General features: G+C 46.1%; 1 protein-coding gene and 1 pseudogene across 2 annotated transcripts; one reads left to right on the top strand and one right to left on the bottom strand.

The window, feature by feature from the left end:
* Positions 1-63,031: 63,031 nt before the first annotated feature.
* Positions 63,032-143,425, bottom strand: Nid1 (nidogen 1). 2 transcript variants are annotated; one of them, XM_006980156.4, is made up of 20 exons: positions 143,092-143,425; positions 118,389-118,688; positions 117,149-117,375; positions 113,187-113,551; positions 107,929-108,078; positions 105,539-105,790; positions 103,227-103,427; positions 100,155-100,391; positions 98,520-98,663; positions 92,395-92,520; positions 90,142-90,291; positions 89,150-89,272; positions 79,022-79,249; positions 77,537-77,709; positions 75,479-75,605; positions 71,029-71,200; positions 69,724-69,881; positions 68,629-68,752; positions 67,911-68,023; positions 63,032-65,393 (listed from the first exon to the last, which is right to left on the bottom strand). In XM_006980156.4, the coding sequence occupies exons 1-20, from the start codon at positions 143,314-143,316 to the stop codon at positions 65,272-65,274; spliced, it is 3,717 nt and encodes a 1,238-aa protein (XP_006980218.1). In that variant the 5' UTR covers positions 143,317-143,425; the 3' UTR covers positions 63,032-65,271. The 2 variants fall into 2 exon arrangements, with proteins under 2 accessions (XP_006980218.1, XP_076429046.1); XM_076572931.1 differs by having other exon boundaries at positions 100,155-100,396; positions 103,232-103,427; positions 143,092-143,408.
* LOC121829886 (U6 spliceosomal RNA) lies at positions 124,110-124,207 on the top strand (annotated as a pseudogene).
* Positions 143,426-144,179: the final 754 nt, after the last annotated feature.

The following is a 144,179-nucleotide window of genomic DNA, read 5'->3' as shown; positions in this document are numbered from 1 at the left end:
CATTCCTCAAACTGACCTGTTGTCCCTGGCACACAGATATTGTGAAACGGAATGAAAATGATAAAGCTAGGCAGTGGTAGCTCATGCCTTTAATCCCAGGAGGCAGAGGCAGGCAGATTGCTGTAAGTTAGAGGCCAGCCTGGGCTAACAGAGCTAGTTCCAGAATAGTCAGAGTTATATAGTGAGATTCTGTCTTGAAAAAGAAAGAAAGGAAGGAAGAAAGAAAGATAAGGAGAAGGAAAAGAAAATGATAATGATGGTATGATGATGGTGGTGATAATTAATAATGATGATAATAATGATGCTGATTATTATAATGGAGATGACAATTATAGTGGTGATAATGACCACAATGACAATGGTGATGACAGTCCCATTCAGTTCATACTGTGAGAAATCCTTCTTCAGACATTAAAGTCGTCAGTCAAGAATCTGAGGTCAACAAATCAAAGCCATACGTGGCCAGGAAATGCATTAAAAAGTATGACCCCAGGACCTCTTGCCCTACAGGATAACTCTCCCAACCCTGGTTTATTTCCTGTTAAACTTACAGCAACATTTCTGCAACTCAGTGGCTGGCTGATAATTCTATCTAATAGGAGAGTGAGGACTTCCTGATGGTGTGCGGACAACACTTGCTATATTTGTAGGCAGCTGTGTCTGCACTCATTGCTGCAAACCTGACTTAACGCTATGCTCGCCATCCACCACACCAGACTCAGGTAGTGCAGGGGACCAGGGTCTTCACACTTTACAGGCAGCTGCTAGGTGACTGTGTTAACCACCCATGGCTGATTCTTAACAGAATAATGGTGTCAAAAACAAATGAAAGGCTGGGGAGATAGCTTCATGGGTAAAGTGCTTACTGTTCAAGCATGAAGACTCAAGTTCAGATCCCCAGAATGCACATAAAAGCCTGGCATGGTATCATGCACCTGTAACCTCAGTGCTTGGGCAGTAGAGACAGACAGACTGATGTCAGGAGCTTGCTGGCTACCAGTCTAGCAAAGTAGAAAGCTCCAGGTTCTGTGAAAGACCTTGTCACAAAAGGTAAGGTAAAGAGAAATAGAGGAAGACATCTGAAGTTGACCTCTGGCTTCCACATGTTCACGCGCGCGCGCACACACACACACACACACACACACACACACAGAATAAATAGTATCAAAGCATAATAATGGTGCTTGCCTGTAATCCCAGTATTCAGGAGGATAGTTACAAGTTTGAAGCCAGCAGCTCTACACAGTAAGACACTGTCTCAGACAAAAAGCAGCACCCAGCATGACGTTTGGAGAATCATTACCTGGAAGATGAATTTTGCAGGTGTGGGGGGTGCTTCCTGAAGCCTGATTGATTCAAGGCAAGCACATAACAAGTGTTGCAAAGACATTATCGGATGTTAGGGACTCAGAAGGAGATGCAGCAGGCAGGAAGAGCTGTTAGACTCAGTCCAGGCAGGTCCAGTCCCTTCCTCCCAGACTGAGCCAAGTATCCCTGCATAAGCTCCAGGTTTCAAACAGCCAATTCATGCAATGAGCACAGGACTTGGTCCCACTGCCTAGTTGCCTCCCAAACTGATCAAGCCAATCAACTGTCTCACCTATTCAGAGGGCCTGATCCAGCTGGGGGCCCCTCAGCCTCTGGTTCATAGTTCATGTGTTTCCATTCATTGAAACAAGTCTTTTTTTTCTTAGATTTGACTGCTATTCCACACTGGGTACTATGCTGTCTAGTTCTCCTATCAACAGCGGTTGGTTACATCTCCTGAGCTCTGTAATTATTTCAAGCATGTTTTAATTTTACTAATCCACTTCCTCAGTTTCAGTCAGTAAACAGAAAGAATGGTGGAGGTTGAGTATGTCCCTGCAATTTTTTTTTTAGATTTTTTACTTTTAATTATGTGTGGTGTGGGGGAGGGATATGTGCACATGAGTGTAGGTGCCTGCAGAAGCTAGAGGTCAGAACTCCCTCGAGTTGGAGTTATAGGCAGTTGTGAGTTGCCCAACATGAGTACTGAGAACCAAACTTAGGTCCTCTGCAAAAAATAGTGTGTGTCCTCAACTGCTGAGTATCTCTCTAGTTCCCCCAGGCCCCAACAGCAAGTTTTCATTATTAATCTGCATAAAAACAGACGGACAAAAAGGGAGGGCTCCGAATGTTGCTCAGTTGGTAGAGTGCTTGCCTAGTTTGCATGAGGGCCTGGACTCCAGTCATGGAGACCTTCACCTACAATCCCAGAGTTCAGGCAGAGAAAGAAGGACCAGAAGTTCAAGGTCTCTTTAGTTACATAATGTCTTCTAGGCAAGCTGAGCCTCTAAAAACAAAACCAAAGGCCAACAATACAGTTTAGAATGTAAGGCTTGCTGCCAAGCCTGAGAACCTGAGTTCAGTACCAGGACCTTATATGGTGGAAGGGGAACACCAAAATCAGAAAATTGTCTTTGACCTCTACATGTGTGCTGAGATGAATGAACCCCACTCCCAACACACACACACACACACACACACACACACACACACACACACACACACACACGATAGATGATGGATGGATAGATAGATAGATAGATAGATAGATAGATAGAGATAGACTGATAGATTGATGATAGATGATAGGTATAGATTGATTGATAGAGATAGATGATAAATAGATAGACAGACAGATAGACAGATGTAAAAAGGGTTGTTTTATTTTTAAAAAGAAAAGAATAAATGATTACTAAGCTTATACTGCTGTCCCTGGTATGGTATCAATAATAGACATCTTAAAACATGAAAGAAAAATGTGGAAGTTGTAAGATCTAAAGTTAGTTGATTGGTCAGCTGTACTAAGACAATAAAACCACATTGATTTCATACTCAGTAAGTGTTTTCATTTGAACCAATATCATTGAAGTGATGATAAATAAGTTTTTTGCCAAATCTGACACACATACACATCCATCCAGGGACAACCATGGGGAGTAGGCTAGACCGCTTAGTTTAACACTAAAACCAATATCTTTGAATACAATGCACACATATCATGTAGGACTTACTGGGTTTTCTCTGTTGTAGACTATTACTTTAATGTGTGTTACTTTTGTCTATGTTGCATGTTTAACTCTGTGAAGCTGTGTTACTGTGCCTGTCTAAAACACCTGATGGTCTAATAAAGAACTGAACAGTCAGTGGCAAGGCAGGAGAAAGAATAGGCAGATCTGGCAGACAGAGAAAACAGAGGAGGAGAAGTCTGGGAGGAAAAAGAAAGAAGTAGCCAGAGAAGGAAGAGGACACCAGGGACCAGCCACGGAGTAAGAGTGAAAGTCAGATTTACAGAAGTAAGAGAACAGAAAAGTCCAGAGGCAAAAGATAGACAGGACAATTTAAGTTAAGGAAAGCTGGGAAGCTAAAACTGGGCATTCATAATTAAGAATAAGCCTCCATGTGTGATTTACTTGGGTAGAGGGCCCCCCCAAGAGAGCCAAGAAACATCTCTCTCTCGATCTCTCTCTCTCCCTCCCTCCCTCCCTCCCTCCTTCCCTCCCTCCCTCCGTGTGTGTGTGTGTGTGTGTGTGTGTGAGTGTGTGTGTGTGTGTCTGTGTGTGTGTGTGTGTCTGTGTGTGTGTGTGTGTCTGTCTGTCTGTCTGTCTGTGTGTGTCTGTCTGTCTGTCTGTGTGTGTCTGTCTGTGTGTGTGTGTCTGTCTGTCTGTGTGTGTGTGTCTGTCTGTCTGTGTGTCTGTCTGTGTGTGTGTGTGTGTGTGTGTGTGTGTGTGTGTGTGTGTGTGTGTGTTACCACAGGTCAAACACACTTACTAGGTAAGCACTCCACCACTAGGCTCTACCTCAGGCCCTCACTGTGTGTTTTTACTAAGGGTTTTTTTTTTCTTCTTCTTCTTCTCTTGGCCCAGAACGTTCTTTCCCGGTGTCTGTTCCTAATTAACAGAAGCTGTTGCCTCCATTGCTGTACTTTTAAACTGTACCAGTGCCTGCCTTTCTCATTACCCTTACTGTTCTTGAAATTTGACTTTTTTTTTTCAGCTCTGAAAATGGAACCCAGGTTCCATGGAGAGCTGGATCACTGAACTCTAGTTCTAGAAATGTGCTTATTTCTCAGAGAATGTTCTTATCTAAATGAGAATGACAGAGAACGGCTACACTTCATCTCCAAAGGAATTCCACTTAGCTTCCTTTGACAGGACTTCCTGACTGCCACGCAGGTCTGCTTGAAGTGCCTGTACTGGCCCTTGTGCTAATTCAGCTGACCCCTTTTCTTGGGGTCATCAACATTCTTTCATTTGGATTGCTTCATGCTCATGAATGTAAAGAAGCATTTGTTCCTTCACTGGAGATAAAATTAACCTAGAGGACGACGTAATTTACCGTATGTACAGAGCAGATCAGGGAGGACACAGGGAACTCCAGATTCCATATTCCCAGGCAGATCACAAGGAAGGGCAAACTATAAAATTTACTAACTGGATTTCTCAAGGGGATTTTCTCCTCGCAGCATTTTCCAGCATCTGCTTTTAGATTCATGTGTTATTAGCACTGCCGTGTTTCAGCCAGTTTACAACGTCTGTGGAAACCGTACTTTCGCTGCAGGGCAGAGTCAGGCATCCTTTTGCAGGGTCCTTGTGGTACTTTCATCATCTAAAATTACTCCGAGGGAATTCATGTCCAGCTCTATTACCATAATGAAGACTCGTATTTAATATGCACAATTACCTTTGAGGGGAAAGAGTGGGAGTTAGGACTATCACGTGATCTAGTAATCTCACTCCGGGGAACACACAGAAAGAAGTGGGAAGGAGGGTCTCTGACATCTGCATCCAATGTTCTTCCAGTGTTGTTCACAACAGCCAAGGACAGAAGCAACTCAAGCATGCACTGATGATTCTGTGGGGAAAAGGCAAGTGATGTGTACACACAACAGAAAAAAAGGGGAAAGGAAAGGGATTCTGACAAAATACTGTAATGAACATACCGTGAGGATGCTTACGGGAAGTGAAGAAGTAAGCCTACCACAAAGGTTACATACTGTGCAATTCTGCTTCTGTGATGCATCTAGAAGAGTCAAATACACAGAGACGAGTGGGGAATTAGTATTTCATGGGACAGGGTTTCCAGTAGGGAAGCTGAAGTTGTGGTAAAAGATGGCGATGATGATTGCTAACAATGTGCATGTTCTTATGACCACTGATCTGTACACTTACATGTGATACTTGCTTACCATGCAATCACAAGGTCCTGAGTTTAATTCCCAGCCTCACTGTGAAAATCTGGGCTTGCCAATGTACCCTTGTAGTCCCAGTGTGGGGGAGGTGGAGACAGGAGGATCACTGGCACCAATTGGCCAGCCAGCCTAGGTGAATGGTCCAGTGCCAGGTCCCAATGAGAGTACCCTATCTCAGGTAATAAGGTGGATGGATCCGGAGGAACAACAGAAGCAGTTGACCTCTGCCCTCCACACACAAGCATGTATGTGCATATGCATGCACACTTGCACACACATGTACCTATATGCCTGTGAACATACATACAAATAAATGTTAAAATAGTAAATTTTGTTATGTATACTTAAATATGCGTGCATGAATAAGAAGCAGAACAATTAACCCTACTATGGAAGGAGGACAGACAAAGCTTCCCAGAGGAGACAGCTTTGTTTAGACAAATAAAGGATTGGCAGCAAAACAAAAGGAAAAGATATTCCAGAGGAGGGAACAGCACAAAGAAACAAGAAAGTGATTACAAAGTCCTATTAAGGAACAGCAAAAAATGTAGGTTAACTCCAGCTTGGGTCTTTGCAGGTAAGTTCCAGATGAAGGCTGCAGTGTGTGTGTGTGTGTGTGTGTGTGTGTGTGTGTGTGTGTGTGTGTGTGTGTGTGTGTGTGTGTGTGTTCATGCAGATACCTTTGTATGGAGGCCAGAGGACACCTTCAAGAACCAAGAGGGTTTTGAGGCAGGGTCTCTCAATAATCTAGAAGTTACCAAGTAGGCTAGGTTGGCTGGACAGCCAGCCCTAGAGATTGTTCTGTCTTTCTCTCCAGCCGTGGGATTGCAGATGCACACCCCTAGATCAGGCTTTTAAAATAAATTCTAGGGCTAGAACTCAGGTCCTCTCACACGCTCAGCAAGCACTTTCCTAACTGAGCTGTCTCCCCAGAGGGGCCACTGGAGTCTTTCAGACTGGAGAGATGACCAGCTTGCATTTAGAAAGATCATGCTGATGGCTGAATAAAGAATGAATGGGTGGTGGAAGGGACTGGAGCAGTGGCAGTGATGAGGAGGTGCCTGTGTATCTCCGCCCCTCGCCCCAAGCCACGCCCCCGCCCCAGGCCAAGAGACTCAGTGAGGCCTCAAACTGAGAAGAGGTAAGGATGGAGATGGGCACTGGGGAGAATGCAGACCAGACAAGGGTAAGACAGCCGCTTGTGGAGCAGCAGATAGATGGTAGAAGAGTAGTCTTTTTATTCACTCCCGAGTTTTCTACCCTCAGCCAAGCTGACTCCTCCACATCCTCAGTGTCCCAGCTTACAGAGAAACAGATCATGGTTCCTTGCATTTAGTAGGGGCTAGAGTCCCTTGTAATCCCTGCTATACTTAAACTCACTGTAGAGCTGAGATTCCAATCTTTGTGCCTCCACCTCCCAAGTGCTAAGATGTGCCACCACACAGTTTTTGTGGTACTGGGGATCAAACCCAGGGTTTCCTGCATGCTAGGCAAGCATTCTGGCAACTGAGCCACATCTTCGGCTCCAAAAGTACACTTTGAAAATGCTCAGTTTCGTGTGCTTTGTTTGGTCACATCCCACACAAACCCATCTGCACCCATTTATCAAGTGGCCCTTTCTTAACTCCATCATGTCCAACACAACCCAAATTTCCTGGCACCAGAAAATCAGAACTGGCATCTCTCCAATGAGGGCCTTCAGCTCACACAGCTCATGCCTTTATTCCTCTTGCTTCATACCCTCTCTGAGGTTTCTCCAGGGCACCAACCACCCTCTGAACAAGCAGCGTGCAAGAACCAGCATCCTATGGCACCAGTGCTGCCAAGGACTGTCTTTATCATTACCCTGTCCGGTGGTACCCAAGCTCTCAACCCATGCCCAGCCTGCCTGCCCAAGCTGCCCATGCTTTCTGCCGGCACTGAGCAGTCTCAGAAACATGTTTGCCTACCTGCGCCGTAATTACCTTCTTCAGATGAGGAAGGAAAGCTTTCCTTTCGCAGTGACTCGATAGACACTTTCATTGCAGCCTAATTAGCACACATCTGCTCAGTTGCAGCAGAAGGGCTCCATGCTGTTAAGCAAGCTGGGTCTCTTGTTTGCAGTTAAATCCTGGCTTCCTCTCAGCTGACTTACGGTGGCATCATTTTGCCAGTATTAGAGGAACAGGAACAGTTGAGTCAAACAGCCTTAGGTCCTATTGGATAACCAGGGCGAACCCTGCTGTGCCTTCTGATGTCACCTGAGGAAGACACAGCAGCAGATGGTGAAGGCAATCAGTGACTCTCAGTCACTACAAGTACCCAATGTCTCCACGCAAGAATGGCTAAGCTGTGGAAAGAGGCCAATCCATCAACCACGCTGGCACTCAACCGGCTCTTCTCAAAGCCAAACTGTCCTTGGGAATGGCTTTCCGAAAGCCCCATACTGCTCTTTCACCCTCTGATGGTGCTGGGAAATCTCCATGGAACGGCGCTCTCCCCCTCTGGCTTTCTGGCAAGGGGCCATGGTGGAATCACATGGGGAATTTGGCAGAGCGAGCCCCATCATTCCTTTGCAGTGTGTCTGCAGGGAGGATGGCGAGTTAGAGATTTCATGGTGACTTTTCTGAGTCATTGCTCCTGGATGCTCCTGCAGAGGGGCAAGCCTTAATTATGTCCCTGAAAGCATCTTCATGACTTGGGTAAAGAAGTCTTTGGTCCTTGGAGGAACCAGATCCACTGGCTCTAGCCTTCTAGCTGCAAACTATCACTAAACATATAATGTCCTACATCTGCCCTTCCTTTATGCTGACACCTACTTCTCTTTTTTATTCTTATGCTATGGTTTCCTTTTTTATATACTCATTATTAAACTGCTGTTATTTGTATTCCATGTCAGGTATGGATTTCTGAATATTTGTGCATGTATGTTCAAGTATATGTGTGTGTAAGTGCATGTGCACATGGATATTGTTTCTCAAACGCTGTCCTTTTGGAGTTTTTTTTTGAGACAGGGTTTCTCACCAGGCAAAGCTGACTGGCCAACAGGCTCTAACGATATTCCTGCCTCCAACTTCTCTTCAGTGGGATTACAGATACAGGATTAAGTAGAATTGATGCCACACCTAGCTTTTACATGGGTTCTAAGGGTCCCAACACAAGTTCACAGGTGCACACTTTACCAACAGAGCTGTCTCCTCAGCACCTTGGCTTTTATTGTCTATAGCCTTCAGTCAGTTTTCCTCTTGAAAAAATAAAGAACTTCCTCTCTATCCATTGTATGTCCCTGGGTGTATATCCAAGTCAGTGAGCTCCAAGTTCAGTGTGAGACCATATCTCAACATAGAAGGCAGAGAATGGTTGAGGAAGACATCCATCGTTGACCTCTGACTTTCACGTGCACTGTTCCAGTTTGCCTTTCTCTTACCCTGATAAACACCACAACTAAGAGCAACATGGGGTCAGGGAGGGTTTATTTCACTTAAATTTATAGTTCCTCACTGTAGGAAGTCAGGGAGGTCAAGCAGGGATGTAGCATGAATCTTAAAAGTTCTTATTAATAAAATCAAACCTGAGGCCAGTTATTGGGGTGAATACTGGAAGATCAGAGAAGCAGAACAGGCCACAGCCAATCTCACCTGGCCAACTTCTCAGCTGATCCTGTTTCCTCAGACTGGAAGCCTCTCAGTCCTCATCCAGAATGAATCTCAGCTGAACTGTTGCTCAGACGCCTAAAAGCTAGTTTCTGGTCCTCATGCCTTATATACCTTTCTGCCATCACTTCCTGGGATTAAAGGCATGAGTCACCATGCCTGACTGTTTCCAGTGTGGCTTTAAACTCACAGAGATCTGGATGGATCTCTGCCTCCCAAGTGATAGGATTAAAGGCGTGTGTGCCGCCATTTTCTGGCCTCTATATCTAGTGGCTGTTCTGTTCTCTGACCCCAGAAAAGTTTATTAGGGTGCACAATATTTGGGGGAACACAATATCACCACACAGGAGCAGAGACAGGAACCATAGAGGAAGGCTGCTTCTTGGCTTACATCCTCTGGCTTGTTCTTAGCCATTTTTCTCTTTCTCTTTATTTTAAATAATTTATTTATTTGTATTTTATGTACACTGGTGTTTTGCTTGCATATATGTCTGTGTGAGGGTGTGGGATCCCTAGGAACAGGAGTTAGACAGTTGTGAACTGCCATGTGGTTGCTGGGACTTGAACCTACATTCTCTGGAAGAGTAGGCAGTGCTCTTAACTGCTGAGCCATCTCTCCAGAAGTTTTTGTATATAAACTCTCCCAGTCAGCTTTTGTATATAACCAGGACCAGGAGCACCTGCTGTGGGGTGATACTACCCACAGTGAGATGGGCCCTCCTACATCAATGAGTATTTTTTATGCCCCAAGACACACCACAGGCCAACCTGATCAAGGCAATCTCCCCAACTGAGACTTCCTCTGGTGCTTTCAGGATGTGTCAAGTTGCTAGCTGAAATTAACTTGGAGATAAACATGTGTTCATATGTAAACACACACACACACACACACACACACACACACACACACCACTGTCAATGTGTACCTCTAGGAAAGGATGGTGATCTCTCTTTAATTTGAGGCATTTTTAGCTGTTTCACATCATAGCTACCCCCAAACTCTCTGAAGTATCTTGAATACTCTGAAGACTTCACGCCTCTAGATGTTTCTTGTATCTCTCATGGTGCTTCCTGCCTCATTTAACTCTGCCTCCATGGGATCACCTGCCACATCCCTGTGCACTGAATTAATATTGTTTTCTGAGGGCTTCTGGAGGCAAGCCTGTCTCAGCCCTGTGGTGGACATGAAGGCCCTTAAGTCATATGCAATGTGTTCATCTGGAAGCTGGTATCCCTCTGTAGCTTGCAGTATTTTAAAATTCTTCTGTATGAAGAATTTTAAAATTCTTCTTGTGTATGCACAGAGTGATACACAGAGTGATACTAGGCAAAGCAGGTACTGTTGCAAAAATGGGCCAATTTCATATAAAATATACAAATACAACCAGTCACCTCATATGACCTTTTGTTAAGTTAAGCTCTGAATTTGGACTCAAAAAATATCAACAAGGAAAGAAGAGAATCAAGATGGGTAATAGAAGAGCTTCCTCCAAATATTTTATTTTTTATCTGAGACAGAAAACACATTCTACTAGAACTGTTACAGTGTGATGGACCTAAGTTTTCCCCTCATGATGGCCAGGAAGCAGAGAGACAAAGGGACCTTAGACAAGGTCCATCCTTCAAAACCATGCCCAGGGGCCCACTTCCTCCCATCAGGCCCCACCTTCCACAGCTTCAACCAGTTGTCAATAATCCGTCCAATTTTCAATCCATCAGTGGATTAAAACATTGATTAAATAGGTTCACAGGAGCCTTCGAGGAGACAGTTCAGATTCAAACCATGACAGCCATGCTATCTGTAAGCACAAGTGTCCTGACAGTAATAAAGATATTCTGAAGAGATATTTGTGCCTCACCCTTTGGGTATCAAATCATTGAAACAATGGATCCCAAGAAGTTGGAATTTCCTTAGAACACTCGTGCTAGGAGAAGAAAAGGGCTAAAGCCTGGTGACAGCCAGAGAAGAAATTTGTCTCCTAGGAAGAGATTTCACACAGTTCTGACAACTTACCAGAACATCTTGTAGCAGAGAGTGTAGCCAAGACAATGATGGGTCAGCGATGGGCAGACTGTACCCTGACCAGGACTGCTTAATTATCTTATCTCTTGCCTTATTTAGACCAGAACACTATGTCAGGACCTCCCAAAATGGGCTTGGGAGGCAGGTCACTAGATCTCTTTGTTGCTCTTCCTGATGTGGCCACAGCGAATGAATTTCCTTCCTCTGTCTTCACTATCATTTGTTTAATGGGCCCATCATAGGGAAGTGGCTCTGACCCTAACCGGGGTGAGAGATCAGCAATGCATGGAAGACCTAGGGAACTCCAGAGAAGGAGTTGTCATTGACCCTCTTTTCAGGAAGAACTATAAACTCTCAGCCAACCTCCCAGAATTCCAAGACCCCTGCTAAGGAACCTTCACAGCTGAGCCATGAAGTTGAAGACCAGCCCAGTCACACTGGCTATCAAAATGAGGGGCTATAAAGATCCTGGGATGATATTAACAGTGTGGCATGTAGTATACCTGTGTTAGGCCTTCTGACAGAGCCTTAAACATCAGTAATTTGAGTAAATAAACAGAATGAACTGGGAAACCTGTCTAAACTGACTGGGGTTTTAGTCAAAGACAAGTTCAGGAGCCAAGGAGAGGGCTCAGTGGGGAAAGGCGCTTCCTGCTGCGTCCCGGAACCTGAGTGTGATCCCAGGACCTGTTAGCCGGGGACACACTATTGTAAAACTCCTTTTGGTTGAACTATGAATTCTAGTAACTACAATAATTGATTTCTAGGAGTAAATAAACTTGTTTCTCTAAATTCTCGACAGCCCTGCTCTGTAGACCCCCATAACGGCTAGCCAGGAACTTTGTTTATTAATGACCTGACTTTTTTTCTGATTTATTTTATTTTATGTGTATATTTGGGCTGCATGTACATGTGTGTGCCATGTTTGTGCTGAGTGCCTGCAGAAGTCAGAACAGGGCATCAGATCCCATGGAACTGGAGCTACAGATAGCTGTGAGCCATCCTGTGGGAATAGAACCTGGGTCTTCTGCAAGAACAAGTGCTTTTAACTGCTGAGCCATCCATCAGATCAGCCCCATCTTACATTCTTTAACAGACAGCTCACTGGTCACTCCTAACAATGGCCAACTTCAGACTAAAAAAAAAAAAAAAAACCTCTAGATCTGCGTCCCACAACCCTTTTTCTGACCTGTATCCACCTCAGCTTGTAAGGGTCGGGGCTCGGATTCTTAGAGACCTCTTCTTCAGGTTTTTCCAAAAACAAAGGCCTTCATTGTCTTACATTGTTTGTTCCCTTGTCCGTTTTTCCTTCTCAATGACCTTTCTGGTGGAAAGAAAGAACCAACTCCCCAAACTCCTGTGAATTATCTTCTGACATCCACTGTGTGTTGGTGTACACACACATACGTATACACAAATGTGCAAATATATACATAAGACAAAAAATACAATAAAATCTTTTTTACAGGAAGCTCCATTTGAAGGGACAGTATGGTGGTGGTAGCCACTCATCCACCCAGCCGCTATCTGTTATAAAATAAATAATGACTGCTTTGATTGCTCTTGGGAAATTCCTCCATTTGGTTGGGCAGTTCCTGCAGCAAATGTCAACAACGCTTCTTGCCCTTGAGTCTTTTGCAAAGCTTTCCTGTATCTGAAGCTTTCCCGGTGCCAGCTGTGTCACAGAGGCCGGGCTCACACTTGTCTGTTTCCGGCCTGCCCCAAGAGTCATATCTTGATTTAGGATAAATGAGGTGACATTCTCCATAGGTCCCACTGCCTGGGTCTGATGGGATATTTCATGTGGTCTGAGGTTACCATACTGTGTCATATGGAACTAAATGCATCTGAGTGGAAATGCCAGAATAAGAAGTCTTCACACTGTGACCATGAGGAACAGTTAAAAAAAAAAGGCAGAAATTTTGTCTAGAAGATAAATAGAAGGTGATAGACAGGAAAGGCTGTCATGTGGACAGAGAAGCAGGTTAGACACCAATCCAGGGGGGCTTCCATGTTCAAAGGGCAGCAGGGTCAGTTTAACTCTGCACTTGCAGGAAGAGCTAGACAGGGAGCTAGCTCTCTGTTTGTACCTTTATTCACATGTCCCTGCCTTCTGCTCCTCACCCACGCTTGCTGCCACCCCAGAGGGGCCGCAAGTACCCAAAGGACAGCTGTGCCAGACTGACCTTCAAATCTCATCAACCTGCCAAACTCTAGGTGCCAGCAAATGTCTTCATACATGAAGATGAGAAAACTTAGAATTACCATTACTCCTTCCCATTCATCCTTGTTTCCCAGAATCCTTAGGGGCTAGTGAATGTTAGGCTTCCACGCTGCCCCGCCCCTTCTCCTCCATCCTCCTCACCCTATTTATCTATTGGAAAAGCAAGAATATCCAGTGTAGATAAAGACCTCTGCCCTTTGACAGCCTTTATTACCATCTGGGTCAACAGGCAGGAGTCCCTGTGTTCACTGGACACGTTTTGTAGGGGAAATAATCTGTATACCACATACTATATTTTTTAAAAGAGGGTGTCTAGCCCAGGCTGGCCTCAAACTTGGGATTCCAGATGTGTACCTATATAGTTTTATGAGGAGCTGGGTTTGAACCTAGGACTTCATGTATGTTAGGCAATACTCTACAAACACAGCCGTCTCTCCAGACCCTTACTTGCTCTGTTCTGTTCTAAGAGCTGGAATTCCTGCAGAAGCCCAGAAAGTTTTATATTTATTTAGTACTCAAGCTGTGTACCCAGACCACAGACCCACTCTCCAGTGCCCAACCCTGGTTAGGAGGACAGTGTACAGCTGTGAGGCCAAGGTATTTCTCAGTGTCCAAAGGTCAAGAGAAAGGGGACAGCTCAGAGTCCACATTCATCCTCTTCCAAAGTGACTTAATAAAGATCACTATGAAGACAGAGGCTACCAGAAACTGTCAGGAGGTACAAGAAGATCACAGGGAGAGCTGGGGGCAAGAAGGTCGGCAAAGGCTGAGTGATGATGGGAGCCAGTCCAGGACCCAGGGTCAGGTGAGACAGGAGAGGGGAAAGTTCATGGTTGGAGTCTCTGGGAAAATAAATAGAATTCATTTGTTGCTCTTTGGCTAGACACTGTTCTTTTGAAGGGCAGAACAGACCCTCCATGGGGGTTCCTGAACAGTGACTGCAGAAGCATGTCCCTCCTGGGGGAAGGAGAAGACTGGTTCTAAACAAATTCTTCCCATGGCTTTATGAACATCCTGGATGACTACTGTTTGTTTATGAAATTCATAGAGCTAAAGAAGCAAGTGGATACACGTGATCATTAAATCCACAATCGAAGCATGTATAGATGTATATATGTATAGCATGTGTAGAATGCATATGATGGGATCATGAGGGATGACTACTGGCATCACACAAATGCAGACACTCAATTATATTACCAGGTGAACTTCTCCCCAGGCATGAAGCTAGGGATGTAGCTCAGTTAGTGGATGCCTGCCTAACATCCATGAAGCCCCGGGTTGAACCCCAAGTACCACCTGAGCATAGTGGAATATGCCTATAATTCTAGCACCAGGAGACAGAGGCAGGGAGATCAGAAGTTCACGCTCCTCAGCTACATAGTGAGTTCAAGGCAGTAAACAAGCAAACAAACAAATACTAAAACATTCTTTCCAGATAGTGGTGATCCTGAATCTGGTTGAACATTCCTGGAGCATTTATCTTTCAGTAAGAAAGGTTTCTAGGGCCGGGCGGTGGTGGCGCATGCCTTTAATCCCAGCACTTGGGAGGCAGAGGCAGGCGGATCTCTGTGAGTTCGAGGCCAGCCTGGGCTACCAAGTGAGTTCCAGGAAAGGCGCAAAGCTACACAAGAGAAACCATGTCTCGGGGAAAAAGAAAGAAAGAAAGAAAGAAAGAAAGAAAGAAAGAAAGAAAGAAAGAAAGAAAGAAAGAAAGAAAGAAAGAAAGAAAGAAAGAAAGAAAGAAAGAAAGAAAGAAAGAAAGAAAGGTTTCTAGGGCTGGAGAGATGGCTCAGCAGTTAAAAACATTCTTAATCTTACAGAGGACTCAGATTCAGTTCCCAGCATCCAAACAACAGCTCACAGCCACCAGTGACTTCAGTTCCAGGGGATCTGACACCTTTTTCAGGCCTCTGAATGCACTGAACACATGTAGTGCATATGCTTTTCCTTTTTTCAGGGAAGGCTTCAGTGATCTGAGTCATTGTCAAGGAAATGCATTTCAGGAACTGTTACTAGTAACTTGTCTCAGGATCTAAAGAATGTCTAGCTATTCTTGTTCTCCTTCCCCTGGGTGGGAAAAGAAGGCACAGTGTTAGACGGGAGCTGGTGATTTACCACTGCTGACTTTGTTCAGAGCACATGACTCTGTGAGCCTCAGGCCCACTCTATGTTAGGGATAACCTTCAGAGTTAGGACTGCCAGTGACGACCACTGTGTCCTGCTCACAAAGGATATAGTATGGACAGTCTATGATTTTAAATAAGTGGTCAATGGAGTGCAATAAAATATAGCTGCTGTAAGAATCCCATAATCATCATCTCTAGAGGAAGAAGAGGATTGACTTTGCAGTCCTGCTTGCTGTGGATGAGAATCTGCTGCTGCTCTCTCCTCGCTGACTTCACTTGGCCTCTCAAGGCTTCACTGGGTGATTCTAGATCACACCCTCATCTAAGTGAGTCTTCTTATCTTGCCAACTTCAGCTTAGAACCTTATTCTTAGAGTCCCTGAAGAGACTTGCATCCCTCCCTCCCTGCTCCTGTCTCTCCCCATATCATGTTCTTATCACCACATATAAGGATGCATCTGCTCGCTCTCCTTTTGTCTTTCCACTGCCTGCTAATCTCCGTGGAAACAGAGGCAGCCCTTTCTGACTCATTGCTACATCCTCCAGTGCCTGATCCGATGCCTTCCTCATGAGAGAAGCCACAAAAGCGTGTGTTGAATGAGAATCGCCATCCCACTCTCCCTCCCTTCGGTGTGGCGGTGTGTCACCCAGAGCCATGTGACACAGAGAGGTAGTTGTCTATTTCAGTGATCTCTCCTTACTTTTGTCCTCTTCCTCATTTGAGCTTCCCCAGGCCATTTCTGATGTCTTTCCCAGTTCCCCAGCTCCTACGGGCTGGCTGGCTTCCTGCAGCTCACAGATGAAGTGCCTGTTGCCTTGTACTATTCCTAGAGTTTGACGTGTCCCTCCCACCTTAGGGACCATGCTCTACTTGACACTAATTTGTGTCAAGTGGCACTGTCTCAGGGGACTCAACTGAGAGCCATTTATTTCATACCTCTGTATTAGGTGCCAAGTACTATGTCAAGCATGATACAAAGGAGGATGAGACACGGGATTTCAGTGGTCTGGTGGGGAAGCAGATGATGATAGCATTAAGTAACAGGGATGGTGGTTGATATCAATTGTCAACTCAACAAAGTCTAGAATTACATAGGAGACATGTTTCTGGGTCTGTCTGCAAGGGGGATTCTAGATTTGGTTAATTGAAATGGGATGATCCATCCTAAACTTGGATGACACTACTCTACAGTCAGGAGTGAAGAGAAAAAAAAAAAGGAACAAGCAAGCTGCACACCAGTTTGCTTCTCTCTGCTTCCTGACGTCAGACGCTGCGACCCTACCTTGACTTCCCTACCATGATGCGCTGTACCCTAACACTGTTGGTCAAAATAAACCTTTTGTTCTTGAGTTGTGTTTAATGTGTACTTAATTTTTCTTCTTTAAAAACTCTGTTTATTCCTGTGTTATATATAATATATTCTAGTGGCACTCTTCGCCCCACAAAGTTCCTTTGGTTAGGTATTTTATCACAACCGTGAGAAAAGCGAGTAATACAAAGGCTATCGTTTTGCTTCATGAAACAAAAAGACAGTGGGGAAGAATTCTTACCAGTTGGACAGGGAGGAAGGACAAAGAAGACTTAACGGAGGAGGTGACCTGTGGCAATGGCCTTCAAGCAGAGCGAGCAGCCTCAGCCCACACATGGAACTGAAAGGTGGTATTTTATAGAAAGGTGTCAGCAATTCAGTACTGATAGAAAAAAGTACAGGTCAGAAAGTGCTGTGTATTAGTCAGATATGTGCTGGGTCCAGAGCAGGGAAGGCTCTGGCATCCTGGTGGGAAGCTAGATGTGTAGTGAGAGGTCACTGAGTGAGTAATGAGAGGTCACTGAGATGTGTAAGTAGCAAGAGGTCACTGAGATCTAGATATGTAAGTAATGAGAGGTCGCTGCAAGTATTAGGTGGGGATTAGAGCGAGGAGGCATTGGATTTGAGAGATACACAGAGCATGTGAACTATGACCAGGATCTAACCCAGTTTGGCGATGGTGGAGATGCAAGCTTACAGACAGGTTTAAGAGCCTCAAAGACAGAAAACTGGCAGGACTGATTACTGATTCAGCACAGGACAGTTATAGGGTGGAGGGGTGAAACCAACAGAGACTGAGGATGGCTTGGGACCCCAGGAAGCAGAAAGGGCAATGCATGGGGTGCTACTTATGGTGGAGATATGTTGAATCTGAAGTGCTAGTAGAAACTTGTGAGAAACAGACTGAAAGTTGGGGTTGGAATTCTAGATTTTAGAGTCATTGGCTTAAAAGTGCCTTAAACTGATGATAAAGAGAGCCAGCCCTCAGGAGAGTATGTTGGACTGCAAATAGTCAGGAGCCATAGATGGGCTCCTTGAGAGGGAATAAGAGACCTCTAGTTACCTGTCCAGCGTTCCGACTTTCTTCAGAAGGCCCTCATCTTGGGTACCAATCTCTAATAGACTTTGTCTGTATTTATGTCTTTACCCTTCTACAAAGTCCCAATTGTTGATCAGTAAGTGGAGACAGGGGGATGGAGTTCTTTAAGGAGGAAGGGTAGATGACTGTGTTATGTACCCCTCATGAGTCGGTTGCCAAATACTTCTTTCAACCTTCCTCACCTGACTCACAGACAGAAAGGCAGCCACGGTGTTGGCTGTTAGCTACACAGGGATGTGACAAATTTTGAAAGAGAGTAATTCCCTTTCGATCACGACTAGATTTGAACAAGCTCTTCAGGAATTAATTTTGGGTTCCCTCTGGAGCCCCGTGAAACTGAACAAATAATGTTGCTGAGAAAGGCAGGGTGTTCACATCATGCCGATAAGCACACTTTGTTCTGGGATTTGGGCATGCGTGGGAGAGAGAAGCACACTTTGTGATGCTCACAATACACATAAGACATTCCAAGGAAGGATGGACACGCTTTTAAGGCCATCCCTACATTTACCTCATGATTTCTGAGTTTAACTAGTATATTAAGACACACTTTCCTGTTAAAGAATTCTATTTACCAGGCATAATATAGTTACCTGTACTCCTACTGTGACAGAATACACAGCAGGCAGATCCACATTAGCTACTTGTACTCCTACTCTAACAAAATACACAGCAGCAGCGACCAGAGAGAGGGAGGGTTTGTTTTGGATATAGTCCATCACGGTAAAGAAGACGTGTCGGGGGAATGTTGCTAGGACTCCTCTCCTCTCTGTGGACCAGGAAGCAGAAAGAGGAGGGCCAGAAGTGGGACCAGGCTGTAACCTTCAGGGCCTACCTCCAGTCATCTGTTTTCTGCCTGCTAGGCCTCTTAAAGCTTCCACAGTCCCCCAAAACAGTGTCATCCCATTGGGGCCAATGTGAGTGATGTTTTTGTATCCAAAGCACGACAAGATCCATGACTCATCTTATTGACTGTTCGTTTTATAGAAAGCCTTTTCTGAAAAATTTGGTGATATTTCATTTTCTGTAATTATAACAAAGGCCAGATAATGCTGATCTATTATACAGTCACCAAAAATAAAATATGCAATTCTATTACCCTATTGAGGTATCAGTGTAGGTACAGAATCATCTAGAATTACTATATATGCCTGCTGGTATGAGTGTATAACCAAGAATTCTGTTTTAAATTAGAAATGATATCTTTATTTATAAAACTAAGTGCCTATCCACAGGCTATGGTGTGCTCTTCAAGGACGTGACCCCAAGGATCTGAAGACCCTCACTGGGTTCTACTCTTAAAGATTCCATCACTCCCGAACAGTGTAAAGTTGGGGACCTACCCTTCAACACATGGGCTTTGGAAGGCCCTCCAGATTGAGAATACAGCAGCATCAGTACCCCTAGTTCTGAACTAGTCCCTGACCCACTCCCAGAAATCTAGATTTGGTCTCCAGACAGCTGTATAGATCTAGAACTTGCTAAGGTGCAAACTCTCAGACTTCTTGCAGCCCCACTGCACAGAGGCATGTTTCTGAAGAGCCCTGCATAAAGTCAACTGTCTCTTTACAGTTCCACTTAAAACCTTAATAGGAACCTCAGAGAGAATCCCTGGTTCCCTCCTCATCTGCACCATTTCCCTCTGATCCCCACCTTGGGAAGGCATACCAACACAACAAAGAGGGGATGGGGCTAGAGAGATGGCCCAGTGTTTAAGGGCACTGATTGTTCTTCCAGAGGGCTCAAGTTCGATTCCTAGAACTCACATGAAAGATCTCTAACTCCACTTACCAAATTAAACCATCTGTAACTCCTGTTCCAGGGCTGGCTTCCATGGGTATTGGGCATACAAGTGGTACATAGACATATATCCAGACAAAACACTCATGTACATATAAAAACAAAATAAATCTTTGGGAAAAAACTATTGTGGGGTATCTGCCAAAGAAGACTGCTCAGACCGGGTTTAAGCCAATAGAAAGTGTCTTTATTAGCCAGTTGGAGACTACACTGGGTGTTCAGGATCCCAGTGTAGCACTGAGCCTCTCTCAGGGAGAGCTTTTAAGCATAAAAACCATGTTCTGGATTGACACATTCCATTTAACAGGAACAGTTAGCCAGAAACAGAACTACAGAAGCCAAAAAAAGCAAGGTTAGAACATTTAAAGACTTTCCCAGAACTGTGGGTTTTGATGGATTAGGTCTTTGTTTTCATTTTGGCAGGTGATACTGCCTATGTTCTGAGTTTTATGGCCTGAGTGGTATTTCCATTATGGAGTCAGTTGTGCTAAGGTCTGGGGCCCCATTACAAAAGAAAAAAGGAGAGGAGAGAATCTGTAAGAAAGAATAGTAATTGAATGGAGAATGAGTTTGACATGTTTCTGGGCTTAGGAAGTCCAATATGGTAGCCTTGTAGGAGACAAGAAGACAGCGAGAAGCCACCTGTGGATGGGGGCAGGATGTGGTAATTTTCAGAAGCATATGTGCACATGTTGGGCCGGAAGCAGTGTGGCATCAACATCTCCCTTCATGATCTCACTGGTATACTGAGCACAGCCTTTCCCAATAATGCACTGAGAGCATCCTGCAGCTGTCAATATTTCCAGATGCTGGGGTTGGGACACTGTGTCTCTTGCACCTGCAGGTGATTCCAACCCCTTGTTGTCATGAGCGTAAGTTAATTGTGGCTGGTGTCAACTCACAACCCTACTTTCTGGGACTCATACTCCAGCAAACAAAGTCTTAACTCCCTAAGACTCAGCAGCCTAGAGTTAGGAAGCTTCAGCTCCTCATTCCTCATATCAAGGAGGGCTATTCCATGGGAGGTCAGCTTGAAGTTGGCCTCTGGCTGAGACCACAGCCAGGCTTGTTTCCGTGATTCAGTGACTTGCCTTTCTGGGAGGTGATACTAAAATCAATCCCTGTGATCGGGGCTTGGTGGTGGGAGCAGCCTGACTCAGTACGTAAGGGGAGGGCGCCTTTGGGAGATGACTGAGATCAGGGACTGCTTGGGGTGGACCCCTTGTTTGAACACTGGGAGAAGAAGAGAACAATGAGGGTAGACAGGAAGAGGAGGAAGAGGAAGACGAAAGAGAAGAAAAAGAAGATACAAGAGAAAACTGGGGCACATACCTGTGTACACTCTCTCTGTGTGTCTCTCTCTGTCTCTCTGTCTCTCTGTCTGTCTCTCTCTCTCATTCCCTGGAATACTTAAAGATTTTGCCAGAAAGAAGGCCAACATCAGATACGGTCTTCTACTTTGTTTCTGAGCAAGCACGGCAAGCAGAGTCCAAACGACTTCTTTTCTTTATAACTTACTGAGCTACCAGCAACAGAAAATGGCTTAAGACACATACTGACCCGTTTCTCTGGCTATAGGAGCACTCAATATCTGCTAGTATTTGGCTAGAAAGACAGACCACTGGCTTAAGTCACACTGTGTGCATGTAGAGGGGAAGCAGGGTTCATCTACCATCATAAATGAACTTGAACATGAGCCTGAATTGTTTGGCAGACGGACTCACTTTAAACAGTATGCATCATTGAAGTTCTGGCCCCAGGCTCCAGGTTTTGTGATGGAATCAAAGGTTCGTCAGGTCTAGCTTTTAGCTATGGTCTGACGGCAGTCTGACAGATGACTGAAACACCTGTTTTTCTTCTTTTTTTTTTAATCTGTGACTTTAATAACCAGAACACAATGTCTTTGAATTTCTTGGCATCTGTAGAGGTGATTCATGAATTTTATAGCTGCAGAGACTAAAAGGAATGACTTACCCAGGGCCAGACAGCAAGTCAAAGAATCCTGCGTGAGAATCCTGCACCACAGAGCCGTCAGAACTGGTTGGCCTCTTGCCTGTCCCTTGTCCTGTCATTGAATCAGAAGCAAACACTACCGGTAGAGAGCAATGATGACCCACTGAGGGGACATGCAGTACAAGTCAAGAGTCCATGACCTCTGAGGTCTGACATCTGGAGGCAGAAGCTTAAGAAGAAAGTCACATTGCATCTAGTCAAGAAGCAGAGGAATGGATGCTCAGCCCACTTTCTCTTTCTTATTCAGTTTGGGATCCTGACCCATGGGGTGGTACCACCTATTTTTAGTGTGGGTTTACCCACCTCAATGAAATTCCCTCACAGCCTGCCCAGAGCCTGTCTCCTAGGTGACTCTTACCAAGTCAAGTTGACACTCAGTTCATTAACCATCATAGCAGTGAATGTCTTCCTTCTCACCTACTCTTGTCCCAAGAGCCTCTAAAGGTCAGCGTTTGGGTTTTTGTTTTGTTTTGTTTTCTTCGCAAATGTACAGCTCTACAAAACAAGGTCATAGCCACTTCTAGTGGACTGCGGTTTTGGTTCTCACTATTCACGAGCATTTTGTCTTTATGCTGGAAGAAATGCAGTCGAGCAGTTCCCCAGGGTATAAATGTTTCCTCAGGATTGGTTGTGTCCATCACCAGCCGTGATGACCCATATGAGACCTTCAGGAGGGATCAGCCGAATAACATTCCCTTATGGAGGCATGAGGAGGTTCACAAGATTCAGGAAGCTCATGGTATGTTCAAGAGGTATTCACCAGATATTCACCAGACCCCTCCCTAAGATTATGGTGGGGCACTTCAGTGGTGTAGCTGCCTCTAAGTTGCCTAGGGGACTTCCCAATTGTGTTGCTGCCTTTGCATCACCCATGTTTCTGTTCAGTAACCTCAAGAAACTCATTGGTTTACCAAACCAGACTTGGATAGAATTCTTTCTTTGGTCTGTTGGTGCCTTCTCTACCTATACAGACATTCCTTTATGTCTCCCCAAGGAAAAGTTACCCATTAGCATTAGAGAATGTAGAGATGTTTACTTGACAGCCATAGATAGTCTCCTAACTTCTTGGATACAATGGATGCTCTCAAAAAAACCTTCCATCTCTTGAACATGTGCTTGAGCAGAGTAGAAAACTATAGTTTCATCTTATCCTCAGGACAGAATATATATTTAGTAATTGCCAAATGTCAGTCAATGTATTGGTATCAGGAAGAGACATACAAATAAACAGGGCACCAGGCAGTGGTGGCACACTCCTTTAATCCCAGCACTTGGGAGGCAGAGCCAGGCAGATCTCTGTGAGTTCGAGGCCAGCCTGATCTACAGAGCAAGATCCAGGAAGGGCACCAAAATGACACAGAGAAACCCTGTCTCAAAAAACCAAAAAATAAAAATATAATATAAATAAATAAAAAACAGGGCACAAACCCTGCTTTCCAGAGCTGTGCAGAGTGGGGGAGATACAATCTTAATAAGTAACTGTAATGAGGTACGACACCAGTCTCCAGTAAGAGGTGAGCACAGATGGCTGTGGGAGCACACAGGAGGCTCTGACATCATCTACAACTCTCAGAGAAGTTGCCTTACAGGAACTGATTGATGCCTAAGCATTATGACATGAAATTTATTAGCCCAAGGTTATTTCTGATCATCATAGAGTTTGGAAGAAGAGGAAAAGGAAGAGGAGGAGGAGGAGCCCAAGGTTATTTCTGGTCATCATAGAGTTTGGAAGAAGAGGAGGAGGAGGAGGAAGAGGAGGGGCAGCAGCAGCAGCAACAAGGAGAAGGAGGTCCCCAAAGATGCCCATGTCCTAAGTGCCAGAGCCCGTGACTCTATTATCTAACAAGAAAAACGAAGGACTTTGCTGGTACTACTAAGAGGTCTAAAGGAAGGGAAGAGGGGGAACAAGACAGGGCAGTGCAAAGAGAAAAAATGTCTATTTTCCTCAGATGTGGATTCTAGATGTGGATGTGTGTGTGTGTGTGTGTGTGTGTGTGTGTGTGTGTGTGTGTGTGTGTGACATGAAAGCAGAGGGTGACTATTTGTGGGGAGAAAAGGGACCATTACAGGGGAGGAAGGACAGGGAGGTTAGTGAGGGGGTGGGTGGACCAGGTACAAAAACATATGTATGAAAAAGCCATTATAAAGCCCATTATTTTGTACTTTTAAAAAATTAATTTTTTTTAAAAAGTTCACAACTGCAACAACAGATCTTGAGACGGAGTTGGTCCTGGGCTATCTGAATGGGCCCAGCACCATCACATGTAATCCCTCATAAGAAGGAATTAGGAAGGTCAAGTCAGGCTGAGGAGATACTCAGTGGGTAAAGCACTGCTGCATAAGCCTGAGGGCCTGCATTTCAATCCTGAGAATTTATGTAAAATCAGACACAGTATCACGAGTCTGTAATCCCAGTGCTCCTAAACCAAGATGGGAGGTGGAAATGGGAGAATTTCCAGAAGCTCACAGCCAGCTGGACTGGTGTATATGTTTGCAAAAAGGAGCCTGTACCTCAAATAAGATGGGAAGATCAACAACATCCAAGGTTGTCCTCTGTCCTCCATGTGCATTTCTGCATTCACACATACATCATATATACAACATTCCTGTACACACACACACACACACACACACACACACACACACACACACACACACACAAGATAAAAGGTGAAGTTAATACTAGGAGATACTGGGACAAAATCAAGAGACTTGGTGTTAAGGTGGAGGCCCATGCACCAAGGAACATGGGTGGCTTCCACTTCTAGAAGCCAGGAAAGGTGAGAAAACTATCCTGCCGACAGCTGCTATGGTCTGAAGATAACCTGTGCACTTCTGCAACTGCAAGGGAATAAATTTGTGTTGTAAACTACTGGCTTTGCAATAGGAAATGACATGGAACTTGAGCAAGCATTTGCTGGATGCTCAGATGCTGCTGCAATGAAGCCTGAATTAAAATCGAGTGTGAACAAGTCCAGACCCAAAAGGGCCTTTCCCTAAATCGAATTCATTCTCTCTCGGTGTTTGTTCACTATGTTTTAGAAAGCATGTCTACCTGTCTCCTGTATCTGTTGCCTAAGGCACAAATCTATGCAAGTGGCATCAGTGCTAAAATGCAGGGAAGACACAGGACAAACACCTGTAGGTGGATGAACTTTTTATTTTCTCAAGAGCATAAAAGAGCTAAGGGACATAAATTCCAGGGAGGTAGTGGTGGTGCACATCTTTAATCCCAGCACACAGGAGGCAGAGGCAGGTGGATCTTTGAGTTCAAGGCCAATCTGGTTGTCTTAGTTAGGGTTTCTATTGCTTCAACAAAACACCATGAACAAAAGCAAGTTGGAGAGGAAAAGGTTAATTTGGCTTGCATTTCCACATTGCTGTTCACTGCCATGTGGAAGTCAGGACAGGACTCAAACAGGGTGGGAACCCGGAGCAGGAGCTGATGCAGAGGCCATGAAAGGGTGCTGCTTCCTGGCTTGCTTTTCATGGCTTGCTCAGCCTGCTTTCTTATAGAACCCAGGACCACCTGCCCAGGGGTGACCTCACCCACAGTGGGCTGGGCCCTCCCCCATCAATCACTAACAAAGAAAACTACAGGCTTGACTATAGCCCAGCTTTATAAAGGCATTTTCTCAACTGAAGCTCCTCCTCTCTGATGACCCTCACTTGTGTCAAATTAACATCAAACTAGCCAGCACAGTAGCTGAATCTGTGTCATTGGGTGCTGGAGACCGAAAGGAGAGCTTGGAATAGGATCTGGATCATTGGCAGGTGATCTGGTGCCCCCAGGATGCAAGCGAGCCAAGGATATCACAGATGGTGCATTCACATGAAATGGCAATTTGTGGCCCTTTGTGGTTCTGAGGTTTTTGCTGTGCTAGAAGGATGACCTGTGGGTTTTCATGCAGCCTGATTGATGGTACGTGTACGTCACATCCTCGCCTATGTGAAGCCTGGAAACCACAGCACTGATTTTCCTTCTCTTGGTATGCGGGTCCTCAGTCAGCTCTCTGAATGGTGCTGCTGGCATCCCGGCTGCTTTCTTGACATTTTCCTTCCTGTACTAGAGCTGCCTAATTATATGCAGAAAAACATATTAGTAGCTCAGTCAATAAATAATTAACCATTGCGTGGCTCTAAACTGCTTCCTTTTCTTTACCTCACAAAGGCAGCATAGATTCTCCTTTGCATTTTCAGTCCATGACAGTTAACAGGGCCCACTCCCTCTCCGTGGCTGCTGGGCTTAGCTCCACCTCTACCATTTGCTCTGCCTGCTCTCACCCTTCCATTGCCGCATCCTGTGGTTCTTTCTTCTGCATGTTACCTCCCTTGACAGTTGCATCCAATCTCCCATCACATCCTTGGGTGGCCCACTCTGCAGCCAGCTGAGAGTGATAAGCCCTCTCTTGAGCTAACATCCCTATGTCAAGGGCATCAGGTCCCAGATCCCAGGCTGAGTCCCATTTCTATCATTTTTAACAGATGTGTGAATGAGGACAGTGATACAGGCCTCAGTTTCCTTATCTATAAAAGGGGGAGAATAACAGACTCTATCTTCCAGTTTTACAGTAAGTATTCAGGAAGTTGGCTTTGTAAAGTGCTTGGCGATGATAATCACATAATTAATGTTATCTACAATTTTATTTAAATAACTGGGCTTCAGAACTTGAATGAGTCTGCTAGTCAATCCAACGCTCAATTCACCTCTCTAAATAAACACAGCAAGGTACCTCTCAGAGTCCCTCTATCCTTCTCTATTTCTGTTAACATTGTCAACTACACTCTTATTTTCTAGACCCGAGAGTTTCAATCATCTTGGAGCCTTTTAATGGTTTATATTTGTTTGTTTTGAGACAGGCTCTCACTGTGTTTCCCAGGCTGATCTCCAAATTCACCATCCACCTGCCTCAGCCTCCTGAGTGCTGGGATTATAGGTATATACTACCACACTCGGCCCTTAGAGCCTGTTTCTTTGGCCCCTACATCTGCCCCTACATCAGCTTCCAAGTCCTACTTCTCGATTCACGTCTGGTCCCTCCAGTCCATTCCTGTCCATCACCTTATTTCTCTCCCTAGTCTTTCAACTCTCAGGTTTTTCTTCCTGCCGTTCCTCACATGTGGACCTCATAGGAACATTCATCCTTGCATGGAGTTGCCACTGCTTGCTCCTTAGTCCTAAACACACTTCTACTTACTCATGTTGCTTATGGAAAAATCCAGCTTTCTGTGTAGCACTCGGGCTCCTATACGGTTTCACAGGCTCAGCTCATGTGCAGAGGGCTGGGAGGCTGGAGGCTGCCTTGTGCACGGCACAAGTGGGTGGCAGCTTCTAGTGGGAGAAACTGTGAGTCACTTGGCCACATTCAGCAGGCAGCAAAGGGTATAAAAAGGAGGAGCAGACACCTATATCTAAAATAGCAAAAACTATCAAAATCGTATGGATATGAAGAAGAGTCAGCCACAAATATTGTCACTCATCTGCCGTGTGCCAGACAACACAAGAGATTGCTGGGACCCAGGGATAGGATGGCCTGACCCTTCCTGTCCAAGATGGGCAGCTGGCGAAGGGACAGGAAAATCTGTGAGGACAGCAGGACACTTCTGTGGGAATATGAAGGATAGATGCTCACCTGTGTCAGAGTGTGTAAAGGAAACTTCTAGAAGAAAGTGACCTAGCAGAGAATGGAAAGCATATGTCAGGTGGGGGTACAGAGGTAATGGTGGGGATTACCAAGGCCAAGGGGATGGCCTAAGGTCACCAAGACACTAGAGGTTCTATGTAGTAGTGATGTTGGCCTGTGACCTAGCTGGGGACAGAAGAAGTAGAACATGCTGGAAGACGCAATGTATTTTAAGGCATCTGTGTTGATCTGTGGGGTCAATAATATAATTTGTTTACTTGTTTATTTATAGTACTGGGGGTTGCACTGTGTATCTTAGGCAAGCACTCTGCCTCTGAGCTCTGCCCACAGTCATCTTTCCACTGTTAATTTTGAGATAGGGTCTCACTAAGTTGCCTAGGCTGGTCTTGAGTTTACTCTGTAGCCCAGGCAGGTTTAAATCTTTGATCCTCCTGCCTCTACCTCTCAAGTAGCTGAGGTGACAGGCCTGAGCCTTCCAGGCCCATAGTTACATATGTTTTTATCTGTCAATTTAAAAGTAATTCCTACAATAAAGATATAGTGAAAAAGCAGGGGTGGATGAGGAAGGACTTTAGATTTTACTCAAAGCAGGAGAAATGCTGACAAGTTATAAGCAAGGAGTGGGTTCATCACAGTTTGTTTTTCTCAGAAGCTGAAAGAAGCCTGGATTTGAGTTAGGAAAAGGCAACACACACCAGTGATGAGAACTCAGGTCGATTCCATTAGCGACAAGAGACATCATTCACCTCTAACTCCTGCAGTCTATAGGAACTGAGAGGCTATGTCCTAGGACCAAGATTCTGGGATTCCAGCACCTGAAATGATCCTAAACAGTGCCTACTCCAAAATAAAAGTGGTGTGTTGACGAGAAGAAGAGGGACCCATGAGCCCCCTCCCTTCCTGAGGATTTGGAGGCAGTTAACATTTGCTGGAAAAAGGAGAGACATTTTCCTCAATGGTGGAGCCATCGGCAAGTTACCCTTACTACTGCAAATGGCCCCTTACCCGTACTCCTGTGAGCAACCCTATGAAACTCCTGGGGTCACAAAAAAGAAAAGAGAAAAGAAGAAGATATGAAACTGAAAGAGGAAACAGGGAGAGGAAGGGGATCGACAGAGTGGGAGGGGACATGAGGGAATAATAGAGGTGAATATGATAAAAACACATTAGATACATGGAGGAAAATGTCATAATGAAACCAGTTACTGTGTGTAATTAGTATACACCAATAAAAAAAAATCTTAAAAGAGGTGTAGTGTGCAGCCGGGCGTTGGTGGCGCACGCCTTTAATCCCAGCACTCGGGAGGCGGAGGCAGGCGGATCTCTGTGAGTTCGAGGCCAGCCTGGGCTACCAAGTGAGCTCCAGGAAAGGCGCAAAGCTACACAGAGAAACCCTGTCTCGAAAAACCAAAAAAAAAAAAAAAAAAAAAAAAAAGAGGTGTAGTGAATGCTGAGTCCTCACGTTTTTTGATTGGTGCCTTCATTCAGCACCCAATGTCCATCCACCTTCTGTGGCTGTTGAGTAACTGTGACTTAACTAGAGGTGGAGACATTGTCCCCGGAGGGCACTGAGAAGCCTCTAGGCTGCCCAGCTCCTCCCCAGAGGGACCAGGCTATAATGAGCCTCCGCTCGGACAAGTTCCCCTGAGGAAGAGAGGAAAACAGGGCCATACAAAGCAAGACATTGTTCTCATCTCAAAGGGAATAACCTATCATTTATTCTTGAGCCAACTAGGGTGATCATGGCCCTTGAACATGGATTCAGATTGCCTCCAAACACATATTGAACCATGAAAGTGATTACATGAGATCTTATTGGTTAGAGTGCCAACAACATAAATCAAGGCATTTGCCAAGTTATCTTTGGGGATCTTGCTTGGGTAGGCAGGCGACAGCAAAGTGGAGAGAACAGCTGCTATCCGATAACATTCTTGGCTTTTAGACTGGTGGAAGCTCTTGGCCTTCCAGAACACATATTAAAGCTTCTGGTGGTCACAGTGATATTAGGATGGACACATGATCTGCAATGGAGGGGCTTTCAAAAGGACCCAAAGTAGGCCAGGATGATTTGATTCTGATCTGTAACATTCTAACTCTCCCCAATCACAAAGTTCAGTCACCCGACCTTGTGTGTATACAAATTGCCTGACCATGCATGTAAAGGCCATGTTGGGTGTCTTCCTCAATTGCTCTCCACCTTATACTTGGAGACTGAGTCTGGACTAGCCTGGCTGGCAGGTAAACCACAGGGATTTTCCTGTCTGCCTCCCTAGCTGCAATGCCCAGCTTTTTACAGGGGATCAAGCTTAGGTCCTCATGCAGCAAATACTTTACCCACTTAGCCATCTCCCCAGCCTCCTCGTGAAATAGTCTTTAACACAGATGTGACTTTTCTTTTTTTTTTTCCCGAGAACTTCCGTTTGCAGGAGGCAGAAAAGTCAGGCTTCCCAGAGGGAGGAGACTCTGCCTGGTTACATTGACAGACACTGCACTCATCCAGTTTTGAAAGACACTGACACCATCTCTCCTCCAGGGCCAGCCATCTCTCCTCCAGGGCCATTCAAAGGCTGGCTTAATAGGATTTAGTCCAACGCATTTCATGTCATCAGAGAAAGCGTCTATCTCAGCGGCTGAGTCATCCCCGCAGCTCTTAAAGCCCTAGAAGTGGGGATTAGTCACAGGACTTCCCATCTGATTATCCTCACAAGGCTGAGGAAGTCTCCCTCCCTCAACCAGCAGGTAGCATTTGAAGGTTTCTAGAAGTTTCAGCATCACTATTTTCTGACAGTTCAGGGTCATTTCCTGACTTTGAGTCTACACCATAGGATAGGCCTGAGCTGCAGAAAGCTGAAAGCAAAGCCAGTGTGTGTGCTCGTGCATACGTGTGTGTGTGTGTGTGTGTGTGTGTATGTAGCTGACATTTTCTCCAGTCCTGCCTGGCCCACAGTCAGGACAAATCTTTCTCACCCGCCAGTCCCACAACCGCTCAGACCCAACCAAGTAAACACAGAGACTTATGTTGCTTACAAACTGTATGGCCGTGGCAGGCTTCTTGCTAACTGTTCTTATATCTTAAATTAACCCATTTCTATAAATCTATACCTTGCCACATGGCTCGTGGCTTACCAGTTTCTTACATGTTGGTACTCATGATAGTGGCTGGCAGCATCTTCTAACTCAGCCTTCCTGTTCCCAGAATTCTCTTCTCTACTTGTCCTGCCTATACTTCCTGCCTGGCTACTGGCCAATCAGCATTTTATTTATACAGTGATATCCACAGTGTGTGTGCGCGTGCGTGTCTGTGGGGGTGGGGGAGTGGGGAGGATGGGAGTGTGCCTGGGGGGGGGTGCGTGTCTGTGTGTCTGTATGTTCCTGTAAGCCAGAGCTCAGCCTCAGGTGTTCACCTCACTGCTAAACATAGTGCTTAGCACAATAAATACATTTCAAAAAACATTTTTTAAATTTCATTTGTAGATTTCTGTTGTTTCATCATGATAAAGTCAGGAAACAAAGCGAACAGGACAGAAGGCTCTGTGTTAGCTATTTTGTCATTTTTCTACCCATGATTTCACCGTTCTGCCACTTGTCACAAGCTGCTGGTGGCCGGTTGATGCCAACCTGATATTTTACCCCTTCTGCGACATTAGAGCCGCTTCTGTGGTTTACCTGTTGCTATCATTTGTCTGTGTTCTACTTCCTCTTTCTTTCTTGTTCCTTTGCAGTTCTGGGCTTTGAGTCAAGAGCCTCACACGCACCAGGGCTCTCCGCCATGAGCGGCACCCCACCCCACCCCTGTTGTCCTTTTGCTTCTTTTTATTCTATGACAGCCTCTCAAGAGAGGCTGCCCAGGCGCGGCTTGTACTCATTCTGCACTGGCATTACACCGAGGATCCTCCTGCCTCAGTCTCCCTCGTAGCTGGAATGACGGGGCTGCACTGCCAGGCCCCATCTGTCTGTCCACTTTTTACATGTATTTATACTCCACGGCACACATGTGGGGTTCAGAGGACAACTTACGTGAGTTGGTTCCCTCCTTTGTCTATGTGGAACCCCAGGGGAATCAAGTTCAGGTGGTCAGGCTCGGCGGCACGTGCCTTTACATCTCGCTGGCCCTCACTTGTCCACTTGCTAATTACCAGTCTCCCTGAGATCACTCAATGTCTGTACTCATTGTTCTGAGAGCACGAGTGTGTAGGTCAGGAACAGACCTGAGAGCTGGTGTAGCCTGCAGGCCTGCTGACACCCCAGACACCACGGAGGTTGACAGGCCCCTCTGCAGTCTGCCCGTCATAGCCTCTGAGCCCTTCTCTTTCGTATGAACATACAACACTTCTTTTCCTTCCTTTTTTTTTTTTTTTTTTTCTGGTGGTGCTAGGGACCAAACCCAGACCTGCCCACACTTGAGGCAAAAGCTTTCCCCCTGGGACAGATCCTCTCCTCCCGGGCTGTGCTCTCCACCCTCTTTTGACTTTTTTTTTTGGCGGGGGGAGTGGGGGGGTGGGGGGGTTGAGACAGGGTTTCTCTGTGTGGCTTTGCGTCTTTCCTGGAACTCGCTTTGGAGTTCAGGCTGGCCTTGAACTCACAGAGATCCGCCTGCTTCTCGAGTGGTGAGATTAAAGGTGTTCGCGACCACCTCCCGGCTTTGACTTTTTATGTTGAGATGCTCTCACTAACTTGCTGATGCTCTTTACCTTCATTGCCAGCCACTTCCTGTCCCCCCTAAAACCCCCCCAAAAAACTTATAGTTCTCCTTGTCCACTGAGAGATCACTGACCATAAGATTTCACACACAGAGGACCAGGATTCCAGGAGGAAAAGTGATACTTCATGAGAAAACTAAGCTCTGATGAAGCCAGTATCCTCCACGACACGGTGGCCAATTGCAGTTGTGAGTCAGAGTTTTGCCACTACCCGGCTCTCCTAAGATGTCTCTTGTGCAAGAGGCTGGCCCCTGAATAGCAATTGAAAGATGGCGACCTCAAAGAGCACAGAGAAAGTAGAGAGCCCGAGGGGAGACAGGCACCATCCCTGGAGACGTGGTCCAGGATTCCACAAGGACCTGATGGAACAGAGGCTGCACCAAGAACAGCAGCGGCAAAGGAGGTCAAGTAGCTACTTTGACAGCATCTGCAAGAAGCGTGACTTCCTTTCTCTTCTTTGATTAAGCTCCCAGAAGACAGAACACATCTTTACTTCCCCCTTGATCTTGCTACTGAAGCTGTCAGGGTCCAATCCTGGGCCCTGACAGCCCTAAACAAGCTAGGCCCAGCCAGCCATCCTCATCACGCCACTTAAAGAGACAAGCAACAGTGAAAAGCAGAGAGAGGTGGTGTTTTCAAAGTGGCCACACTGGGGAAAAGAACAAAGGTCCACTCATCCCTCCAACACCGTTTAGGAGTCCAGACATGAGGTTGGGGTTTGAATCGAGGGCAAATAGTTAAGCAGTCCTAGTCAAGGTGTGATCCTGCCCATCACTGAGCCATCACTGTCATGGCTCCAGTGTCTTCTGAATGGTGGGCTAAGCATGAGATTCCTGGGGAAATTCCTGTTTTTAGGGTCCATTGTTTCAAGAGTCTGATAGCCATAGGGAGGGGCATAAGTGTCTCTTTCAAATATATCTTCATTCCTGCCAGGACAGTTGCCATCTCAGAGAAGAGGAGCTTTGTCTAGGAAGTATCTCTGCCCCCAGCAGCTATTTATTCCCAGCACTCCCCACAGGCCACATGCTACATGGCCCAGAGGTGCTGCTCAGGGTGAGCACAGTCCCTATGGACTCCTTTCCCCTGGTGTAATAAATTCAAACCCAGACTCCATCCTCACAAAGCAGGGGCAATGTGCCAGTGAAAATGCTGTTGTTTTCTGAAGCGTGGTTCTGGAATGTGCCCTAAAATGTTTTATGTAACAATCTCTTTTGAATTCTCGCCACAAATCTGTGAGATTGTTAATGCCCTTATTCCAGAGACCAGGAGCCAGAGGCACAGAAAGTTTATGTAATGCGGTGCACGTCACCTAGCTTAGATGGGAAATCTAGGCATGCCTCTGGTCAGAGCCTGTACTAGATGATATTGTTAAGGTCTGAGTGTGACATGTCCCCACAGGATCGTGTCCTAAATGCTTGGTTCCCAGGTGGTGGAGTGTGTCTTATTGGGGTTACCATTTCTATGAGGAAACACCATAACCAAGGCAACTTGGGAAGGAAAGGATTTATCTGGCTTATGCTTCACATCACTGTTTATCATCAAAAGAAATCAAGACAGGCACTCACATGTCTGGAACCTGGAGGCAGGAGCTGATGCAGAAGCCATGGAGGGGTGCTGCTTCCTGGCTTGCTCCTCATGGCTTGCTTAGCCTGCTTTCTTATAGAAACCAGGACCACTACTAGCCCAGGGTGGCACCACCCACAATCACTAGTTAAGAAAATGCCCCTACAGGCTTGGCTATAGCTCCATCTTATGGAGGCATTTTCTGAATTGAGGCTCCCTCCTCTTGGATGACTTTAGCTTGTGTCAAGTTGTCATAACACTAGCCAGCACAGGGATTTTGTTGTTGTTGTTGTTGTTGTTTGAGATAGGGTTTCTCTGTATTGTTTTGGTGCCTGTCCTGGATCTCGCTCTGTGGACCAGGCTGGCCTTGAACTCACAGAGATCCATCTGGCTCTGCCTCCTGAGTGCTGGGATCAAAGGTATGCGCCACCGCAGCCCAGCCACAGGGATATTTTTCAAAAGTTCTGGAAACTTCAGGAGGAAGGATCTAGCCGGAGAAGTCAGGTCCCTGGGGGTGGGTCCATGGGAACTAGCTTGTTACTAGCTCCCTCCTGGTCTCTCTTCAGTTCTTCTCTGCTAGAGAACAGCTTTCCTCTGCCACATGTTTCTCCCGACATGATGCTCTGTTCATGCACAAGGGGCCAAGCAATCAGGAACGGAAACCTCTAGAATGGTGAGCAAAACCCATCTTCCCTCCTTCCCATTGTTTCTTTCAGGTATTTCATGACAAAGATGTGGAAACAATTAATTCACCTGTGAACTCTCACTGCAACATAGATAAACTATGAAAAGCAAGATGAGTTATTGACTTATTAGGTTGCCAAAAGAGAGGGGGGGAATGAAAAGATATTCAAGATGGGGAGGGCCTGTGGAGAGGTGATCCCTGCCACCCAGGTAGAGAAGGTGATGGGAGTTCATTCTTTTCTTCCCATCAAGGCTCACAAATTATTTCCTTATCCTCAGATCCAGAGAGAAATGTAAAAAACATCACACTGGTGTTTTTCAAGCTGTAGGCCATTATCCATGGTTGGGGCACCAGGCCCACTTGGTAAGTTGTCACTGGTGTTCTTCTTTTTAATTTAAAAAGCATTTTTGGTTGCATGAGTGTTCGTGTGTGTGTGTGTGTGTGTGTGTGTGTGTGTGTGTGTGTCTACATGTGTGTACGCAGGTGCTTGTGCACACGTGTTCATATGCAGGTGGAGGTTGGAGGGCTGCCTCCAGTGTTATCCCTCAAGTACTGCTCTTCTTGCTTTTGAACTAGAGTCTTTCATTGTCCTGAATCTCACCAAGCAGCTAAGGCTCCAGGAATCTGCCTGTCTACACCTGTCTATTTCTGTGATTAAAACTGGGTTTAGAAGCATGTGCTGCCACACCAAGCTTTGATTGCATAGGCTCTGGGTACCGAATTCAGGTCCTTGTACTTGCAAGACAAGCACTTTATAGACAGATCTATCTCCCTGGCCCTGTCCAGTGTTTCTCTTAAAAAATAAAATAGAATGAAATGAAGTCAAGAGTAAAATTGAGAATGTGTCACCTTTCCTTTAGATTTTTGGCTTCTGTGAGAAATTATTTAATTCTATGTCTCGTGTGTATGGTATGTGTATGCAAGCATGAATGTATATGTGGGTGCATACATATGTAGGTCTTTGAGATGTGAGCCTTTCTGAAACGTCTGGATTAGTTCTCTTGCAAAATGCCCTGCCATCTGGACTGGTCTGTTTCTATGTGTGCTGGAGCCGTTGTTCCCTTACAGCTGATTCACTGAAGGTGTGAACTGTGTGATATTTCTGGATAGCAGTCTGTCTGCATGCATGACAAACAGAACTGAACGCACACTTCCAGGATTGTCTCTCAAAGAAGGGGATGACAGGTGGACAGTGCCAAGACTTCCATGGAGTCAGTATTTCCAATACCACAATAAACATCCCCTATAACAAGAACCTAAACAATAATCAGTAAAGAGTAAATAAGCTAAGTTGTATTCTATGATGTGTGCAATGAAGCATGAAGCCAGTGAAATAATGAGACTTAGATAAACCAGGCATGCATGGTAGTGTGCATCCATAGTCCCAGCGCCTGGGAGATGGAAGCAGGAGAATCAGGAGTTCAAAGGTCACCTGGAAGTGGTAGCACATACCTTTGCATCCCAGCACTCTGGAGGCAGAGCAGGAGAATCTCTGTGAGTTGGAGGTTAGTCTGAAAACAAACAAACAAAAAAAAGAGTTCAAGGGTTAGGGAGATACATCAGTGTAAGGTGCTTGTCTCACAGGGGTGAAGACCTGAGTTTGGATTCCCAGAACCCATGTAAAACAAAACAGTGTGTCTGTAACCCCAGTTCTCCTATGCCGAGATGAGAGGTGAAGACGTCGATTAGCATGGCATTTACACAGCATCAGGCTAAAGATGGAACTGCCTCAAACAAGGTGGAAATCAGGGACTGACCTGGAGGCTATCCTCTGACCTCCACATGGGTGCTCTGGCACCTGCATACCTGCCCTCACATGTGTGCATACACAACAGTTCAAAGTTATCCTTCCATGTATAAGGAGGTTGAGGCTAGCCTGAGCTCTGTAAGACCTTGTCTTTAAAAAAAAAAAAAAAAAAAAAAAAAGTGAGAGACTTAAAAATAGTGAATTGCTGTCTATATGCTTTAGCAGGGGAAAAATGCAACTAGGAAATCTGTCAAGCTGCTGGGTTAAAATGAGAAGTTAAGCTGATGCTCATGAACAATTAAGAGAGGTGAAGACCACCCAAGAAGAGCTACCAGGTAAGAGGGTGTGAAAGCAGGATGTTTAGGGCAGGGGAGGCAGAGAGAGACCTTTAGACTGGTGCAGGGAGATGCCACTTTATCCAAGCAATCAGTCTAGATCCCCAGCAATGGAATAAACACCGGTTGGGCCTCCTCTTTCTCAGTATCCATGACACTTAGATCACATTCTTGTCAAAGAGATGTAAGTTAGATTCTAGTTAGAAACAAACCAATCCATAAAGACCAATCCGTACTGAAGGGCATTCTGCAAGGAAATCTGCTCAAGATTGGTTCAAGATTGTCCACATGACAAACTACACACACACATACACACACACACACATACACACACACACACACACACACACACACACACACACACACACGGAAGGAGAGAAGATTCTAGAATGGTGTTGTCAGACCCATCATCTTTCAAGGGCTTGGAAGTGGATGAAAGATGGCAAAGAGACATAATAACCAAATAAAGTGTCTTTGAGGAAGATTGTGAGGTAATTGGAGAGTTTGAGTGCAGGCTGGGTTTGGGATCCTATTATTTTGTCTATGGTAATTGTGTGTTAAATGTTTCTGTCTCCTCACTGGAAGACTCAACTCCCAATATGATGGTATTGAAGGTGAGGTCTTTACGAGGGAAAAGGACTTAGATGAGGCCACAGGGTTGGGCCCTGATGGGACTGTCCTTGCCAGAAACGGGTGTAAGAAACTCTAAAGCATGGTCTCCTACCCCTCTTTTTGTGTGGATTTATTTCTCTCCTGTTTCTTCTCCTCTCTTCCCTTCTCTTCCTCTTTTGTCTGTTCCTCTTCTCTTCATCCCTTCCTTTCCTCCTTCCCCGCTCTCCCATGCGAGGACACAGCAGAAGAGAGCCATGAGCAAGTCAGGAAGAGAACCTTACCCAGAACCATGTCAGTTGACACCTTGACCTTGGCCTTTCAATTCCAGGACAGTGGGGAAAACTGTAAGGTGTTTATGCTCACAGGCTACAGCTTTGCAGTCAAAGCCCAGACTGAGGGTTAGGACAAGTGCTGAGTGGCATGACGTCAACACTGCTTTCAGCCTGTTCTCTACTCCAGGGCACTTACAGTGAGAGCTGTGATGTCTGTAGCTGATTTCCACATGGTTCAAAAATTGAAACTGCTAAATAGATGAGAGAGAGAGAAAGAGAGAGAGAGTGTGTTAATAGCAGGTTAATCTGGGGAAAGGGTGGGAGTGGCTAGAGATACAGCCTCAGTGGTAGAGCATTTGCCTTGCATGCACAAGGCCACAGGTTCAAACCCCTTAGTACCACACATCTACCCAAAATAAATGACTGTTTTGTTTTTCCCCAGCTGGGTGTGGTGCTACTTGCCTATAATCCTGCACTTAGGAGGTAGAAGCAGGAGGATCAGGAATTCAAAGCCAGCCTCGATACATAATAAGTTCAAGACCAAGCTGAGGGTTTCTCTAACAGCCATGGCTGTACTGGAACTCACTTTGTAGACCAGGCTGGCCTCAAACTCACAGAGATCGGCCTGCCTCTGCCTCCCGAGTACTGGGATTAAAGGTGTGTGTCACCACTGCCTGGCGAATTTGGCCAATTTTTTTATAGTCAGTAGAAAGACTTCTACAGACCTACTCAAAGGCCAGGTCACAAGCCAGGGCCAGCATAGTTCAGATTTGGATGTAGCTGCAGCCAACTCCAAGACCAGGACTCCTTCCTTGGCCTCCTGTCCAAGATGGCTGTTTTACAGATACAGAGACATTAACTGACTTTTACAGAGACACACACGTCTACTCAGGGGTAAAGACAGAGCTGAAGTCTGGAATTTGGGCCTCCTATCTACCCTATGGCCCTCTTCTTATAGTACTCAGCTAAGCTGTGGCTGCAAAGTACCTGGAAGGAATACTCTGAAACTGGCTCAGACTCTCTAAACTTGTGGCTCCCTGATAAGGAGGCTGGGCCTTCAGCACAGGAAATTAGTCAGGCCTTTGGAAAAGAGCCAAGGACTGGCAGGAAGCTCGGAGCAGGCCTCAAAGGGGTGATATGCAGTAAAGCAACAAGTGCGGTGATGTTGACAGAATCACTTGATGCTCTGATTAAGAAGCATGAGTTGTCACTCGTGATGGGTGCTGGGAAAGCCAGGCTGGAGACATCAGCCGAACAGGCAGCCATGGGCATTTCTAAGCCGTCAGGGCTTCAGACTTACCAACTAGGCTATACTTGAGAGAAAAAAAGTAGCGTCAAAGGGCATATGCTGACACTCCAGGTGCTGGCTGGACACCAGCAACCTGTGTGTCTCACCAGCCGCTCCAGTCTTCATCCATGCTGGGGCTTCTAGACAGACGTTTGATTGCCTTTTGACTCTGGAGACTGTCTTGAGTCAGGTACTACCATGCCTAATTTGTTTGTTTTTGAGACAAGATCTCATATCCCAGACTGACTTCAAACTTGCTATGTGCTCAAGATGATCTTGAGCTTCTGATCCTCTGGCCTCTACCTCCCGAATGTTACGATTACAGACATGTACCAGCAAGCCATGTGCAGTGTGGGAGACCAAAATGCAGGGCTTTGTGTGTATTAGGCAAGCATTCTTCCAAATGAGTCACATCTCTAGCCTCTGTTATCTATACATATTTTAATCCACACCTTAACCTTGCCAAGAACTAGGAAAACGTGACTTGCATACCTAAGAGCTTCCAGAAAGATATCCATCGCAAGCGTTCTTGAACTTGTAACCTAACACTGTTCACACTCCTCTGCTGTTTCCAAAATCTGGGGCTGAGTCTTCTGTGGAAGCAGAGAGCTCTATTCTGAAGATTCCTGCCTGGGACATCACTGGAGGGGCTCCCTTAAAGCCAAAGACGTAGCACTGGTACCGTATCACATACTAGTGCCATAGCTTATGACTCCATATTGAGAGTTAATGACAGAGCTTCCAGACCTCAGAGCACAGCCTATGGTCATGTACTCAGACTGTTTCATTTCAAGTGATCACATGATTTTTTTAAACTCAGGGAAACATACAGGTTTTATGTAACATACCTCCTCCCTCTCTTCCATCCTTCCTCTCTTCTTTCCATCCTTCCTCTCTTCTCTCTGACATGATGAACCATTTTAAAAGGTACCATTCAGCGCCATTTAATTCTATGTTGTACAACCATTTTTCTCTAGTTTTAATACTGTTCCATCACTCCAGAAGACTGTATGTAGGCATACTGCACATATACATATTACACATATACACTATGCACACACACAATATATATATATATATATATATATATATATATATATATTACACTCATACACATACTACACACCCCACACATTACATATATAGATATGCTGCACAGACCTATATACAATTGTGGTGATATACTGTATATCAAATAAAGCTTGCTTGAGGATCAGAGGAAAGAGCCAGCCACTAGATTAAACATAGACACCAGGCAGTGGTGGCACAAACCTTTAATCCTAGCACTCAGGAGGCAGAGATCCATCTGGACCTCTGTGAGTTCAAAGCCACCCTGGACTACATGAGACTGATTCATGCTAGGAGAGAAACAGAGCCAGGCAGTGGTGGAACACACCTTTAATCCCAATACTTGGGAGTCACACACTTTCAATCCCATCACTTGAGATATCATGTCTTTGCTACCAGTGTTTGGGAAGCACACATGCCATTAATCCCAGCACTAGGAAGGAAGTGAAATGGCTGGGTGGAGAAAGGATATAAAACAGGAACTAGAGACCCTTTCAGCTAAGGACTCGGGGGCTTTCATAAGACCAGTCAGAGGATTCATGGAGATAGGATCTCGCCTTCCATTTGGCCTGAGGATTCTGTAGTGGTGAGAAGTTTCTCCAGTGGCTTGTTCCTTTGTCTCTCTGATCTTTCAGCATTTACCCCCATATCTGGCTCTGGGTTTTTATTATAAGGCCATTTAGGATTTGTGCAACATACACTTATGCATATTGATCTATCACATACATAACTACACCATGTACAAACATATATATACCCTATGCTCACTGTACACAACATCCGCATTGTCTTAGTTAGGATAACTATTGTTTTAATGAAACACCATGGCCAAAATAACAAGTTGGGGAGGAAAGGGCTTATTTGGCTTACATTTCCACATTGCTGTTCATCTGCAATGGAAGTCAGGACAGGAACTCAAGCAGGGCAGGAACCCGGAGGCAGGAGCTGATGCAGAGGCCATGGAGGAACACTGCTTACTGGCCTGCTTCCCCTGGCCTGCTCAGTCTGCTTTCTTATAGAACACAGGACCACCAGCTCAGAGATGGCACCATCCACAATGGTCTGGATCCTCCCCCATCAATCACTGATTAAGAAAATGTCTTACAACTGGATGTTATGAAGGTATTTTCTCAATTAAGAAATCTCCTTTCAGATAACTCTAGTTTGTGTGTCAAGTTTACATAAGACCAGCCAGCATACACTAACTGCATGTATACATACCCACACACATACCACACACTTACTTGCACACACTTAGATCCACACACACAAAAACCCACATCCATACTCTATATGGCATAGGCTTTGTTTTATTACTTTGAATGATATAAAGATCCTTACGCATTGCTGGTGCAGAACAGTGTAGTGCAGAAAAGCAATCGAGAATTTCCTCAAAATGAGAGATGCAAAATCACCGCATCTTCCAGCAATTCCACATGTTCTCTCTCTCTCTCTCTCTCTCTCTCTCTCTCTCTCTCTCTCTCTCTCTCTCTCTCTCTCTCTCTCTCTCACACCTACACATATACTGTCCACACACCACTTTACATGTATATATGCACTATACATATTGTTCACTGCACACACACACATGGGTAGTGGATGGAGAGTTGTCCACTTCTTTTGGCCCAAACTGTAGCAACTAGCCTATGTTATGAGCCTTATCTAATTTGATAATGATTATTAAGAAAAAGCCATCTCAAAAAGAAAAAGAAAGGAAGAAAGAAAGAAAGAAAGAAAGAAAGAAAGAAAGAAAGAAAGAAAGAAAGAAAGAAAGAAAGAAAGAAAGAAAGAGATAAACGTTTAGTCAGGCAGTGGTGGCACATGTCTTTAATTCCAGTACTTGGAGAGGCAGAGGCAGGCAGGTCCGTGATTTTGAAGTCATCCTAGTCTACAGAGCTAGTTCCAGGACAGCCAGAGCTACACAGAAACCCTGTCTTGAAAAACCAAAACCAAACCAAACCAAAACAAACAAACAAAAAACAAAAAAAGGGACATTGGACTCAGAGACAGGTACACAGGGAGAATGCTGTATGGAGATGAAGGCAGGGATTGTCCCAGCAATGCAACCACAACCATGGGATACTAAAGAAAGCCAAAGACAGAGGCCTGTAGCAGATTCTTGCACAGCCTCAGCATGAGCCACCAGTCCATACTCTGACCATGGTGTTCCAGACTGTGAGACTAAGGCTCTGATGTTAAACCACCTGGCAAACGAGCACACAGGTCAGCCTGGGAACAAGACCTGGACCTACTACATTCTAGAAAACTCAACTGTGGGGGACAAAACCCACAAATGATCGCTTCTCAGATGCCAGGCAGTCCTGTGCAGAGACCATGTGTTCCCAGAGTTAGGAGTATGATAGGATCAGGAACCCTAGAGAAACTTTGGACAGGGGTGTCTAAATGTAATGTAGGCTCAAATCAGATTCAAGAGGAAGTGTTACAGACCTTGCCATATACACAGCATGCACAGGGCCACAAATTTGGAAAGAACACAAGAAGCAAGGGTATAGAGAGGTCTGTCTGTCTCTAGTTCCTGGACATGCTGCAAAGGCTCTCAGGACCTCGAGTCTCTCTTCTGTGTGTTGGGATGGCAACACCTTCATAGCTCAAGGCAGGGCAAGGTACTTGGTGCTGCTGAAGGTGTATCAAGTGGGTTCACACCTGGGACCTAGCGGCTTGCTGTTTTGGCCGTGGCCTCCAAAGTAGGTTCAGCCTGGTGACATAGCCAGAGTTCAGGATCCCTCCCCCAGAAATGGACTAGGCAGGCCTGCATGCTAGATCAGAGACATTAAAGGAGCTTTCTTTTCCTTTCCTTTCCTTTCTTTTCTTTTCTTTTCTTTTCTTTTCTTTTCTTTTCTTTTCTTTTCTTTTCTTTTCTTTTCTTTTCTTTCCTTCCTTCCTTCCTTCCTTCCTTCCTTCCTTCCTTCCTTCCTTCCTTCCTTCCTTTCTTTCTTTCTTTCTTTCTTTCTTTCTTTCTTTCTTTCTTTCTTTCTTTCTTTTGGTTTTTTGTTTGTTTTGGTTGTTTTCCAGACAGGGTTTCTCTGTGTAGCTTTGGTGCCTGTCCTGGATCTCGCTCTGTAGACCAGGCTGGCCTCAAACTCACAGAGCTCTGCCTGGCTCTGCCTCCCGAGTGCTGGGATGAAAGGCGTGCGCCACCATGCCCAGCTGAAAGGAGCTTTCTCCACCACACTCTGAGGTGTTGGTCTGGGGAGCCAGCAGGTTTGTGCACACTGCCGAGCTCCAAACCTGAGATGAGGCAGTTTGCAAATTTAACTCTTTTGGTACCAAGCAAAAGTGGACATCAGGATGCAAACGTTAGGTGTGTGGTGATGCATGAGGCTCAATCCTCATAAGAAAAAACCATCAAACATTCTTCTTACAAACAAACCCATCCCAGAAGTACATAACACACATGTGCACATACAGCCAGAGGATTGTGCTGCTCCCAAGGAATCTGGGAATTAGAATTACCCATTCTAGAAGATCAGGAGAGAGGGCCCAGAAGATGGAGGTTGCTGAAGGTAACGTCAGTTCTGCCTAAGGGGAGAGTACTAGTAGGCTGCTCCGTCAGAACATTAGTCAAGATAAAAATGGCTGCTCAGGTGCCCACAAAGCTTCGAGGCTCAGGGCTCAGGGCTCAGGGCCCAGAGGAGGCTGGTGGGAGGTAGAATCCAAAAGCAGATCCAGGGACAAAAGATGGCGAGGAAGATTCCTCACCATGAAATGACACACAGACCCCAACTACTCCACAGCTGCAGACAGGAACATAGAGCTAAGCTGCAAGAGTATTGATGTGTGTGACACCCAGGGACACTGAAATCTACATTTCTGAATGAAGAAAATTGGTATCAGAAGCCAAGAATGTGGCGGTAAAATGTCCTTGTACACAGAACCCCTAACGTTCAATTGATTGGTTGATTGATTGCAGTACTGGGGATCAATCCCAGGGCTTTGAGGATACAAGGCAAGTGTCCTACCACTGAGGTACACCTCCAACTGGTATTGGTTTCAGCTGGCTTCACTTCAAACCTGTGACAGCTATTTTTTTTGTATTAAATTTTCATTAAACGTCCTCAGTCTTTGGTTGTGTTTTTAAAATAATGAACAGTTTCTTTGGACCAGGCTCTAGGTTAGTGCCTGAGAGAATGAGGAATCAGCACAGCTGCTGACTCCAAGAAGTTCCCCAAATGGCGCCCTGTGCAGTGCTCTAAGAGAAAAGCCCCAGGGGCATCCATCCTCCCAGGGTAGAAATGGGGTCAGTGGGTGCTCTCAGGGGAGTGACTGCTTCTCTCACGGCCAGTTCTCCTCCTCTCCTTTCCCCACCTCACAGAGGGTGGGACAGTCGGGGTGGCTTTGTAATCTCCACCACAGACAGCTGTTCCACCCTTTGTCCCAGAGAAACTCCGGCTTGTCCTGTTATGATTGCCACATGATACCTGGTACCATCTGATAAGGACCTATTTCAAAACTGGGCTCCTAATTCCTGCCAAAGTGAACAAGCTGGGCCCAGCTGAGGGCTGAGTAAGGAGCCATGAAGTGAAAGTCAAAGAAAGGAACTCAGCAGGCACCTAGAATGAGATCACACACACACACACACACACACACACACACACACACACACACACACACACGCATATCTTGTGTGCATTGCAAAGATATGCACAGACTTGCTCGTGTAAGAGCACTGACAGAACCATTTCTACATTTCCATGCCCAGTTTCTAGAACAAGGAAGCCATCCTGAATGCAGCTCACTGGAAAACAGTCACAAGAAGTCTAAGAGCTTCCCGTAAGGAGATGGACAGGGAAGGGTTTGGTTTCCTGTTCTTACACAGAGATACGCCCAGGTGGAATGTCCTAGTTAGGTTTCAGTTGCTGGGATAAACATTGCCCAAAGCAACTTGGGCTGGAAAGGGGTTATTTCACCTTATAGATTCCTATCCATCATCAGGGGAATCTGGGACAGGAGCTCAAAACAGGAACCTGGAGTAGGAACTGAAGCAGAGGCCATGGAAGAACCCTGCTTACTGGCTTGCTCCCCATGGCTTCTTCCTCAGCGACTTTCTTGTCGAGTCCAGGCCCACCTGTCCAGGGATAATATGGCCCATAGTAGGTAGGGCCCTCCTGCACCAATTAGCAATCAAGAAAATGCTCTACAGGCTTGCTCACAGCCAAGCTGATGGAGGCCATTCTTCAGTTGAGGGTCTTTCTTCCCAGATGTGTCTAGGTTTGTGTCACGTTGACAAACACTATGGTGTGAGGTCTTGTTAGCACATTTCAGCCTAATCCATCGGTCTGCTTCCTGTGTCTGGAATGTGAACGCTGTAAGCATCACTCAGCCCAGGTGTAGGTCCCAAACAGGTAGAGATGTTCTAGAACTAAGCTACTTTGGCAATCCTGTTAGGATGGTACTAATAGATGAGGATTTCCAAGAACCCACCACACCCCTGGACCTGTGCCGAGGGCTTGTATGCACTGGCTTGCTGAATCCATGGGGTCACCCCCTGCAGGGGTTCCTGGTAGTATTCCCACTGCACTAGTGGGAAACATGAGCCTTCGGGAGATAAGGCGGCCTGCTCAAGGATCACGTACCTACCAGTGAAGGAGTTGGAATGTGAGCTAGGCCTGGGTGACCAAGAGGAGGTGCCCACAGTCTGATGGGGTTCTGTCTCCTCTTGTCGCCACTCTCACTCCCTGCTCCTTGCCACGACAGGTTCCAGGCTGTGCTGTCCAGAGGTAGGATTGTGGACACAGAAAGGAGCATGGCCAGATGGGCGGCGCACGCCTTTAATCCCAGCACTCGGGAGGCAGAGGCAGGTGGATTTCTGTGAGTTCGAGGCCAGCCTGAGCTGCAGAGTGAGTTCCAAGAAAGGCTCCAAAGCTACCCAGAGAAACCCTGTCTCAAAAGAAGAAGAGGAGGAGGAGGAAGAGGAGGAGGAGGAGGAGAAAGGAGCATGGCCCCAGGAGTTGGTGAGAAGGAAGAAGCACTTTGGGCCTCAGGTGCATTCAAGGCTGCCATGTGACATCTCAGTCCCGGATTCCCTGTCATCCATTCACACAGTCTCTTCTTCTGCTTCCTTGCTTTGTCCCCGGCCACACTTCTACCCCTGCCACCTTGCATTTGCACATGCCCACATTTAGACTCCGTTAGTTCTGTGTTCACACACACGTACACCAAGTATGCATGGCTAGCTGCACTGGGTGGGTTTGGATGTTCCACACATGACACTCACTGTGCCACCAACATGATTCTGCAGCATTATTTCAACTAACTGTAGTTTAGAGTCCATGCTCACCCCACCTGTGAATCTAGTGTTTCTCCCTGCACCCTCTTCATTTACAGCTTTCCGGTGCAGGGACACATAGACACAGACACACTCACTCGCATGGGTGATTTCTGTCTGCTAGTGCCCCCTAAGATGTATGTTCTGAGAAAGTTGGGACTTGTTTTCCTCACCACTATAATTGTAGCTCCTAAAATAGTGTGGCAGCATTAAGCTCTTACAGATACTGAAGAAATGAATGAATTCACCTTCACCCCATGTTTATCTCTTTCTTTAATGAGGAATATCTTGGTGGGAGGGGGAGTATCTTTTCCCCTCTATTAACACAAACACTGTCTTAGTCTTCTTAATGTTGCTATCACAGCATACCTGAGACTGGATGTTTTTAAAGAACGGACTGATCTCCCACAGTTCTGGAAGCCTGGGAATTCCAGGTGGAAGGGCCACACCTAGTAAGAACTTTCTTCAGTCTTCTTTTTTTTTTTCTATGTATGTGTTGTGTGTCTGCATGTGTGTACCTGTGTTCACACTGTGTGGATACACATGTTTGCATATGCTTGTGGAGGCCCCGGGTTGACATGGAGTCTTCTTCAATTGCTACTTTATTCACTGAGGCAAGGGATCTCAGTTGAACACATACCTCAATGATATAGCTAGTCTAACTAGGCCGCTTGCTCCAGAGAGTCTTCTGAGTGGGGATTATAGGTGGGCTGCCATGCCCACTCAGCATTTACTTGATTCTGGAGGTTCAAATCCCAGTTCTCACCCTTACATCACAAGTGCTTTTAGCTACCAAGACACCACCTCTCCAGGTCCCCACCCCACCCCACGGTTTTTTAGACAGAATCTCACAGAGTAGCCCTGGCCTGGCCTAGTACTCACTATCTAAGCCTGGCTGACATCAGCCTTGGGGTGACTCACTTCCATCTGCACCCCCAAGTGCTGAGATTACATGGCTGGTGTGGTGAGAACCTTTTTACTGGGTGTAGGCAGATGGGCCAGAGTACACCATAAATATGGAAAAGAGAGGGAAGAAATTCATCCTCCTATCTGGATCCCATTTCTGTGATGACTCACCTACTTCTGTAGTAGTGACATTAATCCTCTTAGGACAGGCCGAGCCTCCTGACCTCATCACCTCTCAGAGATCCCATTTCTCAACATTCGCACTGAAGATTAAGTCCCAACACATGGACCTTGAGGGGCACATGCAGCCATGGGATTGAGTAGATTGGCTGACTAACAGAGGTGTGTGTTCATATTAAATTCTTCTTCTTCCTCATCTCTCCCCTCACCCTGCCTCCCTCCCTCCTTCCCCCCTCTCTCTTCCTTTTTGCATATACAGCCATTCGAGTTCTTTCTCTGGAACTCCCCACCGGGCAGAAAAGCCTATTTGTGTTCCTGGAGGCCCGCTCCCAACCACGAGAGGAAACCTTCCTGAAAGATCGTTGTTGCAGCATTTGCCCTGGAGGAGATGTACAGGAACCGGGATTGCGCTCTTTGTGTTTATTTTGGTGTGCAGAGCATTTGTGGAGTCCTGCTCCATGTGAACTTCTGGAGGTCAGGGAAGGGACATGAGGGGCCCACAGGGTCCCCAATGCAGGGGAGGCATGCAGCAATAATACGAAGCACTTAGAAGAAGGCTTGCTGGAAGCCTCCAGGTGCATAATGAGCGCCTGTGTGATGGATCGTTCTCCTTCCAATCATTCTAGAATCCACTGGGAACCAGTCTGAGATAGACAGGATGTTTATAGTCTCAAAGAATCATCCCGAAGATATAACATCATGCGCCTCCCAGCATGACCCACTGAGAACACATTATTTATGTAGCCATTGTGCCCAAAGTTAGTCTGAACCTAGTCACAAGAGACAAATTAGGCAGAGCCATGTGAGGAGCATTCTACCGACTGCGTTCTTCAGAAATGATGTGTGATACTGGGCTTGGCATGCAGAGAGAGAGAGAGAGAGAGAGAGAGAGAGAGAGAGAGAGAGAGAGAGAGAGAGAGAGAGAGAGAGAGAAGGGAGGGAGAGAGAAAAGGAGGGAAACCTACTATGTAAAAGACAAAGACTGAAGAGCTATTCCAGATTGATGGCAGCTTTTGGCCTGGATTGGTTTGTGAATTGAAGGGGAAGAGGGAAAACAATTCTAGTTTTAGATCAGCACGACTGTAGCATGAATTTTAACAGTTCTTATTAATAAAATCAAACCTGAGGCCAGTTATTGGGGTGAACACTGGAAGGTCAGAGAGACAGAACAAGCCACAGCCACCTCACCTTGCCAATTCCTCAGCTGGTCCTGTTTCCTCAGACTGGAAGCCTCTGAGTCCTCATCCAGAAAGAATCTCAGCTGAACTGTGCTACTCCAAAGCCTGAAAGCTTAACCAGCCAAATGCTTCTAGTTTCTGGTCCTCACACCTTATATACCTTTCTGCTTTCTACCACCACTCCCTGGGATTAAAGGCTTGCTTCCTGGGATTAAAGGCGTGATGAGTCACCATGCCTGTCTGTATCCTTGAACACCTGGATTTCTGCCTCTGGAATGCTAGGATTAAAGGCATGTGTTACCACTGCCTATCCTTTGTGTTTAATATTGTGGCTGCTCTGTCTCTGACCCCAGATAAGTTTATTAGCATGCACAATATTTGGGGGGATACAATACCATACACAACCCCTGGTAAAGTTTGAGTGCAGACTGACTATCAGATCACAGGACTAATTACTGCTGAGATAACTGCACAGGATCATAGCTTTGTGGTAATGTGAGAGAAGTTCCTGTCCTTAGAGGTACAGTATCAAACACCTGAGGTCAAATGCTCAGACGTTTCAACCAAAATAATGACAGCCATGTTCACAAACTGGGAGAAAGAATATCAAATATGGGAACTAATGAACCGTTAGCCAATTTGAAGACTATTTGGAGTTCGTGCAAATGTATAGGAATGTTAGCCTGCATGCATGTCTGTGTGTCATGTGTGAGCCTGGTGACTGCAGAGTCCAGCAAAAGTCAGAGTTCCCTGGAACTGGAGATACTCACAGTTGTGATCGGTCATGTGGGTGCTAGGAATTGAACCCAAGTCCTCTGGAAGAGCAGCCAGGACTCTTAACTGCTGAGCCATCTCTCTAGCCCCCTTGCAAATTTCCTGTGAGGTGCTTTGTTTTTTTGGGTTTTTTTTTTTTTTGGTGTTTTTTTTCTTTCAAAATAAGCTTAAGAAAATCTGCTCTAGTGTTAAATTCAGGGGCACAGCATGGAAGCAGGAGGGTATAAGCCTGCCATCCCAGCTACTTGGGAGGCCGAGGCAGGAGGATTGCAAGTTCAAGGCCTACCTATATTACAGAGTGAGTTCAAAGCCAGCCTGGGAAACAATGAAATCTTGTCTTAAATAAAAAGTGAAAGGGGGCTGGAGATGTGGCTCAGAGGTAGAGCACTTCCCTGGCAGGCATAAGGCCCTGGATTCAGTCACCAGTAAGAAAAACAACACTAAGGATGCAATCTCATAAAATAAAAGAGTAGCTGGCACATGTGGTGCTGGGTGGTGTGCTGGGCATCACCACAGCTACTGTTTCTGGTAAGGGTATGATTATCATACCCACTTTACAGATGTGCAAACTCACTTGACTCGCCAGAGAGCTGGGCGAGGCTGGGATTTAAGCAGGGGAAGATAGGCTCGGAGAGCCCTTCTGTACTGCTGGGTGTGTGTGTGTGTGTGTGTGTGTGTGTGTGTGTGTGTGTGTGTGTGTGTGTGTGTATAAAAGCTTCAGGCTGAGTCACACACCTGGCCTCAAGTCCTAGAGTCCCTGTGTTACTGGTCACCGGGCCTCAGGCAGCCTGACAACCTCAACAGCCTGAGAATTTTAACTTGGTCTTGTTTGCTTTGTGTTTTCTCACCGGTGCCTGGAGATGTTTATGCCACAGCCCGGTCACATCCTCTGGTGTTACCGGACTGCCCATGTTGAAAGGGCATGTTCAGCTCTGAGTGCCCCGGGAGGAAGTTGCTCAACCTGCGTGAAAACCAAACCCTCACTCTGGCTTCCTCTGAAAACGTTGTGGCAATTTCCGAGCTGTCAGTGGCAGAGACCTGACAGATGTCTAGACCTGGAGCCATCCAAGTGGCCATTTTGTCATCATGGATGCATCCTGCAGGTGTGCCTTCCAGTGACATCCCGGCATTGTTTATTTATTTATAAATAAAGTCTCGCTCTGTATCTGGGGGAGGGGGAGGAGAGCTCAAGCTGACCTACAGCTCCCAACCAGCCTCTAGATACTGGGGTACAAGTGTGCACCCCCATGCCTCACTAATTCCAGATTTTTCACAGTTGGTCTACTAAGTGTTACATTAAAATGGAGCTAGGTTTGCTGGGCGGTGGTGGTTAGTCCCAGCCCTTGGGAGGCAGAGGCAGGCGGATGTCTGTGAGTTCGAGGCCAGCCTGGTCTATAGAGTAAGTTCCAGGACAGCCAGGGCTATTAGAGAAACCCTGTGTCAAAAAACAAAAAACAAACAAAATTCATTGCACATGTCCTGAGGCAGGTCTGTGTCTGCACTAAGACACCCTGAGAGGCAGGGCTGGAAGGGAGCCTAGGGCAACTGACGGGTTCCACCATGACATTTTCACACGAGTCATTGTACTCACTCATGTCTGTGCCCCTGCCACCCTAATTCATTCCTCAGTCCTCGTGCCATCCCCTTCCCTCCCTCAATCAGGCTGTCTTTCTGTGTTCATGTTATATCTGTGTATCTGTAGCTAAAATCCAGATTCTGATTATGAGAAAATGTGTTATTTCTTTATTCCCCCATCAGCCTCTCTTCTTGTCCCTTCTCCTCTCCCCTTGTCTCTGTCCCAGCACTGTTCCCCTTCTTTATTATTTATTCATTTTATACAGGTATTTATTATTTATTTATTCATTTTATTAGCTTATTTAACGTGTGTGTTCATGTGTGTACGGGTACTCGTACCCATGTGAATGTGAAGACCAGAGTTCAACCTGTGGCATTGTTCTTGAAGTGATGCGCATCTTGGTTTTTTGTTGGGGTCGGGGAGCTTTGTTTCTACACTTATTTACTCTGTACGTGTGCACATGCCACAGCCCGTGTGTCAGGTCAGACGGCATCTTGTAGGAGTCATCATCTCTTTCCACTATTTGGGACCTGGGGATTGAACTCGGGTTTTCAAGCTTGTTGGCAGGCAAGCACCTTCACCCAGTAAGCCTTTTCACAGGCTCCTTCATAATCCCCCCCCCTCTCTCTCTCTCTCACACACACACACACACACACACACACACACACACACACACACACACACGCACGGACATTCTTTTGTTTGTTTGCTTTTCAAGACAGGGTTTCTCTGTGTAGCCCTAGCTGTCCTGGATCTCACCCTGTAGACCAGGTTGGCCTTGAACTCAGAGATTCGCCTGCCTCTGCCTCCCGAGTGCTGGGATTAAAGGCCTGCACTACCATGCCTGGTTGACATAGAAATTCTTAAGATTTGCCTTCCACTACTCTGCACCCAGTGACGGATGCTTAGTAAGTCCTTGGGGCAGGCTGGCACATCCCCTGACTGAAGGGCCTATGGCCAGAAAGCACTAGGAATCATGTCCTTTCCATTATTCTCACTCTTTCCAGCTTGGCACAGGTTGGCATCCCATTAAACTGTGTTTTTCACGAGGATAGCTAGCTATCAACATGGCCCAACACAAAACTAGAATGTAATTAAAATATTATGAGGTTTTTTTTCTTTTTTTTAACTTGATTCCACAATCCTTAAGAATGAACTTTGCAGACGACAGCATCACGTCACAGTGTCAAAATGTTGGCAACAACAGTGATCTTAATCTTCCATTCAGGTCAACAAACGGTGACTGGGGGTGTGGTGCAGCTGGTAGAGTGCTTGCCTAGTGTACCCAGGTGAGGGGCTTTAGGCGGCGTGGGTGTCCGCCACCCGCCACCTTATAAGCTGGGCCTGGTGGTGCACACTTGAAATCCCAGTGCTTAGAAGCTGGACACAGGAAGTTCAAGGTCATCCCCGACTACATAGAAGGAGAAGGAGTGAGTACAAACTATAAAGTAGTGAAGTGGTTCCCAGCAGGCTGTCCACCCGTGCCAACCTGCAGGCCCAAAGCTCTTCAGAAGAGACCCCAGACTTTCATGGATGGTTTGTCCTTTGTGTTTTCCTTCAGCTGAAACCAAAGCCAGCATGTCCCTTAGCCCTTCGTTTACGTCCACTGCACCCAGAAGCATGGTCACTGTCCCGAGGGCAGCCAGAGGCTGAGACAGCACCAGAAGACTGTCCACTTCCCATAAAGATGTCCTGTTGGGTAACGGCTCCATCCGAATGGAACAGAGCCCGGCGGAAAACACCAAAGAACTCATTGCCACACTCTTCCTGAGCCACAAACAGTTCTTTCACTGTATTAAACAGGCTAAGTTAAGCTTAAGATGTCTCTCTCGAACGTGACCTTTTTGCTTTAAAAACCGAGGAGTGAGGTGTCGTGACTCATGCCTCTAGTTCCAGTACTCAGGAGTGTGAGGCAGGGAGGTTACCACGGCTCTGAGGCCAGCCTGGGCTACATAATCAGACCTGTCTGTAAACAAAACAAAACAAAAACAAAACCAAGAAGGTGGCTGGGGAGGTGACTCAGTAGGTAAGAGCACTTGCTGCCTAAACATAAGAACCTGAGTTCAAATCCCAAGCAACCATGTAAAAAAACCCGCTGACCCTGACTGTGCCTGTTGCCCCAGGACTGGGGGAGGCAGAATCAGAAGGATGCTGGGACTTTGCTGTGACAGACTCTTCATTGAGAGGCCTTGTCTCAAGGTAATGAGCACAGGGTGGGAGAGAGGACACCCAGCATGCGCCTTCGGCCTCTGCACATGTGCAGAGGTGTCTGCATCTGTACTTGTGAGCACACCACACCCCCCACAGACCACACCCCCCACAGACCACACACACACACACACACACACACACACACACACACACACACACACACACACACCACAAAAATGAGGATACCAGCTTTAGGACACACCAAGGAGAATAGCTTGAGAGGAAACGGCCAATGAGAGAGGCAGCCCCCGGGGTACACAAGCCCTGCCCTTGGAGAGCAACCAAGGCTGCTTTTTTTCTGCCTCAGGGCACATCAGCCAGCAGAGCCTTGTGAGGCCAGACAGCCACATGACAAGGGCCCAAGGAAGGAGCCTTTCTGGGCAAGGCCACAAACACAGAGACTTAGGAGGAATTTACTTCAAATCCTGAGACCCAAAGGGCCACATTAAGCTGAGAGAATGCAGCTGCTTGGCCTTTTTATGAATTCAAGCCAGGACAGGTTCCAGCGGGTCCTCTATATCTACTCAGCTGGCTCTGTTCTTCTGGAAGGGTCTGACCCCACACCTTGCAATTTTGGATTGTCTGCAATTTTGAACTGGGTGTGTCAGTACTGTCTCCTTGAATCAGGGTCACCGGGAACAGCTGCCAAACACAGTAGTATTGGGCACAAAGTTCAGATTCCCGGAACTCACATAAATGCCTGGTGGGATGACAGCCAGCCTGTAATTCCACCCTTGGAAGGCTGAGAGAGGGGATCCTCAGGGCAAGCTGACTAGTTAGCCAGATGGACAAGCTCTGGGCCTGATTGAGACCCTGTCTCGAAGAATGAGGGAGAAGTGTGATCAAGGAAGACTCCTGACATAGACCTCAAGTCTCCGTAGGCCCGCACACACATGCACACACTACATAGAAGCATACTCGTGAAAAGAGAAAAACAAAAAGAGATGGAGCGTGAGGGAATGACACCTGCAGCTATTCTGTAGCCTCCACATGCTAATGCACACATGCAGATGTACCTGCAGGTGTGCATCTATGCACACATGCAGATGTATCCACAAGTGTGCACCTATGCACACATGCAGATGTACCCACAGGTGCAGGCACCTATGCACACATGCAGATGTATGCTGCGGGCCGCAGGAATATATCATAAGAACTCAGCTGGTTATGGCAAAGTCACTACCTGGAGGAATCAGGGAATTCCTCCAGAGGAAGCTGAATCCCAAGAAGTTTTTGGTGTTACTTGGCTTGTTATATATCAGCTGTCTTCTGTTATGAAAATCATGTGTGCCTTCATAGCTTTCCCAATTGACTTTTCCCTAAGAAGGACTAACAGTGTGGACTGATCACTCTCTGGATATACACATTCCAGGTATTTGGAGAACAGCCTCAGGGAAGGCTTTCTCTGGAATCAGATATCTCCCTTGGCTACTTTCAAGGACTAGCAGTAATAACAGTCCACATGCAAGTCTCCTGATTTAAGGTAAATTCCACAAGGAGACACCACCTAGGTCAGGTAGACATTAAGTAATAGCTTTACACAATTCAGCTCGGACCCTCCTTTCTTACAGCCTTACTAACTTTATAGACCACTAACTCCTTACTTAACCACTTCTAGGAATATTTAGATAACCTTCTGTGCTGACAGCTATGCTCAGCCAGAACTCCAGTTCAAGCCTCCCTGTAATTATCATTAGCAGCATCCGGCCAGGTCCATCCCCAGATGGGAGAAAGTACTTTATCAGAGATACCTCTGTACTCTCTAAGAACAGACTTAAGCATCCGGGCCACCTGTTTGAGAAGGCCTGGCGGATATGCCAATTAAGCCTTACTTCCTCCTTTCCCAAACCTTACCTCTAGTTCCAAATCTCCCTTTAACTATCACCAGAGGCATCTAGCTGTACACAGGTTGCCTAGTGACTGAGCACACTTTCCCCCACCCTGCAGAAAAACTTCAGATAGCTTGAACAGATAGGAGCCACAGGGGGAAAAAAAAAAAAGAAGACAGTTTTATTTTCTCCCATTGACCTAGCAACTTATAGATTCTTAACACTTTCTAAGATTATAGTTGAGCACATAAGAGCCCTCTTCTTAGATATTACCTGAATTTAGCCTTTAGTTAATTCATTTCCCCATTGGTCACTTCCCTTTGGGGTTGCAAATAATAATTAGCGGTTATTGCCTCCCTATGTGATTCTTATCACCCCTCCGTTTGACCCTGGAAGCCTGGTTTTGCACTGCTAAGGGAATACTGCTTGTAAGTGTATATATACCAGGACTCCTAGGGCACGAGAGGAGAGAGAAGAGAAAAGAGAATGGAAGAACTAGATGGGTAAGAACTTGAGAGGAACAAACTGAGATGGGGAAGAACTAGATTGAAGGGCTAGAAGAGAGGACAAGAGGAACGAGATGGAAGATGAGGAAGAGCCAGATGGGGAAGAACAAGATGAGGAAGAGCCAGATGAGAGAGAAGGAGACGGGAGAGGAGCTGATAGGGGAAAGAACTAGATAAATGAGAACCTAGAAGGGACAGAACTAGATGAAGGAATTAAGATAGAACCTAGAGGGGACAGTAGACAAATATAGAGAAATCAGCAGAATAGAAGCTGTGTAGAGAGAGAACTATCACAGAATAATAAAGTGTATGAACTAAGGAGTTTCGTGTACATAGATTCATTTCTTCTCATTAAAGATTAATTATCAGCTGGTTGTAGATTCTTCCCGGACCCTGGGAGAGGACTATCGAGGGGCTGGACCCCCATAGTCCTCGATATATGTACCCACAGGTACAGGCACCTATGCACACATGCAGATGTACCCATAGGTGTGCACCTATGCACACATGCAGATGTACCCACAAGTGTGCACCTATGCACACATGCAGATGTACCCACAGGTGTGCACCTATGCACACATGCAGATGTACCCACAGGTGTGCACCTATGCACACCTGCAGATGTACCCACAGGTGTGCACCTATACACACCTGCAGATGTACCCACAAGTGTGCACCTATGCACACCTGCAGATCTACCCACAAGTGTGCACCTATGCACACATGCAGATGTACCCATAGGTACAGGCATGTACACACACATGTATGCATTTGTGGGGGCATGTGCATGCATGCACACACACACAGACACACACCACACCACACACACACACACACACACACACACACACAAGCTACTATATACAGAAAGGATTCTATTAAAAAGGCAGCTTTTCTGGCCTTTTTCCAGCCCCTCCCCTCCATCCCTGTCCCTTGCCCAGGGCAAAGGGCTTCTGGACTGCGTGCAAGCTGGGGACTTTGAGTGCATGCCAAGGTCATGCAGCAGAGTGCAGCTGAGCATGCACTTGTCTTCTCCTCAGCATCCTCACTAAGAGCAGGTCAGGTGGAAAACCCCAGTGACAAAGAGACCCTATATGTGGGGAATCAGGAACTGCTGTAAATAGCTACCCACTTTGTTAAGGGACCTACCCACTTACTTTAGAATGGGACTCGCCTGCTTGTCACACAGCAATGACAAGACCCAGAGCACACCCTGAGCTGGCCAGAGCAGACAAGGTAGGTTAGAAGCCAGGGTGCCACTAGGTGGTCCTGCATCCCCAGTGGGCACGACAGAGCTTCAGCTTGGCTGTTGGACAGGTGTCTGGGAACATCCCATCCCCAGAGGGCAAAGTAGGACCCACCCTATACTGTCACCAGCCCAGTCACCACAGCTTCCTCTTTGTCACTTTCACAGGCACCTTCATCCCCCAGACAGGAACTGCTGCAAGGCCCTGGCTATGAGCCCCGAGGGATCACCTGAAGTCTGGTCTCGGAGCAGCCGCTACAGGCCAGCTGATGCTCAGGTGGTCAGGTGGTCAGGGAGAGCCTTAGGAGGGACAGAACAAGTTTGTTCCCTCAAGTCTGTGTGCCTGTGTGGATCTGTGCACACCTTCCTTCCTTAAGGTGCGTCCCCTGGAGTGTGAAATTACCCAACAGCCTCAGCAGCTGGGAAGGGGAACCCAGCAAGTTCCCATTCTCAGACTTCTGTAATGGGCAGTATGGAGAAGATCTTCCCCCACCTCACTCTCAACCGGAAATGGCTTTAATTGTTAGGGTAGGGTGTGCCTATACCGGAGCATTCTAGTTCCAAGAGAAGACACTAGACAATGGAAAATGATAGCTCTTTTCACCCATACCACTACCACCATTGCCCTCCCCTGAGAGGACCGTCCGAAGGATTTCTGGGATCTCCCTCCATGACTGCCCTGAGTGCAAATATACATATGTCTTTGGCTGTACAAAAAAATACGCCACAGAACAGAGAACGTTCTGTGACTTCCTCACTCATTTCTCTCTGTGTCTTGGACATTGTCCAGTGTCACTAGAGATGAGGGACATTGTCCAGTGTGACTGGAGATGAGTCCATCTCCTTCTCATGTTCACCCAGTTTTAAATTTCTTTTTAAGGCTGCTGTTTGTGCCAGTGAAATCATCCAAGCTACAGCTGGCCTGGGGAGTGGGGTGGGGGTATGGGATCGGTCACAACAAAGCAGGAGCTACCAGACAAATGGAGCTCGGTATCTCAGCACTCCAGTGACATGTTATCTTTGTAGGTGACTCTGGGCTCAGAGCTGTGTGGGTAAAATGAAGATTAGGGCCGGAGTGTGGTAGTCGCTCAAGAGTTAATACCCTTTAGGGTAAAGGGAAATGGCTGGGTCTGAAAAGAACGTGCTATACAGGCACGGAGACATGCGTTCAGATCCCCAGTGCCCACCTAAAAAGCTGAGCATGGTGGGGTGTACCTGTAACCCCAGTGCTGGTGGGGTGGACCTAGGCAGATCCCTTCGTCTTGCTGACCAGCCAGACCAGACAAATCTGTGACAGACCTGTCACTGAACATCAAATAGGGTGGAGAATTGATTGTGGAAGATACCCAAAGTCAGCCTCTGACATACGTGAACTCCCATCTACATGTGCGTGTGCACATGCACGCACGCACGCACGCACGCACAAACACACATTCTAAATATTCCTTTTTCTCTCCACACATTTTCCTTAAAATTGATCTTTACAGATTTGTGTTTAGGAGAGTTACACCATGAGACTGAAATTTCATCAGCGTGCCTAATGTTTTTTCTCACAGCAGCAGTAACATAGCTATTTCAATCTACTTCACCCCGTCTGATTGTGTGTTTGTGTTTATTTCTACAAGTAGCACCTCCATGGGCACTCTACTCCTTAGAGTAGGAATCGTAGAGTCCATCTTTGGCATAATAATGGGACTGATTAGGAGCCAGCCTAGAGTCTGGGCTTCCTGCAGGCCTCTGCAAGCAATGGTCAAGGCCAGCTGTGTTCATGATCTTCCTGACAAACTTGCTGCTGTGGCTTCTAGGGTTGGTACTGTAAGCTCAGTTCTGGCATTTTCCCATTGAGCAAAATCTTGGCCCAAATCTCTTTCCTCCTAGGAGTAAGTTTCCATTTAAATACCCATTAGAGCTCTCATTTTCTGGAAATTTCTGTCTTTCCATTGGAGACATGGTGCCCAAGTAGCTCGGGCTTGAAGAATCAATATCCACCTTAAATAGAAGGATATACCTTCTTCTAAATTCATCTTCATGAATTATAGCTGAAACACTCTGCACTTTGACCCAGTTTACTTGGAGCAGGTAGAGGTGATTATCTGTGCTTCCTATACCTGTACGCTGATGTGGCCTGGGGACTTCTCTGAGGACCCTGGCAGGTGTCTTCCTGACTCAGTTGGTATCCACACTTCCCAGAGGTTTCTTTGCCTTTCCCTTCCGTGTGTGTGTGTGTGTGTGTGTGTGTGTGTGTGTGTGTGTGTGAGAGAGAGAGAGAGAGAGAGAGAGAGAGAGAGAGAGAGAGAGAAGGAGGAGGAGGAGGAGGAGGAGGAGGAGGAGGAGGAGGAGGAGGAGGAGGAGGAGGAGGAGGAGGAGAGAAAGAGAAAGAGAGAGAGCTGACTTAGGTGTCCTTCCTCAGGTTCTTTGAGGCAAGGTTACTCATTGGCCTTGAATTTGCCAAGTAGGGTAGGTTGGCTGGTCAGCCTATCTCTGCCTCTGGCTTTTTGTTTGTTTGTTTTTGTTTTTTTTGTTTTTTGGGTTTTTTTTTCTTTTTTCCGTTTTTCGAGACAGGGTTTCTCTGTGTAGCTTTGTGCCTTTCCTGATCTCACTCTGTAGACCAGGCTGGCCTCGAACTCACAGAGATCCGCCTGCCTCTGCCTCCCGAGTGCTGGGATTAAAGGCATGTGCCACCACCACCCTGCTCACACTGACTTTTTTATGTGAGTTCTGAGGATTGGACTATGGAATATCCTTTGAGAATGTATAACCTGCATTCACACAAATATTTTCTCATCAACCTCTCAAGCATCTATGCACACCGCTGTGCTCTCTGGAGACAGGCATCAACTGGGGTATCAGTAGGCAACAATGGGTAAAGTCGGTGTATCTCCTTAAGATGCAATGTTTTTGCTGGTGTATTAGTCAGCTGAAGGTCTGTAACAGAGAGCCACAACTGTGTGATTTAATCAACAGAAGTATTTTCCCGTTTTTGGCTTAGAGTTCGAGGTTGAGATGTTTGGGGGGGCAGTAATTTCTCTGGAGGCTGTGAGGGGACACCTGTCCCAGGCTGCAGGTATCTCTTGGTTTCCTTGCCTTGTATCGCCATCACCCATCTGTCTTCCCCTCTCATGGAGTCTTCTATGTGTATACTCTCTTTGAGTCCACTGTCTCCTTTAAATAAAAACCAATTGGGTCAAGGTTCACCCTATGATTTCATCTTCATCTGACTATATCTGCAAAGACTTTATTTCTAAATATCACATCCTGAAGTACTGGGGTTAGGACCACACCTATCTTTTTGGAAGGCCACAATTCAACCCTTAGCAGATGTTAAGGTAAAATGAAATTTTGTGGAGACCTACAGAGGTTTCCTAGTGAGAACTTACTCAGGGTCTGAGAGTCTGAGCTTGCTTTACCCAGCAAGGCTGCATAAGGGGATGATTTAACTAACCATGGGTGTGGTTACCAGGTGTTTGGAAGGGTCTACACTTGCCTGTGTGGTATGCTTTGATCTTGCTTCTTGACATGTTAGCAAAAGTCCTTTTGAATAAACGGAAATGGCCTTTGGGTAGTAATCCCAGCTCTCTTGAAGCTATTCGGTGTTTCTGTCTTTCTTCTCATTGGCTAGGTCTCTCTATCTATCATTTCCTAATTCTTCTCTCCTCCACCTAAGAACCCTTCAAAAGGTAGGAGAAGGTTGGAGCTGGCCTCCCACAGAATTTTATGAGTAGGAGAGATGGCTCAGTGGTTAAAAGAGCTTACTGCTCTTCCAGAGGATGCGAGTTCCCAGTATCCATGTTGGCTCACAACCTCCTGTAACTCCAGCTCCAGGGGATCTGACACCCTCTTCTGACCTCTATGAGTACTACATACATGTGCACAGATACACACAAACACATACACCATTAAAATTAAATCTTAAAAAATAGAAATGATATTTTACATTTAATGTATTATGAAGCTTGTCTGTTGGTCCACACCTATAATCTCAGCACTTGGGAGGTGGAAACAGGAGGACCAAGAGTTCAAGGTCATCCTCAACTAAACAGGGAGTTCCAGGCTAGACTGGGCTGCATGAGATCTTATTTCAAATAAACTAACTTAATTATATGGAGTTGAACACAAGATTCATTTAGATTTGTAAAGACAAACCACAAAATGCTCCTCCAGCAATCCTGGCTCTGGATAGGCTCAACTGTCCCGCCAGTGTCTTCCCATCTCCCTGCTGTGGTGCCCTGCCCCAGGGGTGCAGTGCGGCTCTTTTGACCTGGACAGCATTTTGATAAGGAAATCTGGGCTGTCCTACAGCTGAGGGCTACCATCATGTTGATCACAAAAGAGGAAACAGGCGGGGAGAAGGAACAAGGTGGTCCCAGCAAATGATAAAGCTTCTTCATTTTGTTCAACCAAAACAACCAGAAGAACATTAGAGGTTCTTTTTGTTCTGTTTTGTTTTGTTTCAAGACAGGGTTTCACTGTGTAGCTTTAGGGTCTGTCCTGGAACTCCCTCTGTAGACCAGGCTGGCCTCGAACTCACAGAGATCCACCTGCCTCTGCCTCCCGAGTGCTGGGGTTAAAGGGGTGCACCACCATAGCCCGGCAACATTAGAGGTCTCTAAGAGCTGAACAATCTTTATAAACCCCTCCCCAGTGCCTCCCCAGCAGATGACGGTCCTATCTAATACTGAGAACATCAAGGATCTGAACTGGGAGCGTAGCTCAGTGGTAGAGAGCTTGTCTAGCATGCATGAGGTCTCAGGTTCGGGCTCTATCTAGAACCACAAGAACATAAATGACACCGGAGTGCCCTCTTAGGTGACACTTGAGACCTCTAACCTGTTTTTCCTTCTGACTGTTGACCCAGTTGTACTACGGAAGGATAGACTGTATTTATAAGATGCCAATACAGGTATCTAGTGCCAGACCCCTAAGGCTCCTGTACTCATACAGGCCAAGCCATTTTATTTCTAGAAAACTCGGTTCAAATTTTTGTTCACTGTTAAAGGTGATTTCCCACAGGGGTGGGAGGGCCACTTTGGGAAAGGCCCAGACCCATATGTACCTGTTGTGGTTTGAATGTAGTTTGCCCCTCCTAGACTAATGCCGAAGTTTAGCCCCACACTGTGAGATGTGTGTGTGTGGGGGGGGGGGGAGGGCAGCTTCAAAACAACTCCACCTCGATGTTTACAGGTTGGGCCTTGGGGAGGTTGAGTAACACCAGTTCGGTCATCTGGCAATGCCTCACTCATTCAGCGGCTCTGGCTGCCCTCTTGCGGTCTTATTTGGAACTGCCTTGGCAAACCAGCTGGAACCAGTGGTTCTCAACCTTTCTAGTGCTGTGACCTTACAGTACAGTTCCTCGGGTTGTGATGACCCCCAACCATAAAATTTCATAACTGTAATTTTCCCTGTTATAAATCATAATGTAAATATCTGATGTGAGACCGCGAGGGGTCACAGCCCATAGCTTGGGAACCACCGAGCTAGATTTAAGCTGAGTGGCTAGGTTGAAGTCAGGCTGCGTGGCCCTCTAAGCTCACCAGTGTCCTCCTGAAAGCCAAGCATCCAGGAAGCCATTCTCAATGAACTCAGGCTTTCTGGCCCTTCCATAGCTTGATTTCTGGGCCATCTTAACAAGGACCACATGGACCCTTGTAGGAGCCCTGCTCCCTTGCTAGGGCCTCTGAGAGTCTGGCTGCAGCCTTTGGGCTCCACATCCTGGTAAAAGAGAAAATGGACAGAGATACTATGGGGGTGGGGGTGGGGCTGAAGGATTCCCAACCTCCTGTTCAGAACTGTGCTGTTCAGATGGGTGTGTTCAAGTAGCCGCTCAAAGAATGGTTGCCGGGCCAGGGGTAGACTGGTTATCGAGGAACATACACAAAACCATAGGCTGGATCCCTAGCACCAGGGTCTCATGTAGCCCAGGCTGACCCTGAACTCACTATGTAGGCAAGGGTGGCCTTGAACTTCTGATCCTTCTGCCTCTACCTCCTGAACTAGGGATCAAACCTAGGGCTTCACACATGCCAGTAGGCTTACATCCCCAACACAAAACAAAGCAAGAGGACCCAAGTTCGATCCCCAGGATCCATGTAAAAAAAGTTTGACATAGTAGCATGGGCTTGTAATCCTAGTGCTTGGAAGATCCATGGGGCTCCTTGGGGCTCAGTGGCCAGCCAGCCTAGCCTATTTGAGGAGTTATGGGTCTCTAAGAGACCCTGTCTCGAAACAAACAAATAAGCAAGCAAGCAAACAAACAAAAACCTGAAAAGAAAAAAATGAACAGCACCTGAGGAATAAGGCCAGGCCCCACCCACCCCAGACTGCTCTAAGTGAAGGCCATAGACAGCAGCAGGCACCCAAGCTCCTCCCTACATCCCCAGGCCGATCTCTTGATTCTTTTGTCTTCCTTGTCTGCCGCTCCTGGTAAACCTGGATAGTCCTCAACTCTAGCCCAGATTTTATCTAATTAGCAATCTTTTTGCTGTTGTGATGTTTTGAGACGGCCTTGTTATGTAGCACAGGCTAGCCTCATGCTTGTGTTCACAACACTCAGAAGATGGAGGCAGAAAGATCAGAAGTTCAAAGTCATTCTTCGGTACATTGGGAATTAGAAGCTAGTCTGGTATATGGGTTCTTGTAAAAGGGGTTAGAATGAGGAGGAGATAAACAGATAAAAAGAAACAAAAAAAAGTCCATAAGAGTAATTTAGAGTCTGTGATATAATTAATTTTCAAGCCATTCATAAGCCATTGTCTTCTCCGAACTGTGCGACTAATAAAAAGCTCATTAGGTAAGAGTCCCCTAGGTTTTGCCAACCATTAAATGGTCTGTTTTCCCACCATGAACTGGCTGCAACATTACACTGTGGTTGCATAGGCCTTTGATCCCAGTTCTCAAGATACGAGGCAGGAGGATTGAGAGTCTGAGGTCAAGTCTAGGCTTCAACATAGCAACATCCTGTCACCATGGAACAAAACAACAAAAACAAGACAAAATAAGATTTTATTTCTAACAGTTGTTTTTTTTTTAATTTTCTGCACTAATATTTGTACAACTGTAAACTCAAGGAGTCATCCAATACTTGTATACATCTGGAGAACCATTAATAAGCACCTTCGGTGGTTTCCACAGTTTAAAAATTTACCATGTAAAACATTTTAGAAGGAATCTAGTAAAATGAATAAAAGTTACAAAAGATGGATATCATGAGGAACATGTGAGAGGGGGCTTCATAAAAATGACTATAAACAACCGAGGCTACCCGATGAGGCCGCACAGAAGATTCACACGGCCCCTAAATCCTGTGATATAAATCCCAATCGTTTAAGTAAAGACTTCCTCCCAGTTCAGGCTCCCGGTCCAATGTAAGCAGGTTGAGATGGAGGTAGGAGGAGATGAGATTGGAGGCTGAGTGTCATAAAGCTAGAAGAAAAGGAGGTAGGGACTCCATTCCCCAAGAAAAGCATCAGACAAGGTCTTCTATGTCTTCAAGGTAAAACATTCTCTTGCAAAATGTGCCATTTTTCTCTGAAGTTACTTAAGGGTTTTAGTTTTAGCTGCCTTTAAACCCCTCCCCCACCATTTCCTCTTGGGTTTTCCATTCCTGTTCTCCATCCACAGTCCCACTAAGTCTTGTCTACACCCTTACCCTACACTGTGCTGAATTGAACTTCTGATGTTTCACTTTCAATCCAAAATTTCTATTGCTTTAAGTGTCTTGGAAGCAGTTAAAAAAGAGATAGATAGATAGATAGATAGATAGATAGATAGATAGATAGATAGATGTAGATAGATAGATAGATGTAGATAGATAGATAGATAGATAGATAGATAGATAGATAGATAGATAGATAGATAGATAGATAGATGAGAGACAGAGATAGAAAAATGGCTCTGCATATGGTCAGGGGATGTTTTTGAAACAAATAGCAGACAGAAACATGGAAGGCAGCAACAGTCCCTTGAACGTCACCAATGAGCAATTAAGGGTCTGAATCACTAGTAGAAACACCCAGTTAGATCTTCTGAGATTGGGTCTTCAGACGGAGATCTAGCCAGCAAAAGCCATAGAGAGAGGGAGAAACAAAGATACAATTCTAAAATTAAGGGACTATGATGGGCCACTACTTTATTCAAGCCCTACCCCAGCCTGGGCTCCAGATGACTCTCCGTGAGAATACTTGGAAACCAGTACCAGGAGTGGGGCTGAGACTCACATGGCATCACAGACCAGATGCTAATACAGGTACTTTGGCAAAGAGGAAGAATTGGCTACAATTCAAGACACATCAAAATAATAATCCCCTATCCTCAAACATTTCGACGCTACCATCTTGAAATTCCTCTCACCAGACAGTTCTTTGACTTGCTCACTCGATTATCAATGGCTACTGCTGAACTACCAGGATTTTTCCATCTGGGAGGGGTTGCTTATTACCATCCACCAAATACCACGAATTCCTAGGAGAAGTTGGGCTTTGATCACATGGCAAATCGTGCTCACGAAATTTAGAGTCTTAGACAGGGGGAAGGTGGTACACAACAGGAGAGTCGCTAGATGGGAGATAAAGACAGAGATTAGAGTACCAAGAGAAAAAGTTTGACTCATACCCTTGCCTAAGCTGGACCTGGGTGCTATGTTGAGAACCAGACAGGCTCTCAGGCACCTCCGAGTAACGACTGAGCTTGTAAAGCTACAGACACGTAGCCTGATTAGGTCTTCGGGAGACTGCTTACCATGGAGGAGTCTAAGATTAGGAAAGGCCCTATGGCTCTGGCATGGACACATAATTTTCACCCTGAAATTTTATTTGAAGACAGGGCATCATGTAATCCAGACTGGCTTTGAACCCTGCTACATAGACAAGATTAGCCTTGAACTCCTGATCTTCCTGCCTCCACCTCCCAAGTGCTAGGGTTACAGGCGTGCACCACTCTGCTGGCTTTTTACCCAGAACTCTATAATCTTGTCTGAAGACGGGGTCAGGGAGTATGTGGGGGTCCTGCCCTCATGTTGGGGTAGAGACCTTCCCATTACTGAGCTCAGGGTGACTGTTTTAGGGGAGATTGAGAGGAAGTTGTGGGGGCTCAGGCTAGGCCAGACCTGGGCCTAGGGGTCACTCCACTGCAGAACAATTTTCAGTCAGTCGTTTCTTCAGATCAAGTCGTTTCAAGTAGGGTGTTGCTGTGACATACTGGGAGAGGGAGCAAGGCGTTCTTGTCATCACTTGTGCTCAATGCAGTCAACTCCCAAGGTGTTGTCAGGACACCGGCAGGTTCTGCTCCCCGGAGTGGGCAGGCAGAGGTGGGTACAGCCACCATTGTTCACTGAGCAGTAGTTGTGGCCTGGAAGAGATGGAAGTCGGCGTCATAGTCTCCTCTCTGACTTGATCTCCACAGCAGCCTCCCCGTTAACCTCCTTGTAGGTTCAAGGGGCCAAGATAAGTGGCTGCTTGTTTCTTTATCATAAATTTATCATATTAAGACAAATGTATCATAAATAAGACAGGTAAGAACATGCATTCTTGACTTGGAGGTGTCGCGGTTAATGCGGTTAATGTGGATTGTCAGCCTGGGGGTATTTAGAATCCCAACAGAAGCACCCCTCTGGGTATGTCTGTTAGGAGTTTCCAGATTAAGTTAACTGAGCTGGGAAAATCCACCCTGACATGTGGGCAACACCTTGCTGTGGGCTGGGTTCCTGGAATGAATACAAAATGAGAAGGCAAGCTGAGCCCCAGCATGCCATCTCTCTCTGCTTCCTGACTGCAGGTGCAAGGTGACCAGCTGCCTCACGCTCCTGCCACCATGTTGACTCTACCCTCCAACTGTGAGCCACAATAAACTCTTTCTTCCTTAAGTGGCTTCTGTCCAGTATTTTGTCGCAGCAATGAGAAAAGGAACTAGCACAGGGGGCTGGCTGTACAGAATCTATTCCACAGATTATGGGGAGGAGGGGACTCTCCAACTCTTCTGTGGAATATTGAACTATGTAAAGTTGTGTTACATTTGTTTCTGCCCCAGATTGCTTTAACTGTGTAAAGTTGTGTTACATTTGTTTCTGCCCCAGAATATCACTTTAACTGTGTAAAGGTGTGTTACATTTTTTTCTGCTGCCTTTGTTTAATTATGAAAAGATGTGTTGCTGTTTCACCTTGCCTGCCTAAGACACCTGATTGGTCTAATAAAGAGCTAAACGGCCAATAGCTAGGCAGAGAAAGGACAGGCGGGGCTGGCAGGCAGAGAGAATAAAGAGGAGGAGAAATCTAGGCTTGAGAGAGAGAAGAGAATGAAGAAGAATAAGAGGGAGAAGGAGGAGAGAACAGGAACACACCTAGAGCAAGAAGCCAGGCAGCCACCAGCCAGCCAGACTCAAGAGGCAGTGAAAGTAGGATATACAGAAGAAAAGTCAAAAGCCCTGAGGGAAAAGGTAGGTAAAGAGAAACGGGTTAATTGAAGTTAAAGGAGCCAACCAGAAATGTGCCTAAGCTAGGCCGAGCACTCAAAGCTAATAATAAGTCTGTGTCATGATTTGGGAGCTGGTTGGTGGCCCAAAAAGAGAAAGCCTGGTGCACAGCTCCAACATGGAGCTGAAACAAAACAGCAGATATTTTCCATCTAACACACCCATGGCCTCCTACTGAGTGGGAGCAGGCGAGAAAGAAGATGGCTTAGGAGAGAAACCTTTGAGAGGAGGCACAGTTGAACACAGACTCTGGATCCATGCCATGAGGACCCAGCTGCAGCTCCGCTGCTGTAACTGCATGATTCTGAGCTCGATGCTTGCATTTCCCATGCATGATATGGAAATAACAGCATCAACCACACAAGACAACTTACATGAACTAATGAACAAAAGGAACTCGGAACTGTGAGTTGAAACATATAAGATACTTAGGCCACAGGAAGCATTGTATATTTGCAACTTGTGTGTTTGTGTACACATGCATGCATATCCATGTGTATGTAGGCGCATGTATGTGTGTGTGCATGTGGAAGTCAGAGAACAGCCTCAGATGGCATTGTCTCCCTTAAGACAGAATCCTCTCATTGGCCCGGAATTTTCCAGTAGGCTAGGCTGGCTGGCTAGTGAGCCCCAAGGACCCTCTTGTCTTTACCTCCCCATTGTTGTAGTAACATGTCACCGATCCAGCTCATTTTTATGTGGGCTCTGGGGATTGAACTCGGGTCCTTACACCTGCAAGCATGCACTTTAGCTGCTGAGTCATCTTCCCAGCCCTGCCATTTTTCTTATAAGTCACTTTCATTTTTATTAGGCCAAATGGGTGAATGTTTAAAAATATCAGTGATTCAACAGTGAGTTCCTTTTTGGTACCTGAAGACTGTACACTTCAAGACTCAGCCCAAGACTCAGGGTGTTTCCTGACCACATCCATGCCATAACTTCATGCTTCTCATTTATGTCTCTGGCTCCCCATTGAGTAATGAAGACTCTTGGTGAAAGTGACCACATCTCATCCACTGTGGCTTTGAGCCTCAGGACACCCCCCAGATACTGGAGAAAGCAATGATGGATTGAAATATCCATCAAGAAGGGATATCCAGGAGCCGGGCGTTGGTGGCGCACGCCTTTAATCCCAGCACTCGGGAGGCAGAGCCAGGCAGATCTCTGTGAGTTCAAGGCCAGCCTGGTCTCCAAAGCGAGTTCCAGGAAAGGCGCAAAGCTACACAGAGAAACCCTGTCTCGAAAAACCAAAAAAAAAAAAAAAAAAAAAGAAGGGATATCCAGAATACTCAAGTTGAGCTTTCTACAGGAAGGAGCCTAGGGCTGTATTTAAGCCACCATGATACACTTAGGGACTCTGAGTGTTGACTCCACATTCAGCAGCAAGGATGAGTTACCTTGGGGGCACTGGGACAGGGCGATGGTGATGCCGTAGAGCCGAGTCTGCTTGTGGGGGTGGAAGGTATCCATCTCTTTGGATACAGCAAGGTCCATGGCAATCACTGAATTCCTGCAAAGCACCAAAGCACGGAGAGTGAGCATGCATCTGCACGAGCATGCTGGCTTGCACTGTTCTCAGTGGCTTACAGCCCCTCTGTGGCTTGGAAGAGAAAAAGACATGGTGTCTTGTCTCTGTGTATTCCTCCCTTTGGGCTGGGCCAAGACTGTAGTTCATTGCCTTTTTACAGTAAAGGTCCAAATAACCTAACTCTCGCCTCTGCTCTAAATTCTCTCCTGGCCAGCGGCCTCCTTTGTAGGAGGGTCTGGTCCAGAAGCAGCTGTGGGACTACTGCAGTTTTTAAAACTACATTGATGTAGAGGTGTGACATAATCATGGAGCCCACCAGCCATGTGACCGCAGGCGGCTCCTAGGGAAAGAACAGACATGCTCAGGAAGGTTCAGGTTCGGGTACTATTAACGGCACCTCTGCTCCTCTCTGAGATCTGCCAGCCCTCTTCCTCTGCCTTCTTCTATAGCTCCTGACAGCCAGGAGGAGGGAAAAAGCAGGCATCACTGGAGGTCAAAGGTTAGGACAAGAGGCCAGAGGCAAAGGCCTCCATAGACAACGGGAAGGACAAAGTTCTGCCCAGCCCGCACGGCAGCAGCCTACGTACGTCTTCCAGTCTGTGTAGTACAAATTCTTCCCATAGCTCGTCACAGCGAAAGGATACTGGAGCCCTTCGAGAACCTTGCGTCTGCCAGGCTGAGCCGGGTTCAGGCATTCTGCTCTATGGGTGCCTGTGTGCAGCAAACACAAGTTGGTCATTGTTCATGCAAGAAATGGGCCCTTTGTGTCAGAAAACAAGAGTCTGGAAGACAAGGGAGGGAGAGTTCAGCGTTGCAATGACATGTCCTGGGCAACACAGAGGGCCGGCTCCTCGGTGCTGACATTCCGTTTCTGCCTCCTGCCTTTCCCCTTTCATCAACCTACACCCACCTGAGTTCCGGCACCCACACCTGGCCCTACGAAGGAGATGTGAGCCAAGGCAGAGAAGCCACAGCCTGCCCTGGCCTTCCCAGCCCTTTGTCTCTGGAGGAGCCCCGCTATCTTCTGGCTTTTGCTCAAGTCCCTCCCCTCTAAGCCTCTTCGGACCCTTTCTTCCCAGAGCCGGGGTTCTGAAGAACGGCAACAGATCAGCAGCTGTGACTGGCCCACCACTAATACCTACAGGATGGCTGCCACAGGCTGATACAAGCATGTAAGTGTTCACACCTCACTCTTGGTCCTAATTAGTTGTAGGGCAGAGAAGGCACTCAACCACAGACTTTCACAGGGAGAGGTGAAGTATGGGCCTCCCGGATAAGCATCGTTCTCACATTTCATCTCAAGCCTGAGGGACACCCTGCACAGCTGAAGCAGGAGGCCCTCAGGGACTCTATGCAGGATGCTCTGTTATCTCTGGAGATACAGCATAGGCAGGGTCCTAAATTCAGCCCTCACTAACCTCCCACCAAAACAGGAGTTGGCCATTTTTTTTATAGAGCCATAGAGCAATTGTTTCAGGTTCTGTAGGCCAAAAGGCAAAACAAAGATGATACCAGGTATTTATAACAACATTTAAAATTTATAACAACATTTAACAGTATAAAAATTATTCTGAGCTTATTCTCTATAGAGAAACAGGCTGTGGATGAGATTTGCCATCTCCAGAGCAAGAACAATAAGAAAATGAAGAACTATATGCACATGATCTCAAGCTTCCTGTTACCTGCATCCACCCAGCAGAGCTGAGAGGAGAATGCATCAAAGGTCAGGCCATTGGGCAGGCCCAGGTTGTCCTGTGCGAGAATCCTCCGGTTGGTGCCGTCCATGTAAGAAGTCTCAATTTTGGGATTCTCTCTGTTCCAATCTGTCCAATAAAGGTTCCTGAAGAGGTAACAGGGGAGAAAGAGGAAGCAAGGGCCTGAAAACACTTTCAGAGAACCAGGGAGGAAGCGCTCAGCAGACAGGAAAACAACACAGCTAAGTGAGACCCTGAGATGCTAAAAGAGATTCCAGGGTTATCTTGGCTCTTTGTTCAAATGGGGTTATCTGTTATTATCAAATTCTGCTTCCTTTATAGTATCTTGGGAAAGCTAGTAAGAAAACTTGGAGGTCCTGGGGCGGGGACGGGAGGGCAGTTCAATGGGCAAAGTGAGGACCAGTATTCAATCCCCAGTACTATGGAAAAAAGAAAAAAAGCTGAGTGTGGTGACTGAGGCTTGTGATCCCAGGGCTGGGGAAAAGGAGGCAGGTGGGTCACTGGGTCTCTCTGGCTAGCCAGCTTGCCCTACTGGGGGAGGGACAGGCCAGTGAGAGACCCTGCTCAAGGTGCAAAAGGTGGCCATTGCCTGAAGAATGATACACAAGGCTTGTTACCAAACACACACGCACGCACACACACTCATCAACTTGGACCTGACATAAACAAACAGTAATTCCCTGAGTAATAAACCTCTGTAGGAGGCCACAGTAGAGCAACATGGTATGACTAAAGCAAGATGTAGATACCAGCAAGGTAGTGATGGAGATGTCTGCTGCATGTGAGGGGGCTGAGTGGCCATAGCACAAGCGATGTTGTCTCCAAGGGAAAGCATCAAAATGTCTAGGAGCTTGGGCCTGGGGTGTAAGACCAAGAGCTTGCCATACAGTGAAACGGGAGAAAGCCGCAATGGGCCGAAAAGTCCCTCAGGAAGGGGACTCCAGGATGCTCAAGCCACATCTGCTCCAACAAGGAGTGCCGGGGCATGGTCAGGCCACCCCAACAGCCTCACGGTATTTATGCAATTTGAGTATTAGTTCACATTCACTATATAGAAATGACTCCATTTCTGAGCTGTCACCCTACAAAGTCTCTTGGCAAAAATGTGAAACTGGACCATGGTATCAAGTCCACACTGTGTAGACTTGGTTTCATCTTGCATGGATGAAACATCTCAGGAGAGCAATGCTGGCATTAGAACCTCCTCTGAGACCACCCAAGAAAGCCAGACACTCAAAGAAGAGACCGACGCATGTGTGCAGGCAAACGCACCCTCTTACGGAGTCCGTCACAATGCCTCTGGGATTCACCAACCCCGTGTCAAACAGTACTCGACGCTGTGTGCCATCCATCTTTGCGACTTCTATTCGATCCTGCTGAGAGTCTGTCCAGAAGATGTTGCGGCCAAGATGGTCAAGGGCAATGCCTTCAGGGCTTCCAAGATCTAGAAGGAAAACACTGAGTCATACCCTAGCCTATAAGTTTGCTGGTTTACTCAGTTGTCTTAGACATGGTGGTCAAACCTTGAGAAACCAAATGGGAATACGAAATTCTTACTGTTTATGGGTAATCTTCCAAGTGACAAATTAAAAAATGCTACCCATCCATCCTCACCTATCCACTGGGTACCACACCGGGAACCTGGAAGGTCACTGTGACAAAGATGCAACCCTGTCCATTAAGAAGCCCACAGCCAACCACCATCCAAACTGAGGTCTAGTTTCTATGGGCAGATAGAGTGGCAGGACCAGAGGAGGACTGGCGTTCACGAGGGAAGGGTTCTGGAGAAGTGTGGGCACCTGTCGAAGAAGCTGCTTCCTGAAGGACCAATGAGAGTTTATCAGACAAGGACCTTGACTAAGTGTTTTCAGACATAAAGAAGACTACAAGTGGCTTGAAGTGGGCTGCAAGTCATTTTCTATGGCCAGAGACCACGAGAGGGAAGGAGTAGCCCTCAGTGAAATGAGGACGGAGGTAAGGAACTCATAGCGTATCTCAGATGAACAGGAGACATGGAATCTTGTGAAGACAGAATGGTAGATTTTTCTTCCTTAGTAATTACAGGGCGGGGAGGCATTTCAAGAAATAATATTGCCGATCACACTGTTAGAACTTGAATAGGGGTGTAAAGGGTAAAAAGAGGGTATTTGGTGATTGCAAATTACATTCCCCACAACCTTGACTGAACAGTCACAGCAAGCAAGACACAGGCTGGCACTGTGAAATAGATATTGCATGTAAGTCACTGTAAGTTAAAACATAGGAAATGATGTGGTAGGATTTATTGACACCCTTGAGTCTTCCCTGTCCTAAGCAGGGGAGCTCTGACAGTCATTTAGCTTGGCTGGACAGTGAGTGCGAAGGTACCCCACCAGGCTGCACTGCCCAGGCATCTGGCGTTCGAGAAAATCATCCCTGCACGCTCTCATCCATACACAAGCAAGTCAGCCTCTCGCCTCAGCCTTTCCTAGACTCGGTTTGGTGTGGGGACAGCAAAGTTCCTGTCGGGGGCTAAGGAGATGGCTCCGTCCATAAAGTGTCCTCTGTGCAAGCATGAAGTCCTAAGTTCAATTCCAAGTACCCCTGATTTAAAAAAATCAGGTGTGGCAAAGCCACCTATAATCCCAGCATTGGGCAGGCAAAAGACAAGAGAATCTCTGGGGTTTGCTAGCCTCCAGGGTAGCCCAATCGATAAGCTCCAGGTTCAGTAAGAGACCCCATCTCAAAAAAAAAAAAAAAAAGAAGAAGAAGAAAGGTGGAGAGTGGTTGTAGTAATCACCTGATATTGGCATGCACATGTGCGTGCGCCCCCACCCCCCACCCCCCACACAGGCCTCTGGCAGGAGCCCAACCAGAAGACAGTGATTCAAAACCACAAATGGTTAGCATATGGTTTATTATTCATAGCCAAAGAAGAGCTGTATAAAGTACAGCTCTTTCCCACACCATAAGAGGCCCAGGAACAATGAAACTGCCTCCCAGGGGCTTTCTGTGGCTTTCAAACAGAATACACACACACACACACACACACACACACACACACACACACACACACACACACACACACGCTCACCAGCAGCCACTCAGTCTGGGGAAAACTCAGAATGAGCACATCCTGTGGGATCACCCTGAGCAACTCTGGAACACTGTGGGGAGAGGAGCTGCCCAGAGTGTCTTCACAGGGCACCAGAGGAAGCCTTTAGGAGCTTGCGTCACACCATCACCTTCTACACAACCCTGGTCCTGATCTCAAACCCGAGAGCCACTCAGCCATTTCTCCTTCCAACCAAGAGAATATGGCTCTGTGGGCTACACTTTGCCGAGGAATGGACTGGAAAAAAAACCCTAACTGTGTTGAAGACAAGGAGATGGCAAGGGGACAGGTTTTCCCTCACTGCTGTGTGGAAAGGAAATTGAGTACAACACCTAGTAAGGAGACCTCAGGAGGAGAAGAAAGCATTTCTCCAACACCTCCCCAGAACTGCTCTGGAAGTTGGTCTTGGTTGAGATCACATTTTTGGTTAATTCTGTGTGCTTTCACAGTTAGTCAACTTTAGCCTTTCTTACAGCGCTCACTGCACTTAAAGGTCCCTGGGCAGATTTCCGGTGCCAAAAGCAACAGGAAATAGCAGACAGTGACCTGTTCCCCTATTCTACTAGATTTTGAAATCAAATCACAGATAACAACAACATTTTCAACAGAGAGGCAAGAAGGCATTTTCAAAGTCCTCTTCCTTAAGCCAGAGTATGAAAGCTAAATACCCTGTCAGCTTCCAGAACAGGATTCTAGAGCCAAGTGCAAAGCTAGGGTTCACTCAGCCTCAGCTGGATTCCTGATGTGTTATCTCTACGGAAGAAAACGAGGAAGAAGGGAAATGGCCATGGGGTAGATCCTGACAGAATATTAACTGTTAGGGGGGTGCTAAATTAGAAGTTGAAAGGCTGCATTTGGCTCCCAAGTGGAAGGAAACGTAAAACAAGGCTGATATTTAAAGGTGTGTCTTCCACCTAAATAGTCTGCAGAGGAAGTGGAGGACTTCATACAGCTAATGTCAGCAAGACAATGCCTTCGGAGCAAACATATTCCCAAACGGATGAGTCAGGATTGAAGCAGTTCACATTCCTTGACCATTTCAGTACAGGGAACTTTTACAGATTCTGGCCTTTTTGGCAAAATGATTAAACATGCTCATGTGAAATAGATTTTTAAAAAGTAAACAAACAAACTGAGGATTGAACCCAGGGCCTCACACATGCTAGGCAAATGCTCCAGCACTGAGCTATATCCCCCAGCTCTCCTGTAACTCTTCACTTTGGGACAGGGGCTTACAAGTTGCCCTCGATGACCTGGAGCTCATTCTGGAGTCCAGGCAGACCTTGAACTTGGGATCTTTTTGCCTCAGCCTCTCAGAGAGCTGGGATGCCAAGTCTACAGCAACAGGCCTTGCTACTCTGAATTTATTGAATGAAGGTATTAAAATGATGTAGATTCCTTTGTTCAAGCAGACATCTAGATGAGGTGAAATGCTGAAGTTAGTCTGTGTCAACACAACACACTTTTTTTTTTTTTTTTTTTTTTTTTTGATTTTCGAGGCAGGGTTTCTCTGTGTAGCTTTGCGCCTTTCCTGGAACTCCTTTGGTAGCCCAGGCTGGCCTCGAACTCACAGAGATCCGCCTGGCTCTGCCTCCCGAGTGCTGGGATTAAAGGCGTGCGCCACCACCGCCCGGCTAACACAACACACTTTATCATAAATTAACCAAAACAGAGTTTTCTGTGAGAGGTGATGCCAGCTAGTTGGACTCCAGGTTAGAACTAGGGAGGGGAAAGGTGTGTTGAAGTATGGAAGAGAAACTCCCCTCATCCCAAGATGCTATACATTGAAATGACAACTCTCTAACTCCAGCACAGCCTTGGGAATAGACTCGACATTCAGAGCTGGCCGCGGTGAAACAGTTGTAACCCAGTACCAGGGAGGAAGAGGCAGAGAAGCAGGACTTCCAGGCTTAAAATAAATTGGGTTAAAATAAATAAATGGCAGTTAAAATAGTTCAGTTGGGAGAATGTTAGACTGAAGACACAAATCAATCAATCAATAAATCAATAAATAAGCAAGCTCAGTAGTGGTGCAGGTATATAATCCTAACACTTGGGAGGTAGAGGCAGGAAGATCATGAGTTCTAGGTCATCCTCAGCTACTTAATGAGTTTGAGGGCAGCCTGGCTTACATGAGACCCTGTTTCAAAAATCAAATAAATAAGTAGCCTTTACCTTCTAGGTGAGTATCTATCAATATGCTTGTGGGTTTCTTGACTATTCCTTCCATCCACTGCCTTTGATAAAACCCTTACAGAGCACACGGCGGCAGAGCAGACTCTGGGAGAGGCCACTGCAGGCTCAGAAGCCACAGGAAGGAATGGAATGGTGACTTTAGTCTCATGAACCACAAAGATGGACTATGTAAGCTTCCAGAGAAAGGCACAGGCACCTGCCTTGTTTCAGTTTTATTAGCCTGAGACAAGCAGCTGACCTCAGCCAGAATGTCCCTGATTTAATGACTCGGTGACCTGTGGGAAACGCCAGAGGAGTTGAAAAAAGTAGAGTGTGGAGGCAGAGGACCCAGCTCCTTGCAATCCAAGCAGCTTTCTCCATCCTCCACCTCCTGCCAAGAGCAGTGTGGGCTGCTAGAGGCAGCACCCAAAGGGACAATATTGGCTTGCTCACCTTGTCGAATGATGGTGGTTGGCTCCCCGCCATGTAGGCTGGCTCTCCCAATGGAAGGCTCGCTGATGTCTGTCCAGTAAACCACCTTGTCCACACAGTCAAAGGCCAGCCCAATGATGACTTTTGCCTGGAAGTGACACCAGTGATTGGGAACAGTTCACCCACTAGTTAGTTATTGTTGTCTGGAAACTTCCCATGTGCCTATATATCTCCTCAGATAGTATTTTACATGAAACAAATATGCTTTGTCCATTCACAGTTTTTAATTGTTGAATTGTAGAAACTACATAGTTCAGAAAAAAAACTCTTTTCTAAATACATGTGTTTATACTTTGTGTGTGTGTGTGTGTGTGTGTGTGTGTGTGTGTGTGTGTGTGTGTGTGTGTGCACGTGTGCGCTTCTCTCATCTCCAGTTTGGTTTTCATTTTCTTAAAAAATATTTTTATTTATGTATATGTGTGTATGCTTATGTGTCTGTATATGTACCACCACAAATGTTCAAGTGCCCTTGGAGGCCTGAAGAGAGCATTGCGTCCCTGGAGATGGAGTCATGAGTGTTTGTGAACTGACTAATTTGAGTGCTGGGAACCAAATGGATCCTCTACAAAAGCAGCAAGTGCCCTCAACCTCTGAGCTCTCTTTCCAGCCCCAAGAATGAACATTTCAAATGTACAAGATCCTACAATGAGTACTACAAAGACTTAAAGAGTAAAATTAAAGATGGCCCAGGGAACTAGAAAGAGATGAGTCAGGTTAATGAATTCTATAATTTAATATTGCTAAGACATCAGTTCTCCTTAGTGACAGTTCCAGTGACTCAGTGTCTCCTTTGTCAAAGTTATCAAGTTGTTTGGTTTGGCTTTTGTTTGATCATTGTTGGGCCTTACATGTAACACTGGCTGGCCTGGAGCTCCCTAGGTAGAGCAGGCTAACTCAGAACTCACAGAGATCGCCCCCTGAGTGCTGGGATTAAAGGCATGAGCCACCACGCATAGCTGGATGTTTTGTTTTTTTAGTGGAACAAGAAGTTTATTTGAAAACAGGAACATGCAAACAACAATAGCAATGTGCCTGCTTGTATCTACAATCTCAGAACCTGGGAGGGAGAAGCCAAGGAGTTCAAAGCTAGCTTTGACTACAATAATATGTTCAAGGCTAGCCACAGCTACAAAATAAGTCTGTTTCAAAAAATAAACTCAAATCTCCCTGACTTTGAGGTCCACTATGATCAAGACAGAGTGGCCCTGACTGTCATGAAGTTTGCTGGAGAGATCGACACAGCAAACCAGAGCACCCAGAAACGGCCTCTCTCTGATGCTTTAAGTGGTGTTTTTGACAAGGGTACCCAGGTGCCAAGCAAGAAATATGGTTTCTTAACAAATGGTGCTCTATCGTCTGAATAAACACATGGGGGTGGGGAGGGGGGGGCGGCGGCGGGGGGGGGGGGGGGGACCCTCGCAACCCTCAGGCTGACCTCATACTATTGGTAACAAAATTAAAGGCTGAGTCTATAGTGCTCCTTTCAGAAATCATGAGAGAACATCTTCACAGATCCTGAATCAACTCATTGCCAGGCCAAGCTTGCAGAATGCATGATTCCAGAGCACAGAACCACACTTCTCAGTTTGTTACAGTAGTTCGTAAATAGGAATATGTTGTGTATTTAGACTTTCTTTATATGTAGATGGTTTGTTAAATTTGCATTATATTTGCAAATGGGCATTGTAATACATTAGATTACAAATACAACTACTGCCTTGGTTTCGTATTATATTACATATAGCTATTAACTATCTTAATATTATAGTATGTTATACTATATTGATGTCATGCAATATTATATACTGTAGTATATTTAGCTATTAATTATCTTGATATTATATTGTCTTGTATTACACTATATTATATTTTATGTTATATTATACATGACTATTAACCATATTAGCATTACATTATATTGTGTTGTACTATAATAATTATATTATATTATAGCCATTAACTATGTAGCCACGTCCCTAGATCTGGGACTGTCATCAGGGCTAGTCAGCCGATACTCACAGGGATATGGAGGAAGGTCTTGGCTTCAGTCTTCTTCATGGTGTTTCCCTCCAGGGGCAGGCGTTCAATCTTCCCAGTCTGAGCAAAGAGTAAGTGAGTCCCTGGGGGTAGGGGGATGACGGCTGTAGGTACCACGGGTCTTTGGTGAATAGGGGGAGCCACTGTACTCAGACCTAGAGGGCAAGAGATGGTCAATGAAGGAGAGTTGTGAATACCAGAAATGCACAGGTGCATTCTAATGCTCAAACATACAGATGAATCTATGCATACATGTGTGAGAGCACACATGCACTTAAACATGTATATATATATATGTTCATATGAATATGTGTGTGTGTGTGTGTGTGTGTGCTCATGCACCCATCTACATATCACCCATATCCCAGGTCTTGTCACATTTGTATGCAAATAGCACAGCACCCATTTTCTGTTTGAAAACTCCAGAGACAGAAAGCCTTTAGCCAGTCAAAGGGCATTCGTGAAGAAAACAGGGCAGAACATGAGTTTAGCATTAGAGGTCCAGCTGGGTAAAGAGCTAGCCTTGCTCCCTCTTATATAATGACTCAATTATTTATGCTCTGGCTGGATGCTGGGCTGGTGAGAGATCAAAGTAGTGCTGGGAGCCACAGCCCTGACACCTCTGCCTGCGAGGGGTGGTGCTATCTTTACCACTGGACAGAGAAAGCTCTGAGTGAGGGCTGGCACACCCTGTCCACTGCTATGGGATGGGGCATCCTCTGATCTCACAGGCAGAAATACATCCACCTAGGTTCTTAAGACCAATGGGCTGGCCAGGATTCATCCATCCTCTGATATGGCCTGGCCTCCTTGACTTGTGACCTTCTGACTTGTGGCTCCCTGACTGCCTCAGCAAAGGAACTGCTATGGGTAAGGGAATGGGGGGAGTTGGCACAGCCTGTGCCACAGGCTGGCCTGGTACTATCTGTCTTTCTACTGTGCACTTAGGGCATGTGCCTGTCTGGGCTTCTCTTTAGCTGTCTAAATGGAGAGCTGGCCAGATGTGGCGCACACTTATAAACCTAGCACTTAGGCAAAGGCAAGAGGATTAGGAATTCAAGTTTATCTTTGGCTAACACAGCTACATTATCAGTTAAAGACCAGCCCCCAACATGAGATCCTGCCTCAGAAATGTAAAAAAAGCCTGGGACATATTGAGGTCCAAGGGCCATTGAAAAGATAAAAACAGGTATCTTTACTAGAGTAAGCAAGGTTTTGGGGAGGGCCGAGGGACCACAGCATCCCTGTCTTGTCCCAAAGCCCAGCAGTCTAAAGCCTGTATCTGCCACAGACCTCACTAGCACATGTATGCCCAAAGATGGAAGAGGAGAACATTCACAGAAGCAGGGAAGAGGGCCAAAGGTGAGAGGTGGAGGGTTGGTAGCATGTGAACAGGGAGACCAGGCAGAGCATCCGCTAACACAGGTCATTCTGGTCTTCGAGTCTACACGATAGCTGTCCACTTACATGGGGGCCTCATCCCGGGTGGGGTACGGGTACCCTCCAGCTCCCGACCATCGCGGTCCACACACCAGCAGTAGCCAGTACTGTGGTGGCACTGGGTGGGTTCATAGTGCCCATACTCGTCACACTGGGGTACAAACATCCCCAGTAGCCTGGGCTGCTGGGCATCTGTCGCTCCTGCTCTTCCAAGGATGTGCTCTCGCTCCAGCTGACACCGGGTTTTCTCGACCTCTGTCAGTGACAAGCAAAGCTGAGTGTCAGTCGAACCACACATGGTGTTCCCAAGTGCCACTTGTCAGTCTGGGACCACAAAGGTGGCCTGTCATCACTGGCTCTTTACTCATTTCTTTTTTTCAAATTCAAGATGTCATTATGAAAGCCAGGGATGTAGCTCATGGGTAGAGTGCTTGCACAACATGCAACAAACCCCGGGCTCAGAAGTTCAAGGTCGTCTTCAGCTCTGTGCATTCATGACTAGCTTGACCTTGTCTCCACCCCACCCTCAGAATCATAATGACTTATGATTACAAAAAAAAAAAAAAACTACATCGTGCCATGCATGGTGGTACATGCCTTAAATCCCAGCACTTGGGAGACAGAAACAGGTGGACCTCTATGACTTCAAGGCCAGCCTGGTCTGTATAGTAAAATCCTATCTTAAAAAAAAAACAAAATCAAAATACTATTTATTCTGTAGATTTTCTTCCCTACACAGTTCTTCTAAATTTTTTAAAATTAAAACAAAACAGATAAAACATAAAGTGCTTTAAATGAACAATTCCATGACATTTGGCACATTCGCAGCAATGACCAGCTATGGTTGCTGTTCGTATCTGAACCATTTTCGTCACCCTAAAAGGAAACCTCATGCCTAGTGAGTAGATGCCGCCATGTCTCTTCCGCCCCACTCGGGAAGTTCCCCGTCTCCAGTCTTTTGGGGACTTTCTCGTTTGTGTATTTCGTACAAATGGAATCAGAGGACGTGGATCCTGTGTCTTGCTTCCTTAGGACCCACCCTCCCGTGGTTACCCACCAACCCTTCCTTCCCTTCGGCAGCTGCATTGTACAGGAAAGCCACATTTTGTTCAGCTCTGTCTCCACTGATGGGCGGCCCTGGGATTTGTCCTAAGGCATTTTAAGTTCATCTTAAATTCTTCTTTTACCCCCTGAAGCTTCATGTGATCAACACTGAGTCCAAGCCAAAGAATTCAGAGACCAAAGACCAGGAAGCACTCGATGGCTTCTGCGTGTTTCCCTCTAGTGAAGGCCTATGCCTGCCACAACATCTGACCCCTAACCTGTACAGCTCAGATTCCTCAGCAGGGGAATACTGTTATACAAGGAGCTTAGGAAGTCAGGCCATAGTGTGAGCCTGCAGTCTCCACTCTCGGGGGTGCTAATGCCGGAGGATTAGGGGTTCAAGAAGAATCTGTCTCAACAAAACAAAACAAAACTTGACATAGAATAAACAACTCCGAAATGTGCAGAGTTGCAGCTGGCCTCACATTCCCTGGAGTCTAGCCACCATGGGGGACAGCAGAGTGGTCACCTCTGAAGCATGAATCACACAAAGACATTGATGAGAAGCATCCGTTCTCTGTGCCACAACTGCCGAGAGCTACATTCATCCAAGTTTTAGTGCTTCTTCCGTCCAGACCTTTCCATGACTTGTTCTTTGTGTGACACCCCCTTAACGTCCCAGGTGAACCCCTTTTCCATTGCCTGGTCAATCCTCCAAGACCTCCTGTAGGAAGACCTCTTACAACACCTCTCCCTCCATGTGGGTTCAGTATTTCTGGCATGCTCCCAGGCCTTACAGGTGTGCCCTAAAATCAGAGACTCTAGGGTCCCATGACCTGAAGGAGTTGTTCTCTGTCTGCTGAGCAGACTCAGGGCTCTCACAGGGTGGCTCTCCTTCACCTTTACTGAGTATAGGCACTTGACTGGGTGCACACATAACCATCTTTAGACCTGCCCTCAGGGAACCATAGCCAGAGGAACAGAGCAAGACACGCAAAAGAGCTTCTCTCCACTGGGCAGGATAGCACCAGAGAGCACACACATGGTTCTGTTAGGGTGGCTGAGGGATTGTGATTAAACAGCTCTTAGATGGGGCTTGACCTACTTTCTGGCTCTGTGTGCCAATGCTGCCTGTCACAACTACCCAATTCTGTGATAGCAGAGTGAGAGAAGTCGTGCTTGATATGTAAATTAATGGACAATAAAACTTTATTTACAATCAGTGTGTGATGGTGCACAGCTTTAATCCCAGCACTGGAGAGACAGAAGCAGGTGGATCTCTGTGAGTTCCAGGCCAGACTAGTCTACAAGGAGAGTTCTAGGACAGGACAGCTAGGGCTGTTATACAGAAACCCTGTGTGTGTGTGTGTGTGTGTGTGTGTGTGTGTGTGTGTGTGTGTGTGTGCACAAGTGCACTTGTGTGTCTGTATGTAGAGGGCAGAACTCAATCTCAGGTGCCATTCCTCGGTTTTCTTTGTTTTCTGAAACAAATGGCTGGACCTGAGGCTTACTGACTACGAGATGCTGGCTAGCCAAGGAGCCCTACGGATCTGCCTGTCTCTGCCTCCCCAGCACAAAGATTTCTAGCAGGTACCATGTCCAGTTTCCAAATGCAAGTTCTAGAGACTGAACTCGAGTCCTCTTTCTCATATTTTACCAACTGATCTGTGGCCCCAGCCCCTAAGCAGAGCATTTGAGAGAGTGAGGGTTATTTCATTTTATAGAGCAGGCAGACTTTTGTGTTGATACCATTGAATATTCAAAAGTTCAAATCATCTAGAATAGATCCTGAAACTTTCAGAAATGTCTTGAATGTATAAGGATAGGAAACCTCAATTCTGAGTCAGGAAAGAGAACTTGAAGACTGTTTATAGAAGGCTATGTCCTCATAGGCTTCCAGGAGTGAATCTTTACCCTGGCAAACAGGCAGCAGGAGAGGCCAAGGGTACCAGCATTAACTCCCTAGGGAATTTTGCATCAAGGGCCTGGTAGAGGGGGTGGGGACAATAGGGTCAAGAAGACACATTTTCTGGGCTTATTTCTGGTCGGTAAAATTATATCAGATAAGCTACTTCTGGCTGGCTCAGCTGGGAGAAGGAACACATGGTCCCTTGATACATCTGAGGGCAGGCAGGAAGTCCAGGGTGGCTTTTCGTGAGGGGAAATGAAGAGAGAAAGGAGACAGCCCATCTGTGATCTCTGGATTTGCACTCTCCTCATTCTTCTGGTCACATTCATGACACTGTCAAATGAATGGCCATTGCAGCCTTGGAGAAGAAGGAAGGGGTCGGGTAAGACATTCCAAGCCTCTCTGACAGAGGGTAGGCAGCAACAGGAAGACCTGTGGCTAGAGGGAAATGGTGTGCGGAGAAGCCACTCATCCAGTTCCTTCCTGCCCAGCCTGAGCTCCCCGTACGGACCGGCTGTCCCCATTAACTACCCAGACTCTAGCATGACCGCGGCACACATCTGTGAACACAGCAGTGCAAGAGCCATGAACAGTGCCCATTCTCTGCTGGCTTTGGGACATCACTAGCTGCCGAACAGACACGTCTGCCCAGCATGGCCTTGCTTCCCAGAATGAGAATTTAAAAGGAAAGAATATAGTATCTCCAGTGTGGGGTCCCTAGCAATTTTCTAAGAACACCAATTCCAGTAATAACATTAGATGTGAACTCAAGTCCCTGCCCAACATGAACCCAAGGATGCAGGATGGGAGGGAAGCTCGGGCCGGGGCAATGAACAAGCAACAAGAAAAAGGCAGGCAACGAGGGGGAAATAGAAGAAGTCATAAAATACCCAGAAAAAGCAAATGGCCTCTAGTCTCTGTGCTGTTGCTGCCGCCACTGTGGGAAATGACGCTATAAGTTTTTCCCAGACCCAAACCCTGGGGGAGCCTTAGGTCACTTATCTACTTTATCTGTTTTATAAACATTCGCCGGAAGCTACCATGCACAGAGCATCATGAAAAGCCTCAGAGCATATAGGTGGGAGGGAGGAGGAGACTTGTTTCTCAGGGAGTTTGGGGGAGGAGGGGGAGTGGTTGTCATGGAAACAAAGGAGGGGAGCGGATCCCCCATTCCCATCGAGGGTGTAGCTGACCTTTCAGAGTGACAAACCTGTGGCTTGCTTGGTGCTGTGGCTGACTTGCCAAAGCCCAGAGGACTCGAATATGACTAGAGGAGCCGGAGTGTCAGGGAACTTGGGCAACTCGGGGTAGAGGGCATCTTTAGGAAAAGGAGAGCCAGGGGGGCTGCAAGGCTCAGCAATGGCGCTGCTGATTGCTAAGCGATGTGCTGGTTGGAGGGCCACAGGCATCAAGCTTGAAGAGGCTCCAAGCTTCTGAAGGGCCTGGTTGGAAATGTGGGGTGTGATGGTCAATACTGTCAACTTGACAGGATCTAGAATGACCTAGGAGACACATCTGTGGGCATGTCTGGGAGGGAGATGCAAGGTTGGGATGACTGAGATAGGAAGAGCCATCCTAAACTTGGGCATCACTATCCCATGGGATGGGCTCCTTGACTTACTATAAAAGGAAAAAGAAGAAAGCGAGTGAAGACTAGCTTTCATCTCTCTCTCTGCTTCCTGACTGGAGATGCAAATGTGTCCCCTGCTTCAAGCTCCTCCCTGCCATGACAGGCTATATCCTCAAACTGAGGCAAAGTAAACTCTGTTTCCCTTAGGGTACTTTTGTCACAGCCGCAGAAAAGTAACTAATACAGGTATGGTGTCACCTCCTCTCTCTAATCCTGCTTGTCTTGTAAGCCAAGTGCATTGTCTACCTACTCCTTATGTTTCCCCCGCCTTTTCTAGCCCACTTGGCTTTCTGCTCCAGCCACTAATCGTCACCCACAGTCACTAGTCCCGAGGGCTTCCTTCTCCTTCCATTTACAGTGTGAAGATGCTATTGTTCATGGACAGTTCAACAGAAGCCACAAACAAGTTGCTAAGAAATAGCTAGCTATGTACTAGGTGCCTGTGGCAAATTAACATCCCTGTAAACCCTTGTAGCCTTAACCATCCATGAGGCTAATTGTACCCAGAGGGATACAGCCCTGGAGGGATTGGGAAACCCAGAGCTATGCTGTCCTGGACTCCAAAGGCAGAGAGGGTCAGAAAAAAGAGGTTAACTGTGCCCGGTGCTGCTGCTAAAGGCAGAACTGAGATGTGTCCAGGAGAATGTATTGTGGACCATTCCAGAGTGATTTCAAGAGGAGCTTGAATGGGATACTAGAGGTAAAGGCACCTACAGTTGTTTGAGAATGCATGGGAAACTTGGAGGAGGAGGAGGCAGTAGCCTAGCTCTAGAATCTTAATTACAGAGGATAGCTACAGGATAAAATCTAAAGCCCATGGGTGAAACTTGATGGCTAGTCTTGTTATAAACCTGACACACTTGGAAAGAGGGAACCTCAACTGAACTGTCTCCACCAGATTGGCCTGTGGACGTGTCTGTGGGGGCATTTTCTTAATTGCTAATTGTTGTAGGAGTATCCAGCCCAATTTGAGGGTACCATCCCTAGGCATATGGGTCTAGGCTGTATAAGACAGCTTACTGAGCAAGCCAATAAGCAATGGTCCTTCATGGACTCTGCTTTCGTTCCTGCTTTGAGCTCTTGCCATGACTCCGCTCAATGATGCACTGTATCCTGCAGCTAAAATAAACCCTTTCCTCCCCAAGTTGCTAGTGGTCAGAATTGGTTTATCACAGCAACAGGAAAGCAAACTAGAACGCACTACAAAGAAACACTGTACCCTATGAACCTTGAGCACAATCAGGTGAGGCCACAGCACCAGTGGCCACAAGCCAGGCTGGTATGTATCCAAGTCTGAGTGGCAAACAGCAAAGGAACCAAGAGGCTTTCTGGGAACAAACAGACCCCAAGGACTGAACAGGTACATCCTACCAGGTACAGCAGGCAGATTTAAACCAGGGTTGGGGAGTTTGAGGTGGCACAGGGTTCCTTTACTCAACATGCAAGCCACCAAGCTAGAAGTTCTGGTTCTCAGGAATTCTCAGAAGTGACCAGCTTGACTGGAATGGGCAGTGAGGAGAAAGGACTGGGGACAGAATTATGGAGAATGAAGACACTGGACGGAGAAAGCCCAGGTGAAGAGGAGGGAACAGAGCTGGGAAATCTCAAAAGCAAGGTGAAATACTTTCAAACACTTCACCAAAAGAACAGAAGAGGGTTCTAACAACCAAGCCACCCTTCCAGAAGCTGAGGGAAAAAGTAAAAAGACAGGGCAGATAATGGACACGGGCCAGCAGGACACTCAGGAGAGATCAAGCTGGAGGAAACACCCAATGAAGGAGGCAAGAGAGAGCAAAGATAAATCCTAATTGGGAAAAGCCCAAAATGAGGCAACAGAACTCAGAGAAGAAATTAAAACATCATTTCAGAAATGAAAACTGAGCTAAGCCTGTGACCCCAGCTACTTGGGAGGCTGAGGCAGGAGGATGGCTAATTCAAGGCCTGCCTGGGCTACAGAATGATGCAGTTCAATGCCAGCCTAGATAGGTTAGCCAGACTCTGTCTCAGGAACTCAACAAAACACAAAATCAGTCTGGAGACAGTGAGATGGCTCAGCAGGGACAGGCGCTTGCCACCAAGCCTGGCGATCTGAGTTCGACTCCTGGAACCCACATGGTGGAAGAAGAGAACGGACCCCATGAGTCGTCCGCTGATCTCCACACTGATGAGAGGTGTACATAGACACACACATAAAATGAATAAATACATTTTTGTTTATATGTTTTCTTTTGTTGTTAAGAGGGCTGAGGGTATAGAGGGCTGGTAGAGGGCTTGCCTAGCACATGTGAGATCCCAGCCTCAATCCCCAACAGAGAAGAAGGGGAAGGAGGAGGAGGAGGAGGAAAAGACAGCCATTTGTAGGGGGTGGAACTTTAGGAGGCGGGGCTGGAGACAGTAAGTCCTTGAAGGAGGTGCGGGAATGCTTGCCGCTTCCTCTTCTTGTTTCTCGGCTACTATGAGGCGATTCATTTTCCTCTACCATGGATATCCCACCATGAAGCTGTGCATCACCCGAGACTCAAAGACAAACACTAAGCTGGGAGCCAAAACAAACCTTCTTCCTTCCTTAAGTTTTGTCACAGAACGAGAAAAACAACTAATATACCTGGCAACCCAAGAGTATGCAAATAGGCCCTCATTAGAGTGAATTTCCCAGCACATGACCTTGGACTTTGCAACCTTCAGAACTATGATAAATGAACTTCTGTTGTTTACAAGCCGCATAGTCCATGGTGTTCTGTTACAGCAGTCTAGGAAGAATACAGCACTCCATGTAACACGCCCCCATATCCTAATCTCCTCCCTCATCAGAGAGGCAACTTCTGTTCTGGCTTATTGTTCCTCATTTCCATTTACACATTCCAGTTTTCTTACACACACACACACACACACACACACACACACACACACACACACACACATTTATTTTCACACTGATTCATATTTTATATAAACAGGATCTGTCTCTCACACATACTATATATATATGTATATATATGTGTGTATGTATATATGTATATGTACATGTGGGGGTACACACATACATATAAATAAAGCCTTTTACAATTTTTTTCAATATTATGCTTTGAGATTTATCCTTTGTTCCAGTCCATTTCTTTTGCCTGCTGCCTGTTACTTCATAGTACAATTTCATCTATCTATTCTTTTTGTTGCTAGATATTCAGATTGTTTTCTGATTATAAATGATACATAAAAATTCTTCTACATTTGTATTAAGTGTCCTCTTGGATATATAACCAGATGTTGGATTTCTTCTAAGAACAATACATAAACAATATTAGCAAATAGCTTCTATTAATGTTATCACTGTCCCATCTTCACATCTCAGACTACTGGTCTACCTGTTTCTGCTTAGTAAACAGCCTTAAAGACAGGGCAAAGAGTCAGACTTTTAAAAAATTGAAACTCAGACATGTGTTTCTCTTTGAACTGGAGATGTGAAACCAGCCCACAGAAATAACAAATGCTAGTTGTTTTAACAGCAGCTGGAATGCCTCATTCAACTTAAGTGGCCAGGACTGCTTCTGTATGTGTCCTGCCCATTAAAATCTGTAGACAGAACCTACACCCATTAATTTCAGAAACAGAAGGTAGCTCTCTTCTCCCTTGGCAGCAATGATTTTTTTCAAGTTTTTCTTTCTTTCTTTCTTTCTTTCTTTCTTTCTTTCTTTCTTTCTTTCTTTCTTTCTTTCTCTCTCTCTCTCTCTCTCTCTCTCTCTCTCTCTCTCTCTCTCTCTCTCTCTCTCTCTTCTTTCTTTCTTGAGACAGGGTTTCTCTGTATAGCCGGGCTGTCCTGGAACTCACTCCTGCCTTTGCCTCCCAAGTGCTGGGATTAAAGGCAAGCACCATCACCACTTGGCTTATTTTTTCAATTTTTAGAAACATTGTGTGTGTATGTGTGTGCTCAGGTGCGCACATGCACATACACAGGTGCCCATGTGAGAGGGGACATGTGGAGGTCAAAGACAACTTATGAGAGTCAATTCTCTCTCCCCACCAAAAGTCTTCTGGGATCAAACTCAGGTTGTCAGATTTGGGGCAGCAAGCACCTTTACCTGCTGAGCCATCTCATGGCACCCCACCTCTCTTTCTGATTCCTAGTTGGCGGTGAGGCACTTGGCTTTGTTCCATACTCCTCACCATGAGGTTCTGCCTCACCCCAGCCCAAAGCAGCAACACCAACTGACAATGGTGTGAAATTCCATTCCCAGAGTTGATTGTCTTGGGTGTTTTGTTCCCACAACTGAAAACTGACAAACACAAGCACTGTGCATGCCAAGCAGGTTCTGTACAGCCAGCAGCCAACCATGCTCATCTGTTCAACAGCATTTGCTGAGAGCCTCACCAGGTCCCAGTCTCAATCCAGGCCTGGCTTGGAGCTTCTGGGTGCCTACATGCCAGGGAAGGTCCACTCAAGTCTCAAGTAAGCAATAACTCCAAAAGCCACAAATTCAGGTCAGGTGACAGGTGATGTAGAACATTCCATGAAGGCCTTAGTTATACCTTCCCCCACTTGGGCTCTTCATCCCATCTCCCCATCACACGTTCCGTTCCTCAACACTCTCAGGCTCCTACTGAGTTTATGTCAATGTGCCTGGGCCATAGGATGCCCAGATATTTGGTCACGTCATCCTGAGTGTTTCGGATGACATACCGAGCAGATTGTTCTCCCTGGCCTTGTCCAGTCACATAAAGGCCTGGGCAGAACATGGACAAAACTGCTCCTCCTCTGAATAAAAGAGAAGTCTTGTCCAGACATGGTGGCACATGCCTTTAATCCCAGCACACTGGAGTCAGAGGTAGGAGGATCTCTTGTGAATTCAAGGCCAACCTAGTTACATAGTGAATTCCAGGCTATTCAGGGCTACATAGTGAGACCCTGTTGACAGAGAGAGAGAGAGAGAGAGAGAGAGAGAGAGAGAGAGAGAGAGAGAGAGAGAGATTGTTTCTGTATGATAGCCCCCAAATCATAAATCATTTGTCTCCTGTGTTTTCAATCAAACCAAACCAAACAAGCCTTTTCTGGGTCACAAGGCTACTAGCCTCTGGACTGGAACTACCAAAAGCTTTCCTGGTTCTTTGGCCTCCACACTTTAACTAAATTGGCTATTGGCTTCTTTGGGCTCCCTACTTACTGAAAACAGATGCTGGGCTTTGACAGTCTTCATAATGACATGATTCAGTTTCTTATAATAGTATATGTATATGTGTGCATAGACACATTTATACACATATATTGTCTTGGTTCTGTTTTCTGTTTCTCTAGAGTATCCTGGTGAATAAATCCCAATGCCCAGATTTTATCCTGTGCTTCTGGCTCTAGTACCTGGGAACCAATGCATTCTAAAATTCCAGCATGGCTTTGGTCTCTATGAGGTATCTTCTGAAATTGTACACTGTGTGTTTCAGCACTAAAGCCTGTGGTCTGACTTTCTACTTGCAGAACTCTGAGAACTTTCCATAGACCATTTCCTCACATTCCCTTCTTCCCTGGGCCATCAAATCTTATGAACATATCAATGGGCCATCAACTCCTAACACCCCATCTCACCTCCAGGCACACATCGGAAGCCATCCCCTTGATAGCCAGGTTTGCATTGGCATGTGAAGGATCCTGGTGTGTTGTAGCAGACGGCATCAGGGTGACATCGGCTGGACTGGCATTCATCCACATCTGCAAAACAGCCGCAGGCCGAGAGACCATGAGATTGCTTCCAGAATTTGTGGTTGATACAATAATTTAATCCATGTACTCAAATCTATGTGAATCTGCTTTTAGCTAGAGTCCAGGGACTTTAAACTCACTAAATATTAATTTTTAAGACACTCATACTCCAACTTCTATCTAGTACATTTACATATGTGATTCACGTGACAATAATGTTTTAAGTAAACAGCTTGCAAAAGGGGAAATTTTACACTGTCAGATGTTCCCTCTTTATTGTAAGCACAAGCCTCTGGAACCCTTAAGTGTTTAGAGAAGAAAAATTATATAGTCAATAACAGAGAGACAGTATCTCTGAAATCTCTGTTGAACTTAAGTTCAGTACAATGTTACATAATTTTACAAACCAAGAGCCTTGAGTTACTCTGTTAATTACTATTACGAGCCCCCTGGCAGCTAACTATGGGCTGATCCCAAGCCTGGAAAGATTCTGTGATGTCATTTCTTCTCTGACTTTAGAATGGGAACTTCACTTCTTGTGCCAGAAAGAGCAAACCCATTACATACAAAGATGGACATTAAGCTCTATGCAAGCAAGGACTGTTTGTATTGAAAAACAAAAACAAAAACAAGCAATCCTTAATTCCCAGCCAAGAGCACCTATCTAACTGCTGCCTAATGAAACAAGCCTTGGGGTCAGGGGAAGGAGGTCCCCAATGAGAACAACTCTCCAAGAAAATGCATAGTTCCAGTTGCTGACAAAGATAGAAAAGGCTCTTGCCCAATGGAGCGAAAAGAACACATCCTCCTTACGTATAGGGAGTGTTGATGATTAGCACGCAGTAAGCACGCCCAGGCCACTCTTCAGAGCCACATACCTTGGCAGGCTCTGCCATCCCCAGAGAAGCCAGGCAGACAGGAGCAGGTATAGGAGGAGCCGCCCATATAGATGCACTGGGCCCGCTGGGGGATATCACAGTTGTGGAGACCGGTTTCACAGTAGTTGATAGGCCGCTGGTCCACGGCAGCTTAAGAACAAAGAAATGAAGAAAAAAAGCCTTTGGAAGAAAGTCTCAAAGCAAGTAGGTACCCTTCCAAGCTCTCAGCACACCAGTGATTTGACTCTGTGGGGCTCTGAGAAGGGGACTGTGTCTGGATGCTGCCTGGGTCCAGATCACACTGTCCCTTTTAGTCACCATGTTCCATACCATGGGTTTCACAGTCCTGCAGTGTTTGACCAATGAGCTGCATCTCTAGCCCAGGCTGGCCTCAAATTTACTCTGTGGACCAAGCAAGCCTTTACTGTGATCCTCTCTCATTTCAGCCTCTCAAATAGCTGAAATGAAAGATCTGCACCCCAGGCACTTTTTTGAGCAATGAAATCCATTATTCAAACAGTATATGCAGAATTTGATCTATGGACAAATGGAAGGCTGGAGCCGGGGAGAGGACAAGGATTGGCCTGTGACTCCCCCCACCCATGCCCTCCTAGGCAGTTCCTCGAGGCACCTCCAAGGTCTCCAGAGGCTGTACAAAGTGATCGTGTCCAAATATCTCATTTTGAAGATGGAGAGTTAAGGCCTGGGAGGTTAACGTCTAGCTGAGAATTGATGTCTGGGAGAAGACATCAACACAGCCTGTCTTGCACTCTGCTCTGCTCTCAAGTGTGGCCTTAGGGAATGGGCAGACCCAGGCCAATCTGCCTCCTCCACACAGACCCAGGTTAGATCTCAGTGAGATCTAACTCTTCCCAGTCCACCACTCTCATACTGAACCAACCAGGGATGCCAATGGCGTTACATTAAAAGCCAACCTTAGAACCTCCCCCGGCTCAAAACTCATAGGGAAAAGTCAGGCCAAGAAAACCGATGTTCTCTCCTCGGATGAAAAAAAAAATGTTTCAGCACAGCAAGCTTAAAATCTCAGCTCTGCAACAAGGAGGGCTGGCCCCTGGAGTACACAGATGTTTGGGTCACACTCAAATCATGAGAACTGTCTGTTCCTTCCCACCCTCCAGACACCACCTCATCCAGACCTTGGCTCCTCATGCAAGCTCTGAGATGGAGCAAAGGGAAGGCATGCATGCTGGTCACAGTAAACAGCCAGGGAGCACATGGGGACAGGACAAGGACCGGTACAGTTGGTTTTTGTTTTAACTCAGACAGACACATCTGTCCCACTCAGCATGTTAGCCTCTAGACCTGGGAATCTCCACGGATCTTTGAGCTTCAATTGTTGGAACTTGGGCTGGGGATATATATATATATATACATATAAAATCTTGGGCTGGGGATAAATCTGGGGTGAGAAGTTGCTGAGCACTCATGAAGCCATGGGTTCAATTCTCAGTACTGATAGACTGGGCATGGTGGTGCATGCCCACAACCCCAGTATTCTGGAGGGTAGAGATGGGAGGATAGGAAGTTCAAGATCCCACTTGACTTGGAGGCCAGCCTATGATACATGATACCCTATTTCAAAAAAGTCAAAAATATCTTGGATGTAATATGCCAATGTGAAGTGGGAGGAGCATTTCAAAAATTTAGTTCTTCATGACTGACCCAGCATCTTCATTATCAACATCAATCAAGAACATAATTAGCCTAATGAATTAACGAAATCAATGTACCTTAGTAAGTCTAAAAAGCTATGCTTCAGCTTGTGGTTTATTAAATTAAGACTATAAATGGAATAGTGCCAAGAGGAATTTCCTTTCTGCTGTAACTCAAGTAGAATTCAATCTAAAGCAGCTAAGAGTATAAAGGTGCTTCACCATGAATTCCATGGCTACTAACGACATGGAGAACCAAGGCTAACAGCTTCAATAGCCATTAAATATAAGCTGAAAATGAGCCAAATAAATTTACAGGAAGCAAGTACAACAGAAAGCTTACAGTGGGTAAACTGACGCATTGCTAGCATGCACTAGTGTATACATCACAAGAACACGTTTGCTCCTAGCAGCCAAGAGCATCTAAGCAGGTGGAGGGTAGGGCTTCTTCTCATTCCCCTGGTAATCACCCCTTTCTAACAGCAGGAACTGATGTCTGCCTCCCCACCAGGATCAAAACCCACAATTGCGCCTTTCCCACACAGGTAGTCATCCCAGGAAAATTTCTTGCAGAACTTACCCACGCATATTCCCCCGTCTGAAAAGTGATAGCCCTCCACGCACTCACAGCGGTAGGCTCCTGGGTAATTGTTGCAGATTGCATGGTTCCCGCACCGGGAAGGTTGCTCTGAACATTCATCAATATCTGCAGCAAATTGTTGATAAAAATGCAGACTTTTTAAACCTCATGAAACAATAATCAAATAGAAAGCATTTTCCCCAGAGAAGAGATTCATTTGAAGACACATTTTTTACACGCCCAAAGTAATATGTAACAGAGATTGTTAAAAAAAAAAAATCAGCTTAAAGAGGATTTTTTTCAATATCTGGTCAACTTCCTCTCTGAGAAGAGGAGAACCCCTTTTTGCCCTTTACATTACATAGAGTGCAACCCTCAGTTTGCTATTTCTAAGTGATGTGTGCCTCCTGAGGGAGTAATCAAAGGGACACCCATCCAAACAAGTCACTCATACCGGACTGGCAAAACACATTGGAAGATACAGAGGACTGCTCTTGCTGAGGATCCAGGTTTGGTTCCCAGAGTATAAGTCAGTCAGTCTTTAAAATAAACTACCTTTCTACAGTTATGATTATGAAGAAAGGCTAGACAATTTATAGCTAATTGAGAATTTTTGAATGTTACCTAAGATTTAATGGACTCAAAGGTAAGTTGCTACATCATGTAAATGCCAGAATGGTGGCCTTTCATGTGACAGTACTACAACCATTACCACGGGTAATGAGGAGCAAAAACTTATTCCTTGGGGTTGAATAGTACTAGGTTCAAATCCTGCCTACTTTTGTTATTGACTTGTGTTGTCTGGGCAGGTTAACTACTCAGCCTCAGTTTCCCCATTAGTAAGTAAATATAATAATATTCATTGGTGTATTCTTTTGGGAATTAGAGGGAATGGATGTGGGCCAAGAGAGCATGCAGCATACTCAAGACATGTAGCCATGATTATAGTCATCACTCATCTACTCTATAACCCTAGTGGTTTTGGGAAGACAGCTCTCAGATGGTCACCAAACTTAGGAAGCCATCTATGGCTACCAGTGGTATAAGGTTGGTTGGCCTGGATAAAAAACAGTGCTGACCCCTCATTACACTATCAGTCCAATCAAAAGTTGAAATGTAGTCACATAAGGAACTTCCTGTACCGGCCCATACTCAGAGAGTCCATAGTCTTTCCTGAGATAGGTGTGCAAAGGATTTTATAATGGCTGGGACTATTCAGCCCTCTTCCCTTTCAAGTTCCTTAATGTGAACTGTTCACACCCAGAAATCAAAGCATCTTAGGTCCACCTTTGATGAATAGCTTACCTGGTACCCTTCCTTTTTTGTTTAAAAAAAAAAAGTCTGCTGACTTACTGGACAAATTGCATAAAACAAGCGTTTTGCAACATTAGCTCAGTAGTTTGCCTTATACCTTCACAAAAATCTATGCTATTCAACTTTGTGTGTGTGTGTGTGTGTGTGTGCGTGCGTGTGCGTGTGCGTGTGCGTGTGTGTGCGTGTGTGCATGTGTGTGTGTGTGTGTGTGTGTCTTAAGATCCAGGATCGCAGACAAGTGGACTTTGCTGGGAAGAGCTGGAGAGGTAGGGAAAGCACGTGCTGGAGCTGAGATATGAAGATGGGGTCACATAAGCCCAGCTGCCAGCTGCTGCTCCCACAGCACAGGGCACAGTCTCTCACGCCTACCACCCGTGCTCCTCCTGTGCTGGAACTCTCACAGCAGGTGGCTGGACCCTGTGCCAGGCTGCATTCTGAGGGCTCAGACCCAACTGTGCACCCCAGCAGAACAGCAGCTCCCCATCTAAAAGCCAGGACCAAGTCACAAGGGAACTTGTCCAGGGCCCTTCCTTGCTGGGAACATTTACAGAGAGGGAAGATAATGTTGTGCAAGAGCGGCAGAGGCCACAGCAGGCCAACAGGACCTGGGCAGAGTGGGGTTGGGGAGGACAGCTTCACATTATCAGGTCTGTAAGGATAAGGCAGGCTGGACACCACTGTTTCTTTAGGGACAAGACACTCCCAATGTCCCCACTAAGATCCCATGGTCTCTGCAGTTTGTAAAATTTTCCTCATGTGTGATTTAAATCTCTTCTATTAACTGAGTTCAAGTTCTTAACCCTGTCTTTAATGGAAACAGTCACCTGGTAACTAGGGCAATTGTCTATCACAGCACCCCACAACATCGGCTTAAAGAGGATTTTTTTCAATGTCTGGTCAACTTCCTCTCTGAGAAGTGGAGAACCCCCTTTTAGCTCAATAGAAAAAAAAATAGATTATTCATTTTTATTTTTGTTGTTGTTGTTTTTTGTTTGGTTTTGTTGGTTTTGAAACCAGGTGTCTTCAAACTCACAATCCTCTTGCATCCACTACTGGGTGCTGGGATCACAGGTTTGCTCCATACACTCAGTTTGGAATTACTTTTTAAAATTATTGTTGCTGTGTGGTATGTATGTATGAACGAGGGGGCACACATGCCACTGCATGCATGTGGAGTTCAGAGGACAACTTTGGGGAGTCAAGGTCTCTGGGTTGTTTCTGCTGTGCTGTATACTCCAGCCTAGCCTGCCCCAGAGCTCCCTAAAGCTTCCCATCTGTGCCTCCCTCCTGTCTTGCCATAGGAGGGTTGGGATCACAGGTGCATGCCACCACATCCAGCTCTTGACATTGGTTCTAGGACTTGAACTTGCGTTGTCAGACTTGTGTAGCAGTCATCTCACAAGTTCTAGATTAATCCTTTGACTTTCCCCCACAGTGATTAGCTTTGGTTCATTTTCAATGTCTCTGAAATTTACTTCAGGCCCTTTGTGGAGGTTATCGATATGTGGAATGCATCCTAGAAACTCAGAAATTACTCACTGAGAGGTTAACTGATACTGCTACTCTAGATTACAATGTGAGGGATATGTGGGTGCCATTGTGCTATGAAGCCCAGGTGAGTCCCTGGGCTCTGAGAGTCTCTGAAAATCTCACTGGGAGACAGTAGCCCAAGCCAGCCCTGCTTTGCATGTCATAGATTATCATATCACACCACAGATTTGAATCACAGTTCACCCTAGTTCCCCTCTCAGGAGCCTCCCCAGGTTAAAACAACTCACAAAGCCAGATGCTTGATGCAATTTCCTATCAAAGGCCTCATGTCCAGATGAGTTAACACTGAAGCTTGTTCTGGTAACTCAGAACAATAAGGAGCCTGAGTCAGGACATCCCCACATTCCATCAGGCTAATACTCCTCAATGCTGACCAACCGAGGACAAAAGGAAGTGCATGCATGGCCACCCGTCTTCCTGAACAAGGCTGGCCAAGGATTTCCAGGGACAACTACAGAGTGCATACAGCATGGGGTGAGGGGCAGGTGTCTCTTAAGAGGAGCACTCCTGAGACAAGCTCAGACACCAAGAGCAGCATGAGAAGGTCATTTAATATAGCAGCAGCAGACACATCTCCATCTGTGATGGTTAACATTGATGGTCAGCTCCACTGGACCTAGACTCACCCAGGAGATAAGTCTCCAGGCATGTCTGTGAGGGAGTTTCTAGATTGGGTGAATTGAGGTGGAAAGACTTATTCTAACTATCCACAGTACTATCCCATGGGCTGGGGTCCTGGACTGAATAAAAAGGAGAAAGCTAGATAAGACCAGAATTCATCTCTCTCTCTCTCTCTCTGCTCCTTGACACCAATGTGAGCAGCTGCCTCAAGCTCCTGCTGCTAGGCCTTCCCTGCCATGATAGACTGGACCTTCAACTCGTGAGTCAAAATATACCTGTCCTTCCTTAAGTCACTTCATTGAGTATTTCATCACGGCAACAAGAAAAGCAACTAATAAACCATGCTTCATCAATATGTAGGCGGCTGGTGACATGATATACAGACCCAAAGGAATCCCTCATTCCCAACATGACTCCCCACTACCACCTTCATGAGAGGGTTCACACTCACACTGTGCTGCTTGGAACTGTCCTGAGCCAACGCAGCCATTCACGACAGGGAAAAACTGGCCACTGACAATCACAGGCTGCTCAGTTCTGTGTCCCCTCTACCATGCTCTACGACCAGGTAGGTAAGTACCAGACTGAATAGTACCAGATACAGAAAGTCATCAGTGTATCACCCAGATCATCGAATCACCCATAGGTAAGCACAAAACCCTGCTTGCCAGTGTTTCAGGGCACCACGAGCCAGCATCCTGCAGGGAAGGGTCATTCAAAGCAAATGCCCCCTGCCCCACCCTATATCAGGATCTATACACCAGATCTTGCCTCTAGCAGGAAGGGATTCTAGGCCTACTTCATGATTCCCAAACCCCAAGCATTTGGCTTTCCAGGGCTTGTTCCCTAATGGCGCAAGGATGAAGATAGCAGCCCATTTTGCTGGGTGGATCCTTGTGAGCACACCCCTCCTTTACCAGGGAAACCTACATCCAGCATTCCTGCTCCTCATTAGTGAGTGCTTCAGTGCAGACTTCAGTGGCACTGGTTAAAGGGTCTGACACTCTTGCCCTCAGCCATGGGCACACTGTTCCTTGGAAACAGATTCAAATTCAGTTACTGACAAATATTAATCAAGCTGTCTACATGAAAGTCTTTGAAGTGAAATTTTAAACAATAAAACAAATGATGCCGAAGGCAGTGCACTCCAGATGTTCCAGTAACAGACTTGAGTTACTCACTGGCTCACATTAAGGAGGCTCGGTTACTGTTAATTAAAGAAAAAACAATAGAAACATTAAGTGCTGACAGAGCTGTAGACACATTGGAGCTGGGGAACCAAAGTCGTCAGCAAAGCATTTGCCACGCCAGCCCGAGGACCTGAGTGATGTCCCCAGAACCCACACAGGAAGCAGACCATCGAGGCATGCACTTGTAATCCCTGCACTAGATAAGCAGAGACGGCATCCCTGGGACTTGTAGTGTAATCAGTGAGCTCCAGGCCAATGAGAGACCCTGTTTCAAAAAAAGTAGACAGAGTTCCTAACGAATGACACCTGAGATGTCCTCTGGCCTCTATATGCATGCAGTACCCCGTGTGTATGTGTGTGTGTGTGTGTGTGTGTGTGTGTTTATACAAAAAAAATTATGGAGAAAAATGAAACTCCTGTGCACTGTAGGTAGAAATATAAAATGGTGTGACTGTTATAGAAAACAGCATGAAGGGCCCGCCAAAAATTAAGCATAGAGTGATCCACCAGATGTACTTTGGAGGTTATAAAAAAACAAACAAACAAACAAACAAAGAACTGAAGTCAGGAGCTTTCAACAGAAGCCCTGTTCATCACACCCTTGACTGCAGTAGCCAAAAGGTAGTCGCAGTATGTCCACTCACAAGAGACTGCCCACACAGCATAGCTGCTGTGCCTTCTGAAGAAAGGAACGGATAGAAAAGCCAAAAAAAAAAAAAAAAAAAAAAAAAAAAAAAAAAAAGTATCATGCAGTCCATACTACAATGTAACCGTGTTCAACCTTCAAAGAAAAAAGCGTTGTAATACATGCCATGCCGTGGATGAATCTTAAGGAGAGATTTGCATACACAATCTTGAATCTTGAGCAAAATAGGCCAGTAACAAAAGGATAAATGCTGTGTTATTCTAGAGTCAATAGATTCATAGAAACATACATCAAATGGTGGGAGACAAGAGCTGGTGATGAGAACATGCAACATGGTACTGGGAGCTGTGGTCCTATAAACACAAACACAACTTGTTGTACAAGATGAAAAGGGTCCTAGCAGAGGATGTGACAACTTCATAGCAGTGTGACTGGGTTTAATAACACTCAACTGTATACACACTTAAAAACAGTTTAAAACAGCCAGGCAGTATACACCTAGAATTCCACCACTTGGAAGGCAGAGGTTGGGTGGTCTTGAGTTTAAACAAAACAAGGAATTTTGCTCTGTGGCTGAGAAACATGTTTAGGGCTGATGATGATAGGGGCAGTACCCCCTGATGTTACCAAGGGGGTAACATACACAATCCAGGCATGGTGTGCCTTTCCTGGCGTGTTTGTATATCACATATTCAACACACACATTCCTGTGACATACACTCAGCTTCCTGGCTTACAGAACCTGAACGCTTCCTCCCAGCCTGACATCCCAGCATGTCACACATCAGACCAAAGAGCAATACCATAGCAAGTCTGCCCGTCTCCTCGGAAGCCAATGGAGCATTCGCAGGTGAACTGTGTTCCAGGGCCAGGACGACAGGCCACGTTGCTATCGCATCCATGAGTGCCGATGTAGCATGGATTCTGAAGTGCATCAGGGGAGCCATCTGTGAAGGTAGAGACAGCGTTCAAGAACCTTCCAGCAGCCCTCCTGCCACAGGAAGTAAGCCCCTACCCCAAGAGAGCAGAGCAATGGGGACTAGAACCTTGTATTTTACACTATAGTGGGACCAGCAAGCTCTACCTCTCTGACCTCCCCGCCCCCGTTTCTATAAATAGTTCTTCTGACAACAGGCCACACTCCTTTGTGAGACTATGGCAGAATGAAGTGTCTGTGGCTGGCTAGGACCAAAAAACAACAACAAAAACCATATATATATATATATATTTAATATGAGAAAAGGCCCCCATAGACTCGTGTATGTGAATACTTGGTTACCAGCTGTTGGTGATGGTTGGGGAGGTTGTGGGACCTTTGGGAGGTGGAACCTTGCTGGAAGAACTAAGTTATGTGGCAGGGATGGAGGGGTGGAATTTGAGAGTTCACAGCCCCAGCCAACCTCCAATTCACTGTTCCTGCTTCAAGTTTGTGGCTGAAGAGGTAATCTCTCAGCTTCACGCTCCAGCCACCTGATGCTCTGCCTCCCTGAACATCATGGACTACTCCTTTGGAACCCTAAGGTAAAAATTAACTCTTTCTTTTATAAGTTGATTCTGGTCCTGGTATTTTACCACAGAAACAGAAAAGTAACTAATACATGTACACTGTAGACTTCTATTTATTTATCCATGAAAAGAAATGGCATCCTTTGAATGCGACTACATGGGAGAGCCTGGAAATCATTATGCTGAGTGAAATAAATCAGACCCAGAAAGACAAATACTGCCCAGTGTTGTACGTGACAGCTAAAAATGTTGATTTCACAGAAGCGACAATAATAATGGCGGCCTGAGGTGGGGAAGGATGGAGGGGCTGGGGAGAAGGCGAGAGGATGGTGGGAAGGGTACAACTGGATGGAAGGAATGATGTCTGATGTTTTGTAGCACAGTGGGGTAACTAAACAGTTAATCACACATGCCAAAATAGTTCGTAAAGATTCTGAATGTTCTCAGCACTGAGAAATGACACATGTTTTGGGATGGACATGCCCATTGTCCTCATCTAATCACTGCACACTGGATATACCTGCTGAAATTATTTAGTTCATATCCTACAATATGAACAGTTTTTAATGTGGTCCTTTAAAAAGTAAAAATGAGTTTTTTAAAACCTGTTCACTAGAGTTTGAAGTAGCCTTTGGCTGGTTGGCTCTGTGAGGGAACTCATCAGGGTAGCTCCTGCCGTGAAAGCTCATGAATAAATAGCCTGGACACCCCTATGAATAGGCCTTTAGTTGAAAGAACAAAGGCAGGTCTGTTTGCCAAGAACCACTGATGACCATGCTTTCACAGGATATCTGACCATCATTTTCTTCTATAGACTGAGAGTAAGAGACCAAAATCCCAAATCCAAGCAGCAGAGATTTTGACAAGTATGAGTGCAGAGTCATGGGTAGGAGGGACACAGGGGATGCCGGCGTGAGCCCCGGCCACCTTACCCCTCACAGGCCCGATGGAGTTGCTGAGGGCATAGCGCAAGATCCGTTCCTCCTGGTTGTACAGGACAAACACACTGTCCACGGAGAGCTGCTGGGTGCTGGGCAGGGCTGGCCTGGAATCATCATGGACACACTCCTGGAAGGTGATGGTCTGACGCCACTGGTAAGCATGGGTGTGTGAGCCGTCCTGATTAGGCTCAGTCACCGTGTACTCCCGGGTGGAGGAGGAAGTGATCACTGAGGTGTGGGAGGAAGACAGATTTGAGGAGCTTCCCCAAAGGCTTTGAGGGCCTCAGGAGCCGTCCCTGCCCACAGTGAAATCAACAACAGGCTTGCTGCAGCAACTTAAATAAGACAATTTGTTGTGCTTGGATTCCTGCGGCTTTCTTTCTCCTCTCCGGTGGAATCAGTGGTGGCCCTCACGCTAGGACTTGCTGATTTGTATTAAAGCTTGCTGTAAGTTCCCAAGACCCCAAGAACTAGAGATGAGGTTGGCAGTAAGAGTGCCGCTCAGAAGGAGGCACCCCTGGACTCACTCCTCCAAGCTGATGTAACCACCCACTGGATACCAGCTGCTTTTGCCTCAACTTCTCTTTCAGAAGGAGCTAGGGTGAGCATCTAAGATCACATTTGTGACTTACACGGAATCAAGCATTTACTAACTACATCAGTGGCATTTGAACTGGTTTCCATAGAATTTCTCACTTAGGAATCAATGAATAGTGGTTGCTCCCAACCACCGTAGTTCTGTAGTATTAAAAGATACAATATGGAACGTTTTGTAACAGCCAACTTTGGAAAAATTACCAAGAGCGACCTCAGCCAAGGACAGGGGAGACCGTCTCCCCACCCAGAGGAGGGTGGGTGTTAGCCCAGGCAACAAAGCCCTCCACTTGCCTTTTTGTTTTTTTAAAGCATAAAGGACCCTTTTTATTTCTGAGTTCTGCTGCAGCCTGCTCCATATGAGAACCACGAAAGCCAGAGGATAAATAAAGGATCAGTGTGCGCTGTCTCCCATCCAGCTCCCATATGCTGGCTGCCAGCAAGCCATCTGGCTGCAGGCAGTCTGGGACCCTTGGCCCTGTTTCTCCTTCTTTCCACAGGCTCCCAGCCCTGGCCATGGGTACCACCTTCCTGGATGGTACTTTAACAACAGCATTTTTAAAAGCTCATATCCTTTGACTCAGCATCTGTTTCTAGGAACTGAGTCTCAGAAAAGGGTCATAAAGGCAGGCCTGATAATGCATGCCTGTCATCCAAGCTACTCGGGAAGCTGAGGCAGGGGGATTGCAAGTTCAAGGCTTGCTTGAGCTACAGAATGAATTTAATAATTCTAGGCAACTTATAAACTTTTAAAAAAAAACAAACAAGCCAGGCTGGAGAGATGGCTCAGCCATTAAAGGCTAGGCTCACAACCAAAAAACAAATAAACCAACAACAACAACAAAAAAAAACCCTAAAACTTTATTAAAATAAAAAAGAGGGGCTGAGGGTGTGAATTAGTGGCTGGACGTTTGTCCAGTCTACACAAGGCCCAGAGTTCCATTCCCAGTATTGCAAGAGTCAGAAATGTGGCCAAGAGCTTGGGATGTAGCTCAGCATTGCAGCTTTGCCTAAGGCTCTCAGTTTAGTCTCCAGCAACATAAACAGACAAACAAACAACAAAAGGGAAATGTGGTCAAGATTCCCATGCAAGAGGTCATTTCAACTCAGCATGGAGGGGCGGGGACAAAACTAGTGTAATTTACACTTCTGAGGACAGGAGGACCACCCAGTAGGATGGGGACAGACTCCTTGAATAGGCCTTTCAAAGCCACTTAATGAAACTAATGAATCTGCATGATTTGATGTTAATTAAAAGGTAAAGATACAGCAATGCAGTAAATTGATTGATGTGGTACAAATGAAAACATAAAGACATGCCAGAGATTACATACTGGTTTTCCTATGCTAAATATCCCAAAGCCTGATATGGTAGCTCATACCTGTAATCCCGGCACCTGGGAGGCAGAGGCAGGAGGATGGCCTTTAGTTGGAGACAAGTTAGGGCTACAAAGTTTTAAAAATAATCCTGACTTTTTTATAGTTACGAGGTGGCCATGTAGGAAAATGCCCTTATTCTTAGGAAAGAAATATCTGAAGCACTTAAGGGGTCACCTACAGGGACATTACTTCTGAACAGTTAGGGAGAAAGAAGTGTGCGTGCGTGTGTGTGTGTGTGTGTGTGTGTGTGTGTGTGTGTGTGTGTGTGTGTGTTAGAATACAGCAGGCAAATGCTAGCAACTAGGCAAGCTGAGTAAGTGGCAGACAGAAGCCCCTGCCACTCTTTCCCACTGCAAACAGATGCCAAAAGAAGAAGAAGAAGTGTAAAATCTACGAATAAATACATTATAACAAAATCTTGAATTATGTAATACTGTGGGAGGGCATATGACATAAATATAGATGATAGACACTGGAGAAAAGTTGCAAAATATATTTAAATCTAAAAATTGTATAAGTTGTATTCAGGCTTATTTCTGGGGTTCTTTTTTGTCGTTGTGTTTCTTCTTTTTAGACAAGGTCTCATGTAGCCCAGGCTGGCCTTAAACTCACTGTGCACTTAAGGATGACCTTGAATTTCTAATCTTCCTGACTCCACTTCCCAAATGTTGGGACTAGAGGCATATGCCACCTGACCTGGTTTATGTAGTGCTGGGGATCAGACTCAGGGCTTCACACATTCTATGCACATAGGCAAGCCCTCAACCAACTGAGCTACGGCCCACCCTATTTTCTGGGTGTCGTTTTTTTGTTTTTTGCTATGTAGCTGAGGCTGGTCTGTGTAACAATTCTTCTAATTCAGCTTCCCAAGGGTAGGGAGGACTGATGTGTTCCAACACACCTTATTTTCTTGTTTTGCAGTAAATTCTCTTCAAGTGTGTCTTCTGTCTGTACTTAGGGGGAAAAGGATTAAAATAAAGAATAGTCTTGCATGTTCCAGCCCTTCGCAGATCCCAGGGAGACTGTTCCATGAGAGTGAGTGGGCACATGCAGACTGTCAGCTCCTGGAGTTCACAGTCTGGGACTCACCTGAGCTGGAGTAGTGGTACAGCTCTGTGTAGGGCTCAATGTGCACCGAGGATCCGTGGGGGATCTGCGGCACTCGGCCGTCCAGCTCCGTGTTGATGGTCAGGTGTCCATGTTCGTCAATACCACTGAACTGCTGCTTCAGAACCAGCTTGCCTGGGTGCCCCACGAAGGTCACCTCAGCTTGGCGTGTGAACTCACCCCCTGGAAAGCAAGACAGGCCTGTCACTCTGTCGCCTGGCAAGTACACCCTCCTGCTGGTCCTAGGCTCATGAAGTGAGAGACAGGCCCCTCTTCTACCCTGGCTTGTTGAACTCAGCCAGACTCAGAACTACAAATATTTTGTGGTATCTCTCCTACGCAGAATCTAGATGGAAATTTACATGTTCGTCATCATATATTTCAATACATTATATGTTTGTAGAACATGGAAGTAGAAAGGAGAGCAGGAAGGGGAGAAAGGACCTAACAGGAAAAGGGAGAGGAATAAGAGAGGGTGACGGGACACGCGTGACAAGGAACAGAAGACGGAGGAACTCGGGGGAGAAGGGCAGAGGGAGAAGGCAGACCTACAGAGGAGGCAGTGTTAATGTACCCAGCCCAGGACAATGGGTGCAGGTCCTGAGAATGACGATGGACTCTGTGCTGGTCAGTTTTCTGTCAGCTTGACATAAGCTGGAGTCACTGGAAAGGAGGAAGTTTCCATAAAGCTTGCCTCAATAAAATCGGGCTTTAGGCAGGCCTGTAGGGTATTTTCCTAATTAGTGGTTGATGTGAGAGGGCCCTGGCCCCTTGTGGGTGATGCCACCTGTGGTGGTTTGAATAGGTATGGCCTCCACAAACTCGGGTGTTGTAATATTTGGCACTATTAGGAGGTGTGGCCTTGTTGGAGGAAGTGTGTCACTGTAGGGTGGGCTTTAAGGTCTTAGATGCTCAAACCAGGCTCAGTGGCCCACAGTTAACGCCTCCTGCCTGCTGGTTCAGATGTAGAACTCTCCGGTACCTCTCCAGCACCAAGTCTGCCTGCATGCCACCATGCTTCCTTCCATGACAATAATGGACTGAACCTCTGAGCTCTAACCAGACCCAATTAAATGTTTTCCTTTATAAGCATTGCTGTGTCTCTTCACAGCAATAGAAACCCTAAGATACCACCTCTGGGCAGGTGGTCCTGGGTTCTATAAGAAAGCAGACTGAGCAAACCATGAGAGCAAGCCAATAAGCAGCACCCCTCCATGGCATCTGTATCAGCTTCTGCCTCGAGTTCCTGTTATTTGTCCTGACTTCCTTTGATGATGAGCAGTGCTATGGAAGAATAAACCAAATAAACCCTTTCCTCCTCAACTTGTTTTGGTCATGGTGTTTCATCACAGCAATAGAAACCCTAAGACAGACTCAGACTCCTCTACCTTGGGCTCCATTCAGTATCTACAGGGAGCTGACCTTAGCAGAGCATGGGAGGAGACACTGTGACATCAAGGAAGGATCCCCAGTGACCTGCCCACATACCCACAAGACTCAGCCTCCCTTACAGGGTATGGCCTCTGAGAGCTTCCAAAGTTTCCTAACACTCAAAAGGTTGGTGCTGATCAGGTTGGTCTTACCAGCTAGAAGTGGTAGGTTCTTTTCCCTGAGCAGATACGGAGATATGAAATGTCATTTTCAGATGGGCGAGATGCATGAGCCAATAACTCTTGTTCAACTTTGGAGACTTTTTTATGTCTGTGTAAGATTGTGTAAGGGTGTATCTGTGTGTTCAAGCTTGTGGGCAGGACTGCATGTGTGCATGTAAACCTCTGTACACAGGTGAAGGGGAGTGTGCATGTTTGTGGGTGTGGGGTATACCTATGTGTATGGGTATGTATGGTGGCCAGAGGTCAGCCTTTGGTGTTCTTCCTCAAAAGTTGTCTTTGTTTTTTTGAGACAGAGTCTCTCACTGGGATCTGGGGCTCACCAATTAGGTTGGCTGACCGGTAAGCCCCGGGGATCCTGTCTCTGTCTCCCTAGTGCTGGTGTTATAAGTGCATGCCACCACATCTGGCTTTTTATGTGAGTTCCAGGCAATGGGCATAGGTCCTTATGCTTACAAAGCAAGCACTTTACTGGCTGTGCCATCTCAACATCAAATATGGAGACTTCTAAATCCCCATCAAGAAACCATTCCTCCATCAAAACACAGTTCCAGATAGCCTCCCTTAATGAATATGCTATACATGAATTTTTCCTTGTCCTTATTTCTGAGTTCCAAACCCATTCATTCTCTGACCTCCCCCACGACTGTGGAGCCCATTCATTTTAATTGGGGGATCAATTACCAGTGATGCTAAACCCATTCTTGAACCCATTCTGCTCCACTGCAAACATCCATCCGATGATGCCTCCGATGGGTGCCAGGGGAAGCAGCGAATACCCGACGCTTTCAGGAATGGTGCTGATGGCTGTGTAAGAGCGCCCATGGTTCATCACCACATAGGAGTGCAGGTCAGTATTCTCAAACACCACGGGGACCTGGCTGTTCCCCACGAAGATCCTTCCCTTCACCTTGCCGTTGACCCGCTGTGGGGAACCTGGGCCAGAAACAAAGGGAGAAGGTGAAGATGGGTTTCCCCTACTTTCCACAGAGAAGAATGTGTCTATTCGTTAGGAAAGCAGAGAGGAGACCTTGCTGTGGGAAATGGCTGTTGGGGAAATGAAAATACTTGTAGCTGTGATTGTGTGCTATAAGCCCTGGATTTCCCAATGCCCCTGCCTCTGTTGCATGTGGTGCTAATGGGCACAATGCTAGGTGCCCACCACCATACACCAGGTGCCTCAGGGATCCCAGCACCTCCCCTTCTCCCATGTGACTGATAATAGGCACCCATAATTGTATGTCCCAGGCATTGGGAACCCCAGCACTGCACAGGCATGAGGACCTGAGTTCAGACCCCAGCACACGTGTAAAAAGCCCAGTGTGCCAATGTACACTTGGAACCTCAGCACTAGGATGGAGGAGGAAGACAACAGGATCCTTGGGGTTTGCTCGTCAGCTAGACAAGCCAGCTGGTGAGCCTGAGGTTCAGTGAGAGACCCTGTCTCAAAAAAAATTAGGTGAAGAACAATAGAGGAGAACGCCTGCTGCCGACCTCTCACCTCCACATGTGTGCATACACAAACCCTTCACATACTGCACACACACACACACACACACACACACACACACACACACACACACACGCATGCACGCATGCACGCGCGCACACACGTGTGCACACACAGAGGCACGTGAAATATACTGTAAAGGAAGAACAAAAACTGAAGGAAGATGCAAGTAAAGGGTCACCTTGCGTTGCTGAAGTTGGATGTAGAATTAAATTCTTTGAAGGTGTTTCTTTTTTCTTTTGGCACATGAGACTGAATAAGGGCTTTACCCTTGAGCTCCATCCCTGGCTCCCTATCAGCAACTGACGATATATTTTATTTATTTTCCTAGATTGTGAATGATAGGAACACTGCTTCCCCCCCACCTCCTTCATTGGACATGTTCCTGGGGATCATCTATGCTCCCAGGAGAGCTGCTAAACAAGGTCACCAACCAGGCAGGACATACCAGACACAGAGTAACTCCGTACACCCACTGTGTCATTACACTGGGGAATGCTGTGACCCTTGCAGGCTAATGGTGAAAAAATGCACTCCAAGAACATTACAAAAACAAGGAAGGAAGCCAAGTTAAGGAGGCCAAATAAAGCACTTCCACCAGACTATAAGTTAGCTTTTCCCCCACTTGAGGAAAAGAAAGTGGGAGAGAGAGAGGGAAGGGGGAGAGTGTGGGAGACCAGCTCCCCCTTTTTCTCCCAGGGTACTCTTGAGGAGGGAGAAGTGGGAATATTTTAGATAAAAATACAGAGAGAGAGAGACAGATAGAAACACAGGATAGCCTTGGGAGGGCCTGGATCAAACCCCACAACCCCTTCTGTCTCTTCTAAAAGGCTTTTAAAGGACTGACAAGAGGTAGAGCAAAAGACCTCCCCCCAGCACAGCCAAGTGCAGAACATTCCAAACACCTAGTAATGACGCATGTGGTCCAGTCATCCCCTACTGCAGCCCTGCTGTGTAAAGCAAGCTCAGATCTCACTAGGAAACCTTTGTGGGCTCCCATGGTGAAGGGGAGGTGGGGAGAGAGATACAAGCATTGCCCTCAGAGCTAGAGTCTTAAGCCAAGTTGGGGTGCACACTGCAACCCCAGCACTCTCCATGTGGAGACTCTCAAGCTTGGGGTCAGCCCAGGCTACATGGCAAGATGCTGTCTCAAGAGCAAAGAAACATGGAGCTGGGGGGACTCCAAAGACAAAGCTCCGAGTGCAGGAAAATGAGGGAGAGCAAGTCTGGTCCTGGCTGCATCGTTTCAACACTTAGATCTTTCTGTTGCAGTCAGGGGACAGCTGTGAAGAGAGACTCCTGGTGGCTGTCACCTCAGAAATGGGCCAGGAGTACAGGGGAACAAGATAATGTGCCATATCGGCGGGGGGGGGGGGGGGGGGGGGGGGGAATGGACGTTCTGGGAGGAATGCTCATCAGAGAATGTAACAGAGAGGATATCATTAAAACCTTCATGATCCAGAGATCAGGGCAAAGGCCATGTCTGCAAACAAGCATCAAGACCCAAAAGGCGCTCCTTTTCCTTCTCCCCAAAGTTGAGAATGCAGAGGAAAAAGTACATTACCTTCTGCTACGCACTGCCTGCCGTTGCCCGTGTAGTTGGCCACGCACCTGCAGCAGAAGCCAGTGGCATAGTCTCTGCACTCTGCATGCACGGAGCACTGGTGTCTGTTGTTGGCACACGTCTGCTGGGAGTCTGTGTTGTAGCTGAACACTGTTTGGAGAAAACCGAAGCATACCCATGAAGGCTCTGTAGGTTCTCAGCCGAGAGGCATTTCCATACGGGTGCCCTTGAGCCAACGGGACTCCCATCTACTTAAGACCTTCAAGGAGCCAAGTTGACCACAACAGACAAAGGTTCAGGGCATGAGTGTGGCCATTAGATAGAGATGGGGCTCCATTACTCAGACCACCGATGTAAACAAGTCTTCAAGAAGCTGAGAAGTCATTAAGTATGAATGCTTAAAAACTGCCACAATGCAGTGTACTAATGTCAGTTAACATGAGGGTACTCTCACTCAATATCAGTCTTAGGATGGTGTCCATCTAATACAGCCAGGAGGAGCAGCTTCATTTGGTTAGGAGCTTCAAAATATACTTGTATCTCATTTTTGTTTTTTTGAGACAGGATCTCATGTACCCCAGGTTGCCCTCAAACTCACTAAGAACTGAAAATGACCTTGAATTCCTGATCTTCCTATATTCATCTCCTGCGTACAGGGATTACAGGTGTGTACCACTATGCCTGATTTATGGAGTGCTTGGGACAGAACTCAGGGTTTCATGCATGCTAGAAAAACACTCTGCCAACAGAACTACACCCCAGCCCAAATAGTCTTTCTTTTTATAAATAATTTCTGGTGTGATAAAATATATCATAAAAATGCCATTTTAGACATCTTTACATTTATCTCTGTGTGTGTGTGTGTGTGTGTGTGTGTGTGTGTGTGTGTGTGTGTATGTATGTGTATTCCTACCTTTTTCCTCGGGTTAATTCAAAAGCTCTGATGCTCAAAAGCTAATTTTATAGAAATTACATACATGTGCACATGAATGTGTGTGTGTGATAACAATTAAAGAAAATGGCAAATGGATGGAACTAGAAAAAATCATCCTGAGTGAGGTAACCCAAACCCAGAAAGACAGTTATGGTATGTACTCACTCATTGGTGGATTCTAGATATAAAATAAAGAACAATCAGACCACAACCCATAGGAAAAACAAAAAAAAAACAAAACTAACAATCAAAAAAAAAAAAGGATATTCCCCTTAAATTTAAACATACAGGGTTCTCTAAGCACGTTTTCTATCATTGTTATGGCATTGCAGCTACGTCTCCCTAATTAAAATTTGTAAATACAGTCCTAAAAAAAAAAGAATAGAATATTAGAGTGGTTTGTTTTTATATCTATGATGAATGTTTATGAATTATTGCATATGTGTTATCAAACTCCAGGTAAGATTATGAATTGAATCTAGAAGCTACAGTTTCTAGTTTATATAAATAAAAGAATATGTCTTTAAAATCTTTTCATGTTAGTTTTTCCAAACATAATATTGTTTCATGTAATCAGAATACTCAAGCCATTTCATTCATGTCTAAATAAAATTCCAAAGCACTAGTCTTCAGTTAAAAAAAAAAAAAAATGAAGCCATGAATTTGAAAGAGAGCAAAGTGGGGGTGAACGTGAGAGGGTTTGGAGAGAGGAACGAAAAGGGTAAATGATGTAATTATTTTATAATCTCAAAAAATAAAAATGAAAAAGCATTCTATCAGAAACAATCCTTTGGTCACACCTCTTCTAAGATCCCTCTCTAGTTTAAACTTCCACTGCCCAAGTTTGTTTTACCAGAACTACAAACCAGCCCATTAAGTTTAATGATCTAGCTAGAGCAAGTTCGTTTGGAATAAAGTTCAAAATCCCAAGAGGAGTGAACTTCTAGAAGTAATAATAATTCTGTTTATAATTGATTTTATGAGTGAAGATCAAAATAAAATGTATCCTCAGGTCGATTGTATTGGCTCCAACTACTTGGAATTTCCAGTGTATATAAAGATGGCTGGTGACCAAAGCCAAGGACACCTGAGTAAACTTGAGAGTTTTCTGATTGCATAAGTTCAAGCCAGGAATCCCCCAATGGGGGGTCTGCTATGTTCTATATATGTGAGGGAAACTATATAAACAACACCAGAATGTTATTGTAGGCTTCAGACAGTTGACATTTCTAATAAACACAGTGAAATAACTGGGAAAGGGGACCAAAAAAAGCCATCTGTCATGGATACATTTTGAGATCTAGTCTAGGCTTTTGCTACTATAACCACCATTTGTTTTGTTGTTGGGGAGTAAATAAATGTGACAATTTAATAAATGATAATTTCAGTTACTTAGGAAGGGTATGCAAAAAAGATGAAATTCAAAACTTAACATCTATAAGCAAACATACTCAGTAGGAGAATTAAAGGTTGAGTTCTGCTGGCCAAGATGTAAGGGTACCCCTTCCCCTACCCCAAATCCAGAGAACATTGTTTTAATTATCAACTTGCTACAACCTAGAATCACCCAGAAAGAGAGTGTCAGTGAGAGATGTCTACATCAGGCTGACATGTGGGCATATGTGTGGTGGGTTGTCAGTAAAGGATGTCTACATCAGGTTGACATGTGGGCATATGTGTGGTGGGTTGTCAGTGAAGGATGTCCATGTCAGGTTGACCTGTGGGCATATGTGTGGTGGGTTGTCAGTGAGGGATGTCTACGTCAGGTTGACCTGTGGGCATATGTGAACCCATGAACTCATCTTTCCACCAAATGGCATCTTGTTCACTTCTGTGCTCAGTAGTGAGCACACAGTCTCATAAATGTCCATCTTGACTATTGTGGATATTCAATATGGACAGACAGTAATGACTACCGCCACGGTGTAGATCAGAACAAAGACAGAGGAACAAAAATGAGTTAGTAGGTGGAATGAACTAGATGTTTCTAGGAAGTTTTATAATAACATCTTAATAGGAAAAGTAGAGTCCTATGAGATACATTTAAGAAGTTTAACTATCTCATTTATCTGGGTCTTGATGGGGCTGGAGAGATGGCTCAGCAGTTAAGAACATTTGCTGCTATTTAAGGACCCAGATTCAATTACTATCACCTGAATGGTAGCTCACAACCACCTGTAATTCCAGTTCTAGGGGATCTGGTGGCCTCTTTTGGATTCTTTGGGCACTAGGCATGGGTATAGTGCACAAACACACATAAAGGTAAAAGACACATTCACAGAAAATAAAAATAAATGAATATTTTTAATGAATCTCAATGGTGTCCTAGTTTTCTTCCTGTTGTCATGATTTAAAAAAAAATCTGACAAAAAGCAACTTAGGAGAGAAGAGGGTTTATCTGGCTTACACTCCATTGCTCAAGGCAGAGACTTGAAGCAGCCAATCACATCCCAGCCACAACCAAGAACAGAAAGGAAGAAATAAACATGTGGATACTACTCAGCCAGCTTTCTCTACTCTTCTACAATCCAGTGCCCAAAACCATGGGAGGATGCTGTTCACTCTCAGGCTGGGTCTTCCCACATCCATCAAGGCAATCGAGACAACCCACCACACATATGTCCACAGATCAACCTGATGTGGACATCCTTCACTGACAACCCACCACACATATGCCCACAGGTCAACCTGATGTAGACATCCTTCACTGACAACCCACCACACATATGTCCACAGGTCAGCCTGATGTAGACATCCTTCACTGACAACCCACCACACATATGCCCACAGGTCAGCCTGATGTAGACATCCTTCACTGACACTCTCTTTCTGGGTGATCCTTGGTTATATCAAGTTGATAATTAAAACCAGCCATTGTATGCCAGTCTCAAGAAAAAGGCAAGCATATTTTGAGAATGTCTTATAATACTTAAAGGATGTTCAAGTAATTTTCCTCAAAATGTAGGAAACACTTGATATAGTATGGTTGATTAGAATATATCATACTGTGCCCATGCCTTTAATCCTATAATTCATGAAGGCAAAGGCAGGCAGATCTCTGGGTTCGAGGCCAGGGCTACCCAGAGAAACCCTGTCTTGGGGGGGGGGAGGAAAAGGAGGGGGAGGGGGGAAAGGGTAGGAAAAGGAGGAAGAGGAGGAGGAGGAGGAGGAGGAGGAAGAGGAAGAAGAAGAAGAAGAAGAAGAAGAAGAAGAAGAAGAAGAAGAAGAAGAAGAAGAAGAAGAAGAAGAAAAAGAAGAAGCCACATTATATAAAACTACCTTTGAAGAGGTTCTGGTTCGTGTGTGTGTGTGTGTGTGTGTGTGTGTGTGTGTGTGTGTGTGTGTGTGTGTGTGTGTGTGTGTTCTTTAGAAAGCAACTCTGCAGCTGACAGGAGGAAAAATAATCAGCTGTTTGAATTCCAAAACCAAGAGGAAAAAATGTGGAAGAAAAGCTGCACGCAGAGCCAAAGGAGCTGCTAGAATGTTTTCTCAGGTGGGTGAATCCATCTCGGAGGTCACAAAGACGAAACTTGAGTTGCAAAATATTCTAAAGTCTCCCCCTCCTTCTCTTCTGGTTTTTGAAACAGGATCTTACTGCATCTCAGGCTGGCCTGGAACTCACTATGTAGCTAGAAACTTTGATTCTCCTGCCTCAGCCTCTACAACGTTGGACTAACAGCATCCGACAATGATACTTTAAAAGAGAAAAATTATTAGTCAGATTATGGTAGTGCACAGCTTTAATCCCAGCACCTGGGAAGCAGAGGCAGCAAGATCTCCGTGAGTTCGAGGCTAGTATAGTCTACAATAAGTCCCAGGCCATCAAAAGCTACATAAATGAAACCCTGTCTTGCAAAAAAAAAAAAAAGTTTATTTATTCATTTGTGTGTGCACACATACATATGTGTGGCCGTCAGAGGACTGGGGGAATCATTCCTCTCCTTCTACTGTGTGGGCTGCAGGAGATCAAACTTAGGATGTCAGCACCTTTACCTGCTGAGCCATCTCTCTCTGGCCCCGACTCTCTTTAAAACAGAATGCATTATGAGGAATCTTAAAATGAGGCATACTGCCACTGTGTCTAGAACCAAAGCTCTAATCCTAAAAGATCACTGGGCCACTCAGAAGCCACTGGGCCTATGCACCAATTGATCTTCAGTGCGAGCATTCAGCTCCTGCTCCCTCAGCCATCTGCTCCCCATAAAGCCACCTCATGGGCACATGACCCACCTTACATAAGCTAACTCCTGTCTAGAAACCCAAGCAGGCAAAAAAAGATTCTAAAAAGTGTTCAAAAAAGACAACTGTAAAACAGATGTCTTACCAATTCCTGTTTCCTCTACTTCATCCACATCAATGACCTGGGGGTGCTGTTGGGAGAACCTCTCCACTGGCAATTGAAAAGACCTGGTTCTCTCACTGGGGATTCCATGGGGTCTCTCTGTAGCCTCATAGCTGGGTACATCATGTGGGTTAGTGTCTCCCCTTCTTGGACTATGGGAGGGAAAAGGTGCAGTGGCCACATCCTCCAGGCCCAAGTGAGGGGTTGCCAGGTCATACTCTTCATCCTCGTAATCTGCTCCATCGTCATCCAAGTCTAGGTTCACATCTGCAGGCACCACACCCTTGGCAGTAGCAGGGCTCCCAATCTCAAACACCCACACACCCTGGTGCCCAGCGTTGCTGCTCCTAAAAGCAAGGAAGACATCTTGAGAACAGGCCACAGCCCACAAGTAGCCCCCATTGATCAAACAGGCAGGATAATCTCAGGTAACCGGTATCCATCCGAAACTCATGGCATGTGTCTACCCTCAGCAAAGGTTGGTATCCAGGAGGGCAGCAGCTGCTATGTGTGGTCATCACAGAGCTCAAACAGATAGGGACTATTTAGTAAGACTGAGTCTAAACAGACACAGCACCATGAAGAGTTTATCTCTAGTGCCATCCTAGGACACTAAGGACTCTCAATGCCATCAGCTCATACTATTCACTGTTTATGTGCCCCATCTCACGAACTCAGATGACTAGAGATTCATTTCCCCAACATTGTCTTTTCATTGCATGGAGTCAAACATTTGTTTTTGTTTGGTTGGTTGGTTTTTGTTTTGTTTTTCAAGATAGGGTTTCTCTTTGTATCCCTGACTATCCTGGAACTCAGTCTGTAGACCAGGCTGGCCTAAGACTCAGAGATCCACCTGCTCTGTCTCCTGAGTACTGGGATCAAAGGCGTGTGCCACCATGACCGCTAACATATTTACATACACAGAGAAAATACAGTTGGTTTGGGATCAAAGGCGTGTGCCACCATGACCAGCTAACATATTTATATACACAGAGAAAATACAGTTGGTTTGGGATCAAAGGCGTGTGCCACCATGACCGCTAACATATTTACATACACAGAGAAAATACAGTTGGTTTTTGTCCCTGGTGCACGACCCTAGAGCTCCAATGACCCTTGGAATTTCCAGTGTGATAAAAGTGACCTTTCTGCCTGGCAGTGGTGGTGGTGCATGCCTTTAATCCCAGTGGCCAGGAGGCAGAGGCAGGTGGATTTCTGTGAGTTTGAGGCCAGACTGGTCTACAGAGTGAGTTCCAGGGCTACCAAGAGAAACTGTGTCTCAAAAAAACAAAAACAACTTTTCTATGCTAATGAGATGACCAGTGACTGAGCCCCTTGGCCAATAGACCAAGAAGTTCTGCCCCTTCCAAGCCCAGTTCCATCCCTTTCTCCAGGGAGGAGGATGCTGGGCTTCCAAAGCAGTCCATCACCTAAGGTCAATGAGATCAAAGGCCACACATGCAACTTCAATGTAAACTCTGAATGGCAGGATTTGGAAAGCTGGTGGGCAAGTGTGTGAAGGCAGGTGTTAGAAGGTGCAACAAAGTGTGGGGGGGGGGTAGACACAGCACCTCACCCCACTCCCTACCCTCTGCTTCCTTCCCCTTTGACTGCTACTGCAGCGTGTTCTTTGGTGTGTAAATAGGGGACACAGAGAGGGGGCACCTGTGTGCAGCAGGTACATGTGTACCATGTGTGCATATGCAAATAGAGGCCAGAGGTCAACCTCCCGTTGACCTCATTCTTCATGTACCATCCACCTTGGTTTTTTTTTTTTTTTTTTGAGACAAGCCTCACTGTCCTGGGGCTCACTAAGTAGACAAGGTTGGCTGGCAAAATGCCAGAAATCCATCCATCTCAACCTCCCAGTGCTGGATTCATAAGCAGACACCATCATGTTTGGCTTTTTATGTGGGTTCTGGGAATAGTACTCAGGTCCTCTACTAACTGAACTGTCTCTCTAATCCTGTGGTGTTTTTGTTTTGTTTTGTTTTGTTTTTAGGATTTATTATTTATTTATGTGTATGTACATGTGCATGCAGGTACCCAGACTGGCCAAAAGAGGGCATCAGATCCCCTGGAGCTGGAGTTACAGGTGGTTGTGAGCTACTGGATGAGGATGCCGGTAACTGAACTAAGATCTTCTGAAAGAGCAACAAGTACATCTCTCCAGCCTTCTGAAGTGATTCTTTATAACAACTCAGGGATAGTAACATAATGGGCTTTTCTGAGCTCTGTGAGCTGTTCTAGTAAGTTGCTGATCCTGAGAATGGACAGGGTCATGAAAATTGATTGAGAGTGGTGTAGTCAGAAGCACAGGCAAAACTGTAGGATCTGGGCATTGGCAGCTAAGGTGGGGGCATCTTTTTGGGCTAGGCTGTGTAGCTGTGGGGTCTGCATTGATTCCAGGTATCTAGTTAGTGCCAGACCTGATCGAAACTACAGAACACTCAGCCAGTATCCAGAGAACTGGAGCATTTGTTAGTGTGAGGGGAAACCCGCACATATTGATCGTGTCTGTGTGTGAAAACAGTGCACACACACTGAAAAGCAAATGAGATTCAAAACCCCGAGGCATTAAATAATGCTAAATACAGCACAGTGACCCTCACCTCTAATTTTTGAACTCAGAGACCCGCCTGCTTCTGCCTCCCGAATGCTGGAATTAAAGGTGTGCACCACCACTGTCCAGCTTGATCCAGCATTTTAATGGCTCTTGTGTGTCTGTGATCAGAAGTATTCTCTCAGAAATTATGTAAAGTGGCCACATTACACATCGGAGAGAGCCAGCTGTTACATTTTTTTGGGAATTTTCCAAGCCAGTTACGAAACACAGTCACCGTAAGAAAATTAAATTAAGGGCTAGGATGCGGCTCAATAGGAGAAGTGCTTGTCTAACATGCACAAGGCCCAGCATTCGTCCTTAGTGCTGAAGTGTGCGGACACACACACACACACACACATACACACACACACACACACACACACACACACACACACACACTACATTCAATCCTTAGTGCTGAAGTGTGAGGACACACACACACACACACACACACACACACACACCACATTCAATCCTTAGTGCTAAAGTGTGTGAACACACACACTAAATTCTGTATTTTAAAACATGAGCGGGGAAGTGGTGGCACACGCCTTTAATCTCAGCACTTGGGAGGCAGAGGCAGTTGGATCTCTGTGAGTTCAAGGCCAGCCTGGGCTACAGAGTGAATTCCAGGCACCAGGGCTACACAGAGAAACCCTGTCTGGGGGGAGGGGGAGCAAAACAAACACACTAATCTTGGCTGTTCCTCTCTTCTGTCAAATCTACAGCAGCCTTACAGTGAGGCTTCCCTGAGTATGAGGGGGTAAAGAATTGTTTCTTCATCAGTGTGGTGGGAAATCAGTCTCACTCTAGGTTCCTAGCAGGAGACAGGTTTAATTACCTTCATTTCTGACTTCAGACTCATAGGGGACATGATAGAGACAATTTTGCATAAAGGTGCCCTCTACATGACAAACTATTGGGGCTGGAGAGATGGCTGAGAAGTTAAGAGCACTGGTTACTCCTCCAGAGGGTCTAAATTCAATTCCCAGCACCCATGTGGTGGCTCAGGACCATCTGTAACTTTAGTCCCAGGAATCTAATCCCCTCTTCTAGTTCCCATGGGCTCTGCATGCATGTGACACAAAGACATATGGTACACATAAATAAAAACGAAAACAAACAAAACATCTCTTTGTGCTGAATATATTCCCTCAAGTTCACCAGGAAAAAAATACTATTCCACCATTTAAATAGCTCTACATAAAACTTAAATCTACAGGAACATTCTTAGGTAGCATAATATACATTATATTCTGCTCGGTAAAACAATATACGATAATAATATAAAATAATAATATTTTCTAATGAAGAAAAAACAAGTAAGGAATATGCATACTTGGCCAAATTTTCAATCGATTCCCTGTCATTGGCAAATATGTTATAGGCTCCATCGCTCTTCCATAGAAATCCCACTAAGCCTTGGCTAAAGCCAACCATGGCAGGCACTTGGTTTTCATCCTTCTTCGAGAATGTTGTGAAGAATTGTAGACCATCTTCAGGATAAAGGAAAATGGCATAGGAGCTGGAATTGGAGGAGGCCAGAACAGCCTGGAACGTGTTTCTCTGTGAAAATGGGTTAAGAGTCAGTTACCTAGCAATACAATCACACTCTCCAAGCATGCTGTTCACCGCCCTCCTAGTAAAACGGACATTCTCCTGCGATTGGGAATGTACGTTCTTCATGGAGAGGTGGATATACGGACAAACCACGGCCTAGTCTGAGGACAGACGCTGTAACAGAGGTGCATGCAGACTACTACCTGGAGGTCAAATGAGGAAGTCTCCATGCTGGGTAGGGTGGGTAAGGGAGGGCCTAAGCACACAAGCAGGGGATCATCTCAAGGACAAATGACAGAGTGTACAAGATATTGTGGGTTAAAAACATACCAGAAGGAAAGAAAAGCCATGCTCAAGGCAAAGATAAGCATCTGATACAACTGCTGGAGGGGTTACATGAAGTTTTAATGGGTCAGACCCAAGAAGCAGCAGGCAAGAGCTCAATATTCTTGTGCCAGGCAATCTTCCAGTTTTGCAAAGCCTTGTGCAATAGGCAGACCTGTCACAGACTTCTCCAAAGCGTGTTCGGGGGGATGCTATGTGTCCTATTAGGGATAGTGGTAAGAGGAGATATGGCCAAAAGGTTGGAGGATTGTTCCAGTAAGTATCACTAAGGCGGCTTCTATACTATAGGACTTTTCCTTACTCTGCTCAGGAGCACTTTGATATCAGAACCTAGCACGTCCTATTAATAACCTCTCTAGATAATTAGAAGCTATCTCCCCATTCTTTCTCAAAGAGGGAACACACAGGCAATATCATTTCCTAGGCATATGTTAGCCATGGAGCAATCTCCTCAAATAACTGGCTTTCTCCATATCAGATACTCATAGAAACAGGTTTAGACAGCCCTATAGATAAGTATCTGGAAGTTGCTGACCTGCAGCTAGTGACTTACTGAATTTTTCTCTACACTTCCTGTCTTGAGCAACAGCACAGGCATGGTGTCCATTGGAACAAGCACAAACCAGAAGTCCAAAGACGCCAGACACTGACATCTCCATTTGGGGTTCACTCACCTTGCCTTCCTGGGCTGGGCTCCCACTGGGCCCTCCATAGGGAGCCACAGACTCCCAAGTGACAACCACCACACTAATGGGCTGGAAAGGGACCTCTGGGAAGCCTCTCTGGACAAACTCCGCTGCCATCTGAATGACGGAGGGGGATAAGTCTTCTCGATAATACACATTCCCCAGGCCATCTGTCGTGTCCAAGTCAGCCAGGAAAGGCGCCACTGAGCCAAAGCTGGGTGGGAAGGTTCCAGGATGCAGTTCTCCGGCTGGGGGTTCGCTCAGGGCGATGATGCCATTTGTGGTGACCTGTAGGGAACCGGAGTGTGGTTAGAGGAAATACAGAAATGAACTCCTCAAGGGGAGCATTAGGGTTTGATCTTTCAAGTGATTCCTACAAGTTTTCCAGCTGGTGCTACTGCTTTGAGAGATTGTGGAACCATGAGTACCGGACGGAGCCTGGCTGACGGAAAGTAGATCACTAGGAACGGGCCTTTGCTCCTAGCTCCCATTTTGCTCTCAGTGCCCTCGTCAGCCACCACATGAACAGCCTCAGCCACATGCTCCCATCACATAGACTTGAGCAGCTTCACGATGCTCCATGGTACCTTCCCTGCTTCCCAGGACGGTGATCATGGCAGACATACATGAAACTGATATGGGGAGGGACCACTCCCTCAGGACACTGTTGTAGTTGCCCATGGTACACAAAATAAACAGAATCGAAGGAGATGAGCCTGACTAGCAAAACTAGCATTTGTCTTCTAGACATGATAGGCTGTCAGAGGGAATGTCAGACCAGAATCCTAGGACATGACCGCAGGGTGCCTGTTGTCACGGTATAGGCAGGTGTCTCAAACTTCTCAAGTTTCCACTCTGCTGACATCCTCCTGACCAAAATGATGAGAGTGACAGTGCTTTGTTGCCTGCCGGTATTATCCAAATGACTAATTAACTCAGCAAAGGCAGTAAGCCTTCCCCATGGAGACTGTTATACCACAGTGGGCACCAGAGTGGGTTGGATACAGCCCCACCTTCAAGGAACCCACAGCCCAGGGGAGGGATAACACAGATGATGATAAAATGAAGGTGTTAGGAAGTAAATCTGCATGGGCTACCATAGTGTCACTAACCAGTGTGACTAGCGTAGTGCTTAGAATATCAGCTAACAGGTACTAACAGTTCACATTGCAGGCAGCATCTAATCCTTGGGGAAACACTAGAAGGCTAGGTGTTGTGAGATAATCTTTTTGTACACTGTGAAGATGTGTTACTCTGATTGGTTTAATTAAAAAGCTGACCAGCCAATAGCTAGGCGGGGAGGATGCTGGGAAGAAGGAAGATGCCTGGAAACACAGAGGAAGCGGCAAGGGCAATACAGAGTAAAGGTAACCACGCCACATAAAAGAATGTGGATTAAAAGATATAGGTTGATTTAAGTTACAAGAGCTAGTTAGAAACAAGCCTAAGCTATCGACCGAGCTTTAATAACTAATAATAAGTCTCCATGTCATTACTGGGGAGCTGATGGTCCCAATGAAAAAGTCCAACTATAGCTAGATGTCACTGACATCCATATTTTTCTAGCAGAAAAATTAAGTAATTAGCTTGTCCAAAGTCACCATATATAATTGGCATCACTGGAACTCTGACCCAATGATCTTGACTCCAAGGTCAGCCATCTCAGGACTTAGGATGCAGCTATAAGAATTCCTGCCTGGCTGGCTGCATAAGGCCTTGGGTTCAATCACCAGCAATGTGTAAACCAGGCATGGTGATATATGCCTGTAATCATAGCACTGAGAAGGTGGGTCCTGGAGGTTCTCAAGGTCATTCTTAGCTACATAGTGAGTTCAAGGCTATCCTAATCCTGACATGTATAGCATTCTCAGAATCTTTTCTAGTGCTGGGATTAGTTCTTACAGAGTATCGCCACTGTCAGGTGTTTTTGAGGGCATGTGGAAGCCAGGGGTAGGGTTGTTTTCCACTTCATAGATTTGGAGACAAGAGTTCTCATTCCCGAGGACTTGGAAAGAAGGCTGGAGATGGTGGCTGGCACTGATTCCCATCTAGGCTGGGAAAGGACTAGAGCTTTAAAACTTAACAAAAGCACCATTTACTTTTAACTAACTAATCAATCTTTCTACTTATTTACTTATTGCAATGCTGGGAAATGACGCTGTGGCTTCACATTCATGTGCTGAAGATCTACTCCCAGTCTCCAGGCCTTGAACTTCTGCTTCCTGCCTTTGCCTCCCAGGTATGTGTGCGGGAGGTACACACTACCACATCCAGTTTATAGTGCTTGAGGGAATGGAACCCAGGGCTTTGTGCAGGCCAGCCAAGCCCTCTACCAACTGGGCTATGTCCCCAGCCCTAAAACCGTCTACTTTTTATAAATACCATGGGCTATTAACTCCTCAAGTGACATGTTTTCCATCACTTGGCAACGGTTAAGACTTTTCTAGAAAACGTTGACAGTCTGCAGAGATGGCAGTCAGGCAAGGCGCCTCTCGCTGCCCAGCTCTCAACATCCAACCTCCCCCAGCACAAACAGCCCCACTGCACTGTGGTGGAGGAGCGTGGGAAACAGCTCACTGTCTCAAGCAGACGCCAGAAGTTGGCCTTGACTGGCTGCTGGCGGGAAGCGATCCCATGGAGGCCACATACAGACAGCTCCCTTCTACAAGGCTATTTTCCAGAGGAATTCAACCCGTCCAACAGTCCTGAAAACACTCCCGGTACCATCTATTCTTTGGAATCTGGGCACTGGAGTGATTCTATTTTCACAAGGCATGCCTGCCTTAGAAATCAAATTTCATGCAAGAACCATGAAACCGGGTGACTACTCGAGGCCAAGAGCACATAATTCTCCTTGGTATTATTACTGGGAAAGCTGTTTCTTCAGCCAGTTTGGCCTTCAACTCAGTCATCTGTGAGAAGGAAGAAAGCCAAGGTCAGAGAGAGATGCTAAGCAGCTAAGTAGCCAGGTTTCTGATGGTTCCTGACATTGAGCGTCTCCCTCTACTTTTTCGTTCTTTTTTTTTTTTCTTTTTCTTTTTTTGAAATACTTCAAAGCTTGATGGGACAATGTTTCCTCCTGTTAGGTGTGAGACTCCTCCCCACCCCAACCTTATCCCAACCCCTCCAACCCCCCCAAACTCCCCCCCCCCCTGCAATGGGAATCCATGCAGCTGGCCATAGCTACATTCTCCCAACTGTACCAATAGGGACACTTGGTTTTGGTTTTTGGAGAGAGTCTCATGTATCCCTAACCTGAAACTAAATACACAGCCAGAGATGACCTTGAACTCCTGATCCTCCTGCCTCCACCTCCCAAATGAGGTGATTACAGGCCTGAGTCATCAGTTTGGTTCCTTTGCCTTTCTCACTTCCCGTAGGGGCTTCTTCCCTGCGGTCCTGGAGCTTCCTGTGCTGACATGTCCTTCAGGAGGCTGAAGTAGCCCTGCTCAGAAAGCTCCCCCCTCCCCTGCCTCCCCCCCCATCCAGGACAGGCTCCTTTCACAGGCCCCTTTAAACTTCCCTTCTCTCTCACCCTGATCTCTGCCTCCTGTTTCCTTAAGCCGTAGGCCCTTCCTACCCTATGCGGTCAGCAGCGGGAGGGGAAGGGGTCAGTGACTGTGTCCATCTTGGTCACTATCACAGCTCCAAAGCGTATACATTGCCTGACGCCTGTGTCCCCTCCCTTTCTGACTGCCACCAGGGACCAGCAGTAAAGGACAAGATCTGTGCATGCAGGCTGCTTTGGAAATGCCTGGAGTGAGCTCCAGGGAATCATACCGACCTGGCAGTCCTGCAGCCCCTCAAAGCACCCAAGGGAATCCACATGGTGAGTCTCCGTTTTTTAGGGCTCCCAGCACTGCATAAACCTGGGTATGGTAATCCCAGCAACTGGGATCTAGACTCAGGAAGATCAGTAGTTCAGGGTCATCCTTTGCTATATAGAGTTGCAGGCCAGCTTGTGCTACAGAAGACCCCGTGTTTAAAAAGAAAAACACCCAAAGAAGGATGTATATACATGAAATGCAATGTGGCTAGATTCTGATTTAAGCCAGTTAACTGAAAAGAAAGAAAGAAAGAAAGAAAGAAGAGAGAGAGAGAGAGAGAGAGAGAGAGAGAGAGAGAGAGAGAGAGAGAAAGAAAGAAAGAAAGAAAGAAAGAAAGAAAGAAAGAAAGAAAGAAAGAAAGAAAGAAAGAAAGAAAGAAAGAAAGAAGCCAGGTGTATTGATGCACACCTTTAGTCCCAGCTCTCAGGAGGAGAGAGGCAGCTGGGTCTCTTTGAGTTCAAAGCCAGCTTGGTCTACATAGTGAGTTCCAGGATAGCCATACTTCACAGCCAGACCTTGTCTGAGAGAAGAGACGGGGGGGGGGGGGGGGGGGGGGGGGGGGGGGAGGGCGGGGGGGACGGGGGGGACGACAGGGACACGACAGTATTTTGTCAATGTGATTGTGATTTTCTTGTTTTGTCTTTTTTTTTTTTTTTTTTTTTAGACAGGGTTTCTCTGTGTAACAGCCATAGCTGTCCTGGAACTCTGTTTCTTTTCTTTTTTTTTTTTTTCTTTCTTTTTAAGAGTCTTTTTTGAGAGACATTCCAAAATATTTACAAGAAAATAAAATGCTTAAGATTTGCTTTAAAATAGCCCAGTTTGGTGTGGAAAGGAAATGTAACAAACATCTGGGGCTATAAAGGAAGAAAGGTTAGTCATAGGTTGATAGTTGTTGAAGCTGGGTAATGGGTATGTGGGAGTTCACTCTATTTTAGTTTTGAATGTTTGAAACTTTTCTATAATAAGCTTAGTTTTTCCAAAGAGATAACTGCTGTGTGACTTTTCCTGGGGACACACAAAAAAAAATGTTTATTCATGGGCAGGTAAGAGGACTCGGTGGGTAAAGGCACTTGCTGCCAAATTTGATGACCTGAGTTCCATGGACAGAACCTGCTGTGGAACATTGTTTTAACTAGGCCAAGATATGTTACATTTATAATGCTGCATTTGTTTCATTATGTAGAGATGTATTGCCTTTGTTTCACCTTGCCTGCCTAAGGCACCTGACTGGTCTAGGAAAAAACTGAACATTCAATAAGCTAGGCAGGAGAGGGACAGGCAGGCCTGGCAGGCAGGCAGAATAAGTAGGAGGAGAAATCTAAGTTCGAGAGAAAAGAACAAGGGACAGAGACACCAGGGGACTCAGAAGAAAAGGAGATACAAGATGAAAGAGAGGTTAAAAAGTCGCGAGGCAAAATGTAGATTAATATAAATGGGTTAATTTAAGTTATAAGAGCTAATGGAGGGGCTGGAGAGATGGTTCAGTGGTTAAAAGCACTGGCTGCTCTTCCAGAGGACCCAGGTTCAATCTCCGGCACCCACATGGCAGCTCACAACTGCCTGCAACTCTAGTTCCAGGGTATCTGGCATTCCCATATAGATATACATGCAGGCAAAACACCAATACACATAAAATAAAAATAAATTATTTTAAAAAAAGAGCTAATGGGACAAGCCTAAACTATAGGCTTATAATTAATCATAAGTCTCTGTGTCATGATTTGGGGGCTGGCAATCCAAGAAAGCCTGCTACAAGAACCCACAAGGTGGAAAGAACAGACTCCTATAGGTTGTCCTCTGACCTCCATGTGTGTTGTGGCACATGCACTCATAGTAAAAAAACAACAAAGAAGTTTAATTAAAAAGCAACCCTCCTTACAGAGCGCTCACTTGGGCAGCACACATACTAACATTGGAATGATACAGATATTAGCATGGCCCAAAGATGACAAGACAATTTGTGAAGTGTTCCATATTAAACATAATAATGAACAGGCTGGAGACATGGCTTAGTGATGAAGAGTATATACTGCTCTTCCAGAGCATCCAAGTTTTAGTTCCAGCATCCATACCAGGCAGTTTACAACTACCTTATGACTCCAGTTCCAGGGGATCTGACACCTCTGGACCTCAGGGGCACCCACACTCATATCCACATACAGACACACCTCACAAACACAGTTAAAAATAATAAAGATAACTTTTTGAGACAGGACCCCCCCTATGTAGCTCTAGCTGGTCTAGAACTCACTATGTAGACTAGGATGGGCTGGAACTCATGGAGATCTACCTACTTCTGTCTCCTGAGTGCTGGGATTAAAGCTGTGCATTGCCATACCAGGCTAAAGATAAATCTTTTTTGCTTTGTTTTGTTTTGTTTGTTTTATTTTTCGAGAAAGGGTTTATCTGTGTAGTCCTAGCTGTCCTGGAACTCGACCTGTAGACCAGACTGGACTTGAAACTCACAGAGATCCATCTGACTCTGCCTCCTGAGTGCTGGGATTAAATGCATGTGCCACCACTGCCAACAAGATAAGTCTTTTTAAAAAATATATAATAAAGCAAAAAGAAAGAACTGTTTATTCATTTCAGATAGGGCAGTAATAGATTAAAGAAATGAGCCGGGCGGTGGTGGCGCACGCCTTTAATCCCAGCACTCGGGAGGCAGAGCCAGGCGGATCTCTGTGAGTTCGAGGCCAACCTGGGCTACCAAGTGAGCTCCAGGAAAGGCGCAAAGCTACACAGAGAAACCCTGTCTCGAAAAAAACCAAAAAAAAAAAAAAAAAAAAAAAGATTAAAGAAATGATTCCTCTACAAGGAAGTGTTAGCAGCCTCTTCATGGTTACCACAGACTTAGCTATCCCTGGATCATTTCCCTTAGTTTTTTGGCATGGTTAGCTGTCTGTAAGTTCTTGCTCAATGAAGGCAAGGGCCATGTCAGCCCAGAGGAAACTGCTTCATGAACAACAATAATGAACAAGGTTAGGCTAAACTTTAGAAACCAGGGCAAGTAGTTTCATCAGATAAGCCAACACTGAAGATGTGTCCGGAGTTGGGCCTGGACTATTATCTTTGATTATGATTTGTTCTCCAGCTTCAATGAGGTCTAATGGACCCACAAAAGCATATAAATACCATGTCTACACAGTGTGCGATGACAAGCACCATCAAACTTCCTAACAAGGGGACAGACACGTGGACCACACAGGGACACAGAGAACGAACGGAGGTGGGGAGACGGATGGACAGGGATGGACGACACAGCAATGAACCTAAACATACACAGTCCACAGAGGTCTCACAAGCCTGCCAAGAACAAATCATGGAGACATTCTCTTCAATGGGCAGTGCTGGGAAAACTGGATATGCCCATAAGAATGAAAATGGACCCCTATTTTATGGCACCCACAAAAATTAACTGGAAATGGATTAAAGACTTAAATGTAAGCCTGAAGCCATACCCCCCCCCTAAAGAAAACAAAAAGAAAAGTTCCTTGATGTTAGTCTTGCAATAAACTTTGGGGCCTTGACACCCAGAGCACAAGCCACACAAGCAGAAACAAACAAGTGGTCTGCATCCCACGCTGAGCTCCTCCCCTTCCAGGCCTCCCTCCCAGCCCTCCCAGCTGCCCAGCCCCCGGGACCAGGCACGTCACTTGCCTTGGGCTAATGAGCAGAAGGTTGTGGCGAAAGTGATACCTAGTAATTAAAGTTAATCAAAAGTCACACAGTCCTGTGGCACCCCAGCACCGCCTGGAGTCTAGAAAGAATCAAATATTAATGAAAGCGCTGTGCAGAGACGCCAGTGTTGTGTCCACCGTATCTGTGTTGCTTTAAAAAATTACATGGGGCTCTGGGGATATAGCTCAGTGGTAGAATAGTTTGCCTAGCATGCTCCAAGCCCTGACTTTAACCTCCAGCACTATGTAAAACAGGTGTGCTGGTGTACCTCTGTAATCCTAGCACTTGGGAGGTAAACAGAGGAGGATCAGAAGTTCAAAGCCAGCCTCAGCTACATAGAGAGTTCTAGGCTACCCCGAGCTGCATGAGACCCTGTCTCAACCCAAAACAGGGCTGGGAGAGGGCCTCGGGTAAAGTGCTTGCCACATGGACACTCCTGCAGGGAGGAGATGGGAAAATCCCTGGAAGCTCTCTGGGCAGCTAGCCTACAAGAGACCTATGTCAAACAAGCTGGGAGGTAAGGCCCCATACCTGAGTTTGTCCTGACTTCATGTGTATCATGGCATGCATGTGTCCAAATTCATACATATAAACTTGTATGTGTGCATATACACACAGACATAAGGATTTTTAAAAAGCAAACAAGAAAACATCAGACACCCTAGCGTGAGCATGTTTCTGAGAAAGCCCATATGAATTACAGAATAATAATAATAATAATGATAATAATATATTATTATTGAAACAGTCGCTTAGTTACCCCACTAAATGGATGAAAGCTGACATCAGCACCTAGAAAGTGGACTGAGGGCCACTGCACCCCTTTATCTGTCCCTCCTTCTAGTGAAGCCACATTGAGTAAACCCCCTTTCTCTACCTTTTAGTGTTACTAATCTCTTTCATCTAGGATAGGTGGGTGACTCATCTTTTTGGGACTGCTGGAGCCCAGACTCTTGCCCTAGAAATTCCAGTAATATCTTAACTCAAACTAACAAAATAGTGCCTAAATACAATACTTGATGACTTTGTAGTATGGAGTCACCGAAAATCATCCATTTCCAAGTGTGTTGACAGATGCAGATGTTGCCCTAGATATTGCTGCTGCAGGACTTAACCCACTCACTCTCTTTTCATTAGCTGCCTTGGGGTAATCCATGTCAATTATAACACACACACACACACACACACACACACACACACACACACACACACACATACACACACACCCCTACATGGGGATAACAGCTGGAACCACTTAGGTCTAATTGTTTCGACTCAACTGCAGAGGAGGTGGTCAGAACCACTTGGAATGGAAGGGTGCTTCCTGTTTTAAAAGCATTTCCTGTCTCTTTTCCATCATTAATGTGAACATACAGACATCAAGAATCACTGGAGGGCTGTCTATGTGCACATTGTCAGTGCATAGAAAACAGTGTCAGATTCCACATAAACGCACAGAGAAGTGAGTTGACATGCATCTTTCTGGGCCTAAATGCAACTAGTGGCAGTCCCCAGGGCAGCCTACAATCCTGGGGGGAAAGGCCTTCTCCAACATAGTGTGGTTAGAGAGCACTTGAGGTAGACGCAAATAAGAAACAGTGCTGGAGAAACCCAAATAGCTGTACAGGCCAGACAATGAAACTTGAAGAAAGCAAAACTCCCTGGGTGGGAGGCAGTGGGAATTGATGCTAAGATCATTTAGAATAAATAATGGGAAAGGAACAAACATGTCTAGAGTGTGTGCTGAGTGTGAGGTCCTTTCCTATGGCTGTGCACATTTGTAAAAGTTTAACATAATAGGCATTCCATTACAATTCTGCTATTCACACATATGTAATGGAGAGCTGGCAGGCCCTTCACTTACATGTTCACACAGCCACTGGGTGAAGCAACGGCCCACATCTGCAGGAGGCATACCCAGACAACTTTCTGTTTTTAATGTAGCTGCTTAGTTTAGGATGTGGAGCATAAATGTGGAGGTTGCTTGGGGGCAGGAGGGGGAGGAGTTTCACATCTCCAGCTAGAAAAAGCTGGAAAATGGGAAGGGCCTATGAAAAGAAAAAAAAACTTGGAAAAACATGTCCAGGAAATAACTCAATCTATTTACAAGAGAGGTGGAAATTGACTTCAGAGGTAAATCTGGGGCCTGACTGAGCATCTGAGCAATACAGGCACCCAGATCCTGCTGCCCCAAAGCACTGACACCTCACTTGGTCCACACGGTAATTAAAACCAGAATGAAAGCCTACCATCCTAGTCTTCATTTTATGTCTGTGTCCTTTATTTTGGCTCAGATTCCTGCTTGACTCTGCTACATAACCCATCTCATTCCCTCCCCTTCAAGGCTCAAAGCACAGAAATAGGTCCTTGTCCTAAACCTGCAATCATCTTCAGTTCCTAGAACAGAACATCTCAATACAGTGCCCCCCTACATACACACACACACACACACACACACACACACACACACACACACACACACACACACACAGATGAGGACAGGTATCCATGAGGGTCAGGCTGCCACCTGGAGCAGAAGTGAGCATCTCCCTAGGAACATCTTGTCCCCTCAAGCAATAAGTTGTTCTTTGGGACCACCTCCGAGTATCCAGATGATAAAGGAGACCTTATGAATACTTCGTGCCCTAATTCCCTCTGTATTGAAGCCTAAAGCTCCAGCCAGTAGCCCACCTTGGGGTCACTATTCCCTCTACCTGCTCCTCTTCTCAACACAGCCCCCAATTTGTTTACTGCCATTACTGGTCTGTCTATTTGGTATCAAGACAGGTGGCCAAGTCTCACTAACGGGGGCTGCCAAAGCCCTGGCTTTTACCCTAAAAACTCCAGTTCTCGTTCCTTCTGGTCTGAAGCAGTTTTTGCTCCATCCACTCATTAAAACTTCTGAGGGGAGTAGAGAACCCTCTTCACTCTTGGCTTGAGAGAAAAACAAACTCCAGCTCCTCACTTGACTGAGACCAGACACTAGTCGTGCAGAACACCACTCCAGCGCTCCAGATTGCAAATGTTTTCCATTCATCCATGAGCCAGAGAAAACGGCTCCAGCTTACATTAGAAATAGAAACAGAGGGATTACCAATAAAGACAGGGACAGCCCCGGGTTACAGGCACCATTTGGTTTTGTTTTCTTTTGTTTTTGTCTCAACCTAACCCAGTTCATCTCTAATGAGTTTGCACCGATTGTTCATCTCTCTACCAAGGATGACCTTCTGACACTTACAAATGGTTGTTAGCCAGGCATGGGAATACAGCTGTTACCCCAACACCAGGGAGGATGAGGCTGGAGGAGTGCTGTGAGTTCGAGACCAGCATGGGCTACATAGTGAGTGCCACCCAACCTGAGCCACAGGATGAAACTCAAAAGCCAAAGAGTCAAGGTTTTGATTACCAAAGAAGAGATGACTAGACACTGGAGAAATGGCTCAGTGGTTAAGGCCACTGCCTACTCTCCCAAAAGACCTGAGTTTGGTTCCTAATACCCACATAGTAGCTCACAACCATCTTTAAGTCCAGGTTTTTTTTTTTTGGGGGGGGGGGGTGATGCCTTCTCACCTCCACAGGCACTAGGCAATCATGTGGTACACATACATACATAAAGGCAAAATGCTCATATACATAAAATAAAACAAATTAATCTCAGAGAGAGAGAGAGAGAGAGAGAGAGAGAGAGAGAGGGTTGCCTTCATCCTTCCACCTCTAGAAGACCAGGGAAGAAAGGATGGGCCCTGTTCAAGCCCTCATCTCTAGGGAGAGATGTGTGTTTCCTTAGCTCTAGGGTACAGACACCAGGACCTGGGAGCCTGGTACTACAAGAGGTCCTTAATTCTAGCTTCATTGAGGGGGCAAGAGTTCCACACTTGACACCTTCTTCTTCTTGTTTTTCCAGGAGCCTCATCCCCAACACACACACACACAAAAAACCCACAGCTGACAAGAAAAGCTCTTCTTTTTCATTGCTTTTTTATGCAGATCACATAAGGCTGTTTCCAGCATCTATGTAAGGTACCGTGAGCACGTCACCCCCAAGCCCCACCACCCTCTCGCCTCTCACCCATCTTCTTTGTTCCATAGATAGCTTTGCTTCTGCTTTAATGCCTTCCATCTCATCACCTGGGGGGTGAAGCAGGAGAATTAGAACTTCAAGGTTATCCCCGACTACATACTGAGTTCAAGAACAGTCAGGGGTATATGAGACCCTGTCTCAAAAAATTCAAATAAATAAATTAATATGGTGGTAAGGATGCTGTCCTAGCTAGGTGATAAACACCAACCAAAGCAACTTGGGAAAATGTCTTAGTTAGAGTTTCTATTGTTGTGAAGAGACACCATGATCATGGTAACTCTTATGAAAGAAAAACATTTAAGTCTCAGAGGTTCAGTCCATTATCATCATAGCTGGGAGCATGAGGGTATGCAGGCAGACATAGTGCTGGAGGAGTAGCTGAGAGTCCTACATCTTTCAGGCAACAGGAAGTCGACTGAGACACCAGGCAGTATCCTGAGCATAGAAAACCTCAAAGCCCACCCCCACAGTGACACACTTCCTCCAGCAAGGCCATACTCACTCCAACAAAGCCACACCTCCTAATAATGCCACTCCCTGTGAGATTATGGGGGCCAATCACATTCAAACTACTACAGGGGGAAAACATTTCTTTGGGTTAGAGGAAGAAATCACAGTCCAGATCACAGTTGGGCCTTGAGGGAAATCAGGGCAGGAACTCAAGGCAGAAACCTGGAAGCAGGAACTAAAGCAGAGACCATGAACAAATAGTAATTACTGGCTTCCTCCCGTGGCTTGTTCAGTTTGCTTTCTTATACAACTCAGGACCGCCTGTCTTGGTGTGGTATCACCTACAGTGGGCCATTCCCTATCAACCATTAATCAAGAAGATGCCTCACAGACACACCCACAGGCCAATCTGATAGAGATAATTCCTCAGTTGAGGTTCCCTCTCCCTAAGTAACTCTAGTTTGTATAAAAAATTAACCAGCAAATTATCCAAACAGGGAAGAATAAATTTCAGATATGTAGTACAGCATGGATGGATGAATTCTGAAAACACTGTGCTACACCATAAAAAGTCATTCCCAAAGAGTATACAATCCGTTCTTCAGAAATGTCCAGAAAGGGACATCCATAGAGAAAATAGACTGGGATTCGGGGAGGAGAATAGGAAGTGTACTAGACAGGATTTGCCTAGGGGCTGATAAAATCATTCTAGAACTAGATATCCATAGTGGTTGCATAATTCTCTGAACAGACTAAAAGTCACTGAATTGCACATTTCTATTGTTGTTTTGTTTTTTGAGACAGAGTCTCCCCATATAGCCCATGACATCCTCCTGCCTCAGCCTCCTGACTGCTAGGATCACAGTAGTCACCATACCGTCCTTGGCATACACTTTCTTTATTGGAGAGGGGACACTCATGTACCATGGCATGCTTGTGGAGGTCAAAGGACAATTTTCAAGAGTCTGTTCTCTCCTCCCATCATGTGGTTCTAGGAATCAAACTCAGATTGTCAGTCTTGATGGCAAGAGTCCTACAGGCTGAGCCATCCCACTGGCCCAAATCACGTAGTTTTTTAAAAGGTAGATTTCTGACAGGTGTAGTGGCACCTGTCTGTAATCCTAGCACTTAGGAGGTAGACACAGGAAGATCAGGAGTTCAAGGCCAGCCTCAGGTACATAGTGAGCTAGATGCCAGCCTGGGCTACCTAATACTCTTATCTCAAAAATGGGGAGGCAATATGAATTTTTCTACAAATGAATTCTATCTCAATAAAGCTATATATAAAAAAACAAACAAAAAACAAAAAACAGAAGTCAGCCATGCTGGATCAAGCACTGGGGATGCTGAGGCATAAGTGAGGCATAAGTGTTGCTATACATTTGAGGATGGTCTAGGCTACACAGCAAATTCCAGGCCAGCCTAGACTACAGAATGAGACCACTTCTCAAAAAAACAAAACAAACAAAAAATATTAAGAGCTGTAACAGATATAGAAAACAAGGGAAGGAAGATGTACAAAGGGCTCAGAAGAAGGCTCAGGGGCAAAATGCTTGGACCCGAGTTCAGATCCCAGCACCACATAAAAAGCCTAGCATGGCAGCTCCTGCCTGTGACTCCATGTCTCCTTTGAAGGGGTCACTCCCGAGACAGCAGGAGGAACTCTGTAGCTTGCTGGCTACCAACTTCATTTTTCATTGGGTTAAAAGTTTGTAAGAATGGACCTTTAAATGTGTTATTAGTTCCCAAATTAATTTTATTATATTTTATTTTATTTTATTCTGGAACTTGAACCCAGTACCTCATGCATGCTGGGCAAGCACTCAGCCACTGAACTGTCTCCTCAGTCCCCCCAAATGAACTCAAAAACAAAACTCTACATGTGTCTTGTAAAGGGTAAAAAAGTTTAACCTGGATATTTTCAGACTAGGATCCAGTAACCATTTCCAGGAAATGCCGGAATGGAATAACAAGTTAGACTTTAGGACAAAGAAACAGTGGAATGCAGGCCTAGCACATTCTACAAGACAAAAGGCAGTAGTTTTTTAACCAGCATGTGAACAAAGGGAGAGACAAGCAAATGCCATGTGAGATTGTTTCGAATCCCTGGCTTAATGAAGTCTTAGCTGTAAGGGACAGCTTTGGGGACATTCGAGAATTTTTAAGTTGCTTGAGCATAACTTGGTGGTAGGGAATCACTGATTTGGTTAAGTGTGGCAGTAGTATAATGGTTATATACGAGAACATTCTGGGTTTTTTTTTGAGGGGGTGGGGTTAGGACTTTGAAGCTGAATATCAAAGCCTGACTTCTCAAGGTGAGTACAGTAGCTCTCATATAACCCCAGTATTTGTAAGACTGAGGCAGGAGGACCACCTGTTAAAAACAAAAGTTAAAAAATATATATATTTAAAATCCTGATCTCTTCTCCCACTATACCAACCTCCATACTGAACAGCAGCTGACCCTGTCCTTTTTTTTGGATAGTCACTCCTAATCTGTCCACCAAATAACATGCTGGGAGTTCCACACGGGCTGGAGAGAAGGCTCCGTCGGTTAAGAGCACATACTGATCATGTAGAGGGCCAGAGTTTGGGTCCCAGAACCCACCACAGGCAGCTCATAACTATAACTCCAGCTCCGGTGGATCCAACACCCTCTTCCAGCCTCTGTGGGCAACTGCACTCACTAGCGCGCTCATGCACGCACGCACGCACGCACGCACGCACGCACGCCACACATAAATAAGAAAATAAATAAATCTTTTAAAAACTAAATGGCAACAAGAATAAGGGGAGGGTCACTGGGGAGATGGCTCCGTGAGTGGAGAACTTGGCACACAAGCCTGAAAGCCTGAATTCAGATCCCCAGAACCCATGAAAAGTCAAGTGTGGTAGCAGCATGTCTGTAACACCCCCACCCCACCCCCACCCCACCCCGACCCCCGCGTCAAATCCCTACGTCAAAATGGAAAGCAGAGACAGAGAATGCCCAGAAGCTCGAGGCCGGCTAGCTTGGTGTACACAGCGGTACACAACAAAGAGGCCCTGCCTCAAACAATGTAGAGGGAGAGGACCCACAACCCTTGACCTCTGACCTACACATGTGTGCCATGCGGCATACACGAAGATTAAAAGACAGGGGAGCGCCGGGCAGTGGTGGCGCATGCCTTTAATCCCAGCACTCGGGAGGCAGAGACAGGAGGATCTCTGTGAGTTCGAGGCCAGCCTGGTCTACAGAGCAAGATCCAGGACAGACACCAAAACTACAGAGAGAAACCCTGTCTCAAAAAACAACAACAAAAAAAAAGAGAGAGAGAGAGGCGGGGGAGGGGGGAGGAAGCCATGATCTTTTAAAATGGTAATCGCTGCTGTTCTTGAGAGTCACAAAACTGGGCAAAGATCCTGAGACAAGGTGATGAAGGTCAGGCTGTCATCATGTGGCCACAAACCCACCTGTGAGAAGTCACCCACCAGGTCGATATCATTCACCTCCTATACACACTGCTCCTCAAGCAGTTTCTGGGAAGCTGGTCCATCATTTCCCACTCACTAGCTCATCTCTCTCTCTGTCTCTCTGTCTCTCTGTCTCTCTCTCTCTGTCTCTCTCTCTCTCTCTCTCTCTCTCTCTCTCTCTCTCTCTCTCTCTGTCTCTCTCTCTCCTCTCTCTCTCTCTCTCTTCCCCCTCCCCCGAACTATGTAGACCACACTGGCCTCAAACTCAAGAGATCTCTGCCTAACTCTGCCTCCCAAGTGCTGGGATTAAAGGCATGCGCCACCACCGCCAGGCGCCAGCTCATCTCTTAATCCAGACCTCTCTCTACCTCCACCTCACCATGCACCTGACTGGATCCCACTTCCAGAGCCAACAGAGCAACCCACAGGAGCAGGTACCCGGGAGTTATTTGCTGCTGATATGTCATGAAGATCAGGGTTTATTCTGGATACCTCAGTGAAATGAAACAACCATGGAAATCATCCACCCTGACGGGGAATGAGTAGTGGGAAATGCTAGCAAGCATCAGTGTTACTGTAGTGGTGCGGTGTCCATCAGCCATGGTGCCGCTTGCCTCGTTATGTATTTGAAGCATAACAAAAAAAGGAAGGAAGGAAGGAAGGAAGGAAGGAAGGAAGGAAGGAAGGAAGGAAGGAAGGAAGGAAGGAAGGAAGGAAGGAAGGAAGGAGAACAGAAAGAAAGACAGAAAAAGTAGAAAGAGAAGGGGAAGGAAACTAAATCTGTCTGAGGGCAGTTAAGTGGCCATTTGGGGCCTGAGAACCAAGAGCTTTCAGGGGCCATGCAGCTGCGAGCAGCTGGATCGCAGGATCGCACCGCATGCCACTCCTCACTGTGGCCCCAACACATGTAGCCTAGAAGTCTGTACAAACCAAGAGCTAATGAGAGAGGAAGGAGAAAGGAGAAAGGCGGCACCAAAGACAGCAGGAGATGAAGAACACCGGACTGAGAGCTAGAAAAGACAGACGTCCACCCGTGACAGCAGACACACCCTTGGTCATAAGTGTTTCCTGCGTTGCAACTCTGGACCACCCAGCAGCTCCTGCCTGAGCCCCCCTCCCGGGGCTGCTGAGAATATCAAAGGACACAGTACTAACTAGCAAGTCTTCTGCTTCCACCAGCACAGAGTCTGACTCAACCTTTGGCCCTACCTCACCACACCCCTCACCTTGACCCTGGCAATGGGTCTCTAGCCCTGGAATTCATTTCCCCTCCCCTCCTCTCCCGCCTCTGAAGTTCCTCTTCCTAGATGGGAGGCATTTGTTTTTAGAAAACATTTTGTAAAACACCACTTTTCAGGGGAATTTTCAAAGAGACCTAGAATACAAACTGCCCTCTTCCCCAGCACACATACATCCAACAATAGCTCTCACAATTCCTAGCACACTGTGGTTCTTATTTCTTCTATTCCTGCCACGCCAGTCCTTATTTTTTTCCCCCCTTTGGAGTTTTTTTGGTTTTGTTTTGTTTTGTTTTGTTTTTGAGGGCCAGGGGCTTTTTGGAGGTGGTTGTTTTTTGTTTGGTTTTTGGTTTTTTGAGATGAGGTCTCATCATGTAGCCCAGAGGCTAGCTTTAAACTTGCAGCCATCCTCCTGCCTCCACCTTCTTGAGCGCTAGGAATACAGACATGCACCACTATGCACTGCTTTTTTTGAGTATTTTAAATGAAATCCTAGACACTTGAGTATCCCACCCGCCAGCATTTTGAGCACACTTAAACTGTGAGGCCCTGCATTTGATCCTCAACACAGCAAGCAAGAAAAAGAGAAAAGAAGAGTTTGTCTGGAGAGATCGTTGTGTGGCCAGATTGTTTTAATCAGGCTCCAACCAGGATTAAATTCTCTGAAGTCTCTTTTGAACTTTTACAGGTTCTCTCTGCTTCTTTGACTCCTATGCTATATTATTTGTTGAAGAAAATAATATCAGAGGCTGGAGAGGCGGCTCAGCCAGTAAGCACTTTTCATGCCATCGTGAGGGCCTGAGGGCAGGTCCCTAGCACCTACCTAAAAGCTCGAGCTGGTAATGGCAGCTCTGGGAGGTGGGACAGGGGGGTTCCTAGAGCTGCCTAGCCAGCCAGTCTGGTCACCTGGTAAGCTCCAGGTTCAGGAGACACTGTCTCAAAAAAAAAAAAAAAAAAAAAAAAAAAAAACCCAGCAAATGGAGAAGGGATTGAGGAAACACCTGACATTGACCTCTGTGCTGGGAAAGGGGCAGGGCCCCAGAAGACCAGGCCACGGAAGAGGATGTCCCTAGCCCAGGCAAATGTAACATACTTTAATGACTCCAGACAAGGGGCCACCACACAGACCACTACTCAGAAGACTCCTTCAGGCACCCAGGCACAAACCAACACATGACCCACACACAGGCAGGCACAGGCGTACATGCAGACCTGACAAGCCACACTAAGGTAAACACACTGGACTACAGACAGACATACAGACGGGTTGGTGAATACAAAGTTGTCAAAGACACACGTGACCCTGACCTCAAAGCCATATTTATACAAAGCTAACACAAAGGTGGCATTCTGCCAGGAATAGTGTGTGTGTGTGTGTGTGTGTGTGTGTGTGTGTGTGTGTGTGTGTGTAACAGTTTACATCACTGTTTATTTTGGGGTTCCCAGACATCCAGTGTCAGCCATATTTATTGACTCACACCCCCTCCCATGTCCAATATTAGCCATCTTGATCCATGTCAGGTATCCATATCAATGTCATGTTGTCTAAACATAAACTGGCCCATACAGCCCCCTGTTCCCTACACTCTGACCTACACACACACAGACACACAAACACACAGATACACACAGACACACAGTCATACACACACACTCAAATACACAAAAATCATGTCATTAACCTACTTAGAAATGTCATGTGGTTCCCCTTTGTTTCATAGACTAAAGTGAAAAAAATATTAAGAGTCCTGACAGTCATTTGTGTATTAGTTAACTCCACAACACTCACTATGTCCACCTGTACATACACACACATACGTGAGTGTTGGGAAATGGCTGTCATATGACAGAAAAACCTTGTTCCCATGGGGCTCAGACTAACAGGCCATAAACAAAGGAACACGTTGGCTGGCAGAGCAGGTGAAAGAGACACTGTCCTGTAGTTATCTCCTCCCAAATGAAATGTCCCAATCCAGAGGAAAGAGAGGCTCTGCAACTTACAAGGTTCAGCAAATTCAGGAAACTTACAAGACTCACAAGACCCCCACCCCCAAGCTTATGTAAACAGTAAACAATTCTATGAAGCAGCCTGGAAGTTGTGTAGGGGGCTCCAGGGATGCAGTTTTTGCAAGTCATCGACCATTCTGAGGAGGGTTTTTTGATGACTGTTTTTGAGTCACCCATGCTTCTGCAAGCAACCCCCAAAACTGTTTGGTTCACTAAGCTCGTCTTGGGTAGAATAATTTCTTTGGTCTACTATAGGTGCTACATCTGGAGAGGGGACATTTGTTCACATCTTCCCAGAATGCCTCAAGGAGTGGGCAAAGATGGAACCCTCTTAGAAAAGTTACATGAAAACTGAGAGTTAGTGGCAGAGTAAGGCTCCTCTGGGAGACAGCATGTGTGTTCCTCCAGACAGAAAAGAAGTGCCAATAGCTACATCGGGCCATTGAAGTGAAAGTATTTGCCACTCAAGCCTGGAGATCTGATTTTGATCCCTGCAACCCACAGTAGGAGAGAATGGACTCCTTATGCCTTCAGTGGTAATTACATACCCACATTCACACATGCATACAAACACAGATAATAATAATAATTAATAAAAATTTAAAAGACATGCATGGAATGGGTCCAGAGAGAAAGAAGGCAGAAGTATAGAGTCCACACTGAGAGGGCAGGCTATAGCATGGCAGCTAAGAGCCTGGCCAGGCTGGTACAGACTCACTGGGAGCAGTGTGAAGGTCTTGAACTACAAGTGAAAAGCACGAGGCTTGTTGGCTGGGACCCAAGAGGTCTGAGTTACAAGCACTGTGGACTGCAGTCAGCCCCTGCCAAGAACATTCAAAGCTCCCATTCCTGGATCTTGACTGTGTCTCACAAGGAGCAATATCTCCTCATCCTAACCATGCCCCTTCCTCCTACACTTCCACGAGCAAGCCTCCATCATCTTGTGTCTGCAGCTATGCTGGGGAGCATTTCCAGAACTCTCCATTAGCCTAGGCCCTGCTTCAATATGTTCCCACCCTGAACTTCTGCCTGGGAGCACTCAGCATGTGGCAATGGTCCTGTTACCAGTGTGAGTATTGGCTGAATGTCACCTCCCTCGTGACACCACACTGTGAGCATTGAAAACTGGTCTTATTTTCCATCTGTAATAAGCCTCACACTGTGCCTAGGGTATTGGGAAATTAATTAAAGCTGGGGCACACCTTTTTGCTCCTAGCACTTGGAAGGCAGAGACAGGCAGATTTCTATGAGTTCCATGTGAGTTGCAGAAGAGACCCTGTCAACAATAACAACAGCAGTAATAATAATAAATCTATAGAATGAATAGATAATGGATCTTAACATTTGACTAGTGCATGTACATGTATGTATACACACACACACACACACACACACACACACACAGAGATGGGACTGAGAATATATGCTCAATTGGTAGAATGCTTGCCTAGCAGAAGACCCTGGGTTCAAACCACAGCACTACATAAAGTAGGTATGGCAGTGCATGCCTGTAGTACTAGCACTCAAGAGGCAGGAGCATCAGGAATTTAGTGTCATCCTTGGTCGACATATTGGGAGTTCCAAGTCAGTTCGGGCAGCAGAAGACCCTAGTTCAAAATAATAATAGTATTAATGTCCTGAAAAAGTAAATGCAATTATCCATTGGGTTACTAAAAATATTAGCAACAAGTCTTTATTTCTGGATTTTAAAGCAGGGTCTTAGAACTCTAGGCTATCTTTGGACTCACTGTGTAGCCCAAGATGGCTATGATGCCTCCTGGAGTGCTGGGATTACAGCCTGTACCACTATGCCTCACTTAATAAAAGAAGTATCAGAATAATGATTTGGCTTCAATTATAAGTTGGTCACTATAATCAGTCAATTGCATTTCAGCCCCTGCTGGAATTAATACTCTTTTGTATTCTGAGAGTCAACCACAGTCACTGCTCAGCCACTTGGAAACTTGGAGAAAATGAGAAGCAGGTGCTTCTTCATCTAGGAACCACAGTCCCGGGCTAACCCTGGGTGATCAGGGCTTAGGATGGATTCAGCTGCCTTCCTCCCTGGGCCAGAGCCTCTGTGTTTGGAGCAACCTGAACTGTTTCAGACAGTAGTCCATGAATGTCCTGTGTGGTAGCAAGTGAAGCAACGCTGTCCATGAACAACATGTGTGTTCATGCATATGAGTGCATATGTGTATACTGGGATAACAGTGTACAATAATTTTCTGTGTGTACATGTATATAGGTGTATATACACTATATATGTATGTATGTGTATGTGTGTGTGTATATATATTCATGTGTGTACAAACACATGCATGTAAAAGCCAGAGGTCTGTGTCAGGTTTTCTTGTTCAGTAACTCTCCTGCCTATTTTCTGATACAGTGTTTGTCCTTGAACCTGGGGCTTGCTGAGGAGGCTGGAAATGCTGACCAGAAAGACCCAGGAATCCTGCCTTTGCCTCTGTAGTGCTAAGATCACAGGCATGCTGCTATGCCTGCCTTTTCTCCCGTTCTGGGGGTTCTGGCAGAATCGAACCCAAGTCCTCACGCTTGAATGGCAAGCACTTTAGCCAGTGGTACATAACCCTTTCAATGCTAAAGATATTCTGTTTCCAACCACACGAAAGACTTCTTTCAACAAAACAGACTGAATATATTAACTCATAACTAATTTTCTTACCCATCTTTACGAATCACAGACTAAATAGTCACTAAAATCATGTTCTAGAAATTATTTCATTGCTTTACATACCCAGTGAGGGTGGCCAGTTAGCATGATAATGAGCATGCAAACGAGACAACATTCCAATTGAGGGCAGGAAATGTTTTCATCTGAACAACAACAGTTTTGAAAAACTCTCATCAGCAAGGCTCTGAAATTTCAATGGCTTAGTGCTCTGGGTGGGGCTTAGATCCTGGATGTGATCTGGAAAACAGCTAGATTTATCAGTTGGACTCTACTTATGACCATTTAGGGCCATTCCTCTGGAGAATCACATTCATAACGCAGGGATTCTGCTGAGATCCACAGGAGGGCACTAGTATCCAGCATGGCTCCTGCCTCTTCCAGAATATATTCCCAACAATACTTTCCTTCCATCCTTAAACTCAAGGTCTGGATAGTCCCGTGACCAGCCCTCAGGCATTTTGGTTTCAGGAGCCCTTTAAACCCTTAACTGTTTTTAAAGTTTCCCAAAGTACTGTAATCAACATTTAATCATATGAGAAAGTAAAGCCAAGAGCAAGTTAAATACTTGCAACATTTTGATATTTATGAATATTTAACATTTAATGAATTTGATGCATGGTAACAGAAACAACATTATTTTAATGCCAGTGATTACATTTGCAAACCAAAAATACTATGAGATTTTGCTTCACATTTTTGAAAATCAACCTGATGTCCAGCTAAATGGAAGGCAGTTGCTTCTACATTTGACCTGTGGGGACAGACATGTGTGTAGCATGCAGCCCCTAGTGAACTCTGCCATACATTCCTGGGCAACTAAATTAATAAAAACAAGCAGTTGGGTTTGGCAGGATGGCTCAGTGGGTAAAGGTTCTTGTCTCACAGCCTGAAGTCTCGAGTTACCTAAATTCCATCCCTGCAGCCCACAGTAGCAGAAGAAAACTCATTCCCAAGGGTTACCCTCCAAGCTCTACACATGTACTATAGCACATATGCCCACACATCCAATTAAAAAAAAGTTTAATAAGATAAATAACAGGCTGGAGAGATGAGGCAGCAGTTATAAGCATTTAACCCAGGTTCTATTCCCAGCACCCAGATGGGATCCCTAGTTCTGGGGAATCCATTGCCCTCTTCTGGCCTCTTTTGGTACTGCACACATGTGCTGTACACTCATACATGCAAACACCCATATACTTTAAAATACAAATAAAGGGAAAAAGAAGAAAGCAAATAACACCTTAGCATTATTTAAAAGAATGCTTGACCTTCTGAAGTCTTTGTACTTAAGGGTCCTGGGGCCATATTCAGGAAACTACCTCCTCGAGGCATCATTTCCCAGAAATTCCAAGCTCAGCTTAATTTGTTTGCTTATTGAGACAAAGTTTCTTGTACCCCAGGATATCCTCAAATTCAAACTGAGATTCCAAGCCTACCCCACCACCTCCAGCTTATTTATGTATTTATTTTACTCTTTCCCCTTATAAAGCAATGTCTCCAGACTTCCACTTCCTGTCCCTGACTGTTGACTGTCTGCTAGACACAGGACACTCTCCATCTGGACTCCTTAGTGGCTCTGTCTGTCTGCTCTGCCTGGTCTGCTGCTTTGCTTGTTGGGGGGGGGGGGGTATAAAATCACGGGATGGGGGGGGGAACCGGAAGAGTCAGTTTTCTCCTCCCACTGTGTGGGTCCTAGGGACAGTAGAACTCAGGTTATCAGGTTTGGCAAGTAAAGCGCCTTCCTTTATCCACTCAGTCACCTCACAGGCTATTTTCTAGCTTTTAAAGACAGAATTTAAAACCCCATAGTCCAGGCTGGCCTAACTCCTGGTCCTCCTGCCTTTACCTCCCAAGTGTGGGATTTTAGACAAGTACCACCATGGCCTCTGCCTACCTTCTTCATGCCCCGTGTAGAATCTGGCAGCTATCTATTGATACGCCTCTCAGATCCGCCCTAACCCATTGCTGGTGCCACCACTACACTTGGTACTTAAGTGGTTTAAAAGGAAACAAGATGGGCCGGGATGTGATGCAGTTGGTAGAGTGGCTGGTTGTCTTTCATGCAGGAGGCCCTGGATTTGATCCCTAGCTCTCCAATTGGGGGGAGGGGTGCTGAGAAGGAGGGAGAAGCCTGAATACTACATAAAATTTGTGTATATGTTTTAATATTTTGATGTGTGTTTCAACAAGTTGGTTTCTTTGGTAAGGTGGAGGATTTTGTGTGTATTTGAGAGCATGCTAATGTCCATAGGCTTCTCTAGGCTTCCCACGGGGCGGGGGGGGGGGGGGGGAGAGGAGACGGACGGACGACGACAGGGCAATCAGCCAGCAAAGGGTGAGAGTTCTTTGTGGGTGTGACTAAGGACCCATTCTTTCCAGGCAAAGCTGACACGCTGCACGTGGGTGTTGCCCCACACTATCTGCCCAGGCCAGGCTGGGAGCAGAGGCACTCCCCCGCAGGACAGGCCCCAGCCGCCGTTTGTACGGTCCCCCCACTTGTGGAATGCACACAGCTCTATATCAAATCCACATGGTGTGCCGGAGCAGCACGAAAGGGCTTGACCAGGCAGACAGCGTCCCCAGGCCCTGCCGGCACTGGGAAGGTTCGAGCGACCGAAAAGGTAATGCGGGTCCCTCTCCTCATCTGAGGCCCCTGGGTGACATCCTCAGCCACAGGAAATTGGATCACCGGGGCGCCCTGAGTTCCCAGCCCTGACCTCTGGACTCTGAAACGAGCCCAACTAAGAAGGTAGTATCTCTGCCAAGACGTAGTCAGAACCCACGCACACAGATGCAGGGGCTGTCGCTGAATTCTGGGGCGGGGCAGCAGGGTTCCCTTGCCCTTTTCCCTGACTCTGCCGTCGGCAGAGTCCCTCGGCGCGCACACAGGCTACGACCCAATTCTGGCCATTGCACAGCGGGCTACCGGGACCCGTCCCAGAAGGAAGGCTTGGGACAAAGGCGAGAGGCACACAGAACAGAGAAGGAAAACTCCACCCGGTCCTCAGGTCCAGGCAGGGCGCTCACAGAGATGGATGGATTCAGGAAATCGATGCCACCCTAGACCTCGCGTGCTCCTAGGGTGACAGCAACAGACCGGCAACGGGGATCCTCTAGGCGCACAGACCCAGCGGAGCGCCCCGAACCCGGGCAGCTAGCTCTAGGGTCCCCACGGGCGACGCCCAGCTCCCACATCCGTCTCTCTGGACTGGCGCCCCCAGCGTACCCTGGTATTGCTCCCCGCCCGGCCCCAACTCACATAGACCGACGTGATGTCCGAACGATCATAGAAGCTCAGCTCTCCAATCAGTTCCAGAGCGGGGGACACGATGTCGTCCCCGGCCTCCAGCTCTAGGTCCCCCTGAGCAGGGCCGAAGGGGAAGAGCTCCTGACGGCTCAGGCAGCCTCCGGGCCCCGCCAGCAACAGCTGCAGCAGCAGCGCCCACATCCACGCCACCGGGCTACGGCCGCTCGCGTCCAGCATGTTTCCCAACTGTAGTACCGCAACCCGGGCGGCTCCAACTCAGGCGGAGGAGGCGGAGATGTAACCCGACGCCCCTTGGCAGCCCCTCCTCGCCTCCTGCCTCCCGGCGTCCCCACCCCGGGAAATAGGGGAGGGGAACCGAGGGGCTATCCCGCCCGCCCGCCCCGTCCACCAATAGCTGCGAGTGGGAGGAAGAGGGGTGACACCGAGGTCCCCGGCGCAGCAGTGGGCGTTGGTTCCCTGAATTCCCGACCCAATCCGACGGTGGGCTGCCATCCAGAAAGAAGGGATTCTGCAACACCATTCTGCAGTCAGGCTAATTCCTGGAGAGCGGACAACCAGGAAACAAATACTCTGGAACCAGGGACAGCCCACCCCAGTGAGGAAACTGGGCGGGTGCTGGAATTTAGCAAAAAGGCCTGAGAAATGTGTGTGCCTTTACTCATCCAATCATTCATTGAGCATGTTTTGAGTTCCTAATTCTGGGTTCCTTGAGTTATGGGATTCCGCAGGAAACAGGAACCCACACCTGCCAGACAAAGTCACAAGTGTGGAACACAATTCAAAGTCAGATTTGCTGGGGCCCCAAGCCATAAAAACACACTGGGACTGGAGCAATTGGCCAGAGAAAGCTTCGCATGGCATGCTGGGAATCAAACCAGGTCTTCTGGAAGTAATGCGGTTTCATCAGGGTGGTCCCGGGAGGTGGAAGGCAAGGGGGAGGGGGGCAGGCTGGGTTCCAGGGACCTGATCATCTCCCCACAGAGAATTTGGGATGAATGATCTGAATAAAGCTGAATAACAACAATTATTCTCAAATCTGAGGATCCGAGCGCTCCTAAGACTCAGAGAACCCTGGACAG

Source organism: Peromyscus maniculatus, chromosome 5 (genome assembly GCF_049852395.1).
Source record: "Peromyscus maniculatus bairdii isolate BWxNUB_F1_BW_parent chromosome 5, HU_Pman_BW_mat_3.1, whole genome shotgun sequence".
NCBI classification, from domain to species: domain Eukaryota; kingdom Metazoa; phylum Chordata; class Mammalia; order Rodentia; family Cricetidae; genus Peromyscus; species Peromyscus maniculatus.
The sequence above is the reverse complement of the archived record's forward strand: the minus strand, read 5'-3'. Positions and strand labels throughout refer to the sequence as shown.

Bases quoted from the DNA above. Each gene is read 5' to 3' on its own strand.
- Nid1 (XM_006980156.4), bottom strand. From the start codon at position 143,316: ATGCTGGACGCGAGCGGCCGTAGCCCGGTGGCGTGGATGTGGGCGCTG. The intron at 92,521-98,519 runs GTATTGCTCTTT...AATTTGCTGCAG, and splicing joins AGACGGGCAGACTTGCTATG to ATATTGATGAATGTTCAGAG. The intron at 90,292-92,394 runs GTAAGTTCTGCA...TTTGTTCTTAAG, and splicing joins AGACGGGGGAATATGCGTGG to CTGCCGTGGACCAGCGGCCT.